Genomic DNA, 144,179 nt, shown 5'->3' with positions numbered 1-144,179 from the left:
TTATTATTCTTGTTATTTTTGTGTGTGTGCTAATGAAGGTGTCAGGGATTGATTTAGGTGATGAATGTACAACTATGTAATGGTACTGTAAACAATCGAAAGTACAATTTGTTTTGTATGACTGCGTGGTATGTGAATATATCTCAAAAAAAAAAAAAAAAAAAAAAAAAAAAAAAAAAAAGAGGTGATGGGGAAAGCTCTGGAAGCAACAGCACTAGGTGAAATTAAACTCAAGGTTGCTTGTAAAAGTTAAGTGAGAGCAAATGAACAGAACAGTGTCCAGAAGTAGACTCAAACACATATATGTATATAAAGTAAAAAATAACCTGAAATGAATATAAATGAAAAGCAGTGTTTCATATCACTGGGGAAAACATGGTATTGGAACAACTGGATATTATTTTTTTAAAATAATAAAGTTTGATGTGTGGGTTCATTTCTTATAGCAAAATAAATTCCAAAAGGAGCAGAGACTTAAATGCAAAAAAAGAGGCCCATGAGGGTCCAAAAAAGAAATTTTTTTTTTTTTTAATAATCTCAGAGCAGGACAGAAAAAACTAGAAGCCATAAGAGGAAAAAAGTAATAAATTTGATTTCTGCCTGGAAAAAAAAATTACCTTAAACAAAATCAAAATATAAATGGAAACTAGGATAAAATATTTATAATGCTAATGTCAAAGAGCAAAGTTTTGTACTATATTCAAAACCCTTTATTCATTGAAAAATGTGAAAGTTTATGAACAGACAATTTCACAGAAAAGGAAAAAGAAATAGCATTTAAACATAGGAACATATGCCTAATCTCACACATAAGAGAAATGTAAATAGTAACCCTGAGATTCTATTTTTGTTTGTCAGATTGCAAAGAGAAAAATGTTTAAGAATATACCTTCACTGGTGAGGGCATGGGGACCGGGAATTTTCATTTAATGCCCATTGGTGTGTGTATTATAACCTCAATCAAGAGCAATTTGACAACTCTCAAAATGAAAAAAAAAAAAAAAATGGCTATTGCTTTGATCAGCAATTCCACTTCTAGGAATTCATCTTACTGGTATACTTACATGTGTGTACCAAAGTTATGCACTGCAACATTATGTGTACTAGTAAAAGACTGGAAACCACCTAGGTCCATCAGGAGTGGAGAGGTTAATTCAATATGGTGCGTCCACCCAGTGGAATACTATGCAGCCATGAAGAGAACGAGAAACCACCCTGTGCACTGATAATGATATGGTCTCAAAGGTACACTGTTAAGTGAACAAGCAAGGTTCACACCAGTTTGTATATGATGCTACTTTCTGTTTGCATGACTTTTAAAAAATGACACCAGTGCGTGAGCACGTGACACTCATGGAGTGGCTCCTGGAATGTTACCAAGAAACTGCCTCTGGCTGTGTGACAACGGTGGGAGTGAGACTTAATTTCTATTGCATATTCTTTTGTTCCTTGTTACCCTTACACCTTGTTCATGTGTTATCTACTCAAACAAGTACATTATTTAAAAAAAAAAAAAATGGGGAAGGAAATCAGGATAGAAGAAGGGCCAGGAGATGGTGTGGGACAACATTTTTATCAGAAACTGGTTGTCTCCTTGCTGTCAGAGCCTCCGCTGCGCCCACTTGCATTCCCCTCTGTTCTAACTTTATATGTCCTGGAGAGTAACACTCCTCGTCAGTTTCTAGGAGAATTTTTATTTCAGATGTGGATGGTGCAAGAGATGTTTTATGTGCTGTTTGCAAACTCTAGAGAGGAAATTAAATCTTAAGGCAGGGGTTAGGGTGGGGAGGGGAAGGGGTAGGAATTGTGTGATTCTGGCAGGAAACTCTAAGGGCATTTACTTCCTTTTTCCCTATCTGGAACATGACCATCTAAGAATCCAGCCTTTCCTAAGTGTCTGGGTCTCCTAAAACACTGTTTAAAGGTGCATGCAGCAGTTTGTAGGCATGCTGCACTATTCTCTCTCATCAGATTCTGATTATTTAAATCACCCCATTTAAAAAAAGTTTCCTTCTTTTGTTTCTTTCAGTTCTGTCCTTTTTCTCTAGTTTATCTCCTATTCCTAGCCTTTCCTGGGACTCTGCACAAACCTCAAGTGCGAAAAGGGAAATAGATGCAGCTTGCTTTAGAAGTCCTTGCTCGCTGCATCCGGGACTGCCATGCTGGAAGGTGTGTGGGAGGGGGTCACAGCGACGACTTTTCCCTGAGCTCTTGGAGGGAGTCTTCATATGCTTCAGGCTGGCGGGAGTTTTACATCGATTCTCAAACTTGTATCAAGACCCGGCCCCTTAATTCATCTGCAGTGTATCCCTCGGCTCTAGGTTCTCATGACTCAGGAATGTTGGCTCCTCAGCTCTGGTGAGGAAAGCGCTCGAGCCAAGTGAACGCCACGTTAATAAAAGCAGCCACCGTACATTATTACTTGAACAAATGAAAATAATTCCACCGGCTCACATTTCCAGAGTCTGCCACGCCTCAAACAGCAGTGTGACGATTCTACATAGGCCTAATCCGACTTAGATGGAACCAAACTCTTTATAAAGCTTTTGACTTGCACCATGGACAAGGACACTTTGCAAAGGAGGCAGATGTATGGGTGTTTAGGGGCAAGTTACCTCTGGCAGAAATGCCCCTAAAAGTCTGCGATGGACAAGATAATCCATCTTCTTGTCTTAGAACCAAATCACCCGGACTTATGTGGGTCCATTCCTACTCTTAAAGACCTCCACCCTAGGGCCCCAGATTGTGGGGTGGGTGGGGAGGAGGGGGAGGGGCGGTGAGAAAAAGTGAAAATTCTTTGTCCTAAGACTGTTTCTTTCTGCAGCCCCTGTTTCTTTTTCTCTCCTTAGCTGAAATGGAGAACTATCACCCAGCCCTGAAGATGCTTTCATTTTCTAAGCACATGTCCTAAAACACGAATTGCACAGTTAACTTAGAAGTGTTTAAAAAACGGTTTCTATTGGTTCCATCATTCTTTTCATGCCTGCATTAGCTCTTCGTAGCAGGCAGGTCAAAGGCAAAACCCTCTGTAAAATCTGTCTGTGGGCCTTCCGGGTCCCTCCCTCACAGCTCAGACCTGGGCTCCCCCAGGCACTTCCACACATTTAACACGCTTATGTCCTTTCTCCACCCTCTAGAATCCTGTTCTTTCTGGGTGGGTGTGGAATCCAACAGGGAGGAAAGCCTTGGCCCTCCCGTGCCCCCAGCCTAACACCCCAGATGAGAGTCAAAGGCCTCTGGGGATGAAATACAACACCACGTTTTGGACATTGTGGCACTACTATTGATTAAAAGGATGAGATGCAGTGATAATCAGTAAAACCAAAATCTGCTTAAAAGCATAACTGAATTCCTAGTAACTTTTTGTCAGTCTGTGTTCCTCTCAAAGGATTCCTATAGAACCATTGTTCTATTGTGATGTGTGTTTGGGGTTTTTGTTTGTTTGTTTTAATTTTAATGGGGATCAAGAAGGAGGTTGGAATCCACTGATTTCTGACTTAGTTTACACTGAGAGAACCGAGGCCAGGCCCACAGAAGCTCAGTGACTTGGCCCAAAGCAAGACAAGTAGCTCACGGGTAGTAGGGGTTGGAACTGAAACTGGGGTCTCAGTCTGTGCCCCTCAGTACACATCTGCTGCAGGGCCCTGTGGCCTGGAGGCAGGTCTGTGCACAGCCACCACAGATGGGTCCTCACCTGTGAGGTGAGGCTGGTGATCTAGGGTACCTCACAGGGTAGCCTCCAGCAGGGAGCCTGAGAAACTGTAGGTGCTCAGTAGGTGAACTGAATTGTCGCCTCGGGAGGGCGGGGCACATTGCCAGGAAGCTCTGCGCTCCTCTTTCCTGGAGACTTCTCCCTGTTGGGTTCTCCTAGCTCTTGGTTTTCTGACCAGGGGTTGTCCCCTCTCCCCTCCTCCTTTAACCCCCACCACCCCTCCCTGTTGTGCCTTCCTCCTCCCCACTTCAGAAAGCCCGTTTAGCCACAGTAGCAGCTGAGACGCCAAGAGATCAGGCAGCCCTGGGGGCTTAAAGTGAAATAGTGTGAATGAAATCATCACCCAGCGGGAGTCTTCCTGGCTCCAGGGATCAGTTGGCAATTGTGTTTTTAGATGGTGATTACAGCCCCAGGGGGGTGGGGAGGGCGGGGTGGAGGTTGTTCGGGAGCACCTGGTCCCCCGCCACACACAGCATCAGGTGCCCCGGGCTTGGGGCCCAGCTCAGCCGGGCAGCACTGCCCTGCCCCGCTCTCCCTCCACAGCCGCCTGGGCCCGAGGTTCAGGGAAGAGAATCTCCCACCTCCGAGAAGGTACTCTTTGATCAGTGCTACTGGGGGTGGAGAGGAGCGAAGGGTGAAGAGTGGGTGGATCTTCTCAGAGGAGTCCCCCTTTTTCCTGGATTCTGTTAATTTAGGGAGACTTAGATCTCATAAACCCACTTGATCCCTTTTAAAGTAATTTGCTAAAGGTGCAGTGGAGCCAGGGACTGCCAGGGGTGCCTCAAGAATGAGTCAGTCCACACTTCAAAAACGTGGTTCCATTTGCTTCTCCTGCACACCCCTTTGCCGTGCTTTCTCTGATGGGTAAATCTCCTATTTCCAGGGTCCCCCAGCTTCTCCTACCAAGACCATGCATAGATTTAAAGTAGAAAGTAGATAAATCTACCCTCTATTTGCTCCCCTTCTCTTCCTCAAGGTTTGATTCCTTTCTGAGGAAGGAGAAAGAAATAATAAACAGTCTGTTAATAACGGTGGCAATAACATGGGTTAATTTAATTTGTGCTTTCTTCTAGGAGCTTGACCTGAAAAACATGGAGTCCCGTGGCCATCAACCCAAAACCCAGGGTTCTTAATTCTGTGGGATTCCAGGTGCTATGCGGGCTGGTGAGAGGGGGCTCCTTGGGATGATGTCGTCCTTCCAGCTATTCTACAGGGTACCTGCTCCACCAGAACCTGCGCTGTGTCCCAGGCTGCCTCCTGCTCTCTCCACTTTTCCAGAGAATGGTAAAAAAGAAAAAAAAGTGTCTGAGAATTCCAAGTCCGATGCTTTGCTTCATCTCATCCAACCCACAAACTCTCAGGGATGCTGTAACCCTCGGGAAGTCGTGATTCCCACCTCCAGTGGTTACGTAGCTTGGTGGTTCTGAAACCTCAACTTGCCTGTGTCTCAGAAACACCTGTGAAACTTAAAAATGACAGACCAACCAATACACAGATTTCCAGACCTGTGTCCAGCCCTACTGAGTAAGAATCTCTGAGGAAAATCCCTGGAAATCTGTATTTTTAACAAATTACCAAGATGAAGTTAATATTTATGGAAACCCACTGATTTCAATCCATCTCCATGTAAGTCAACTCTTATCATGCCGTCTTAATTAACAAACTAGTAAATGATGATTTCTGCTAGGTCTTACTGCTAAAGATTTTGAGGCAGGGGCCATCTGGGTTACCCACTCTCACATTGAACAGCTCAGTCCATCCTCTAAGGAGAAGGAGAATGGTCGTCTCCAAGCTCCTCCCAAATAACACTGGGATACCTTAACTGTTGCTCTCAGGTATTCCTTTTTAGCTTTCCTATTTCTGTCAAAAGAACCTCAGGTTCCTCAACCTCATGGGGACATTTTACCAATCCATATTTTGGAATAATCCGCAGCACAGGCTGAGAGACCCAGGGACGGGTAGGTCTGAGAGAGCAGTCTTTGGTGAATGTGCTAGAAATTGGTTGCATGAACCAAAGCACCAGCCTTGGCCCTTCCAGGGGTGAGCAACGGTGGGGTGGGAGTGAGGCCTGGTGCCAGCTGAGGGTGCAAAAGTCAGAGCGAGGAGGTTTCTCTAGCCTTTGGGTTCAGAGACCAGCAGTCTAATACCCTTAGAATAAAATTCAACAAATTGTTGAAGGTGAGGTAAAATAGCCTCCACGTTCGGCCCTCCTACTGTGCTCTCGGCACGGGGTGTCCCTTCCGTGAGTGGGACACGGACAGGCACACACGCAGGCTGAAGGACAGGCTGGCTTTCTCTCGGTCTCTCCAATTCAGGGAATCAAACCTGACTGTGAGCCTGGATGACAGCTTTATACCCAATGCAGGTTTCCTTCTGACCCAGTAACTTTCTGAGCCACAGTTCCTCTTTAATTGCAAAGGCTCTGGCAGGTGGGGACCAGGAAAATACAGTCCAATGCAGAGGCCAATTGACTGTGACGCTAATGCACACAAGCTTCAAGGCCCTTCCCCTGCGTGGGTTACTTCCACAGCCCTTCTCCCTCATTCTAGATAAATAGTCACATCTCTATTCAACATCTTTTGTTATTTTCTTAAATTGCTTAAGCTGCAGGCCACATAAAACCTGGAACTGCCCCAGGCCCAGGGAACTCACCGTTGTGTACAGTCTTCCTTTACTGTTCATGGCAACGAAGAGAGCACTTTTCAGTCCAAAGAGACTCACCACACCTCGCTCCACTGTGGAAATTTCCAGCAGACCTGATAAAGAAATGAGGGCCATATTACCTAAGGCTTGTGCAAATCAGAGTGGGACACAAGCCAAATTGTGATCTGGTAAGAGCATCAAAGTCCATCCCCTGCTCCTAGAAAGATGGGCCCACCATCGTCTCTATTCTTTTCCTCCTAAATTCGGGAGATCCTGGCTGTAAGGCTCGTCAAGTCCTGTCACTATTCTGTTAAGAATTCAGTTCTGCAAGGGAAAGTTCTGACATCAGAATTAGGGATTGGAACGGCCACTTATGTATCTACTTGAGATTAGTTTTGCATCTGGGCTTTCCCTGACATGATTACATCAGGTGCTTGTCTGGGGAAAAAAAAAAAAGACTTCTGATTATTTTGTTTTTAAATGCATATGCCACATATTTCAGAAAATCCCATCTAATCGCACAAACACTGTGGCCATGCAGAGGCTGATGGTTGGCCTGACTCCTGGCTCTTGCAGCCCCATCCTCTCTCGGATAGAGGAGCCTATCCACGCAGCAGCCCATCAAATAGTAAGATAAGGACCCAGGGGCAGAGGGGGCAGGTGTGAAATAAAAAGAGGGATGTGCATCAGCTAGGAAATGCACAAACCACTTGCCTTTCCTTCTCAAAGAGTGAAGCTGAATAAAAATAAGCTGTTGTCTAATTTGGTCCAGTATTTCTAACTAATTCTCCCCACCCCCGGCTTATGGCTCCCGAGACGTGTGGATCGTAATGGTCTTATAAGACCACAGGTGGGCCAATAATGCTGTGGCACAGGGGCCCTGTGGGGTGATGGCAAAGGACACCAGGATGCTTGGACCTTGGCACATTGAACCTGCAGCGAGGCAGGGTCACACAGGCTGAGAGAGGCGGATGTGCTTATGAGCACCTCGGTGGTGGTGCTGAATAACATCGCTCCCCCTTTAGAGTAGGATCCCACCCACCAGCACAAGCCCCCTTCCTCTTTGAGCCCCCTGAGCTTTCCAGGTGGCTGGTGCTGCACTCACTGTAGGGGTTCTCCTCGTGGGTCCCGCTGATCCGGCCGTCGGGGGCCACCTGGAGGTGAAAGCCGATGCCCACGTTGCAGTAGAGCCTCCGCTGCCGCTTGATCCCCACCAAGTAGCCACTTTCCCAATTCACCCCGGCGAAGTCTCCAGCCAGCCCGGTGCGAGACCTGGACAGCAGAGTGCCCCAGCCCCTCGAGTCCAGCAGGGTGCTGTTGGCGCGGGTGCCTGCTGGCGAGGGCACCACCGTGCCCGCTAGGACGCCCAGGAAGACGAGAGCCCGCAGTGTGGCCTGAAGGCGTCCTGCTCCCCTGGACATAGTGATGAGCAGCCTCTGTCCCAGGGCCATCCACCTTGCCTCTCAGGCACGTGGTCAGAATTAATGGCCCTAAAAATACTGCCCTTCTTGTTTTCCTCCCCTCGGCATGGCGGCAGGGGCTTATTTTTGGAAGGCAGATGAAGGCTGCTGACATGAAACCAAAGCCTGCTTCGGGCACTCGGGTCGGGAGCAGAGGGACCCAGGCTGAGCCGCGGCTGGTGGGGACCATGGCTTGGGGACGCTCTCTAGCTCGGCCGCCTGCTCCGTCCCGAGTTGATTATATTTGATTTGACCTATCCTTACAGTTCAGCGCCCAGCCCTCCCTGCCGCCCATCATCACCCTGACGTCAGCTGGCCCAGCTCGCTTATCCAAGACTGTAACATTAACCTGCTCCTGGGCCTGGCTGCCTCCCCAGACCCCCATCACCCTCCCTACTCCCCAGGGACTCTCGGAACCGCTGTCATTCCAACTATGAGGCAGGAATGGAGGTAGCTGGGAGCATCTCTGGGGGTGGGGTAGCTGGCTGGGAGCCCAGGGGAAGAGGGAGGCGAGAGGCCACCCAGCACCCAAATTGGGCAGAAGTTCCTGGCCTGGCAGTGCCGGCTTCCTTATTTAGAGGGGAAAGGGGAAGCCTTGGTGGTGGGTTATGACCATAGCCTACAAGTTACCCCTGAAAGCTTTTCATGGAAAGAGCCCACAGTCGAGGGCAGGAGAAGCTTGGGGGTCACTGAAAGGCCAAACCTATTCAGCAGGAGAGGATCGAGATTCTGGTAGGGGCTTGTCCAAAGAGCTAGGGTCCAGCTGCCTCTGCTCACCATCCTGGCCAATGGAGTGGAAGTGGTGTCTGTCCCCAACATAGCCCATTGACCATTTTCCTACCTGCTTTTGTCCTGGACATCTGACTGATACCGCAGTGAGGAAGCTGAGGCTTACAGAGGTGAAGTGATTTACCTGAGCCATCCCAGCTAATACATGGCAAAGCCAGAATCTATAAGGTCTGCCTGTGCTTTTAATTTCTGTATGATATTGTCTGTAGTAGAAGTTAGATTCCCAGGCCGTCCCACAAACTCTAGTTAACTCATTATGTGCCAAGAGCATATCATAGAATTATTTCATACACAAAAGTATTCACTTACTCAAAAACTTGTCGAGTATCTTTGATGTACGTGCAAATTTCTGCAATTGCAGGTAACTTTTGCTAGGCTAACATCGTTAGAACTTAGTAAAAATATTTCTGCTGAGTTGTTATTCCCACACCCAATTTTATTTTCCCATATTACTTTTAAATAGATAGCATATCTAACTGAAGTAAAAAAGCCATTAAAAAAAAAACTAAATAAAGAAAAACCCATCAAGAAATTGCTATGCAAATATAAGATAAAAGCAGCTGTGTCTCTGAAAGTGAAGGAAGTTAAGAAGGGTCACATAGTGAATTAACTTGCATCTAAAATCTAGGTGTCCTGTCTTTCAATCCAGGTCTTAATGTGTCGGTGGAATTTCAACGCTGATTGTGCAGGGATTGGAAGGGGTGGGGATGGGCTTGAACATCCCATGCAGGTAGGAGTGGTCCTAGCTGGTAGGCTCCCTCAGCTATTATCCCACACCCACGCTGGAGGCTGCAGGCAGCCTGGCAGAACCTCCCAGCATGAGCTCCACTGCTCAGGGACTCTTCTGAGACCCCACCAGCTCCCTTCTGATTCCAGCCCTCCTGCTCTGGTCTGGGATCCCAGGCTCTAGTCTGTGGCTTCTACTTGCCTTCTGCTCCTCTGCCTAGCTCATCTGGATTGCTAATTTGGATAGAATTTCTGTGGAGCTGCACATTTCAGTTTTGCCCTGGATGTGCTCTCTCAGATCCCTTGAATCCCAGGCACCCTTCTGTCATTACCTCCAGCTGGCAAAATGAGCAGGGAGAGGCTATGTACCGCCAATTACTAGCATCCAACCATCTTTCCTTTTCTTATCACCTCCATTGCCTTATCCCCAAACTCAACATCACCAGTACCACCAGCTCCACAGCAATGAGAGACTGGTACCTTCTGGCCACAGATTGAGTCTATTATGTAGCATTTGTTGAAATTTTTTTTTTTTTTTTAAAGAGGTTATGGAAGTTTCCTTTGCAGAGTAGGAGGCATCATGAGTGATCCAAAGCTGGATTTCTGGCTTGATTTCATATATTTACACGTTCATGTATGCAAGAGCAGTGGAGACACTCTCTTCATGATGCTTAGTTTGGAATCATGTGTTAATTAGCTTTTGCTTGTACTGACTTAGGGAGGAGGCAGCCCGGAAGCATATTGATAGTAGGGAGAAGCAAGTTGGAATTAAAACTTGCCATGGATGATTGGGGAAGTGCTCGGTTCCGAGAATGGGAACTCTTCTTGGAAGTCATCCACTTTGGGGCCACCTTGGAGGAGAGATAAACAATAACAAGGTCCATGTCATAGATCAATAAAAATGGCAACTCTCTTTAGATTTACCTCATCCCAGAGTCCTCTCTCTACACAAATTGTGGTTGGTGTCTCATAAAGCAATGGGCTTTGGAATGGGAAAGAGTTGGATTTTATTAGCTGTGTGACATGGGGAACACTTTTTACTTCTCTGAGCCTCATTTTTTTATCATCTGCAAAACTGAGATCCTCGCTTCATAGGACTGTTACAGAGTTTAGCAATAATGTATGCAAAGGGTGCAGGGCAGGAGGAATATGAATATAGCTCTATCCCTGTTCTTTCTCTGAATCACACTGAAAATCTCTCACCCAGTTGAAGGAGGACAAACCCAAGGTGGGAAGGACCAGCTCTCATCTCGGGGGTGGAAGAGACACGTGGGCTCCAGTTTCCAACTGCCAGTCACCAGAACATATGTTGTGATGGCTGTTAACATATGCAGACGCAGGCAGTCAGGTTGCCTAAAATATTCCTAAAAACCAGTAATAGCCTTGGTGTCGTCCCTTGTTAAATATAAAACTCAAGTAATTCATTCTATTAAAAATCCTGGGTCTTATTTTTATCTGGTGATGTGATGAGGCCCTGTTCTAAATGTGCCTTCTGGGCTGGTCCCTATAGCAACCCCATTGTGCTTATATATCCATATATTTTTCCTGAAGGCTAATTAAGTTGACAACTGCTGGGGCTTCTTGGTTTACCAGATTTGCACTTGACCCTTCTCTTGGGGCTGTGGGACCCCTATGGATGTGAAGTGATAAAGAAAAGAGTAACAGGTGGAAAGCCTCTCTGTGGACCCCTCTTTCAAATAGTTGCCTGGCAGCCTTTGGGGGTTGTCAATCACTTTCTGGATGAGCCAAGATTTAGTGTAGGTGAGTGGGGGAAAATATGTTAATGTCTGTCTCCTTCCACGACAGTATCTGGTCTCTAAGTGAGGCACCATGAAATACAGATTGGTCATATTTGGCGGTGCTTAGCTACACTTGCCTTTCCTATCATCTGCAGGGTGGAGCTGCCTCCTCACAGCTGGGCAGGCTGCCTTCCATGGCTCCTGTTTCACATAATGAAATTCAGACACCTCCTGGGGTGACCCTAAGAGAATGTATATAAAGCTCAGAAGGGCCATATATGTGTAGATTGTGAAAAACTAATTATTTGTGTTTTTTTACATCTGGTTTTGCAAAATTAACATATGTCTTTCTTCTATAGATAATTTAGAAAATACAGAAAATTATAAGGTAGAAAATAGAAGAGTGGTTTGTGATAAATGTTTTTAGGTCTTCTGTTGCAAAGACTTTGTTTGAGCTTCTTTGGGACAGAGGCCCTGGATGCCTCCTTCTTGCTCACCCAAGCATCTCTGCACCCATCCCTGGTGTTTAGTGGTAGAGGATGCTCACGGGTATGATATGACATGTGCAGAGGTGAGGGAATGGGAGGGACCCCTGCCCTAGAGCGGAGCAAAAAGGGGCATCCAGGACTTGTGCAACTTGCGAGAAGTGGGAATATTCAAGAGAATAACGTTCAAAGGATTCCAGGTTGGACTTCTGCAGGGAAGAGTCAGCTATTATCTTGTTAGCTGGTCCATGGAGGAACCCATACTTTGTACATTGCTCATGGACTTGAACTCTCCTCAGGTCTCACTAACACAAGGTGAAGCCCACTAGCAGTCAAAATCTGAATTTCCCTAGTTCTTGCCTCTATTGGCTCAAGTAGAATTTCACCCCCCTACAAATTGCTCCAGGTCATTTCTGGAGTTTCGGAGGATGTCTCCCAGATGCTTGTGAACACGAGACTGCTCTTGCCTGGCACCATCACTGGGCACCTGCATGGGCCACCATGTCCCCCACCCTTCCACCTCCTGCCGGGCAGCCAGCAGGTATTACCTTCTTCAATACAGCCTAACCCTGAAGCCCTCCAGGAGCCAAAGCTGCTTTGTGTTCTGCTTCCAGGCAAGGAAGAATATCCTTTGCATTGCACTCCTTGGAGGAATAGCTGACCGTATTACTAGTGCCCTGGGGTTTTACGCTTTTGAATTTTACTTTCTGAATCCCTGCCCTTCAGAGGACTAGATCTTTGTTACTGTTCAAGTTCATCAGGTTAGGTTCCTTTTTCCTTTAGGGTGGAGTCTTTCCTAACAGGTTCCTCAACTTTCAGGCAAAGAGACTCCTGCTGGGACCAAGTCCACCTGTTCTCTAGGTGTATCTGAATCCCGGCATAAGTTAATGCCACTGCCCTGAACCCTTACGGTAGGGAGGGAGGGAGGCCCTGGCCACTTAGCGTTGTGGTCCGGTTGCCTGAGGATTAGAAGAGTCTGCAGGGAGGTCAGATCCTCCTCCTCATCCCAGAAATCACCTTCTTGGATTAAAGTGTTTCATGATCTATTTCTTCCATCTGAGCCCCTATCTTGCTGTGTCTTCCAGTGTGACTTCTTATTACGGGTTCTTTTTTCTCTTTTTTCTCCTTCTCCCACCTCTCTTTTTTTTTCTCTCTCTTCTTACTATTCTCCAGCCATGTCTACAAGCCTAGAGGGCCAGCCAACTGCCAAGGAAGCAGCACCTCTGGGCTGGCTGACCATCATGGCTGCACATCTCAGCTGACTTTGCAAAGGGGCAGAGGAGTCAGATATCTTTCTGGAGGCTCAGAACATAAGGGATTTTGGCTCTGCTCAGGGTTTTGCGGTTTCTCAGATTTGCCTTTCATGATCATCATCTAATAATACCTACTGCGTGGAGGCGGGCATGCACCCTGCCAGCCACCATGCAAAGTTATGTAAAAGCATCAGCCCTGCGTGGCAGGCTCCCCAGTGTGGCACAGAAGGCCCTTGGCGTCCTGACCTCTGCCGGCCTTTCCGGCTCTATCCGCTGCCTCTCCCTCTCTGGGAATTTTTGCTTCAGCAACCTCAAATGGCCTGCTGTTCCCCAGCAGACAGCATGCTGTTTCTGCATGTCCAGGTCTTTGTTCAAACTGTCCTCTCTTTGCCTGGCTAATTGCTTCCCACCTTTAAAGACTCAGCTTAAATGTCACCTCTGGAAGCAATCCAGACAACCTTCCACCTGTCTCTAAGCCGGATCTGGTGCCTCATGTCTCCCCTCCTCCCCCCCTTTTCTCATGAGGTTTTGCACTTATCTCTAGGTCTCTATTGCTGCCCTTACCAGGTTGTATTATAATAACTTGTCGAGGGACTCACTTTAACAGTGAAATCCTTGAGTCATCGATGGGGTCTTATTAATTGCTGTATGTTCAGAATCTAGTACAGGGCCTGCCACATAATAAGGTACATGAAGTGTTCAATAATTTATTGAACTAAAGGTGTTGAGTTCATGGGCTTCATGGATGAGTGGTTTTCAATCAGGGGCCAAGCTCTCCATGGAGGGGTGATCAGAATTTCAGTGGGAGCGGGGCATATTAATCTGTAAAAAGCACTTTCAATATTATAATTTGCATTTGGTCATTAAAAATTATTTACATCTGAGACTTCTGCTTCCACTATGATGGAGAAACTTGTACTGTCCTTGTACTTCTGGAATAAACTGTAGAATACTGGATGAATATATGACATTGGACAACAGACAGCCCAGCGCTATGACCCCTGAGAGAAAGGAAACACCTGAGAGGGCCTTGTGATCACCTTTTCTCTCTACCCAGAGGCACTTACCAGACCACAGCACTGGAAAGGGAAACCCAAGCAGAGTCCAGAGGTCACAGTGAGTTGAGGAGGCAGAGATCAGAGTTTGGGGGTAGCTAAAGCAGCCAGAATTTGCAGGGCAAAGAACCAAAGAATAGGGAGTTATGTAGAGAAACAGCTCTAGAATTTGAGTCTATTGCTGAATACTAAGCCGTACAAATATGGGTTGAAACCCCGTGAGGTCAGGCAAAGCGCCGTCAGGGAGCTGTAAGTTGAACAATTCCAGAGCTCCACAGGGCTGGGAAACATTTGTGTTCAGACCACAGTGGAGAGAACTAGATGTTCCTAGTAGAGAAATTCAATAGGGAACCTAGAAGGGCCACACCTTGGTAATGGGGACAAATCAGCCCTGGAGTAATTCTGGAACCGTTCCCCCAAATTGTCAAGACATCCACTTCCAGCCAAGATGTGGTAACAGGAACAGGATTTACCTTCTTGACTGAAACAACTGAAAAAAAAAAAAACTGGACAAAATATATGAAACGACAGTTTACAAGGCATTAGACACCAGGCAGCAAATAGCAGTGATCCCTGAGAAATGAGAAATTAATGAGCTGAGTCTGACAGTTGCCCAGCTTACTGCCTGAGAAGAGTTTTCAGGCCCCAGCACAGGGAGAAGGAGCCAGGTGCAGCCAGATAAGCACACCTTGAAGAGACAGAGCTGACCAAGGGAGACCCAGGCAAAGAGAGTTTTCACAGCAGAATACTAGAGAAGAGTTGGCTACACATGGCAAGAACTCAGAGATGTGAAGAGGGTCTGAGGAGTCTAGCTCTAGGCCAAAATTCCTTGTGTGATTTTTCTGTTAGGGTTATGGGAAATTACAAAGGTTTTACCTGACAGGCCTCACGTGGAGGTGGGATGGGGTAGGGGATGTCCCTCATCCCCCTCATCCCCACCATGGCTTGGTGCCCAGCCAGTGCACTGCAGTCTTTGAAGGAAGTTGCAGTTAAGGACTCAGGTCCCCTGGCCGGGCACACACTTACACTTATTTGCATTCCTAAGCCGAGGTCTTTCTCAGACCCCTCTGCTGAGACCTTACTTATCAGGCAGAGGAAGAAGAGGAGACCTCAAGGACACTTTACTCTGACTTTGTATTAAGTACTTTTCCATTCCTGGCCCTCCCTCTTTCTTTCAGACCCTGGGTCCAAACTGCAGGAACCTTTTGTTTGGGGTTCCCTCAGCAGTGAAATGCCCCCTAGGTCTGTGTTGTTGATACGGGTTCTCTGCCCGATGTGCTCAAATGACCAATTCCTGAGATATCAGGGTTTCACAGAGAGAAAGAGTCTATTGCTAGGCGTGAAGCAGGAGATCAGATGGTCTATCGGTCTAAAAATGTGTCTCCCCGAACTGCAGTAATTCTGACAGTTTTACAGTATCACAAGATGGGCAGGTTTTATTTTAGGATAATGAGCACAATGGCCCCAGATGATGTAATTAGAGGTGATTTAATTATTAAGCATGTGCAGATCGATTACATGCTTAGTCACAATGTGTATGTAAGAAAATGGGGGCCTTAATATGATGATGGGAGTGATTTTTAGTATTATAAGCTAATTATAAGCTAAGCTACTACACATGTCAGGCGGGTCCATTTTGGTTAGATCCAGTTTTGTTTATCAAGATAACTTTGGAATTGGGGTGGGTTAGTTCTTCATTAATAAACATTCGGGGCTGTCTTTAGTGATCATAAGTCTCTAAAGTCAAGAACTGGATAAAATGGGTACAAATGAGGGTCAGTCACAAGGTTTTTACAATCACAAGGGCACAAGATAAAGGCTAGACAATCATTATCAGCCAGATTACAGTTCAGAGATTTCAGCTATTTCCCTCTGTCTACTCTAATACACCAGAAAGTAAAAAAAGGAATATCTACATAATGACTCAGTAATCATAATCATCCCTTAAACCCTAACTTCTCATTTACACAGTTTCATCTAACTCTCATCTGGCACTGTAGTTGCAGGAGGGAAAATGAAACAGGGGGAGCCAGCGATTTCCTTCAGGTTAGCCTCTTGCTTATAGCATTGCAGTAAGTGAATAAAGCCTTGCCTGTTATTTTCATTTTGGCTTGTGGTCTTTATTGGCTACTTTTGATGCCTGGCAGCTCAGCTCAGATCTTGACAGGGACCCCCTCAAGTGGTCAGCAGAGAACTGACTGACAGAGCTCTGATTAAGCTAATCAGAGCACAGGTTAGCTCCCTGAGGCCAGGGAAAGAACTACCCAAAACGTTTAGAGGGGATAGTACCTAGAGCTCAAGCAGGGCTGGGAATTGTTCCTGTTCCAACCAAACTGGAAAATCTTGTAATTCATGAGGCAATGGGTTGAGTAGTCAGAAAAGTCTTGCCTCAGGAGTAAGGAATAATTATTCCCAATCCAAATTAACAAATATTAAAAGCAAGACCCAAATGGATCTGTTTGCAAGTAACTTAAATGCACTCTAGGAAAAAGCTCAGGAATATTTATAAAAATACAAAAATATCTGGTGACTAATAGGGCAATTCACAATGTCTGATATATAATAAAAATTTACCAGTCATGCAGAGAAGCAGAATGATATGCCACAATGAGGAGAATTTTTTTTTAAGTCAAAACCAATGCAGACCTGACACAGATGTTAAAATTAGCAGAGAAGGGCATTAAAACATTGGTTACAACCATGTTTCATATGTTCAAAAAGCTAGAGAAAAGATTGACCATGTTAAGTGGAGACACGGAAGAGTTTAAAAACATGACCAAAATTGAACTTCTAGAGAAGAAAACTACAATGCCCCAGATGAAAAATACCCTGATGGGATTAATGACAAATTAAATATTGTAAATAAAAGATTAATGAACATAACAGAAACTATTCAAAATGAATCACAGAGAGAGAGAGAGAGAGAGAAAAGAGTGCATCAGTGAGCTTAGCAACTGAATATATGTGTAATTAGAGTCCCTGGGGGAGAGAGAGGGACATAAAAAATATTTAGAGAAATAATGGCTGAAATTTTTCCAAATTTGAGGAAAACTATAAAGTCACAGATCCAAAAGGATCAATGAACCCTAAGCACAAGAAACAAAGAAAACTACCAAGCACATCCAGTCAAATTGCTGGAAAAAAGGAATAATGGAAAATGTTAAAAGCAGTCAAAGAAAAAAAACATATGTACAGAGAGACAAGGATAAGGATGACAGCAGATAACTTTGTAGGAAATATTCCAATTGAGAAGACAGTGAACCAATAACTTTAAAGTCCTGAAAACACTGTCAATCTAGAATTCTACACCAGCAAAAATACCTTTCAAAAACAAAGGCAATACAGTAATCAAAACAGTGTGCTATTGGCATAAGGATGGACACATAGATCAATGGAATAGAATTGAGAGTCTGAAATAAACTCATACATCTGTTGGGAACTCCAATGAAAATTTTTAATGAATTCCCCAGGAGAAGATGACTAGCTGAAGTAGAGATGGAAATTCTTCCTTCTGCCTGCTGAAATCATCCGTCCTTTTAAGATCTTCAACTGGAAGAGACTTCTCTCACTGTTGAAAACAATCTCCTTAGTTGATTGTAGATATAATCAGTTACAGATACAATCAACTTACTGACGATTTAATTCCATGAAATGTCCTCACAGTAACAATCAGGCCAGTGTTTGCTTGACCAAACAACTGGGCACCATAACCTGGCCAAGTTGATACATGAACTTAACCATCACAGGTGCTAAGTGCATTCAATGGGGGAAAGAATAGTCTCTTCAACAAATGACCTTGGGACAACTGAATTTTCACACACAAAGAAATGAAGTTGGACCTCTCACATGATGTACAAAAATTAACTCAAAATGGCTCAATGACCTAAATATAAGAGATAAAACCATAAAACTCCTAGAAGAAAACATAGGGGTAAATCTTTATGACCTTGGACTTGACACTGGATTCTTAGATATGACACCAAAAGTATGAGCAACAAAATAAAAAAATAGATAAATTGGACTTCATTAAAATGAAAAACTTTTGTGCATCAAAGAACATTATCAAGAAAGTGAAAAGACAAACCAGAGAATAGAAAAATATTGTTGCAAATCATATGTTTGATACAGGTTCAATATCTAGAATGTATAAAGAACTCTTACAACTGAACAATGAAAGGACAAACCCAAGTCTTAAAATGGGCAAAAGACTTGAATAGACATTTCTCCAAAAAAGATATGCAAATGGACAATAAGCGCATGAAAAGATCATCATTAGTCATTAGAGAAATGTAAATCAAAACCACAATGAGATGAAGAACTACTACTTCATACCCACTAGGATGGCTATTATTTAAAAAACAAAACCAAACCAGAAAATAACAAGTATTGGTGAGGATGCAGAGAAGTTGGGATCCCTGTGCATTGCTGGTGGGAATGTAAAATGGTAGAGTCATGGTGAAAAACAGTTTGGCAGTTCCTCAAAAAGTTAAACACAGAATTAACATATGTTCCAGCAATTCCCACTCCTAGGTATAAACACCAAAAAATTGAAATCAGGGACTCAAATAGACACTTGCACACCAATGTTCATAGCACATTATTCACAATAGCCAAAAGGTGGAAACAACCCAAGTGTCCAGCAACAGACAAATGGATAAGCAAAATGTGGCAGATACATTCAAGGGAATATTATTCAGCTACACAAAAGAATAAATTTCTGATACATGCCACAACAGGGATGAACCTAGAAAACATTATGCTAAGTGAAATAAGCCAGACACAAAGTCAAATATTGTATGATTCCTGTGCCGGTTTGAATGTATTATGTCCCCCAGAAAAAGCCATATTCTTTGATGCAATCTTGTGGGGCAGACATAAGTGGGGATTAAGTTGGAACGTTTGGATTAGGTTGTTTGCATGGAGATGCGCCCCACCCAACTGTAGATGATAACTGATGGGATGTTTCCATGGAGGCGTGGCCCCACCCATTCAGGGTGGGCCTTGATCAGTGCAGCCTTATAAATGAGCTGACTCAAAGAGAAGGAACTGAGCGCAGCTGTGAGTGATGTTTTGAAGAGGAGCAAGCTTGCTAGAGAGGAACATCCTGGGAGAAAGCCATTTTGAAACCAGAACTTTGAAGCAGACGCCAGCCACGTGCCTTCCCAGCTAACAGAGGTTTTCCAGACGCCGCTGGCCATCCTCCAGTGAAGGTACCTGATTGCTGATGCATTACCTTGGACACTTTATGGCCTTAAAACTGTAACTGTGTAGCCAAATAAACCCCCTTTATAAAAGCCAATCCATCTCTGGTGTTTTGCATTCCAACAGCACTAGCAAACTAGAACAATTCCCTTATGTGAAATATCTAGAATAAGCAAATTCATAGAGTCAGAAAGTAGAATAGTGGTTACCAAGAACTACGGGGAAGGGTGAATGGGGGATTATTGCTTAATGAATAGAGAATTTCTATTTGAGGCAATGTGATGGTTTGGATGTATTATGGCCCCCAAAACACCATTATCTTTGTTGCAATCTTGTGGGGGCAGATTGGTTAATCTTTTTGATTAAGGTTTGACCTTTTGATTGGATGTTTCCCTGGAGATATGACCCACCCAACTGTGGGTGATGACTTTGATTGGATAGTTTCCATGGAGGTGTTACCCCACCCATTCAGGGTGGGTGTTAATTGAATCACTGGAATCGTATAAAGGAGTTCACAGACAGAGGGACTCAGAGCAACTGAGAGTGACATTTTGAAGAGCAGCTGCAGCTAAGAGAGGACAAAATACCCCAAGTGCAACACTTTGGAGAACATCATTTTGAAATGCAACTTGGGAGCGAGTGGACACCAGCCATGTGCCTTCCCAGCTAGACAGAGGTTTTCTGGATGCCAATGGCCTTTCTCCAGTGAAGGTACCCTTTGTTGATGCCTTATCTTGGACACTTTATGGCCTTAAGACTGTAACTTTGTAACCAAATAAACCCCATTTATAAAAGCCAATCCATTTCTGGTGTTTTGCATAATGGCAGTATTAGCAAACCGGAATAGGTAATGAAAGTGTTTTGGAAATAGGTATTGATGATGGTTACATAACTGCCAGTTATGTGTTATGTCCCCCAAAATACCATTATCTTTGATGCAATCTTGTGTGGGCAGATGTATTAGTGTTGATTAGATTGCAATTCTTTGAGTGTTTCCATGGAGATGCGACCCACCCAACTGGAGGTGATAACTCTGATTGGATCATTTCCATGGAGGTATGGCCCTGCCCATTCAGTGTGGGCCTTGATTAGTTTAGTGGAGCACTGTTTAAGGTCAGACAGAAGGAGTGAGCTTGCTACGGCCAAGAGGGACATTTGAAGAACGCACAGGAGCTGAGGGAGGAGCTGCAGCTTACAGAGACATTTTGGAGATGGCCTTTGAAAGCAGACTTTTGCTCCTGAGAAGCTAAGAGAGGACAAATGGCCCAAGAGCAACTAAGAGTGACATTTTTGAGGAGCTGCAGCCTAGAGAGGAATATCCTAGGAGAAAGCCACTTTGAAACCAGAACTCCAGAGCAGACACCAGCCACGTGCCTTCTCAGCTAACAGGTTTTCCAGATGCCATTGACCATCCTCCAGTGAAGGTACCTGATTGTTGATGCGTTACCTTGGACACTTTATGGCCTTAAGACTGTAACTGTGTAACCAAACAAACCCCCTTTTATAAAAGTCAATCCATTTCTGGTATTTTGCATCCCAGCAGCATTAGCAAACCAAAACAATAACATCGTGAATGCAATTAATGTCACTGAATTATACATTTAAAAACAGAAAAACTGCAAATTTTATGTTATATATTTTACCACAATAAAATTTTTAGAGAACAGGCAAAATAATGACTTTTTTTGGCCAATAAAAGCTGAAAGGATTTATCACCAGCAGATCTACACCACAAGAAATGTTAAAGAAAGTCCCTCAGACAGAAGGAAAACAGTAGTAGATGGAAAAATGGATCTACATAAAGGAAAGAAGAGCACTTGGGATGATAAATATGTTGGTAAATATATGCTTTTCTTTTACTATTATTTGAATCTCTTTAAAAGATTATTGATTATTTTAATGCATAATAATGTAGTGTAGAGTTTATAGCATATGTAGAAATAAAATGTATGACAACAATAGCACAAGGGCAGGAGCGGGAAAATATAGTAAGGTTCTAATACTATATATGAAGTGGTATAATATCAGTTGAAGTTAGACTATGATAAGTTAAGTAGTGATACTATAAACCTGAAAGCAACTAACAGAAAAATAACAACAAACAGTTACAGCTAATAAGCCAACAAAGGAGTTAAAGTGGAATTATAAAAATACTCAGTTAATGCAAAGGAAGACAGAAAAAGAGGGAAAAGGAAACAAGAGATGGGACAAATAAAAAATACATAGCACAATGTTAGATTTAAGCTCAACTATATCAATAATTGCATTAAATGCAAATAGTTTAAATAAATCAATTAGCAGGCAGAGATTGTTGTGTGGGATTAAAAAGCATGACTCAATATATGTTGCCTGGAAGAAAACTGCTATAAACAAAAAGATAGAAATAAATTCAAAATAAACAGAAAGAAAGCTGGAGTGTCTCTCTTTATATCAGACAAAATACATTTCAGAGCAAAAAATACCATAAGGAATAAAGGAGGTCATTTCATAATGAAAAGGGGTTAATTAATTAAGAGGTCATAACAATCCTAAATAATTATGGAAAAACCGATAAAACTGCAAAGAGAAAAAGACAAATCCATAATTACAGTCAGAGATTTCAATACCCTCTTTCAACAATTCCTAAGACAAGTGGACTGAAAATCAGTAAGTGGGAGAAGACATGAAAATACTGTCTACCAACTTGACCTAATCAATAGATACAGCACTCACCATCCAACAGTAGCAGAATACCCATTATTTTCAAAGGCACATGGAGTACTTTCCAAGACAGACTATGTTTTGGGCCAGAAAACAAATTTCAATAGGATTGAAATCATACAAAGTACATTCTCTGACAACAATAGAATTTAATCAGAAATCAAGAACAGAAAGGTATCTAGAAAATCTTCAAATATTTGAAAACCAAATAACCCACTTTTAAATAATCCATGGGTAAAAGAGGAAATCCAAAGGGAAATTTAAAAGTTTTGAACGGAATGAAAATGACAACTACTTGTCAAAGTTTGTGGGATGCCACTAACGCAGTAATTAAATGGAAATTCATAGCACTAAATGCCTATATTACAAAATAAGAAAGGTCTCAAATCAAAGAATTTAGCTTTGACTTTAAGAAACTAGAAAAATAACAGCAAATTAAACCCCACGTTAGCAGAAGGAAGGAAATAATAATGATTAAAATGGATCAATGAAATAGAAAACAGGAAAAAAAAATAGTGAAACCAGAGTTTATTTTTTGAGAGGACTGATAAAATTCATAACCTTTAGACACACTGATCAGGAAACAATAGAGAACACAAATTACCAATATCAGTAATGAGAGAGGTGACATCATTATAGACTCTATAGGTATTAAAAGGATAATAAGGGAATATTATCAAAAACTTTATGGCAATAAATTTGACAACTTTGTTGAAATTACCATATTCCTAGAAAGACCCAAATGGTCAAAACTCACTCAAATTGCAAATCAATTACAATAATACATAAAACAGGCAATACCTCACAACCAAGGATGATTTATCTTAGGAATGCAAACTTGGTTTACTATTAAAAAATCAATCAATGTAATTCACCATTTAACAAACCAGAAAAGATTATGATTATCTTAATATGTGCAGAAAAAGTATTTGACAAAATCCAATCTACTCCTGATTAAAAAAAAAAAAAAAAACTCTCAGAAAATCACAGATAAACTGGAGCTTATTCAAGTTGATAAAGGGCATCTATGAAAAACCTACTACTAACATCTTACTTAATGGTGAAAGACTGAGTGTTTTCACCCTAAGATCAGGAATAAGGCAAATGTCTGCTTTCACCACTTCTATGCAACATTTTAGTGGAAGTTCTAACCACTGCAATCAGGCAAAGCATCCAGATTGGAAAGGAAGAAGGAAAACTGTCTTTATTCACAGACAATACAATCCCAAGAGGTAGGATTTCTACCAAAAGGTAGAAAATCCCAAGAAATCCACAAAAAAACTATTAGAACATATAAATGAGTCCAACAAAGTTGCATCAACAATATTAATATACAAAATCAATTGTATTTCTATGAACTAACAATGAACACCTTGAAAAAGAAATTAAAAAATAATTTCATTCATAATCACACCAAAAAGGATACAGTTCTTAGGAATAAATTTAACCAGAGAAATTCAAGACTTGAACACTGAAAACTTTACAGCATTGCTAGAAGAAATTAAAGAAGATCTAAATAAATGGACAGGCATTCCATGTTCATAGGTTGAAAGTCTTAATATTAATAAAATGGCAATTCTCCCCAAATTGATTGGTAAATTCAATGCAACCCCTATCAAAATTTCAGCTAGTGTTTTTTTTTGTTTGTTTGTTTGTTTTCAGAAACAGACAGGTTAATTCTAAAATTTACACAGAAGTGCAAAGGACCCAAACAGCCAAAACAATATTGAAAAAGAACAAAAGTGGAGGATTTCTTGATTGCAAACATATTGTCTTGATTGCTATAGCTTTGCAATAAGTTTTGAAATCTTTTACAAAAGGATAGGCATACAGATCAATGGAACAGAATTGAGAGTATATAAATAAAGTCTCACATCTATGGCCAGTTGATTTTTGACGAAAGTGCCAAGGCAATTCAATGCGGAAAAGGATAGTCTTTTCAACAAATAGTTCTGGGACAATTGGATATCCATATACAAGAACATGGATTCAGACCCTTACTTCATACCATACACAAAAGTTTACTCAAAAAAATGGATAAGCTGGGCTTCATCAAAATTTAAAACTTTTGTGCTTCAAAGGGAACTATTAGGAAATGGGTAAAAGATTGTAATAGACATTTCACCGAAGAAGATATATGATCGGCCAACAGTCAAATGAAAAAAGGCTCAACATTATTAGTTGTTCTGGTTTGCTAATACTGCTGTTACGCAAAATAACAGAAATAGATTGGTTTTTATAAAGGGGATTTACTCAGTTACAAATTTAAAGTTTCAAGACCATAAAGGTGTCCAACTAAGGCATCAACAGGAGGATACTTTCACTGAAGAACGGCCAATGGCATCTGGAACATCTCTGTCAGTTGGGAAGGCATGTGGCTGGCATCTGTTGGTCCTTTGCTCCTGGGTTGTGTTTCAAAATGGCTTTCTCCAAAATGTCTCTCAGCTCCTGTGCGTCCTTGCTTTTCTCCCAGGGTATTTCTGTCTAAGCATCTGGGAGTCCTCTCTTAGCTTCTCCAGGTAAAACTCTGGGCTTCATCTCTTACCATAGCATCTCCAAACGTCCTTCTGTCTGCATCGCCAAGCATCGCCAAGCATCAGCGTCAGTGCCTGTGTTGGCTCCTGAACTCTCTTACGGACTCCAGGGAACCAAAAAAGACCCACCCTTAATGCGCAGGGTCCACATTGCCATGGGAATAACTCAATCAAAGGTTCCACTCTAATCAACAGATCAATAATTCTGGCCCTACAAGACTGCATCAAAGAACATGGCTTTCCTGGGAGACACAATATATTCAAACCAGCACATTAGTCATTAGGGAAATGCAAATTAAAATTACAATTAGAAACCACTTCACATCCATTAGGATGACTTCTATAATAAAAAGGACAATAACAAGGGTTGGTGAGATTATGGAAAAACTGGAACTGTCATGTACTGCTGGTGGGAATGTAAAATGGTCCAGCCTTGGAAAAGAGTTTACCAGTTCCTCAAAAAGTTAAACACAACAATTCCACTCCCAGGTATCAACCCAGGAGAAATGAAATCCTATTTCTTTCCACACAAAGACTTCTATGCAAATATTCATAGCAGCATCATTCATAAAAACCCCAAAATAGAAACAATAAAATACCCATCAACTGGTGAATGGATAAAGAAAATGAAGTATATCCTTACAGTGGAATATTATTCAGTATAAAATACATGCTATTACATGATACATGCTACAACATGGAAGAACCTCAAAAACACTATGCTAAGTGAAAGAAGCCATACTAAAAAGAGCACATATTATATTATCTTGTTTACATGAAATGTCCTTAAAGGGAAAATCCATAGAGACAGAAAGTAGATTAGTGGTTTATTAAGGCTGAGAGTGGGAAAGAGGAGATACTGTAAAGGGACACGAGGGATCTTTTTGAGATGATGGAAATGTTTTAAAATTGAGTTATAGTGATGGCTGCACAACTCCGCAAATTTACTAAAACTCTTTGGATTTTACACTTAAAATAAGTGAATTTTATGGTATGCAAATTATAGCTTAAGAAGCTGTTAAAAAAAATCCCAAAGGGTTTTTTAATAGAAATTGATATGCTGATGCTAGAATTTATAGGAAAGAGAAGACAATTTTGAAAGAGATGAACAAAATTGCAAGATTTATGCTATCTGATTTCAAGACTTCTATAAAGGTACAGAAATCAAGAGGGTGGGGTGTGGTGCTGACATAAGATAGAGGTGTAGATCAATGGAACTGAATAGAATCCAGATATAGATCAACAACGGATTTTCAGCAACAGTGCCAAAGTAATTCAACAAATAGTGCTGTAATAATCCATAAATGCTTGTTTACAGGTTCGAAGGATTAGAATGTGGATATTATGAGGAGGCAACTATTCTTCCAGCTCCCCCCAAAATATTCTAATCCCCAGAATCTGTGACTATGTTACTTTACACAGCAAAAGGAGTTTTGCAGATCTGATTAAATTAAGGATCTTAACATAGGGAGATTACCCTGGATTATCTGGGTGGGCTGAAGGTAATTACTAGGGTCCTTAACCGTGGAAGAGAGAGGCAGAAGAGAGTCAGAGGAAGATGTGATGGCAGAATGAAGGCACAGAGCAATACAATACTGCTGGCTTTGAAGATGGAGCAAGGAGGCCAGGAGTCAAGGAATGTGGTAGTTTCTAGAAGCCAGAAAAGGTAAGGAAATAGATTATCCCTTAAAGCATCCCAAAAGGAATGCAGCCCTGTCAGCATCTTGGTTTTAGCCCAGTGAGACCTGTATTAGACTTCTTTTTTTTTTTTTTTTTTTTGCTTTTTTTAATGCAATTTTATCGAGATATAATCACATAACATAAATAATTCCAAGTGTACAATCAGTTGTTCACAGTATTGTCACATAGTTGTGCATTCATCGCCACAATCAAACTTTGAACATTTTCATTACTCCAAAAAATAAAATAAAGATTAAAATAAAAGAGCATCCAAAGCATCCCGTTCCCCTTCTCCCCCCATTGTTCATTTACTTTTTAAAAAATACTGTTTGAGATATATTCACACATCCTACAGTCATCTACAGTATACAGTTATTCACAGCACCATCATACAGTTATGTGTTCATCACTAGAATCCTTTTTTGAACCTTTTTCTTACTCCAAAATAAAAATAAAAGCAAAAAAGTATACCTAAATCTTTCCATCCCCTCCAACCCACCCTATTCTTCATCTAATTTTTATCCCCATTTTTCCACTCGTCTGTCCATACACTGGATGAAGGGAGTGCAAGCCACAAGGTTTTCACAGTCACACAGTCACACTGTGCATGCCACATAGTTATACAATCGTCTTCAAGAATCAAGTGTTACTTGTGTTTTGAGGAAAAATTCTTTTTTGTTATCTGTGCAATGTCTTTATCATCTATAAGGCACTTACTTCCTCTATAGTTCTACAGTGAATTTTAGGAATTCAGTTTAGGAAAGGGGAACACAATTTTGGAAGCTTATTTATATAGAATCACAAATAATCCTTTCAGATGTCAGGATGTATTAATAATTATATAAACTATATTCAAATTTACTTATTTGCAATGAAAAGTTTACCTTGGGCAAAGATGTTAAATTTTAAAATGTATTTTAGCTTGTGCTCAGTGTCAGTGGAGGCCTGTTAAACTTCACTTATATTTTGGTGAAGGGAGAGGAAAATGTTTGATCAGAAGTAATCTTGGTAATTCTCATATATTGCACATTATCCTGTTGTTGCCATACTATCAGAATGGTGTATCTATTTCCCTGCAAGAGTTATTACTTTAAAAAACAAATAACATGTTTTTTTCTATGGACAAAACACTGTACTAGGAGGGATGAAATATAATACTGCTCTGAGGTTGCTGAAGCTAATGTTATTAAACACAAAGCCAGTTGACAAATTTTATTTTTAAAAAAATTCATGTATAAGTGGAGGAACCTTTATGCAGTACAGTTTCATAAACATAGTTCTTGTAGCCTTTTATTTTCAATGTGATGCAAACTTTAACACTTTGTTATTAAGGCAGGAACATCACCTAATTATCTTATAGAAGTAGAGTAATTTTAGTGCTCCATTGACCTGTAGACTTCTAAATTACAGAACTGTAAGATAAGTTTGTGTTGTTTTAGCTCACTAAATTTATAGTAATTTGTTACAGCAACAACAGGAAACAATGCAATAGGAAAAAAAAGGAACTTCAATCCATATGTCACATCACATACAAAAGTGACCTTAAAATAGACCTAAATGTAGAACCTAACACTATAAAACATCCAATAGAAAGCATGATCAAATATTTGTGTCCTTGATTAGGCAATGGTTTCTTAGGTACCACACCAAAAGCAGTATACAAAAAAGAGAAGAATTCTTTAATTGGAATTCATCAAAATTTAAAACTTCTGTTCTCCAAAAGGCAATGTTAAGAAAATGAAAAGCCAGACCAGAGACTTGAGAGAAAATATTTGCAATCTAGATATCAGAGAAAGGATTAATATACAAAATATAAAAAGAATTCTCATGACTCACTAACAAGAAAATAACCCAATTAAAAACAAGCAAAGGATTTGAACAGAAACATCAAAAAAGAAATGCACAAATAGTTAATTAGCACGTCAAAAGATGCTTAACATCATTATTTGTTTGGGAAAGGCAAATTAAAACCACAAAGAGATACCATATCATATGCACTAGAAAGGCCAAAATGAAAAACAAACAAACAAACAAACAAACAAACAAAAAACATAATGCAAAGTGATGAGGAGGATGTGAACTCCTCACAGAACTTTCATACATGGCCAGTGGGACTCCAAAATGGTACAACCATTTGGCAGTTCTTATAATGTTAAACATACCAGATGACTCAAAATTTCATTCCTGAGTATTTATCCAAGAGAAATGAAAACATATTCCATACAAAAACTGCAAACTTGTATGCCAAAATTCATAGCAGCTTTATTCATAATTGCCCCAAACCGGAACAATTCAAATGTCCATTAGCAAGAGAAAGGATTAACAAAGTGTGGTATATTCAATCTGTAACGAAGAAGGGCAAACAAACGAGAAGCTTTGAGTTTGTTTGGAAAAGCCTCCTGTGCAGTCATATTTTCTCTCACAGAACCTCTGTTTTTTCTTCATAGCAATAATTTCAGTTTATAATTATTCAAAATGCCTCCCCCGAGGCCGTATACTTTGTCCCCCCCGACTCTCTAGCCAGTTAAGAGAGTGAGTGACTAGACCAAATCAGTGCTTCATAAAAATGCAAATGAAAGAAAGAATGGAAACCTACACCAGTGCTTTAGAAATAAGCAGCACTGACTGCTTCAAAATTACGAACGTTTAGAATTAAGAATTAAGACATGCTCTAGAATTAAGAAACAAAAATATTAAAAAATAATTGAATACTTAAAGATATTACTGACTTTCGTTCTCTAAGTTTTCTTAATTTTCCTTTAAGAATGTCACTCCAAAAACTATTGAAGTTTTAAAACGGTGACACTTGACTAAACTGTGTGACAAATCTTCCTGGAAGGTATTAGAACCTTACTACAAACTAAAAATATGCATTACTGAGAAGATAAGAACATGAATAAACTGAGTTGGGTTCAGTATGAAGGTCATGTATTTTAATTCCCCAAATCAAGACAGGACCATAGAACAACAAACAAATCACTACAAGCAACAGCATCAAGCCAAGAATTGGCAACTGCCATTTAGGGGAATTAAACATTTAAAAAATAAATCAAATCCATGCTAGTCCTCAGTGGGCTTGGAAAGCATGTACATGTTCTTCATGGATTTTAATCCATTTTTGTTTATGAGTAATTTATTTTATTTTATTATTGCCTTAGTGGTATAATTCTTGTTTCTTTTGGTTTTATTGACTTCATTTGGCCTTCTCTTCTACTTTAAGAAAGAAAATGAGACTTGATTTATACGAAAAAATATCAGAGTGTGGAACTGAGAAATGTTACAGCTCCAGGAATTTTCATGGCACAGCTTTAAGCTAATGAATTTAATTTTTTTTTTCCTGCTGGAACTTTTATTTTAGGTAAACAGATAAGGGAATGTCATATTTAGGGGTAGAAGCATAAAAAAATGCTTCTTACTACTATCAACCAAATACTGTTATATATGCTATTTTTATGTGAATCTTAGTTTTTCCTTGCTGTTACATCTTAGGAAATGACTTATAAACCATTGATGGATGTCAGATATACTATTATAGAAGGAGGATTGAATTCAGAATCAAAGTCCCCAAGTATAAGCTCTGCCTCTGAGTCTTTTTAGTGAGATCTTGGGGGAAGTCATTTTGCTACATTTATTCAGTCATTCACTCATTCAACAAACATGTATGGAGCACCTTCTACGAGCCAGGGGCTTATCTAGGAATTGGGATTCATCAGTGACAAAGTCCCCTGTCGTCAGGAAGCTTGCATTCTGTTGAGGTTTCTATTATGGAATAAACATGATGCAGAAGTGAATCACAGAGTATGCTAGAAAGTGATAGATGCTATGGAAAATTAATAGAGGAGACCAGATTAAGAACCAAGGGAGTAAGGGGTGGATGGGGTGGTTATAATTTTAAGTGGGGGTGGGATCAAGGTTGGTTTAGAAAAAAAGAATACTGCTCAATGAGAAGAAAAGGAACTGACATTATATGCAGTAACATGGATGAATCTCCAAAACAATTTGCTGACCCCAAGCTGATTTACACAAAAAAGTTCAGATTTTATGGTTTTACTTTTTAATGAAATGCTAGAAGAGGCAAAAAAAGAGCTTTCTTGACAAAAGGCAGATTAGTGGTGTCCTGAGCCACCAGTGGTGGGGACTGAATGCAAAGGGGCATGAGGGAGGTTTTGGGGTGATAGAAAAATTCTATATCTTGGCTGTGGTTGTGCATTTTTCAAAACTTATTGAACAGTATACTTAAAATGGCTGAATTTTTTTCTATGTAAACTAAATTTTAAGAAAATTGCTTAGAATCTGACTTTGAAATCTCAAATAACAAAAAGAAGTTCATAAACTATTGGTTCTAAATGAATAGGAATACTGACTCAAGATGACTGAGAAATACAGGGGTACACAGTACACATCCAGCTCTGATATTCTTTGACTTCATGAAATAGGTTGAAAGCTCAACAAAAGAGATTTAAACTTTACAGTAGGAGAAATTCCTAGCAATAAACATCAAAGAATCCTTGACTTTGGAGTTAGACAGGAACTCAGTGGTATCTTTATACATCTTTCCACCTGTACAGGAATCTCCATTTTAGAATGTTTTATAGGTCTCGCAGGGCCTCTGCTTGCAGGCAGCACCTTGCAAAGCAAATCTTTCCATTCTGGGATTTTTCTACTTGATAAAAATAAAAATCTTGTTAGTATTGAACTGAAAATCTCTCCGCTGGTAACTTTTACCCCTAGCTCTTCGTGGTCTGATTTTGGGCTTCACTGCTCTGAAAGTCATTTCGGGGAGGGTGACTGATCTGAAACCCATTATTTTAAAGACAGGGTGGATATCCATTTGGGAGACATTCAGGGAGGCAGCCCCCAGGAAAAGACTCCACTAGGGCTTGCATGGTTACTGCTACCACTCAGGGGCTCAGGGATTGTGCCCCATACAGCTAGGCTTCAGCTTTTACATCCTTACAATTTTGTGCTTTGACCAACTGGCTCTGTCACATATTTGTGGTCCCTAAGCTAATTTCCTACAGTGAAAGGAAATCTTGGCATATAGCTGTCTCTTCTGGAAGTGCTAGTAGAGATGCAAACATCAGGTGGGGATTAGATTTAGTGATCTCTAAGATCCTTTCAAGTCCCAAGACCCTGTGATTCTAGGAAAGTTGCAAGTATACCATTTTGTGTTACTCAGTTCAGAGTGTCACCAATGTACGAAGCGAACAGGTTTCTGTGGCAAGCGCTGTTAGCTGGCTATCCAATAGACATTCCTTCCTTTCATCCATGTGAGATGAGCTGTGGCAGCCATCTTGTGACCATGAAGAAAAAGCCAAGAAAACTGTAGAAAGGTTGATCAAGAGCCTGATATCATTGAGCTGCTGAATCAACCAATTCTCAAGCATCCCACTTCTGGAATCTTTCTTAAGTGAAATAAATCCTATTGTTTAAGCAACTTTAAGCTGAATGTTTCGTTTTGTTCTCTTTCTTCTGACAAATACATTTCATTGAATACAGATTTCTAGGCCACCCTAATATAAAGATCCTAGACAGAGACCAGAGCTACATCTCTTAGCTCTCTTGGTTATCAAGGTGGTAAGCAATCAGCCTCTAAGATGGGCCCCAATGATCCTTGCCTCTTGGTATTAACACCTTGGTGAACCTCGTCCCCCCATGTTGAATCAGGGCTGGTGGGAGTGACCAATAGAGTATAGTGGAAGTGATGGTGTGTGACTTCTGAGATTAGGTCATAAAGGGCCTTGTGGCTTCTGCCCTGGTCTCTTGGATGGCTCCCTCTGGGGGAAGCCACCTGCCATGTTGTGAGGACATATGTGGAGAAAGCCCATGGAGAAGGACGGCCTCTCACTGATAGCCAAAATCAACTTGTCAGGCATGTGAGTGAAGCAGATCCTCCAGTCCCAGTCAAGGCTTCAGATGATGGTAGCCCTGGCTGACTTCTGATTGTACCTTATGAGAAAGCATAAGCCCGATTGCCTGGATAAGCCATTCTTGAATTCCTGATCCTTAGAAACTATGAGAGATCATAAATGTTTATTTTTGTCTTAAGTCACTAAGTTTTGATTTGTGATTCGTCACACAAAAATATATAATTCATACAGGAAGCAAGTCCTTTATATTAGGAATCAAATTCTCCTCCTCACTCCTTAGTCACATCTGCTTTCCTTGCAAATTTAGAGTGATTTCCTAAATTTCACCCACAAATTACCCAAACTGGGGTCTTTTTTCCCTGTGTACCCATCCTATAGGGCCAGATGCTCCAAGTTGTCACTGTTCTAAAAACAACTATTACTCATTCTTTACCTCTTCCTCATCTACCTTTTGTTCTCTATCCTTTGTGATTCTGCACTTACTCTAAAAGTTTAAAGATTTTTCAAAACTGGGTCCTCACAGTATTAGATCACTAGGGCAGGGGTTGGCAAACCATGGTCCACTGGCCAAATCCAACACTCTGCCTGTTTTTGTAAATAAAGTTTTATTGAAACATAGCCATGATTATTTGTTTGCATATTATCTACGTTTGCTTTTGTGCCACAATTGCAGAGCTGAGTAGTTGTGACAGAAACCATATGGTGTGCAAAGCCTAAAGTATTTACTATTTGGCCCTTTACAAAAATAGTTTGCAGACCCCAGATTTAGGGTTTCTAATATTTCATATTGTGTACCACTCGATCCAAGATGTCTGTGTTGCAAAACTCCAGGGAAGAACCAGTCACAGCATACTTTCGTGTGGTGCATTCACCATCATAAGCTAGGGCGCCGAAACTCTAAGGTCCTCACCTCCTGGCCTGTGATAAACATCAGTGTGTTCAACTGAACAATCGCACTTCAATTTTTCTGCCTTGTTCATACCGAAGTTTTCAATCCATATGTGTTGCGGGGATGGGAAAATCATTCCTCCCCCTCCCCCCCACCTTCTTTACTTTTCCCCAATAAGGATGGATGAAATGGCAGAACCATTTGTATTCACTACTTGTGAATTGAAAAGAAGGGCAAGAAGATGGGAAATTTTTGGTTCTGGAAGCACACGCACATACACACAAGCAGACATGCTCACACATAAAACCAGAGCCAGGCAAGTTTGGCGGGAGCTGTCATCCCCTGACCCATAATCACAGAGCATTTCTCAGCTCTGTCCTTTCAAAGAGGAAGAGGAGCAAGGGTAATTCCGGCTATTACAGGCTCCTGGGCACCAAATGAAACATTCCGCTGTAAATTGTATATAATCAGCAAGGAAGACTTTTATCTCTCCGTGGTTATGAATGGGACTTTTCCTTCCTCTTGTCTAGGAGGAAAGAAGCTGGTTTAGATCAGTCTGGGGGAGTTTCATTTGGCCAAGATGACCAGAACTCTCTCTGGATCCTTAGAGGACCCTGTCCTATATTCAGGACCTGTGTAAACAGAGATTCTTACGTTTTTTTTTTTTCTTATACCCAAATCTCCCTTCTTCTCCCCACATAATTTCTGTCCTTAGGACCAAACATACCCTCTACAAGGTGGTGGGAATTTTCAGATTGTTGCAAGTTATGGGTGCAGAATATAAATTCCTGCTCATCCTATAGCATTTTTGCAATTCTTTGCACAGTCTCTTACCTCTGGGGGCTCACAAATTAATAGGGGAGACCAAAAACATGCAGGAAAACATTGAGTTCCAGTCCGGACCTTGAGGAGCACAGAGTGGGAGGGACCATCAGATACTGCATATGGGATGAGTTCCCTCCTGGTTAGACTTCTAGAAATGAATATTTCAGGGGTGATTCATGATGTCCTCCAGGGTGGTTATGGTGGTTGTTGGAGACTGGAGTGCCTCTACTATATCCGCTTCCATAACAGGACTTTCCTTCAACACATTTTCTCTCAGCCCCACATTGGGTGAGATACCAAGAAAGTATGTGTGGTGGACCCACTCTGGATGAGGACACAGTCTTCTGGGATGGAGACAAGAGTTGCATACACAAAACAATTAGAAAACCAGATGGAAGAAAATAAATTCCTGAACTGTTTAGAACGGGGAACAGGGAGTTCGTAAGAAGAGGGTGCGATAAACATGGGCTGGAAGTCAGAGAAGATGCTGAGCTGCATGGGAGTAGGGTGGGCAGAGATGAGGGGCAGGGCTAGGCAGGGTGACAGCAATCCCCTCCATCCCACAGACTGGTGGGAGTCATTCTATCCCCTCCTGACCTAGTCCTTGCCACCTCATTCCCTTTTTCCTTCCTTTTGTGTTTTTCCTCCATTTAGCATCTAACATTATTTTCTATATTTCTTTCTGAATATATCACTTATCTATGTTAGTTGATCTCTCATTTATATATCAGTAGATTTTTGTCATTTTCTTATCTCTATAATCTCTCCATCTAGGATCTATTTACTTCTTAACCTCTTTCTATTTCATACCCATGTTTGTCTATCTATCTATCTATATATCATCATCATCATCTACCCATCTGTCTAATCATCTATTTCTCTATCCTTATTTATTGTCTACCTGTTTTTATTTTCCTATTCTTTCATCCTAATATCCTCCCCATTTTTCTATGCTTTCTTCTTCATTCCCCATACTCCATTTCCCACCCATTTCCACCTAGTAGTTCTCCTCTCTTGTGGATCAACATTCTTCCTTCCCCAACTATTTCCCTCCTATCTATTACTAATAACAATAAACACTTCTATAATTCTTACAGTGTGCCAGGCAGTTTTATGTTTCACATGTTAATTCATTTAATCCTCACAACCAACACTATGAGAATGTTGATTCTCATTTTCCCCATTTTCAGGAAATGTATGTTTAGAGAAGTTAAATAACATGTCCAAGATCCCACAGCTAATCAATAGCAGAGCTGAGACTCAAATCCAGGCAATTGGGCTCCAGCATCTGTGATATTAACTACTATGTCATACAGCCTCTCAAAAAAAGTAAACAATTCTTGAACTTCTGTGAATGCATCTGAGCCCTATCCTCCCAAGCTGGTGACTGCTGCAGTCTCCATCATTATTGAGACTCACCATCCCCTAAGACAGGGTTAAATCCCAGGCACCTTATGCAGAGCAGAATGCTCAGGAGGGACTCTTTGGACTTTGATCTTTCTAGTCACAGCTGATGTGTTCACTGTCCAAGCCTAGTTGTCACTGATGCCGTGAGAAGACTTCTTTTCCTCCTGTGGGCACAGGAGTCTTTTTAGAGGCTTGGAGTCCTGGAGTTTTAGGGCCTGGGGTTGAGCTTCCTAGAGATATTATGCAGTCACTCCATCTGAAATCCCAACTACTCTAAGAACCAGAAACTGCTACTCTTAAGAACCCAACTACTCTAAGAACCAAAACTTCAAAGTTTTGGGGACTCTCCCTTTCCCCTCTGTTCTCTCTGCTCCCTTGGCTTCAGCTCCACCTTCCCCCAAAGGGTCTCTTTTATCCCCCCACCTCAAACATAATCCCAACAGTGAGTAGGGAATTCCTAAAACAGAAGACAGGAAGGGAGGTTGTCCACAGGCAATTTGCTTTTAGCTCAGCTTCCAAAACTGCTTAGGTGAGGGAACACAAATGTCTCGCCACTTTCCTGGAATGAAGGATGGAAAATACACGGAGAAAAGGACACAGATTATCATCTCAATAAATTATCCTGCATAGGGCCCTATCACAGATGGAGTGAGATCACAGGAAGGAGGCGGGACTATGCTCTATTCTGGTCTAGAGTGCAGCTTGTCTCCTGTGTCCAGTTTCATCCCTGGAAATCATTCCTGTTCTGGTAAATAGGGTAATCTGCTGGAAATACAACTTCATTCATCAATTCTCTTTTCAGAAATGTTCAGAAGGCTATTATCTGTTCTGGATTTAGTGGTGATGTCTGCACAATCTTGTGACTATACTAACCACCACTGAATTTGACACTTTGAATGAGTAAATTTTATGGTATGTGAGTTATAGCAAAATAGTAAGACAGTATTATCACCTCCCCCCTTGGAGTTAAATGTTTGATCTTCATGGTCTTCCACAACATGATCCTTCATCATCCCTCCAGCCTTATCTCCACTACAGAACTCTCCTCTCCACTACCCACACTCAGGCCCCTCTGCATCTATGGGCACGTCATTTCCTCTAACTGAAATCTTTTCTCCTTCCCTTTGTGAATCTCTACTCCACACCTTCCTCAAGACCAGTTCAAGTCCCATCTCCTTCATGGAATCTTCTTTGACATATCTAGCCTTTATGTATTTCTTCAGAAACTAAACCCCCTTTGCATTTATAATATTCCTACTTTGCCATAAATTTCAGTAGACTGTCAGTTCCTTGAGCAAAGGAACCATTCTTTTCCATCTGTGTGACCTAGCAACCTGCAAGGTGCCTGCCACTTAGAAAGCATCAAAAAATGTGAATGAGTGGATGAGTACATTGCCTTTTAACTAATCTCTATATGGTTCACATATGCCTGTCTTATTTTTTCAACTAGATTGCAAGGTCCTACAGGACATCTTTCCCTGAGATTTAGCAGTAGCTCAGAAGAGGACGCATGGTTCCCCTTTCAGCTGTTTGATTACCTGATAGCTGGCAGAGAAAGTTGTTCCCTTTACACTTTATAGGTTATGGTTGGAAAAGAAGGACAATGAATAGGCAGGGAGAGTCCCCAGGATGCCTGGCTGAATGGCGGTTGCTCCACCCTTAACCACAAATGGTTTATTGTCTACTGCCTTTGGCATCCACAATAGCCTTTGGAAAGAGATATAGTAATTTCACCCTCAGGGCTTATTTTTAAAATCAGTGGCTGAAAATTCTTGTTGGAAGGGGTTTGTGTCAGACAGAGCCGAGAGAGCTAAGCTGCCCAGTGAATGGGATAAGTGCTAACCGAGAGGAGATACAGTGGTTGGTCCTTAATTTGGGGCCTCTACTACCCTGAGAGATGCCAGGCCAAAAGGAAGGACTTGCCCAAAACAGATTACAGCCTCTGTGGAGATACAACCCTTTAGCCAGGCAGTTTCCCCAACCCTAAAGTTTTTTTTTTTAATTCCATTTTATTGAGATACATTCACATACCATAATCATCCACAGTGTACAATCAACTGTTCGCAGTACCATCATATAGTTGTGCATTCATCACTCCAATCAATTTTTGAACATTTTCCTTACTCCAAAAAGAATAAAAATAAGAATAAAAGATAAAAGTAAAAAAGAACATCCAAAACATTCCATCTCCCCCATCCCACCCTATTTTTCATTTAGTTTTTGCCCCCATTTTTCTACTCATCTGTCCATACACTGGATACGGGAGTGTAAGCCAGAAGGTTTTCACAATCACATAGTCACACCATGTAAGCTACGTAGTTATGCAGTCAAGAATCAAGGCTACTGGGTTGCACTTTGACAATTTCGGGTATTTCCTTCTAGCTATTCCAATACACTAAAAACTAAAAAGGCATATCTATATGGTGCATATGGATGCCCTCCAGAGTGACCTTTCGACTCCCTTTGCAATCTCTCAGCCACTGAAACTTTATTTTGTTTCATTTTGCTTCCCCCTTTTGGTCATGAAGATGTTCTCAATCCCATGATGCCAGGTCCAGACTTATCCCTGGGAGTCATGTTCCATGTTGCCAGGGAGATTTACACCTCTGGGAGTCATGTCCCATGTAGGGGGGAGGGTACCTACATGCACCTGTCAAGTGCAGTCCTAAAGTTTTAACACTCAAATTGGGTCAGCTACAGAGCCACTGGCCTTCCAATCACTCATCGGAAAAAAAATAAAAAGGTTCATTGAGTGCCTATATGTGCCAAATACTCTTCTAGGCACTAGTGATTAAAGTGTGGACACAACTTAGTCTCTGATCTTCAGAAGTGTATAGACAAGTGGGGGAAGCCAGTCGATTAAACAGGTTAGTACATTAGTGTGATCACTGAAGCAAAAAGGGAGAGGGATAGGGAATCCAGGTAAAGAGCCTTTGAAGAAGTGGCATTCAAAGTGAGACAGGTGATGAACTGAAGGTAGCCAGGGAAAGGAAGGAGGCATTCCAAATAGAGCATAGATTATGCAGAACTGAAAAGATAAAAGAAAATGCCATGTCCACAGATCTGTAGGTGATCTAAAGCAGGGGTCACCAAATGACGGCCCATGAGCCAAACACAGAACCAACCCATTATTGTAATTAAGTTTTATTTGAACTTAGCCCTGCCCATTCATTTACATTATTGTCTATGGCTGCTTTTACAGTACAATTGCAAGCATTGAGTAGTTGCAACAGAGAACACATGGCCCTCAAAACTTAACACATTTACTATCTGGCCCTTTACAGAAACAGTTTGCTGAATACTCGTGTAGAGAGGCAGACTATGCAGCAAATCTGGCTAAAATGTTTACTCTTTATTCTAAAAGCAGTGAGAGAGCAAATGAAGTGTTTTAAGCAGGGACAGAACATGGTGATATCTGCATTTTAGATAATTCAGGTGGGATAAAGAAAGGAATAAAAGCAAAACTGGAATCAGGGAGACCAATTGGGAAGATGGTGTCTAGGTAAGAAATGATGGCTTAGACATCATTGGAATGGAAGGCACCAAGGAAATGGAGAGAAAAAGGCAAAATAGAATGACAACAAGGAGGATTTGGTGACTGTTTGGATATGGGAGTGAGTGAGAAAGCTGTCCCACGAGGGAAACTTTCCATTTGGAAATTTTCTTGGATGAGAAAAGAGACCCTTTGATACTATTTGACATCTCTTTCATTTACTTGAATGCACCAGTCTTTCTTCTCTCACTATTATTTTTCTGCAGTCTACCTAGAATCAGTATTTTATCACTTCAGTGGAATGTAGAAATATTATCACCATATAGGTCCTTTACGCTCCCTCCTTCATATTGTAGTTGTTTTATGCATTTCATCTATATACACTGAAAACATCAGACAATATTATAATTTTTGCTTTCAACTGTCAAAAATATTTTAAAGAACTCGAGGAGAATAATATACTATATTTACCCAGATATTTACCATTTTGTTGCTCTTTTTCATTACTGATGTTCCAAGTTTCCATCTGAAACTCATTTTCCTTCTAAGGAAATTCCTTTAGCAGTAAGTTTGGAGTGGGTCTGCTGGCAACAAATTCTCTTAGTTTTCCTTCATTGGACAATGTCTTTATCTCACCTTCACTCCTGAAGGATATTTTCACTGGGTATAGAATTTTAGGTTGACAGTTCTTTTCTTTTAGCACCTTAAAAATGTTGTTCCATTTCCTACTGGTTTCCATGGATTCTGGTGAGATATTTGCTCTTATTAGGATATAATTCCCCTATAGTTAATGTTAATTTTCTCTAGCTGCTTTCAAGATTTTTCCTTTGTCTTTAATTTTCACCAGCTTGATTATGATGCTCCTGGGTTCCGATTTCATTAGGTTTATCCTATTTACGGTTCATTGAACTTGTTGAAAACCTGGGACCTGGGTGGTGATCTATTCCTTAGTTCAGTTCTCACAGTCTTCGATATGATGTTTATGTTCCAATTCATGCTGGCAGATCTTGGAGATAAGTCCAGGAGTTCATAAATAACTTTATGGGTGGCTTTCAAGCTCTGTTCCCCTTTCCATGATTTCCCCGTTGCTTTCATTGGGTCTCCCCTTTTTGGACCTTAGACCAGAAAGTTGGGGCTGTAGTTACCCCATGCTGTTGCATAGTTCCTTTGATTGCTATCTTTTTGGTTTGGGTTTTGTTGCTGTTGTTTCCTCAGCATGGGAAAACAACTTCTACTCTTTGCTTGGCTAATTACTACTCATTTTCCAGGTCTTAGTTTTAAACGTCATTTCCTCCTAAAAACCTTCCCTTATTCTTTTTTTTCTTTTACAAGAAATTTTATTTTGAGATAAATTCAAACTTACAGGAACAGTTGCAAAAACAGTACAAACTTCATACATAGAACTCCAGAATACCCCGACCCCCCTCCCGTGATACCCTGATCCACCACCTTTAACATCCTGTCATACTACCATTTCTTTCTTTCTTTCCCTCCCTCCCTCCATCCCTCCCTCTCTCCCTCCCTATCATCCATCATCTATTGCTCTGTCTTCTGAACATATTGAGAGTAAGGTGCACACCTCCTTGAAAAAACAATATAATTCACATAGACATTTCCCATGAACAAGAACATTTTCTTATGCAATCACATTAAACGCAGCTAAGAAGTTCAAGAAATTCAACCTTGATACAATCCCTTATTCTTACATCAATTAGTTCCCCCTTGTTATTCACTCATAGGACCCCTCATAATTTATAATTATGTATGTAAGTTTATTGATTTAATATGTCTCTCTTACTAGACAACGGTGTCTTGTTCACCATTACACAGCATTTCCAATATCTCAAGCAGTGCATGGCACACTGCAAATATTCAATATTTATTTAATGAGTAATTCTATTTTTTTTCATCTGCCCACCACCCAATCATACCCTGCTTCATTCTCAAAAATATACGTAGACCTTCATATTTGAATATGACCTTGCTCTCAAAAATCAAATTAAACCTTATCTTTCTGTAACTTTATAATTTGTAAAGCATTTCACATCTCATTTTTTTTCTTACCTTGTTCTATGAAGTAGAGGTGGTATAATCATACCTTATAGATAAGTAAACTGAGATTCAAAGAGAAAAAAGTTTTCCCAAGGCCAGAGCTAGTCAGTAGATGAGGTAATGGGCAGGGCTATGAGTAGGATGAGGCAGGTGAAGTGCCTTAGGGAGCAAAATTTAAGGAGGTACTCATTCTCAGGATCATTCCAACACTTGAGAATGCTTGCATGACTCTGAGAGTGACCGCTTCCTTAAATGTTGCAGCCTAGGCATCTCACATGCCTCATCCTAGTTTTGTCCCTTTGGTGGGTCAATCCAGATGTCTGACCCCAAGGTTTCCTTTCATAGCTAGAGAGCTCTAAACAACAGTAACCAGCCATGCTTTCATATCTCACTTTCATCTCTGTTTTGATGAAATTTAGTCACAGAGGGCAAATTATTTTATCTCAGATGTAAAATGGATACAAAATCTATTTCATAGGTTTGCTAGAAAGGTTAAAATGATATAATATAGGCATGGCAGTCTGTTGGTTGTGCCCCAATATTTGTCTTCCTCTTCTTCTATAGACTTGGGAATCCCAATTTTTAACTGGGCACATGGTACCCCAAAAAAGGGCTCCATATCCCAGCTTCTCTTTGAGCTAGGGGTGACTATATGACTATGTTTTAGCTAATGGAATGTAAGCACTACTGATGTGTACAACTTTTGGATTGTGTCCCATTCCCCCTTTTCCCTTCTTATTGACTAGAATGTAGATACAGTGGCAGGCCATCTTGAACCACAGAAATTATGGCAACACCCTAGTATCGTGGAAAAAATATGTAAGTTCCTGGTTCCCTGATGACTTTGCAGAGCAGAGCTGGCATTCCAGCTTGGATTTGAAGGAAAGAGTAAAATAAACTCTTATCTTGCTTTCACTAATGTAATTTTTTGCCTTAGTCACAGAAGTTGAACTTACATTCTTATCTTAAAAGTAGGCAAATCAGCATAGGACTTACAAAAGAGTAAGTGCTCAAAAATTAGTAAGGTATTATTACATTCAGCTGTTTTCTAATAAGTATTCAACTACATGTCTCCGTGAAATTAACATGGCTATAGCTGGAGATTTCCTCTATATCTGATTCAGGCTCCACCCTGACACTTCGATCCCTACTCAGGTTTCACTGTACCAGGTGCAGGGCAATCTGCAGAGGATGCACTTGGAACAGAGATGCTGACATTTCAAGGATAGTGACTTCAGGTCTAGAATTATCGTGGATTTGACACCTCAAAATTCTCTAGCTGTAAAATCTTAGAAAGGCTGAAAAAATATGATAAATATTGCTTTAAATGCTCAGCTGAGCTCACACGAAAGCAATTAAAATTCTGAGGAGCCTAAAACAAAAAGTTAAGGGTGAACTGTCATGGGGATACATTTGGAAAGATTGCTGGATTTTACTTATACAGTTATATATAATAGTAAGAAATTAACATAAAACTTGGTACTGGGCCAAGGATACCCTTGGGCAGTCTAAAAGGAATACATGTCAAATCTCTCTGAAGAGACATACCCTCGACCCAGACTATTACAGATAATGAGCCAACGAAGGTAACCTTGCAATTAAAAATTACAAAGCAAACAGGGACACAATCCACCATGTATGAAAATAAGCAGATTTAAGATATAGAAGAGACACCCCCCAAGAAATTACCCCCCAAGAGCTTGAGATATTTGAATGATCTGATAGATATACATAACAAGTATGGCTTAAATGACTAAAGTCATAGAAGAAATTAAAAACATAAGAAAATAATGAGATACTGTGGGAAAAGACTAGATAGATATGAAAAGAATTTACAGAAATGAAAATAATGTAGAATTTCTATAATAGAACTTTTAGATGAAACCTTTTATAGTCCTTGAAATTATAACAGAATTGGAATTGACTGGAGTCAGGATATTAGACAGAAAATTAGATGTAAATTAAGAGAAACAGTGAACTGAAGACAGATAAAGAAAATTATTTAGAATATAGTAGAGATGGAAAATAAGAAAGAGAGATTTAGAGACTGAGAAATTCTGATGAGGGAAAAGATACAATCTTGATTTAACTGAGGTGGATGTGCCAACAGAAGGACACTAGCAGAAATTAGGCAGAGACAGTCTGTCATGTGTGTTCCATGGCTAAACTCAAGGTGTTTCAGAAAATCCATCAATGAATTTTTTCCTGATGACAAGGTCAACTTGCTTTTGCCTTTTGCTATTTACTATGAATAAAATACATGTCACATTCTTCCTCCAAGATTAAGTTTCCTTCTTCCTGAAGAAAACCCTTTAGAAGTTCTTTTGGTGAGCTGTTAGTTGATAACTCCTTGTTCTTCAACTTTATATATCTATATATATATATATACACACACACATACATGCATACATTCACAGTCATGAACAAGGATAAATGGTAATGGCTTTAGGCACTGTGCTTTGGGGTGGTTTGTTACTCAGCAATAGCAGATACAAGGAGGGAGAATAGAAATGGAGAGGAATCCAAGGGGGAATGGTTCAACTGTATCTGTATGTTTTATGTTTTAAAGAAAGACTTAAGGCAAAGATGACAAAATGTTAAGATCCATCAAAGATAGTGAGTAGGTACATAGGTATTTGTTATATAATTCTATTTTTTTGTATATTTAAAGCATTTCACAATAAAAGAAAATTCATATGAGTTAATGTGCTAGAATAGCCAAGATAGCAAAGATGATTTTTAAAAAGAACAAAGAGATGTACTTGCTCTATTGCACCCTCACACACACAAGGTAGACTAGTGGTTGTTAGGTTAGGGATTCTGGAGTGCTAATCCTCTTCTCATCTCAGGACACCTTTCCTATACCTTCCAGATTTTCATCCTCTTGCCTCAGTTAGTCATCTGTAAGACAGGAAACATCAGTTCACAGACAAGAGTTTTAGGCAGAGATGAACCAGGGAAGCATTACAGGGGCAACATCTATATATCTGCTACACAGGTAGGAGACTTTAAATTTCCTAATTACTTCATACCACCGTTACGTCCAAAATCTAGAATCATCTGACTAAAATGTGATAGTCCTTCCCGCTCCACTCAAATGCAGGGTTAGTCACCTACCCTGTGAATTCCTCCTGATATTCTAACCTGACCTGTCCTTTGTATCTGAAGCTGTTGCCGCTACTGGCACAGGTGGCCTTCTGTCTCTCTGCCAGGAGGATTTGCACTTGACCTACCCCAGAGGATAGCACTGAGTCTTTCACTCTGCCCAGAGAGATAGCCACTTAATGCCAGAGAAAAGCAGGGTTAAGTGGTTTGCTGTCAAATGGCTCAACATCCCTCTTGGTTCAACACATCGCTAATGTTTCTATTTTGACTTCCATAGCACCCTCTGTACCTTTTATTCTGCACTAACTGTATACCTTTATTATATATACTGGCTGGTACTGTGAGTTCCCATGTGTTATCTTTTCAATCTATTAGGTTGTAAGTTTCAGAGGACACAGTGTTTTAAGTGACTTAGTATCCCTACTATCTAGTGAAAGGAAGGAAGGAAAGGAGAAAGGTCAGGCAGGAAGGAATGAAGGCAGGAAGGATAACAACAGCAAATATTTATAGAATGACTATATGCCAGGTAGTGTGAACTTTCTTATTTAATCCTTCCAACTACTCAATGAAGTAGATACTATTATTAATTTTTCCTAGCTTACAGATGAGGAAACATGTTTAGAAGGGTTAGGTAATATGCCCAAAGTAACAAGCCACAGCGAATAAGTGGAGGAGACAGCATGTGAACCAGGTTTGTTTAGCTCTAGAGACGGCTCCTAATCCCTGAATGCAGAACTTTGAGAACAGATGAGTTATAACAAGAAACCAGGGATTCATTATAAAGAAAGCAAAAAGGAAAGGGGGGGGGGGGAAGAGCCAGAAAGCAAGGGAGAAAGGAGGGGGAGACCCACCAATAAATTCTCCTCCTGCAAATACCACACCCATGACAACTTGCACGTTGCTGCTTAATTCCTATACATTTCCAGAAAGGATCTGAGGGCTTATTTGGTAATGTGTTCCAGATCTCACCCTCCAAAGTGCCAAAGATATCCAGAGATAGCTCTTATGCTCTCTTTCCTGTGAGAGAAGATACGTATATGAAGTTCTGCCAATGCTTAGATTTGGATACATCAGAAAGTTGGATATATCTTAGATTTGGGTATCTCAAGAAGACTCTTCATTGGAGGTGAAATTGGGAAAAGATGAGAGATCTGAAGTGTATCTTAACGTTAGCTGTGTGTATTTGAAAAGATCATCAGCATGTTTTTAGTCCTGCAGGGAACCTCCGGAGGTTACTTATCCATTCCCTTGTTCTAGCTGGGATTTATTTTAGTCATTCCAGAGATTGTCAGCATCACAGATCACAGAACAGCTTGCCAAGTCTTCTTAATCAAATGGCACCTCAAATCCCATTGCCTTTGTATAACCTTCCAGAGCCTGTTATTAGCATCATGCCTTTGTGTATGGAAGAACTCAGTAAACATTTGCTGGTTTTTGAACGGGATTCTTAGGATCACCCTGCTACTTATATTGTCCTTACCTCTGCTCTCTGTTGAGATGCCCTCTCATGGTCAATATTTCTGCCTAAAGTTGTCGTTCCCAGATTGATGTTCTTGGACTTAGTGGTCCTTTAAGATAGCATTGGGCTATTTAAAGAATCTTTCCAAAAATACATTTTGTTAGGAAACAACCTTGGAGATTAAATAAAATGCCTAGGTTTTGTTTTTGTAAACTTGCCAGGAATTATACAATGATAATTCTATATGTTCTACATGATAATACTATATACTTCTTGCTAGTAAGCAGCTCAGATTCACAGGCTTGTCTTTGATTAATAAAACAAAACAAAACAAAACAAAAACCAGATAGACACTGCTCAAATAATTTCAACTGTTTGCTAAGTAAAAGTTTTCAGAACGTTTCAGGAAAACATGGGGAACATAAAAGAAAGGTTCTTGGAAAGTTAAAGGATAGAAAACCATTTATCTAAATGGTTTTGAATACAGGGTACCTTCTGTAAAAATGTGCTATAAAACAGTCTCTTTACTATTTCGTAATTATGACTTTAACACTGCCCTTATTCTTTTGAGCAAAACAGTGCAATTTCATCTAAATGGGTAAACAAAGCCACAGAAAAGCAACCATTTTCACCTGGAAACCGAAAAAGAGCCCTGAGGTTCTACTCTCCAAGCTTTGTCCTTTCTTCCAATGCAGCATGGCTGGTTTTCCCTTAGGGCCTCTAGAGCAGGAAGGCTCCTGGGAACTCATCTCTAGTTTGCAGAACATTAGCCAGGATCCAACTGAACTCACCAGAGTCATGATGGTGTGTTTTGTACCAATAAGACATCTGCCAACTTCAAGGCAAGCTAGGTTGCCTTCCCACTGACTCTCTTTTTCATTCATTTCTTCCATTCTGGTAACACTGTCAGCTCAGGAACAGTTGGTGCCACAATTCTTGATCAACGGCAAGGTTATAGCTTTGGTTGATTTGGTGTTTGAGAACAAAAATAGAGGAAGGAGCAGTACAGAGTAGAGACCACCAGCTCCATGTCCTAGATTTCCTGGTTTTCAAAGTATATTCTTAAGGCCTGGAGGATTACACTGTCATCTGTCTTAGGGATACGTCAAGCGACACAAACAGGAACTCCATGCTCATTCCCCACCACTGTGTGCTCTAAGGCCCAGGGACCAACTCACAAAAAGAAAAGATGTTCAGCTTCACTCCACTTACTGGCCATTTAGCACTGCCTCCGTTTATCACACCTCTGCTCCCAACTGCACCTTAAACCTACAATGTCCTTCTAGTCTCAGCCTATGGCACCTTCTTAACATCATTCAAGGGGCTGAAACCACTACCCCTCCAAGAAACTAATCTAAAACACTCAGAAAAAGGTCATAACCTCATCCTTCCCTGTCTAAATACAAAATTCCAGACTTCCTCATTTATGGCTTCACTAAAATTCCCACCAATGAAGTGCATGAAACCAGTATTTAAAATTACTTATTTATCAGCATAATGCTTGGTGTGTTTTCCTCAGTGGTATGTAACATCATAAGCAGGATTTCCCCAATCTTACCATATTTCTATAATAGTTATTAGATTTAGGCATTTTAATAAGAGTGCTATTTTGTATCTTGGAATCAAGATATACCATCTTATCATGATGCCAAAGATCCTCTATTTCCTTCAGTTGGCCAGTTACATCATCACCCTACTTGGATTTGGTGTAACTATTGCTTTCATTCATGGCTGTGGATCACACTTTTTCAATGCACTCAGTACTCATGGCAAGTATGTCATAGATGAAGTAAGTAAGAGGTATGCAGCACTTGATAAAGGAAAGACAATGGAAAAGGAGGGGAAACAGAGCAGAGGCAGAAATGGGGACATAGTTAAAGCAAAGAAATGCAAAGGGTAGAAAAACAGTTATGGAAGCTGAGAATGCAGGAAGGATGGAGAAATAAAAATGGTCCCTGTTGTCTGAGTGTCACAATGTTGATGAGCACTAACACACTGACTGGCATTGGTTTAGGCTAACTTTACATCAGGCTTGCAAACAGGATCACTATTTTCCCAGTCTGTGAAATGTTATTAATAGACAGGGGCAAGGTCACATAGGAAAGATGAGACAGGGGTAAAGAATCCAAAGACTTTTTCTGACTCTAGTTTACAAAACCTTAGGAAAAGTAGACTAAAAGCAGTTTTTTGAAACAGAAGAATTTAAAAGACTAAGCACATTTCATCTGTCTCATATATTATTGCTTTTACAAAAAGATTTTCACAAGAAATCCATACTTGCAATGTATTTCTCAGTGCTTTTGCAATTTCATTTGGTAAATATGGTAAAAGGAAGATTCTGTTTGCTCAACTAAGCCTAGCATAGACCTGATATGATTCAAATATTTTGAAAAAGTCAAATGTCTCCATGAAAATGCAGTGAATGGTTTCTTATAGGAAGTGTCCATGTGTGATACAGGGAAGTTTTAACTTACTAATATTCACAAACAGGACACAACTGTAGAAAAAAAAGAGCTATTCTTTCAGGAGATTTTAAGAATGTGTAAGTTAAGGGGTTGATCACAAGTTTGTGCAATACATAAATTTTTGGAATGTTTAACAGACATATATCATGACTTGATTTGTGACTTGGGTTGTAGGTTCTTTTTCTGAGCATCTTTTGCTTGACAGAGTTCCAGCACAGCTCAATTCCTGGAGTTTAACAATCCTCTTCTGCCAGCTTGTCAGTCTATCATGGTTTAGTGCTTGGATGTCAGCGTGAGTGTTGACGATACTCGGAAGATCTGGGGGAGCATGTTACTAAGTTGATAAAACATTTCTTCAGAAATACTCTGTAAGAGGTAAAAACGAAAACTTGTTATATTATCATTGATTTTTTAAAATTTAAAAAGCATTTTAAAATATGGAACTAGGTCTAGATATGAAATGCAATATGTGAACATTATTTTTCATGATTGATTTGACTGCCTGTATGGGTGGGGAGGGGCTTCTCTGGCCCCAAACTCTGAGAACTTACGCTGTTTCTGTCTAATTAGTTTGATTACTAGACAAACCCCAATAGAACACTAATGTAATCAGTCATAAAAGCACCACCAATTTTGCTAAGTTCTACAGAGATACAGAATCATTCTCTGCTAATGCTTTTATTTATGAACTCTACATAATCTCTATATGACAAACATCAGATTAAAAAACAAACAAAGGGAGAGTCAAATTTGGTTGTTTTAGGGGTACATAAAAGATCTCTTAACTGGTAGATGCTGAAACCTTTGACAATAAATTAAGTGCCTTTAAAGTTTTAATCTAAACATTTCTTCCCTTAAAAGGTAGAACTCGGTTAGCATTTTGGTGTGTTATATTTAAGAGTCTGAGGCAGGGTGCCCAGCTATACCTGTGTGGAATATTAAAACAAAGATTAAATTCGGGTGAGTAATGTTGTTACTCAGATAACAAACCTGTGGTACCAAAAATTGCACTGTCCTAGAAATTCCTCCATCCCATGAAGCCATTTCCATCATGAAACCTAAAAGAACAACAGAAAGACTTTGCTGAATTATGAGTTCTGGTCTTCAAACCTACCAGTATGTTCAACTAAGCCTAGCACAGACCTTGAGATAAAGTGAGTTTTCATTGTGGGACTTAATGTCTTGACTTTTTAGGTAGCCACTTGCCTGCAGGAGAGGCTATGCTTAAAGGACAGATAAACTTCTGCTATGTCTAATTCCCATGCTGCAGGGGTTTAACATAGTTTTGTCAATACACACATGATTTTTCAAATCCTCTTTTGCCTCTATACAATGAAACTAAAACAGATTATTAAAGGTTGATTAAATAGCTGGCTTTTTTTCTTTTTGAGAAAATAAAAGGCAATACAGTGCATGCTAGAATCAAAGCAATGTATAAACAAGATCCAAATAGCTTTGTATTTCAGGAGGGCTAGAGACTTGTTTATTTTGTGACAGGAAAATGGTAAGTTAAAAAGCCCCTCATTATATATTTGCTTTTTAAATCACTTGTGTGAGGCATCCCTAGATGACAGGGGTAAATTTCACATTCTTTTGTCTGGGTCTCCTTTCAATATTTGGGAGGAAGAAATTTAGGTAGTCTGTTATTCAGTATAAGGTTATGCTCACCTTTGACACACTTAAACACAAGTTCTGCTCTCCTTAAGCACCAAGGAATAGTCATTTCCTAAAAGAGGAAACAAAATGAATCATACTTTTTCTTTTTCTTTTAAACATTTAAATTTTATTACAGTATCTGGGGAAAAAACAAATTTGGGCATTCTTCATCTCGTATTTCCTGAAGTACTTTAGAAAAGCCTAACATAATTTTTTTTACAACCTTTAATTCGCTAGGTTCTCTTTTATAGCAAATGGGAATATTTTAAAAAGTTGATAACGCAATTTTCCAATACAGTTAAAGCTTTCAAGATGAAGCCGTATCCCTAAAATGGTCATATTCTCATTTGTGTGGTTGTTCTCTTTACCATTTCAAAGCTTTTATTCAGCCACATGCAAATGGTTATGGAGATTGCGGTACCTACAGTCTGTACTGTCTGCATTCTAATTGCTGTGGTTCTACTTATGTTCCTCCTTCAGAGGCGGAGCTGAGACTGACTATCAATTTTGTTGCTTCATTTCACAGAAAGACTCTTCAGGATCTTCCTCCTTTTTCTGTTCTAAGGTTTACTGTGTATTTCTATTCCCAAGCTCCATGATAAATACTTTTTTTTTTTTTTTTTTTTGCCTTGTGCTGGGATGTAGAGAGGACCTCATAAGCACACTTGAAATGCACGTTTCTTCCAAGCTACTGTTTAGTGTTAATTCAGATAAATCAAGTTTGTAAAAATTCACATGGTCACATGGTCTACAGGTGGGCTGTCACTCAGTTGCCAAACTGTTTTAAGCTTCTTTTGACCACTATTTCCACTGTCCATTTCTGCAGTTTCTCACTTTGACATAAGTTTTTTTATAGCAGTTGGCCTATTTGGCATGTGAAAAAGGTGTTGCTCATTAAGAGAATTTTGTTTATATTATTTAATGAAGGATTGTATTAAAGAAAAGAGGAGCTCATGTTCAAGTTTAATGAAAAGCATACAACTGACTAATATTTTTAGAATATGGTGGAGTTCTTGAACACGATAAACCTGTTCTTTTATATCTACTGATGAGGAAATGAAGTATTCCAAATGATTCAAAGATGCAAGTTCCTGACCTATAAAAAAACTGAAATAATCTTTCTTTATTTTGTCCAAACCAACTCCCAAAAGCATTTGAACTGGAATAGTCCCACTGAGAGAAACTGAGTCCATGGTTCCATGATAAGACTGATGAATTAGCTTACTTAGTAAACTGCTACTCCCACTATGGAGCCATGGCTGTATATCACCACACTGCAGACTCTGTATGATCGATTAGTGTGAAACACTTCACCAAGTCTTGATATGAAATTACACTACTGCACATTTTGTACCATAGCTGCTCAGCAAAATCAAGATCATCACTGTACTGTGAAAAGACACTCAATGGAATGATCAACTGCAGCAATGTCAGGCTTCACTGTCTCTGTGTCTTTTTTGGTAGAATCACCAAATCCATCCAGTTTATTTAAGTCATCCAGAAATTCCTGCACAAGTTCAACAGCAGATTTTGCCTCCAGAGATTCAGGCCATTCAGTTATACCAGACCTCAAACTATCAGCCGAAACAAGGAGAAATTTTCAGTTCTCTGTGAAGATGATTCAAAGGACTTCTGGGTTCTCCTGATTCCACTTTAATATTCAGATCTGCAGTTGAAGGGAGTGGAGGGATTTGAAGAATGTCATCCACAGAATTGCAGAAAAAATCCAGAGTGATTGCTGTTTGTGATGTGGAGACTATATCATCCAAGATAGTGGACTTAAAGAGCTCATACTGGGCAAAGTCCTGGTTGTTACTATAGATAAATGATGCCTTTTCTTGTGTGAACTCCTTAGGTCTTTGAGATTTACAGAATAATTTTTATCAGCTTTACAACTGACCACATATAGGACAATTCCTGTGATGCCGTTATTTGTTGTCACAAGCTCAGCTCCTAGCCAACAAGTACCTTAAGGATCTCAACAGTCACAACTTACCCAAAGGGGAGGAAGGACAGTAAGTGGCTGGTTAATCTTCAAATGGGTCATATTAGGATTGTGCACCATGGTACCAAGTCCAATTAACTGCCTTGCTCTCCCAATTGGTAAAGCAACATTCTTACCAGTAGAGAAATCAGAAATAGCAGTTTCTTCAGATTTTAGTTCTTCAACATGATCTGTTTCTTCCTTTTCTAAAGGTGCTTTTCCCATGATGAATACCACATCATTTTCATTTAGGATATTCTTCAAAGGGTTTGGTTGACCTTTGCTAATCAAATGCACTTGAACATCAGTCTCAGAGATAAATGGTTCTTTGCAGATTCCTGTCATTTCTTCATTAAATTACTGCAGAGGGTGAACATATAACTCCTCAGCTGCACGATTCAAATGCACCCACATTGAATCATACATTTTTAACAGAGAAAAATACAGCCAGCTCTGAATATATCTGTAATGCTGACCATACATTTTGTGAAGAGATTCAGGCAACTCTTTGCTAATCCCAGCTGGACTTCCTCTGGTTTTTAGGCATACAACTTCTTTCAACTGTTAGACTATACCCGTGGAATGCAAACTAATTAGCTTAATAAATGTAATTTAAAAAATAAACATATCCTTAAAACTTTCTACATAATTAATTCTAAAGACAAATCTAAGTGACTTAGAAACTCCCCTTACTACTCTCAAGATATTAGCATGAATAATTGTATTAAGTTGTATAATATTTGCATAAGTAATGCATTAAAATGTTTTACTGTATATGTTATTACAAAATAATGAAAATAAACAAACACCTCATCACAGCCCCTTAAATCATCTGCATTCATTTTTCTAAGCTCTTTTCCAATCTTTAACCAAATACACACAAGTGCCAGTGCCAGACTATACCCAATACGTTTATAATTTTCCATAGTTAATATCAGTGATTTTATCATTTTAAATCCTGTATATTTTTCCATGTTGCAAGTCTTCATAACTATAACTATAAAACACATTTACTATTTCATTACGATGAGTTTCAAACTTTTTGGGTCTCAGGATCTTTTACACATCTAAAAGTAGAGCTTTTGTTTATGTGAATTACACTTTTTTATATTTACTACATTAGAGATTAAAACAGAAAAAACAGACAACCGAGAGGCAGAGAGATAAAATGATTTGTCAAAAGTTAAAGATGGTAGGTTGATTTACACATTCAATAACCTTTCCAACCCTCTTCTCCCTTACTTCCCTTTACTATAGAAGCAAGAAAGCAAAAGAATCCAATTTTCTCGCCTCTTTTGCAGAGAAGGGTGATTACATGATCGGCAAATGAGAGATGATGAAAGAAAGGCAAGTCTTATGAGGTTTCTGCCCTTCACTTTTCCTTCTTCCTCTTTTCTGCCTTGAATGAGAGACGCTGTCTGGAAGTCAGAAACAACTTGCAACCAGGAATTTGAAAGCAAAGTGTAGCACAGCTAGAAGACAGAAGAAGCCTTGTTCCTTGATGAACTGTAGCAGTCCTGGAATATCTACCTATCTCTGGATTCATCTTCTATTATATGCAATAATCTAATTTTTAATTGATATAGGGGCTTTTGAGCCCAAACTATGAAATGCCTGGAACAGCAATTTTGGCAGAAGCTGTGAACTGTCCAATATCCAATTCCCTCTCTCCTTTTAAATTTAATACACACACTGAAAAGTATATAAAATGTAAATATATAGTACAATGAATACATACAGAGCAAGCACCTGTATGGTTAAGCAAGAGAACATTACCAACATCTCAGAAGACCCCAAGGGACTTCTCACTCACATCCCTGCCTACCCCCTCCCCCAAAGCAAAAACTCTCCTGACTTCAAGGAAATCACTTCCTTTTTTGCAGTTTTACCAATATATTTAAGAGGTTACAACTCTCCTGACTTCCATGGAAATCACTTCCTTGTTTTTGTTTAGTTTTATCCCCTATATATTTACTTCTAATGATACGGTTGTGGTTTGCCTGTGGTTGACTTGTATATAAATGGAATCACACACACACTATATATTCTTTTGTGGTCTGCTTTTTTTGATCAGCAGTATGTTTATACAATCCATCCATATTTTTGTGTGTGGTTCATTCATTTTTATAGTGGTAAGACTTCATTTTACAAATATTTCATATTTATCCATTTTACTGTTGAAGGACACTTTGGTTATTTCCAGTTTGAGGCTATGTGAATGGTGCTCTATGAACATCATTGCACATGTATCCTGGTGCATGTATACTCAACAGCAAATTTGCTGGGTCATCATCTTATCTTCAACTTTACTAGAAAATGCCAAATTGTTTTCCAAAGTGGCTTTAACAATTTACATTTCCACCAGCAGTGAATCAGATTTCTTGTTATTCTACATCCTTGTTAACCTTGCTTTGTCAGCTTTTATAATTTTTGCCAATTTGGTAGCGCATCATATTTTGTTGTGGTTTTAATTTGTATTTCCTTGAGTGCTAATGAGACTGAATACCTTTGTGTATGCTTACTATAAGTTTGGATGTCTCTCTGTGAAATGTCTCAAGTCTTTTGCCCATTTTTCTATTGGGTTGTTTTTTTCTTGTTGACAAGAAAAAAGCTCTTTGCATGTTCTGGAAACAAAATCCTTTGTCACCTATATTTGTTGCAAATACTGTCTCCCATTTTGCAGCCTCTCTTTCTACTCTCTTTATTGTGTCTTTATATCAACAAAAGGTTTAAATTTCATTTTGGTAAAAATGCTTTTTATGTTTTGGTTGAAGAAATCTTTTCCTATTCCTATCCTATGGTCCTGTATTGCATTCTAAAAGCTTTATAATTTTACCTTTCACATTAGGTCTATACTCTACCTAGAGCTGACATTTGTGTAGGGTACAAATTAGAGCTCTAATTTTATTTTTTCCCCATATGGATACCCACCGAACCAACACCGTTTATCCAAAAGACAATCCTTCATAAAAATTATGTAATAAATTGCAAAGGGTAATTAGTTTTGCAGTGTAAAATTTTATATTGGAGAAACCTGGCGGATCGAAGTTAACATAATCAGTAATGGGACATATTGATACCATGTGCCTCTTGATATGATGCACTGTGAACTTAATCAGGAGGAAACATCAAACAAACCCAAACTGATAAATAGTCTACAACATAACTGGTCTATACGTTTCATAAATACCAAGGTTATGAAAAATAAATAAAGACTTAGGAACTGTTACAGATTAAAGGAAACTAAAGAGACATGATGACTAAATATAACGTCGCTTTGGACTGGATAACAGACCAGAAAAAAACATTTTTTTCCTTTTATTATATTAAGTGGTAAAATTTGAATGAAGTTCATATATTAGATCATAGTAGTGAATCAATATTATTATAGATATATATTCTTTATGTTTTAGGAAATGCCTCTGAAGGGGTAAGAGACATAGTGTCTGCAACTTTTAAGTGGTTCAAAAAAATATACATGTACACACATTCACTTATACACACAGGGTATATATATAACTGTGGTAAAATGAGAACATTTAAAGAATCTACATAAAGCACATTTAGGAATTCTTTGTATTATTTCTGCAACTTCTTTATAAGTCTGGAATTATTTGCATGCTTTTGTTTCTGAGCTATCTGTTCCATTCCATTGACCTATTTATCTATTCCTGTGCCGATACCACAGAACCTTCAATTACTATAGCTTTAAAATAAAACTTGGTTATCTGTTAGAACAATTCTTCCCACTTTGTTCTTCCCTTTCAAGAGTGTGAATTATTATTAGTTCCATAAAGCTTTTAGAATCAGCTTGCCAAATCACACACACATACAGATTTGAGATTCTGATAAAGATTACATTAAGCCTTAAGAGTAATTTTTGTGGTGCTGACAATTTATAATATTAAGTTCTTTGATTCATGGACTTGTGTACATTATTTAGGTGGTCTATAATTTCTTTCAAAGTTCAGCTATTTTCTCTGTAAAGGTTATACATAGCTATTTGATATTTTCCTATGTACTTTCTCTTTACATGCTACTATGAATGGCATCTGTTTAAACATTTTGTTTTCTAACTGTGTTCTTGGTTTATAGAAATAAAACTGATTTTTAATTTTTAATCCAGCAAACTTGTTGAGCTCTCTTATTAATAGTAATATGTTACCTGTAGATGCTCCGGGAATTGTTATGTATACAATTATATCTATAAAAAGTAACAGTATCATTTCTTCCTTTCTAGTCTTTATACTTTTAATTTCTTTTTTATCTTCATGTAAGAAACAATGTTGACTAGATGGGATGATAGTAGGCATTATGGTCTTTGTTCTTGGTCACAATGGGAAAGTTTTCAATATCATTAAATATGATGTGAGCCCCAGGCTTCCTGCAGATATTCTTTATCAGGTTAGAAGTTCCCTTTTCTTTTTGTTTAAGACATTAAAAAAATTATGAACGGGGTTGCAGTTTATCTAAATACTTTATTTTCTCCTTTAAACTGTTAATGTTAACATAGAGACTGATTTCCTAATGTTCAACCAACCTTGTCTTAGAATATACCTAACTTGGCCATGATGCATATATATTGCTATATTGTGCTTAGGATTTTTGCTTCTATGTTTATAACTGGACTGGAGTGTAATTTTACTTTCTTGTACTACCTTTGTCAGATTTTGGTATAAAGATCCTGCTAGACAAATAAAATACGTTGTGGTGTGTACTTATTTTTTCTATACTCTGTAAGTGCTTGATTAAGATTGGAAATTTTTTGTACCTTGAATATTTTCTAGAACTCTCTAGCAATGTTATCAAATTTATTGATATACAATTGTCAATAATACCTTCGAGTTAATATTTAATGTCAACTCAATCTGTAGTCCTTTTTCATTAATAATATTGCTTACATGAGGCATCTCTTCTTTTCTCAGTAAGTTTTACCAGAGATTTATCAATTTCATCAAATTTGAATTTGTTCATTCTATCTTGTATGTTTTCTAATTCACTGATTTTAACTCTTACTTTTATTACATTTTTCCATCTATATTCTTTGAGATTATTTTACTATTATTTTCCTAACTTTGGATGGATGCTTGGCTCATCAGCATTCAGCCTTCCTTTCTTTCTATATATTTAAAGTTACAAACACCCCTCTAAGAACTGCTTTCGCTGTATCCCACAAATTTGAATATATATCATTAACGTTTATTTAAAAATATTTTCAAGTTTCCATTTTATTATTTTGTCTTTGGTGCATATGTTATTTAAAAGGGTGTTTCTGAATCTCTATACACATGGTATTTTTCTAGATGACTTTCGGTTATTGATTTCTTGCACAATTACATTATAATCACAGAACAAAATCTGCATGATTGAACTCCAATGAAATCTGTTAAGATTCCTTCTGCCTCAGTATAGGTTCAGTTTTGTAAATGTTCAATATGTGCTTGTAAAGAATGTATATATCACAGGCACTGGGTGTAACATTAATCATGTTGCTTATCTGATGTGTCTCATTGATCTAGAAATTACTTACAGAAATGTTAAAATCTCCCACTAGAATTGTGGCTGTGTCTATTTTTGCCTATAGTTCGGTCAATTTTTGCTTCATACATTGTTAGGCTATCTTATTATACGGTACACATACATTTGAACCATTTAATCCTTCAGGTGAAATACACCTGTGTAATAATGAAGTGACTTTATTAAAGTTCTTTGCCTTGAAGTCTATTTTTCTAATAATTCTGTATTGCTTACTATTTGCATAACATACCTTTCTCCATTCCTTTATTTTAAAACTTTTTTTATATCCTTGTTTTAAATGTATCACTTGTAAGATAGATAGCTCTTTTTAAAAAAAACCTAGCCTGATAATCCTCATCTTTTAACTAGAGCACATTTATATTTAATGTCTTTACTAGCCTTTAAACTTATATTTAAATTTATCTTTTTATTTTATGCATTTAATTATGCCATCATTTCTATGCTTCGTTTTCTTTACTTTCTTCCTTTGGGATTAAATGCTTTACCATCACATTTTCACCCTCTACTCTTTCTATTATTTTATACAGTCAATATTCATTTAGATTTACTCATATATTTACCACTTTTGTTGCTTTTCATGTCTTCTTGCACATCTACCTTGTAATCTAAGATCATGTATCTTTTGTCCGAGGTACATTCTTTAGGATTTCCTCTACTCGTAATTTTGCTGGTGGTAAACTCTCTTAATTTGTTTGCTTGAAAATATTTTTATTTTGCCTTCATTCACAAAGCATACTTTTTGCTGGGTACATAATTCTAGGTTGGTAATTATTTCCCTTGGCGTCTGAAAGTATAATTCTGTCTCTGGCTTCCACTGTTCTATTGAGAAGTCAGTTGTCTATCATCCTTTGAGTAATCTGTCTTTTCTATGGCTGCATTTAGGACTGGTGTCACTATGATATTTTTAGGCACAGGCTTCTTTTTATTTATCCTGATTTGGGCTTCTTGAATCTGTGGATTGGTATTTTTCACCAGCTCTGAAAAATTCTGAGCCATTATCTCTTCAAACATTGCCTAACTCTGTCTATCTCCAATTAAATGTATGTTAGACCTTTTCAAATACTATATGCATCTTGTCTTTTACCACCATTGTGTCTCTCTGTGCTACATTCTGGATAATATTTTATGACCTTTCTTTCAGTTCACTATTCTCTCTACAACCATGACTAATCTATTGCCAAAACATTTCACTGAGTTCTTAATTTTGGTCATTGTATTTTAGGTCTGGAAATTCTAGTTGGTTCTTTTTTTAATTTGCTATTATAATTTTTAAAAAATTAGCAAAATTGAGGTATAATTTAAATTAAATTCACCAATTTCAAGAGTACATTTTGATGAGTTTTGACAAATGTATCCAGTCATGTAATTACCACCACAATCAAGATACAGAATATTTCCATCACTTCAGAAGGTTTCCTTGTGCCCTCCTGCAGTTAATCCCCTCCCCCCACTCCTGGTCTCTGGCAACTACTAATCTACTTTGTCTCTAAAGTTTTGCATTAATAAATTTAAATGGAACACACAGTATGTAGTCTGTTCTGCATGGTTTCTTTCACTTAGTATAAGGCTTTAAAGATTCTTCCACATTGTTGCATGTATCAGTAGCTTGTTTTTTTTTTTTAGTTTTTGTACTGCAGAGTAATACTCCATTTTATGGACAGACTATAATTTATTTATCCATTCATTAATTTTGGGACAGTCAGATGATTTTAGGTTTTTGATGACTATGAAAAAAATGATGCTGCTATGAACATTTGAGTATATGTTTTGGTGTGGCATAATTTTTTATTTCTTTTGAGTAAATACCTAGGAATGGTATTGCTGGGTTGTATGTATTTGTAATTTTATAAGAAACTGCCAGACTGTTTTCCAAAGTGATTGTGTCATTTTGAATTCCCACCAGCAATGCATGAGAGTTCTGATTGCTCCATATCTTCACCCACATCTGGTATTATCAGTCTTTTAAATTTAAACTATTCCAGGTGGTATGTAATGGTATCTCATTGTTATTTTAATTTGCACTTCCCTAGTGATTAATGAGGCTGATTATCTTTTGATGCGCTTATTTGCGCTTCATATATCTTCTCTTGTGAAGTATCCTTCAGATCTTTTACCCATTAAAAAAATCATACTGTTTGTCTACTTGTTCTCCATTTGTCTACTTGTTCTTCAACTACACAAGTTCTTTATATATTCTAGACACAAGTCCTTTATCAGGTATGTGTTGCAAATATTTTATCCCATCTTGATGTTTGCATTTTCATGTTCTTAACAGTATCTTTCAGTGAGCGCAAGTTTTGACTTTTGATGAAATATAATTCATAAAGTTTTTAATGGTTAATGCTTTTTGTGTCCTAACAAATCTTTACTTAACCTGAAGTCACCAAGATTTTCTTCTATTTTTCGTTAGAAGTTTTATAGCATTAACGCTTATGTTTAGGTCTATGATCCATTTTAAGTTAATTTTTGTATACTATGTCAGATAAGGGCTAAGATTATTTTTTTTCAATATGAATATTCAATTCTTCCAACATCATAGGTTGAAAAAGATTACCCTTTCTCCCATTGAACTGCCTTGACATCACTGTTGAAAATCAACTGAACACACACACACACATAAATATATATAATTGAATATATAGATCTATTTCTAGATTCTTCATTGTTCTTTTAATCCACAGCCTATTCTTCTGCAAATATCAATCACAATGTCTTGATTACTGTAGTTTTTTTGTAAGTCTTGAAATCAGGTGGTGTAAGTTCCCCAACTTTGTTCTTTTTCAAAACTGTTTTGACTGTTTTTAGATCTTGTGTATTTCCATAAAATTTTTAGAATTAGCTTGTCAATATCTACAAAATTGTCTTACAAAGATTTTGATTGGGATTTAAATTTATAGATCAATTTGAGGAGAACTGGTATCTTGACAACACTGAATCTTCCATTCCATGAACAAGTGTATCTTTCCATTTATTTAAGTCTTTTAAATTTTCTCTCAGCAATGTTTTGTAGTTGCCTGGTCACTTTTCATAGCATCTTTTTACTTGAAGACATTTTAAGCTCGTCTTCAGATTCTTTAAACATAGTAATCAACTATTTTGTGGTTAGTACCTCGTAATTCCAGTGTCTCAAGTCTCTGTATCTGTTTCTCTGTTCCTTTGTTCCTGCTGGTTCTTATTCATGGTGTCTCATTTCCTCAAGAGTCTGGTTATATTTGACTAATGCTGGATGTTCAATTGAAGATCATACACAAGAATCATTACTAAAGTATAAATGTATATTTGCATCAACTTTAAAATATTGTTCTAAAACATATTTTTGAAATGTCATGCAAAATAATCAGAATTAAGGAATTATTACTATTTATACTACTTTAATAAAGCACTCATTTTTATATTTAAAAAGTATTATTTCACAGTAATGGTTTGACCAAAAGTAGATGGGAAAATATTAGTCAAGTCCTTTCATTATCCAGCTTCTCCAAAAACATCATGTTTTACTCATTAACCATGCTTTCTTAGTTTTTCTATGTGTGTGGTTAATAGAGTGGCCCAGAGTAAGCATCTATGAGACAAATTAAGAACTTCACACTTTCAGAATGAGGTGAATTAATGACAAAGTTTCATCAGTGCTATACTGTATAGAGAACACACAAAATACCAATTCATGGCAGGATCCCAGGATATCTTTGAAATTATAGACTTTCTAAAAAGCAATTTAATTTTCAGATGATGGAAACCCTCTGGCTCTGTTTAACTTAAACAGCTTAGCAGCATATGAATCTGAAAAGAAATGCTAGACATATGAATGTACACAGACACATCTGAGTTATTTTCAAATCTTTTATATGCCTATGCAGAGACTCCATCAAGCATAGATAGATGTTTGCCAGCAGTTTTTTAATCTGGTGATTTTATCTCTGAGTAAAACCAACACTTAAAAAAACAGCTTTGAGTTCTTAGAAAAAGTAAACCATAAGCTTTAGAAGTCAATAAAGTTATGAGAAGACATGACATTGCCTGTCATTATGGGCCACGGTCCTCAGTTTCAAAAGGTGCTCACTCCTGCAAAGAAAATTTAGTATATACTATATCGCAAATGGGAGATACAATATAGTTGTTCATGTAATAGGAGAGGAAGTTTCTGATCGTGAGTTTTAAGTAATGGCAAAGTGACCAAACCTTAACGACACACCTGTAAAACCACTTGTGAAAGAACTCCATTGAAAAAGCCAGATGGATTATGTGAAACACTTAGACTGGAACTGAGGCAGAAATTTGGGCCCAACTGTGACATTTTAGATAAGCAGGTACTACACACAGAATAAATCATGAATCTGTGAAACTGAAACTAAAATGCCAATTCTGATTATAATCGGAGGCAGTATCTTCCTTCTAAAGTTAATGGCCATGCACAGACTATTCAATTTGAATCTTCTGATTAGGGTAAGGTTGAACTACAGAGGTGATTAAGACTTAATCAGTATGTAATTTTGGGTCTTCAAGGGATAACCTGGAAATTAAACATAAGAATTATCTTCTGGGTTTATATATCCATTGGGGAGATTCCAAGATTATTCTTTACTTCTCAAGTTTGTTTCTCTGGAGTACCTGAGACATTTTCATTGATCAGTTTCACAACTACTATAAGAAGGTGATAGCCTGGCTTTGTTTCTTATTTTTCATATTCAAAAACAATGGAGTTGGTACAACTACTGTGCAAAACTATTTGACTATGTCTACCAAAGATAAACATACCCATACCCTGAGACTCAACAATTCCATTCCTATGTTTTCTGTATATGTGTACATGCATGTGTGTGTGTGTATCCATAAATATATATACACCCTCAACAGAAATGCAAAAAGACATATACTAGAATGTTCATAGCAATACTAGTAATAATCCAAATCTGGAAACTACCCAAATGTCCATAAATAAGTGGAGTGGCTAAATAATTGTGGTATAGTCACAAAATGGAATAATATATAACGATGAAAATGGACAATCTATAACCACACACAATAGTATGGATAAATTTCAAAAACATAATATTAAGTGAAAGAAACCAGATGCAACAGTATATACTATATAATTCCACTTATATATACTACAAAAACAAACCTAAACTAATCTATACTCTTAGAAGTGAAAATAGTGGTTACCCTTGCAGGGGAATTGAGGGATAGTTCAAGTGCCTGAGGGGAGCATTAGGGCGGCTTCTGGGGTGCTGCATGTTCATGACCTGTGTTCAGTCTGTGAAAATTTGAGCTGTATACTTACGATATGTGCAATTTTCTATAGGTGTATTATACTTCAATAAAAAGTTAAAAACAACCAACAACATCTTCATCAACAATGACAACAATCACAACTAAAATTCCCAACCCCCAAATTATTAATATAAGAGGAAGTTAGTTATTTAGGATTTTTGGCTTGCAGGTTCATTCCATATCCATTAGCCTAGATTTACAGCATCTTCAGATACTAAGACCTCCAGAGATAGAACTGGTAATACAAGTACGCCTTTCTTACTGATACTTTTTCCTTTTCAACTGTCAATTAATTTCTATAGCTCTTTTTTCCTACCACAGGACACAGACTGTTTCAAACATAATTACCATTACCTTGTACATTAAAATGTGGCAACCAAGCATCTAGCAATTCTGTTTGTTAGAGGATGAAAATAACACCTGGAAATGCTTGGGCATCCTTGCACAAAAGCTAAAGCAAATATTACCTCTATATCCTGGGTGCTGTCATCTGAGTTTGTAGAATAAACTTCTTGACCTGAATGGATGTTTACATCCAACAAATGGGAGGATCCTGGCTCAATATACTTCTGTGAATTAAACTGGACACTTTGGACACAAACTTAATGTTCTGCAGCTGGCTGTCCCAATTTTAAACATGTAACTTTTGTGCCATTGTGGGAGAGGGAATGCTAGTAGTATCAGGTGTCTTGAAGTAAATCTGAACTTAGTGACTTTTGGAAACACTGTTTTTGCGGTTGTTTCCCACCTACATATAACCATTTTTATCAACTGGTTAACCAGGAATCCAGCTGCAGAAATGTTGGGATGTTTCCTTGTGGCAGGAATTCATCATAAACTTTCTTTGCTACTCTCGTCACTAGTTAGTGACGATAACCTAACAGTGGCTAAAAATTCCAGACGGAACTAAAACTTTATAAAGCTACAGTGGGAAAAAAACAACCCATGTTTGTCACTCTTATGATACCATATTAGGTATGACCGAGGCTACAGAAGTAAATGAAATGAGAAATCAGGAAGTCGGATATAGTTCTCATAGTATGGAGCCAGAATTCTCTCAATTAAAATAATAATTTGTTTGGTGAAAATACCAAGGGATTTTAAGTGGGTAATCATTTAAAATCATCTCGCCTTAGAATTAATTATTTGAGTGTTTACATAGGGTATTGCATTTTAAATGAGGCTTCTCATAATATAATGAGACTATCAGTGGGGACTTCATCACTCTGAAAAGTAAAACATGAAACATTTCACATTGCACTTTACAACAAAGCATTTATACCAATCTTTTATTGTGGTGAATGACTTTTAATAATCAATGATCAAACTTCCTTCCTGATACTTACAAATCTGCACCTACCAGTCAGCAATTTCACTTTTAACACCACCTGCTGATATGGGTCCTTCATCACCAGTTTGACCACTGGCTTCCCTAGGAGGGCCTGCCTGCACCCATTTGTTTTGGGGCTCCTTTGCCCTTGCAGACAATTTGAAGATGAAATTTAGTCTTAGTCTTTCTACAACTTATCCCCCTTTAACCAATTTTTATATGGGTGGGGAGAAAGCAGGAGGAAAACCAGACAGTCAGGGACAAGATTTTTTAAAAATTAAAAATGTCAAATAGAGTACAATACATAATGAAATGAATGAATGATTACACCACACTTTAATTGTAGAAGTCAATACTTGTATTATCCCAAGAGTGTCCCTGAGAAAATTTTAAACTGAGGCTGGTTACTTTCTGTCATGTAGTATCTCTTTCCATTACTTATTCTTGCATATTCAGAGAAAATATGCCAAATTAAATATAGAGATAACCCTAATGTTACTTAAAATAAAAATGAAGGAGATGGAGGAGGAGGAAAGGTACATGCCTTATCCAAAGCTAAAGATTATTCTGGCTTTCTAGTTTATCATACAATAGAACAATACTATAATTTTCTGAATGCAAATGATTAAGAATTATTCGGTTTTCTACTACATGTTATTCAATTCTATTAACCAGACAAGAGATGCAAAGACCCTTTGTAAAAAGTAAAGCATTTTTAAAATGTAAAGGGGATTATTATTATTATTACTATCATTATAAAATACTGTGAGCTAACATTCATGAAATCATGGTATTTTTCAATCTGCTTACCTCTGACATATCATGCACCAACAAGAGAGGAATGCTTATTGTTGTAATGTCGTGGGTACAGCAAACCTTGAGTATATTTCGGAGCCCCATAATGGCAGGATCACGAGCAGTGATATTTCCTGATTTCACATTGTCATCCACACACAGATGGAAAGCAACATGGATTTCTGAGAGATTAGAATGCCGTGTAATATAAAATTCTCCTGTGAACAACAGATACAATCATGAATTTTAAATGCATAAATCACATTCATAGAGGGCTTGATAAATAACTGCAAAGCTAAAAAGAGATAAGCTAATATAGTTGAACTAGTAGAGGCGTTATCAGGACCTCTCAGGCCCAGGAAGCTACTATGTACACTACTCCTGAATCTCTGGAAGGAAAGAGACAAAACAAGAGACAATAGGCAATTGTGCATTAGGTTCATAAATGAGTATGAAGTGACCACGAAGAACTAAGTAACTCAGATGAGTACTCCTCTATTTTGATGTAGAAACTTAAAATGTCCTGCTTAACTCGAACACATGTTAAAACATTACCTGATGGGGGGGATCTAAGATGGCGGCATAGAGAGGAGTGTAAGCTAAGTAGTCCCCCTGGAACAACTAAAAAAAACCAGAAACAACTAGTAAATAATCCGAAATAACTGCAGGGGGACAGTTGCGACCGTCCACTCATCATACACCAACCTGAATTGGGAGGAATGCCCAAGATCACAGCATAAAATCTGTAAGTAAGAACTGCGGATCCAAATCGGGAGATGCCTCCCCCACAGCTAGAGCTACAAAGCCTCATGGTGCCAGAAAAGCTTTCTCCCAGTGAGCGAACATAGCTCAGCTGAGCTCCGACTGGGGTTTTAGTTAGCGAGTGTGAACTGCTCACTGTGAGGTATGAATCCCCAAGAAGTAGACAGAGGCTTTGGGTGATGACTGACCTTGGAGAGCCAGAGGGTTGCCTCAGACTAGCTCTGTTCCTTTTTCGACTCAGTGGAGAAAGCCTCCGCCATTTTCAGTTCCTAGTTCTGTGACCCAGACAGGGTGTGGCACAGGCAGAGAGAGACCATTGAAATGCTAATGACCTCCTCCTAGGGCGTCTATCTTCTCTATGAGGAAAGGGGTGGGGTCCAGCTCTACTACCTGCCTTTCACTCAGAACTTACACCAGTCAAGAATTATAGCCTAATCTTGCATCAGGCAGAGAGCGCCCCTGCACGGCCCAGTGGTCCAGGGCTTCCCTTGAGGCATGACACGCACTAGTGACTTAGCACAGCCTTCCCTCAGCAGAGATCCTGGAAATCACAGCTGAGAAGGGGGGCCCACTCAGAAAACCCAGGGACGCTACGTCAATGCTGGTGGTTTGTGGGTCAGCAACAGAGAATCTGGGGCAAAACTGAAATGAAGGCTTAGACTCTTGCAACAGCCTTGAATCTCCAGGAACACCTGGGAGGTTTGAATATTAAAGCGGTCTTGCCTCCCTGACCACCCAGACACATGCACCACGTTCAGGGCGGACAGCTCCAACAACAAACCCAAACTGAGTTCACCAACTGAACCCCACAAAAATCATTTCCCCACACACCACAGAGACAGAGTTGGGGAGAAGCAACTTGAGGGGTATAGGTGACTCGCAGACGTCATCTGCTGGTTAGTTGGAGAAAGTGTACACCACCAACTTGTATTTCTGAAAAATTAGATCGGTATTTTTTTTTTTTTTTACAACTTGAAAGAAACCTATCAAGCAAAGCAAATGCCAAGAGGCCAAAAACAACAGAAAATCTTAACGCATATGATAAAACCAGAAGATATGGAGAACCCGATCCCAAACACCCAAATCAAAATATCGTAAGAGACACAGTAGTTGGCACAATTAATCAAACAATCACAATCGAGGAACGAAAACATGGCACAGGATATAAAAGACATGAAGATGATCATGGAACAGGATAAAAAGGACATAAAGAAGACCCTAGAAGAGCATAAAGAAGAAATTGCAAGATTAGATAAAAAAATGGAAGATCTTATGGAAATAAAAGAAATTGTTGGCCAAATTAAAAAGACTCTGGATATTCAAAATACAAGATTAGAGGAAGTTGAACAACGACTCAGTGTCCTAGAGGTCCACGGAACAGAAAATGAAAAGAACAAAAGAAAGAATGGAGAAAAAAATCAAAAAAATTGAAAAGGATCTCAGGGATATGATAGATAACATAAAACGTCCAAATTTAAGACTCATTGGCGTGCCAGAAGGGGAAGAGAAGGGTAAAGGTCTAGAAAGAGTATTTAAAGAAATTGTTGGGGAAAACTTCCCAAACCATCTACACAATATAAATACACAAAGCATAAATGACCAGGGCACTCCAAATAGAATAAATCCAAATAAACCCACTCCGAGATATATTCTGATCAGACTCTCAAATACTGAAGAGAAGGAGCAAGTTGTGAAAGTAGCAAGAGAAAAGCAATTCACCACATACAAAGGAAATAACATAAGACTAAGTTGTGACTACTCAGTGGCCACCATGGAGGCGAGAAGGCAGTGGCATGACATATTTAAAACTCTGAGAGAGAAAAATTTCCAACCAAATTTTCAAAAAATTTCCAACCTTCAAATTTGAAGGAGAGCTTAAAATTTTCACAGACAAACAAATGCTGAGAAAGTTTGCCAATAAAAGACTTGCCCTACTTCAGATACTAAAGAGAGCCCTACCGACAGAGAAACAAAGAAAGGAGAAAAAGATATAGAGCATTTTAACAGACATACATAGAACCTTACATCCCAAATCACCAGGACACTCATTTTTCTCTAATGATCACGGATCTTTCTCCAGAATGGACCATATGCTGGGTCATAAAACAAGCCTCAATAAATTTAAAAAACAAAACAAAACAAAACAAAAAAAACAATGGAACATACTCAAAGCACAATCTCTGACCACAATGGAATACAAATAGAAGTCAATAATTTTTGAATTGTAACTCCATTATTTTCTTCCTACATGATATCAAATACACAAACTCTAATGACAAATCAGTGGTTTTGAACTCAATGTAAAATATGTAATTTTTGAAAGAATTATATAAAGGGGGGGAATGGAGGAGTATAGGTACATAGTTTATGTGTCCTACTGAAATTAAGTTGGTATCAAAAAAAAACAAGATTGTTATGGATTTAAGAGGTTAAGTTTAAGCCCCACAGTAAACACAAAGAAATTATCAGAGAATATGACCATAGAGATGAAAAGTAGAGTATGGGTTAAGAGAAATGGGGGAAGGGGCAATGCGGAGTTAAGAAATGAGTGTAGGGTTGCTGTTCGAGGTGAAGGGAAATTTCTAGTAATGGATGGTGGGAAGCTGATAGCATTACAACATTCTAAATGTGATTAATCCCACTAATGGAATGCTAGGGAGGAGGTGGAATGGGAAGATTCAGGCTGTATATATGTTTCCACAATTGAGGGAAAAAAAAAAAAAGACAGTCTAAATAGATGACAATTGAATGCCAAGGATGACCCTGGATGGGATCTGAGGATGGAGGACAGGAGCCTCAAAGGGACACAGTTGAGACATAAGGAAAAGGAAATATAGAATGTAAGCTTTGTATCATTGTTGAATCTCTTGTACTTCTTAGCTGCACTTAATGGGATTGCATAAAAGAATGTTCTTGTTCATGGGAAGTGTGTATGTGAATTATAGTATTTGTTCAAGGATGTGTGCAGCTAGCTCTCATATGTTCAGAAGACAGAGCAATAGATGATGGATGATAGATAGGGAGAGAGGGAGGCAGGGAAAGAAATAGCGGTGTGACAACATGTTAAAGTTAGCGGATCGGGATATTGGGGGGGGGTTAGGGAATGCTGGAGTTCTGTGTATGGGGTTTGTTTTGTTTTTGCAACTGTTCCTATAACTTTGAATATATTTCAAAATAAAATGTAAAAAACAAACAAACAAACAAAAAAACATTACCTGACTACCTCCCTTCCCCCAACTCAATTTATAAGACCAATCTCCATTCAGGTAGTTGCTCAGGAAAGGAATATAGGTGCTGTCCTTAATTCTTTTCTTTCCTTCAATGCTTAATCTCACACCACAATCCAACCTACCACCAAGTGTTTACAGTTGTATCTCCAACAAACAGTCCAAATCTGAGCACTGCATTTTTAGGACTATCATCCTGGTTCGTGCCACCACCATCTCTCACCTGGGTTTTGTTAACAGCCTATTAACTTATCGCTCTGCTCCCATTTTCTCTCTCTCCTTATACTCTAGCCACACAGGCTTTGGTTCAGTTCTTCAAACATGCAAAGTTGGTTCCCAATTCAGGTCTGCTGCCTGGAAGGCTTTTCTCAAAGATTCCTGCATGTGTGACTTTTTTTCATCAATCACATCTCAGTTTAGAGGTCACCTCCTCAAAGAGAACTTCCTTGACTACGCTACTCAACACAGGACACCCCCTCATTCTCTTACACTTTATTCTGTCTCATTTTCTTTTTAGCACTGAAATTATTTTGCTTACTTGTTTATGTAGAGTATTTTAAAGAGAGCCTTGTTTAAACTCTATGACCACAGAGATTTTGTCTATCTTGTTTCATGCTCTCTCTCTCTCTAGCATATAGAAAAGTATCTGGCACATAGAAGGTACTCAACAAAAATCTGTTGAATGAATAGACATTTTAGATCAAATGCTGGAACAGTGCTTTCTCAAACCTTTACAATCCATGCTCAGTCTAGTCACTCCATTGCCTATGTTGCCCCACTAGCCAAGAAAAATCTCAGCAACATTTATTTTCTGTAGATTTTACTGAGCAAAATAAATAAAATATAAAACAAATAGTAAGCTTTTACAAGTACACAGGTTTCAGAAAGCTATGTTCTTCACTAATCTTTTTCACCACTAACCCCTGCTCCTCTCTGCCTATTCTTGATTCAAGGTCATTATTTAGGATTTTATTTAGTTAGTATACTTAAAAGTACTTAATATACTTTAGCACAATGTTTAATATTTTAGTCTCCAGTGTAAATCAACTGTACTCCTAGATGCCACTGATGGGCTGTAGGCAAAGGTCTTTTTTTAAAAACGTGAACAAGATAAAGGAATGAGATAAGCAGAATGAGAAATTAAAGAAATGACAGTAGCATAAATAGCAAAGTAAACAAGACAAAGTGAAAGTAAAGAGGGAATTATCTGGTAAGCAATAGTACCATTATGATTTCCCAGGAAGTCCCAAAGATACTAACTGCCTATCAGAACCCTGGTGGACAACATCCTTCTGGGCTCAATGAAATATACTGTCTCCTAATGTCCTACCGAAAATTCAGATGATGAGAGCACAGTGGTAAACGTGGGCAGTGATCCAGTAGCAAGGCATAATGGCTTAGTGAACAAGAGTCAGGTGCTGCTAATCCCAAAACTGGCATTGATCTGTTTGATCATAACTAATCTTGGGCAAGTCAGTTCAACTTATTGATCCTCTACTATATCAAGTATGAAATTGGAAAAATAACACTGGACTGCCTTCTTACAAGGTTGTTGTGAGAATTAAATGATACAAACTGTAAATACTTAGATAATGATAAAGTACTGCTGGTTTAAAAATACATAAATAAGCCTTTTTCTTTGCAATTTAAAAAGTCTTAAAAATTTTTTTTAAAAATGGTGATTTGGGACTTTTTAAATCTCCTGTAAATTTCTTGGCTACGAAGCTATCATTTTTTTCCTCTTGCAATTTTACTGAGATATAGTCACATACCATACACTCATCCACAGTGTACAATCAATTGTTCACAGTACCATCATATAGTTGTACATTCATTAACATAATCAGCCTTTGAACACATTCATTACTCCCCTCCAAAATAAGAATAAAAATAAAAATAAAAGTAAAAATGAACACTCAAAACATCCCACACCCTCCAAACCCTCCTACTATCCATCTACTTTTGTCCCCATTTTTCTACTCATCTGTCCATGCACTGGATAAAGGGAGTGTGAGCCACAAGGTTTTTACAATTACAGTCACAATGTATAAGCTATATAGTTATACAATCATCTTCAAGAATAAAGGATATTGGAATGCAATTCAACAGTTTCAGGTATTTCCTACTGTACACTAAAATCTAAAAAGGGATATCTATATAATGCATCAAGATAACCTCCAGAATGACCTCTCGACTCCATTTGAAATCTCTCAGTCAACGAAACTTTATTTTGTTTCATTTCTCTTCCTCCTTTTGGTCAAGAAGGCTTTCTCAATCCCATGATGCCAGGTCCAGGCTCATCCCTGGGAGTCATGACCCACGTTGCCAGGGAGATTCACACCCCTGAGAGTCATGTCCCATGCAGTGGGGAGGGCAGCAAGTCCACCTGCCAAGGTGGCTTAGGGAGAGGGGCCACATCTGAACAAGAAAAGACGTTCTCTGGGGGTGACTCTTAGGCACAATTGTAAGTAGGCTTAGCCTCTCCTTTGTAGCAACAAGCTTCATAAGGGCAAGCCTCAAGATCGAGAGCTTGGCCTACTAAATTGGTAGTCCCCAGTGCCTGTGAGAATATAAGGAATTCTCTAAGTCGGTAAGTTTAATTTTTCCAAAAATTTCCCCCAGTCCCTAAAAGGGGCCTTGCAAATACTTTTTTATTCTCTACCCAGATTGCTCTGGGATATATTGGGGCTTTACACTAACCTGTACAAACCAACCAGATCTCACTCCCTGTTCAAGGTTCCATGTAGTTATGGTAGTTAAATAAGCTGACCATATAAGCTAAATTATATAGTGTGCTACAGAAAATATAGATTTTCCACCAAATAAACATCTCTTCCTTTGGTCTCATTACAGAAGTTGAAGTTTTAAAACACAGCTAATATCATCCTTTACCTTTTAGACAGATTTACCTTAGTCCTGACCAAGTCCATTTCACTCGTATCTCTAACTGAAGTCTGATCTCTTTTTCAGCTTCTTTAACATATGCTATATGGGGTAATGCTGACATTCACAGCTGCCTAACTCTGGCTCTGAGTCTCAGGTGTCACACAGATACCCAAAGTTCCAGGGACCGACTAGGTTATACACAAAGAGCTCAGCATCTCAGAATTTAGAGATAACCATTCAGGAATAGATGTAACTGCTTTAAGATCTTACAATCCAGGAACCTTTACAATAAGCCTTCCCCTGATAACCTGTGCTCTCAGATTTAGTTCTCAGAGTTTGCACATTTTAGTGAGTCTCTATTAGTGAGGCATTATAATGTTTGCCTTTTCATTTTGTGAAGCTATCTTTTAACTGTAGATTCAGATGTTATTAGGATATCTAACTGAATAGTTTAATAGTCCTTTTTTAAACTCAGACTTACGACATCCTGATCTGGTTGTAACAGTGAGATACTAACCTAGAATTTCTTTTATTCCTCAAAAAATAGCCAAGGAAGGAAATAAATATAGCAATTAAGATTTAAGTTAAAAAAAAATCAGGACCTCTGGTATTGATAATAAGATTGGCACATTTTAAAAAAGCCACAAAATACGGATGATTTGAATTATGGATCTATGGAGAAAAATACAATAAATCCTTTCTCAATGAAAGTATTTTTAGATGGAGAGCAGGGCAGTTTCCTGTTCCACAAAGTGGAGGAAACGGCATGTGGTGATGCAATCCTGGCTCTAACATTATCCACTAAGGTTGGATACCTGAAGGTGGGAGGAAATTCGGAGGCTGATGACCACAAGTGAATTGACTGGGACTGCTAAGATGAGTCCCCAAAATGGGTAAGATATTTGCTTAGATTAAACGTAATGTGACCTATATGTAGAAGAACTGGAGATGGAAATGTGAGCAAACTACCTAAAAGCAGGATGGAAAAATATTAAGAGTATGGTTATTTCTAAAACTGTCAAATTGACCATTTAGTTTAAAAAACTATATACACTTAAAAGTTCACGAACAGGCCTTCCTTGTTATACCCTGTAATACAAATGCTACTAAGGATCATCAGAGTAATTTTATTCAGGAAGAGGATTAAGATACTGAATTTCCATTTGATAAACAACATGTCTAAGAATAATAAAGGAAATGAAAGAAAAGGAAATCAGGAAAATTTAAGGGGAAATGAAAACGAGAAAGATTCTAAATCAGGTGAACCATGTTCTTTTTAAAGTCAATTGTTTATACCTCTATGTACTATTATTTGTATTTCAGAGTAAAAATTATGCCATGGCTCCTTTCTTAAGAAACTAAGAAGCAATGTATAAGAGGAAAGTTGAAATAGCAAATAACAACAAAACTTATGTAACTGCTTGAATAATTTTTCTTGTAGGACCTGTAAAAAAGTCAGTACTAGTATAAGAATAAAGATTTAAATACGAAATATCCAAAATGTTTTATAAAGCATATTAAAAGAATTCATGTTTCATATTTATGATTTCAAAGTATGTGATTATAAAAAAATAGTAATTAAAATTCAAAATAAAGTAATACTTACCAGGTAAAATATTTAAATAGTTTCTATCAGAATTCTTAGTCTTATCATCACTTCCTCCATTTCGGTTTCCAGAATCTATTTGTAAGATAATGCAACATGAAAGAACATAGTAACACATGAAAACAAACACACTACTACTACTACTCCCAAAAGAATCACAATAACAGAAATTTACTAAGTATTCTGCTACATTCTTTACAGGTACAGTGTCATTTAATTCTTAAGAAACCCCTATAACTACAACCCTATGAGGTAAGTACTATAGTTATCTTCATTTTATCTAAGAGGAAATAGCGGCTCAGACAGATAGGCTAAGTAATGTAACCAAAGATACACAGAAAAGTAGTGGAGCTAGGTCTTGAACCCAGGTACTCAAATTCCAAATCTTCTGGTCTTAACCATATTAGACTAGCAATAACCCCTACTTTTCAGGTGGGAGGCTCAGAGCAATAATTTAACTACACATAAAACAACTTCATTAGATAGTTGTACTGTGGCCATCTTTATTTTTAGAATCTGAGTCACTGTTGTTGATATCACTTGTTCAGGACACCAAATAAATGGTTAGCAGCACCGGGGATCATCTGCTATTAAGCCCATTCCTGAAATTTTTTATTTCTCATCTGACACTATATAGAATTTCAAACAGATGGGTGAGATTCTGTTTCAAATGGAACATTTCCTTTTTAGTTATTCAAGGATTTTTCTTTTTTCTTTTTAAAAGGCATGATATGACTTGGAAAAATAAATGTTGGAAAATCACAGTTAACATACACTATTATGGTTGAACACAAATTATTTTACACATATGTGTTTGTATATATAAATATATTTTTTAGCATTTTATTTTGAAAGACATTCAAACTTACAGGACAGTTACAAAAATAATACAAACCCCCTACAAAGAATTCCAATATACCCCTAACCACCCTCTGCCCCAGCCCTGATACTCGGATCCACCAATTTTAACATTTTGCTACATTTGTCATATCATTCTATCTATTCATCCATCCACCCATCCATCCGTCCATCCATTTTCTGAACACATGAGTATAGTGTGTACACATCATGTTCCTTGAACACTTAATACTGCGATAGACATTTTCTAAGAACAAGAATGTTCATTTACATAACCACCTTCAATGCAGTTATCAAGTTCAAGAACTTTAACACTGATATAAAACTTAGTTTACATTCCAATTTTTTCATGTCCCAGTAATAGCCCTTTAAGTCTTTTCTCCTTCGCACTCCTAAGTGTATAATTCAATCTGTTACTAAAACTTTCCCGTCTCTCCAAACAAAAACCCTGTACCCATTACGCATTAATTCACCATACCTCCAGCCCCCCTGCCCCTGGCAATCTGTACTCTATTATCTGTTCCTATGAGCTTGCATATTCTCTGACATTTTCTTTTTTTTTTCTTTTGAAATAAATTCAAAGTTACAGGAACAGTTGCAAAAACAATACTAACCCCATACATAGAACTCCATCATACCCTGACCCCCATCCCCTGATAGCTCAATCCACCAACTTTAACAAGCTGTCACATTGCTATTTCTTTCCCTCCCTCCCTCCCTCCCTATCATCCATCATCTATTGCTCTGTCTTCTGAACATATGAGAGCTAGCTGCACACATCCTTGAACAAACACTGTAATTCACATATACACTTCCCATTAACAAGAACACTCTTTTAACAATCCCATTAAGCACAGCTAAGAAGCACAAGAGATTCAACAATGATACAAAGCTTACATTCTGTATTTCCTTTTCCTTATGTCTCAAATGTGTCCCTTTGAGCCCCCTGTCCTCCATCTTCCAATCCCATCCAGGTTCATCCTTGGCATTCAATTATCATCTATTTAGACTTTTTTTTTTTTTTTCCAATTGTGGAAACATACATACAGCCTAAATCTTCCCATTCCATCCCCTCCCTAGCACTCCATTAGTGGGATTAATCACCTTTAGAATGCTGTAATGCTCTTTCCCACCATCCATTACTAGAAATTTCCCTTCACCTCAAACAGCAACCCTACACTCATTTCTTAACTCCCCATTGCCCCTTCCCCCATTTCTCTTAACCCATACTCTACTTTTCATCTCTATGGTCATATTCCCTGATAATTTCTTTGTGTTTACTGTGAGGCTTAAAATTAACCTCTTAAATCCATAACAACCTTGTTTTTCTTTGATACCACCTTCACTTCAATAGGACATATAAACTATGTTCCTATACTCCTCCATTCCCCCACCTTTATATAGTTGTCTAAAATTACATATTTTACATTGAGTTCAAAACCACTGATTTGTCATTAGAGTTTGTGTATTTTATATCACGTAGGAAGAAAACAGTGGAGTTACAATTCAAAAATTATTGACTTCTATTTGTATTCCATTGTGGTTGGAGAACATGCTTTGAATATATTCAAATTTTTTTTTTTTTTTAATTTATTGAGGCTTGTTTTATGTCCCAGCTTATGGTCCCTTCTGGAGAAAGATCCATGATCACTAGAGAAAAAGGAGTGTCCTGGTGATGTGGGATGTAAGGTTCTATATATGTCTGTTAAAATTCTCTATATCTCTTTCTCCTTTCTTTGTTTCTCTATCGGTACGGCTCCCTTTAGTATCTGAAGTAGGGCAGGTCTTTTATTGGCAAACTCTCTCAGTATTTGTTCGTCTGTGAAAAACTTAAGCTCTCCCTCAAATTTGAAGGAGAGTTTTGACGGATAAAGTATTCTTGGTTGGAAATTTTTCTCTTTCAGAATTTTAAAAATGTCATGCCACTGCCTTCTTGCCTCCATGGTGGCCGCTGAGTAGTCACTACTTAGTCTTATGTTGTTTCCTTTGTATGTGGTGAACTGCTTTTCTCTTGCTGCTTTCAGAACTTGCTCCTTCTCTTCAGTATTTGAGAGTCTGATCAGAATATGTCTTGGAGTGGGTTTATTTGGATTTATTCTATTTGGAGTTTGCTGGGCATTTATGCTTTGTGTATTCATATTGTGTAGAAGGTTGGGGAAGTTTTCCCCAACAATTTCTTTGAGTACTCTTTCTAGACCTTTACCCTTCTCTTCCCCTTCTGGGACACCAATGAGTCTTAAGTTTGGACGTTTTATGTTATCTATCATATCCCTGAGATCCGTTTCGATTTTTTGATTTTTTTCTCCATTCTTTCTTTTGTTCTTTCATTTTCTGTTCTGTGGACTTCTAGGACACTGAGACGTTGTTCAACTTCCTCTAATCTTTTTTTTTTTTTTTTTTTTTTTAAATCATCATTTTATTGAGATATATTCACATACCACGCAGTCATACAAAACAAATTGTACTTTCGATTGTTTACAGTACCATTACATAGTTGTACATTCATCACCTAAATCAATCCCTGACACCTTCATTAGCACACACACAAAAATAACAAGAATAATAATTAGAGTGAAAAAGAGCAATTGAAGTAAAAAAGAACACTGGGTACCTTTGTCTGTCTGTTTCCCTCCCCTACTTTTCTACACATCCATCCATAAACTAGACAAAGTGGTGTTTGGTCCTTATGGCTTTCCCAATCCCATTGTCACCCCTCATAAGCTACATTTTTATACAACTGTCTTCGAGATTCATGGGTTCTGGGTTGTAGTTTGATAGTTTCAGGTATCCACCACCAGCTACCCCAATTCTTTATTTTTTTTTTTTTTTTTTTTTTTTTTTTTTTTTTTTTTTTTTTTTTTTTTTAATCATCATTTTATTGAGATATATTCACATACCACGCAGTCATACAAAACAAATTGTACTTTCGATTGTTTACAGTACCATTACATAGTTGTACATTCATCACCTAAATCAATCCCTGACACCTTCATTAGCACACACACAAAAATAACAAGAATAATAATTAGAGTGAAAAAGAGCAATTGAAGTAAAAAAGAACACTGGGTACCTTTGTCTGTTTGTTTCCTTCCCCTACTTTTCTACACATCCATCCATAAACTAGACAAAGTGGTGTTTGGTCCTTATGGCTTTCCCAATCCCATTGTCACCCCTCATAAGCTACATTTTTATACAACTGTCTTTGAGATTCATGGGTTCTGGGTTGTAGTTTGATAGTTTCAGGTATCCACCACCAGCTACCCCAATTCTTTAGAACCTAAAAAGGGTTGTCTAAAGTGTGCATAAGAGTGCCCACCAGAGTGACCTCTCGGCTCCTTTTGGAATCTCTCTGCCACTGAAGCTTATTTCATTTCCTTTCACATCCCCCTTTTGGTCAAGAAGATGTTCTTCGTCCCACGGTGCCAGGTCTACATTCCTCCCTGGGAGTCATATTCCACGTTGCCAGGGAGATTCACTTCCCTGGGTGTCTGATCCCACGTAGGGGGGAGGGCAGTGATTTCACCTTTCAAGTTGGCTTAGCCAGAGAGAGAGGGCCACATCTGAGCAACAAAGAGGCATTCAGGAGGAGACTCTTAGGCACAAATACAGGGAGGCCTAGCCTCTCCTTTGCAGCAACCGTCTTCCCAAGGGTAAAACTTATGGTAGAGGGCTCAACCCATCAAACCACCAGTCCCCTATGTCTGTGGTCATGTTAGCAACCATGGAGGTGGGGTAGGCGAATACCCCTGCATTCTCCACAGGCTCCTCAAGGGGGCACTACATCTTTTTTTTTTTTTTTTTCCCCTTGTTTGTCTTTTTTCTTTTTTTTTTTTTTTTTTTTTTTTTTAACTTTCCCTTCTTTTTTAAATCAACTGTATGAAAAAAAAAGTTAAAAAGAAAACAAACATACAATAAAAGAGCATTTCAAAGAGACCATAGCAAGGGAGTAAGAAAAAGACAACTAACCTAAGATAACTGCTTAACTTCCAACATGTTCCTACTTTACCCCAAGAGAGTTACATAATATAGCAACATTTCAGTGAACTTGTTCCTACTACAACCATCAGAAATTAACAGACCATAGTCATTTCTGGGCATCCCCAGAACGTTAAATAGCTTATCTGTTCTTTCTGGATTATTGTTCCCCCTTCCTTAATTGCTCTCTACTGCTAGTTCCCCTACATTCTACATTATAAACCATTTGTTTTACATTTTTCAAAGTTCACATTAGTGGTAGCATATAATATTTCTCTTTTTGTGCCTGGCTTATTTCGCTCAGCATTATGTCTTCAAGGTTCATCCATGTTGTCATATGTTTCACCAGATCGTTCCTTCTTACTGCCGCGTAGTATTCCATCGTGTGTATATACCACATTTTATTTATCCACTCATCTGTTGAAGGACATTTGGGTTGTTTCCATCTCTTGGCAATTGTGAATAATGCTGCTATGAACATTGGCGTGCAGATATCTGTTCGTGTCACTGCTTTCCGATCTTCCGGGTATATACCGAGAAGTGCAATCGCTGGATCGAATGGTAGCTCTATATCTAGTTTTCTAAGGAACTGCCAGACTGACTTCCAGAGTGGCTGAACCATTATACAGTCCCACCAACAATGAATAAGAGTTCCAATTTCTCCACATCCCCTCCAGCATTTGTAGTTTCCTGTTTGTTTAATGGCAGCCATTCTAACCGGTGTTAGATGGTATCTCATTGTGGTCTTAATTTGCATCTCTCTAATAGCTAGTGAAGCTGAACATTTTTTCATGTGTTTCTTGGCCATTTGTATTTCCTCTTCAGAGAACTGTCTTTTCATATCTTTTGCCCATTTTATAATTGGGCTGTCTGTACTATTGTCATTGAGTTGTAGGATTTCTTTGTATATGCAAGATATCAGTCTTTTGTCAGATACATGGTTTCCAAAAATTTTTTCCCATTGAGTTGGCTGCCTCTTTACCTTTTTGAGAAATTCCTTTGAGGTGCAGAAACTTCTAAGCTTGAGGAGTTCCCATTTATCTATTTTCTCTTTTGTTGCTTGTGCTTTGGGTGTAAAGTCTAGGAAGTGGCCTCCTAATACAAGGTCTTGAAGATGTTTTCCTACATTATCTTCTAGGAGTTTTATGGTACTTTCTTTTATATTGAGATCTTTGGTCCATTTTGAGTTAATTTTTGTGTAGGGGGTGAGGTAGGGGTCCTCTTTCATTCTTTTGGATATGGATATCCAACTCTCCCAGCCCCATTTGTTGAAAAGACCATTATGGCTCAGTTCGGTGACTTTGGGGGCCTTATCAAAGATCAGTCGGCCATAGATCTGAGGGTCTATCTCTGAATTCTCAATTCGATTCCATTGATCTATATGTCTATCTTTGTGCCAGTACCATGCTGTCTTGGCAACTGTGGCTTTATAATAAGCTTCAAAGTCAGGGAGTGTAAGTCCTCCCACTTCGTTTTTCTTTTTTAGAGTGTCTTTAGCAATTCGAGGCATCTTCCCTTTCCAAATAAATTTGATAACTAGCTTTTCCAAGTCTGCAAAGTAGGTTGTTGGAATTTTGATTGGGATTGCATTGAATCTGTAGATGAGTTTGGGTAGAATTGACATCTTAATGACATTTAGCCTTCCTATCCATGAACATGGAATATTTTTCCATCTTTTAAGGTCCCCTTCTATTTCTTTTAGTAGAGTTATGTAGTTTTCTTTGTATAGGTCTTTTACATCTTTGGTTAAGTTGATTCCTAGGTACTTGATTTTTTTAGTTGCTATTGAAAATGGTATCTTTTCTTGAGTGTCTCTTCAGTTTGTTCATTTCTAGCATATAGAAACATTACTGACTTATGTGCATTAATCTTGTATCCCGCTACTTTGCTAAATTTGTTTATTAGCTCTAGTAGGTGTATCGTTGATTTCTCAGGGTTTTCTAGATATAAGATCATATCATCTGCAAACAATGACAGTTTTACTTCTTCTTTTCCAATTTGGATGCCTTTTATTTCTTTGTCTTGCCGGATTGCCCTGGCTAGCACTTCCAGCACAATGTTGAATAACAGTGGTGACAGCGGGCATCCTTGTCTTGTTCCTGATCTTAGAGGGAAGGCTTTCAGTCTCTCACCATTGAGTACTATGCTGGCTGTGGGTTTTTCATATATGCTCTTTATCATGTTGAGGAAGTTTCCTTCAATTCCTACCTTTTGAAGTGTTTTTATCAAAAAGGGATGTTGGATTTTGTCAAATGCTTTTTCAGCATCTATTGAGATGATCAATTGATTTTTCCCTTTCGAGTTTTTAATGTGTTGTAATACATTGATTGTTTTTCTGATGTTGAACCATCCTTGCATGCCTGGAATGAACCCCACTTGGTCATGGTGTATGATTTTTTTAATGTGTCTTTGGATTCGATTTGCAAGTATTTTGTTGAGGATTTTTGCATCTATATTCATTAGGGAGATTGGCCGGTAGTTTTCCTTTTTGTAGCATCTTTGCCTGGTTTTGGTATTAGATTGATGTTAGCTTCATAAAATGAGTTAGGTAGTGTTCCATTTTTTTCAATGTTTTGAAAGAGTTTGAGTAAGATTGGTGTCAGTTCTTTCTGGAAAGTTTGGTAGAATTCCCCTGTGAAGCCATCTGGCCCTGGGCATTTATTTGTGGGAAGATTTTTGATGACTGATTGGATCTCTTTGCTTGTGATGGGTTGGTTGAGGTCTTCTATTTCTTCTCTGGTCAGTCTAGGTTGTTCATATGTTTCCAGGAAATTGTCCATTTCTTCTACATTATCCAGTTTGTTGCCATACAGTTGTTCATAATATCCTCTTATAATTTTTTTAATTTCTTCAGGATCTGCAGTTATGTCACCTTTTTCATTCATTATTTTGTTTATATGGGTCTTCTCTCTTTTTGATTTTGTCAGTCTAGCTAGGGGCTTGTCAATCTTGTTGATCTTCTCAAAGAACCAACTTTTGGTGATATTTATCCTTTCTATTGTTTTTTTGTTCTCTATGTCATTTATTTCTGCTTTAATCCTTGTTATTTCTTTTCTTCTACTTGGTTTAGGATTGGTTTGCTGTTCATTTTCTAGCTTCTTCAGTTGATCCATTAGTTCTTTGATTTTGGCTCTTTCTTCCTTTTTAATATATGCGTTTAGTGCTATAAATTTCCCCCTTAGCACTGCTTTTGCTGCATCCCATAGGTTTTGGTATGTTGTGTTCTCATTTTCATTCGTCTCTATATATTTAGCAATTTCTCTTGCTATTTCTTCTTTAACCCACTGATTGTTTAGGAGTGTGTTGTTTAACCTCCAGGTATTTGTGAATTTTCTAAGTCTCTGATGGTTATTGACTTCTAATTGTATTCCATTGTGGTCAGAGAATGTGCTTTGAATGATTTCAATCTTTTTAAATTTATTGAGGCTTGTTTTATGTCCCAGCATATGATCTATTCTGGAGAAAGTTCCGTGAGCACTAGAAAAGTATGTGTATCCTGGTGATTTGGGATGTAATGTCCTGTAGATGTCTGTTAAATCTAATTCATTTATCAGATTGTTTAGGTTTTCAATTTCCTTATTGGTCTTCTGTCTGGTTGATCTATCTATAGGAGAGAGTGATGTGTTGAAGTCTCCCACAATTATTGTGGAAACATCAATTGCTTCCTTTAGTTTTGCCAATGTTTCTCTCATGTATTTTGTGGCACCTTGATTGGGTGCATAGACATTTACGATTGTTATTTCTTCTTGCTGAATTGCCCCTTTTATTAGTATGTAGTGGCCTTCTTTGTCTCTCAAAACATCCCTGCATTTGAAGTCTATTTTATCTGAGATTAATATTGCTACACCTGCTTTCTTTTGGCTGTAGCTTGCATGAAATATTTTTTTCCATCCTTTCACTTTCAATTTCTTTGTGTCCCTGTGTCTAAGATGAGTCTCTTGTATGCAACATATTGATGGTTCATTTTTTTTGATCCATTCTGCGAATCTATATCTTTTAATTGGGGAGTTTAATCCATTTACATTCAACGTTAAAACCGTGAAGGCATTTCTTGAATCGGCCATCTTATCCTTTGGATTATGTTTGCCATATTTTTCCCTCTCTCTATTAATATCCTTTATTGTACCCATACCGAATCTCTTTAGTACTGAACCTTTCTCCAAGTCTCTCTGTCCTGTCTTTGTTTCTCTGTCTGTAGGGCTCCCTTTAGTATCTCCAGTAGGGCAGGTCTCTTGTTAGCAAATTCTCTCAGCATTTCTTTGTCTGTGAAAAATTTAAGCTCTCCCTCAAATTTGAAGGAGAGCTTTGCTGGATAAAGTATTCTTGGCTGGAAATTCCTCTCTCTCAGAATTTTAAATATATCGTGCCATTGCCTTCTCGCCTCCATGGTGGCTGCTGAGTAGTCACTACTTAGTCTTATGCTGTTTCCTTTGTATGTGGTGAATTGCTTTTCTCTTGCTGCTTTCAGAACTTGCTCCTTCTCTTCTATGTTTGACAGTGTGATCAGTATATGTCTCGGAGTGGGTTTTTTTGGATTTATTCTATTTGGAGTTCGCTGAGCATTTATGATTTGTGTATTTATGTTGTTTAGAAGATTTGGGAAGTTTTCCCCAACAATTTCTTTGAATACTCTTCCTAGACCTTTACCCTTTTCTTCCCCTTCTGGGACACCAATGAGTCTTATATTCGGACGCTTCATATTATCTATCATATCCCTGAGGTCCATTTCGAGTTTTTCAATTTTTTTCCCCATTCTTTCTTTTATGCTTTCATTTTCCATTCTGTCATCTTCCAGGTCACTGATTCGTTGTTCAACTTCCTCTAGTCTTGTACTATGAGTGTCCAGAATCTTTTTAATTTGGTCAACAGTTTCTTTAATTTCCATAAGATCATCCATTTTTTTATTTAGTCTTGCAATGTCTTCTTTATGCTCTTCTAGGGTCTTCTTGATTTCCTTCATATCCCGTACTAGGGTCTCATTGTTCATCTTTAGTTCTTTGAGTAGCTGCTCTAGGTGTGTCTCTTCTGGTCTTTTGATTTGGGTGCTTGGGCTTGGGTTATCCATATCGTCTGGTTTTTTCATATGCTTTATAATTTTCTGTTGTTTTTGGCCTCGTGGCATTTGCTGTCCTTGATAGGGTTCTTTTAGGGTTTGTAGACCAGTTGAAGTCCTTATCTCTAATTTATCAGATCTACAGCTTCGTGGAGTACACTTTCTCTAACTAACCAGCAGGTGGCGTCCACGAGCCACCTGTTCTCCACAAGCCAGATCTCCCCTGCTTAGCCTTTTTGGTGAGTGGGGGAGTGAGTCTTGTGGGGCCCAATTGGTGTCCCAAGCTTGCGTGTGTAGTTGGTGTTGCCTGCCCTGTATGTGGGGCGTGTTTCTGGGCAGTCGGGGAGGGGGGGTGGCCCTAACAATCAAATCTCCCTGATGATCCTAGAGTTTTAAAGCTACTGCAATAGTCTAATCCTTCAGTTCAGTCCTGCCACAGTTTGTCTCTGCCACTGACCCACAAGTCTTTGGTATTGGCGTATGGCTCCTGAGACTTGCAAGTGGGCCCCTCTTCCAGGCTGTGCACCCCGGGTCCTCTGTTGAGGGATGACTGTGCTATGTCACAGGTGAGTGCTGTCCCCCCAGGGCAGTTCTGGGCTGCTGGGCTGTGTTGGGAGGCTCCCAGTCTGCTCAAATGATGGCTGAATGGGGCTCTGTTAATTCACACTGCTCCCCCTTCCCAGCTCTGGGACATTCAGCTGAGGTTGCAGGGAAGGCTAATGTCCACGCCCAGTTTTGTGGTGTGTGCCTGTTATTTGAAGCACTTCCGTCACACTGGGTTGTCTGGGGCAGCTCTGGGCTATGGGGCTGGCGATGGGCAGGAGTGTTTCCTGTCCACCAGGATGGTGGCTGTGAGCGGACACCCCCCTTTTCTTGGGAAGTTGTGTTGTTTAGTGAATTTTCTCAGCCACTGGATTATTGCCTTTTGTCTCAGAGCTCTCTTATTTCTGCTCTTGACTTGACGTGCCCAAATTTCAATTCTTTGAAGCTTTCTGTATTGAGCTTCTTAGAGTAATTGTTTTAGAAAAAGCAAAAAGGATTTAAAAAAAAAAAAAAAAAAAAAAAAAACGGCCCTCCTCAGAGATCTAATGGGTTATTGAAATGCTAATAGACAAAGCAACCAGGGCCATTAAGGAAAGGTGCCCTGGGCAGAGAGATCAGCCTTGCTTCGGGATTTGCATATGCGCCTCAAGGCCTGATCTCCGCCCTTCCCCTTTCTGTGTTCACCAGAACTCCAAAAATCCTCTGCTTTTACTTTGGAGCTTCTCGTGTTGTTTTCCTTCTATGCCCGTCTCCTCTCTGCTGGGCTGGCTGCTCTCAGAGTCTCTGGTGTCTGGCCTCAGTCTATCTATGGTTGGAGTTTGAATCAGTAGAATGAGTTTCCGATGAGAGCAGCCACTGCAATTCTCCCTTCTCCTTCCTGGAGCTGACAGCCCCTCCTCCCCCGGGACTGAGCCTGGCAGGGAGGGGCGCGGGTCCCCTGGCCGCAAAAACTTACAGATTTCGGTGATCTCAGCAGTTCCACGTTTTCATGAGTGTTGTATGAAGTATGCCCAAAGACAGATTGCTCTGTGGTGTCCAGTCCACGCAGTTCCTGGCTTTTTACCTACTTTCCTGGAGGAGTAACTAAAACATACAGCTCACCAGTCTGCCATCTTGCCCCGCCTCTCAACTTCCTCTAATCTTGTATTGTGAATATCCACAGTCTTTTTAATTTAAACCAACAGTTTCTTTTATTTCCATAAGATCTTCTTTTTTTTTATTTACTCTTGCAATGTCTTCTCTATGCTCTTCTAGGGTCTTCTTTATGTTGCTTATATCCTGGGCCATGGTCTTCTTGATGTCTTTTAAACCCTTTGCCACATTTTCGTCCCTCGATTGTAGTTCTTTGATTAATTGTGCCAAGTAGTGTGTCTCTTCTGATATTTTGAATTGGGTGTTGGGAATTGGATTCTCCATATCGTCTGGTTTTATCATATGCATTAAGATTTTCTGTTGTTTTTGGCCTCTTGGCATTTGCTTTGCTTGACAGGGTTCTTTCAAGTTGTTAAAAAAAGATACCAATCTAATTTTTCAGAAACACAGTTTGGTGACGTACACTTTCTCTAACTAACCAGCAGATGGCATCTGTGAGTCACCTATACCCCTCAAGTCAGTTTTCAACCTTGTCCCCATGGTGTGTGGGGAAATGATTCTTGTGGGGTTCAGTTGGAGAACTCAGTTTGGGTGTGTTGCTGGAGATGTCTGCCCTGGATGTGGGGCATGTGACCGGGTGGCCAGGGAGGAAGGGGAGCTTTAATATTCAAATCCCCCAGGTTCCCAGAGATTCAAGGCCACCGTAAGAGTCTAAGCCTTCATTTCAGTTCAGCCCCAGACCCTCTCTCTTGCTGTCCCACAAACCACTGGACTTTGCGTAGCATCCCTGGGTTCTCCGAGCAGGCCCCCCCCCAGCCGCAATCCTCTAAGACCTCTGCCGAGGGAATGCCATGCTACGTCACCAGTGCGCGCCATCCATCATGGGAAGCCCCGGGCTGCCGGGCCATGCAGGGGCGCTCTCAGCTTGAGGCAAAGATGGCCTAACAGGGCGTCTCAACCCCCCCTCCTCACACAGTTCCTCCTTCCCAGATCTGGGACAACTGGCGGGGCTCTGGGCTGTGGGCACGGCCCCGGGCAGGAGTTTATCCAGCCCTCTGGGGAGACAGCTGCTAGCCGCGGGGCTTCTTTCAGCTTTTGGCTCTCCTCTCTGCTCCCCCGGCCCCGAGGGTATCTGCCGCAGGCTATCTTCCAGGCCGGACACCAAGAGGCCGGCCCAGCCCCCTCTTGCTGTGTTTTACCGCGTGGTTCCCACTGTCACAACTGCAGCTGCTCCTGGGTTTTTCCCTTTTTGTTTTTTCAAAAGAACCAGTCGGTCTCCAAACACCAACCCCTGGCTTCCCCACACCACTGCGTGGCTGTGGGTCTTCCAGCCAGCTTACTCACTTGTTTCAGAATGTAGACTCCCAGTTTCACCAAGTATACGGCCCCTGTGGTACTAGCAGACCTCATCCAGCTGGCGCATCGCTGTAACCGGTATTCTGGGTCACTTTCTGGTTTTTATCTAGTGTTTTTCATGGAGGTGTTTTTTTGCCCTGTCTCACCTAGCCGCCATCTTAGTTTCTCCTCTGACATTTTCTTTGTAGTTACCATGGGACTTAAATTTAACATCCTAAGAATCTCGCCTGCTTCGATACCAACTCAACTTCAATGGTATACACAAACTATTTTCTTGTAATCCTGTCTCCCCAACTTTCTGTAAATCTTGTCACAAATTACATACACACATATATAAATATATCTTATGATTCCAAAACCACTGATTTATCTATATTTTATGCATTTGCTTTTAAATCCTGAATGAAGTAAAAAGTAGAGTTATAAACCAAAAAATATAATAGCAGCATTTATATTTATCCATGCTTGTTTTCCTCACCAGAGACCTTTACTTTTTCATGTAGCTTTGATGTATTGCCTATTGTTCTTTCCTTTCAACCTGCAGGATTCTCTTTAGCGTCTCCTGTAAGGCCAGTCTAGTGGTGATGTACAACCTCAGCTTTTGTTTATCTGGCAATGTCTTAATCTCTCCCTCATTTCTGAAAGCGAGTTTTGCCAGTTACAGTATTCTTGGTTGGCAATTTTTTGCTTTCCACACTTTAAATATGTCTTCCCACTGCTTTCTTGTCTCCATGGTTTCTGATGAGAAACTGGTATTCAATCTTACTGAGGCTCCCTTTTGTTGACATGTTGCTTCTTTCTTGTGGCTTTCAGAATTCTCTACCCTTGGAGTTCAACAGTTTGATTGTAATAGGCAATGGTATGGTCTATTTGGGTTTATCCTGCTTGCACTTCATTGAGCATGTGTATATTTAAGTGTGTATTTATATCTTGTTACATTTGGGAAGCTGTCAGCCATTATTTCTTTGAACATTCTCTCTGCTCCTTTCTCTCTTTCTTCTTCTGGGATTCCCAGAATATGTACATTAGTATGCTTGATGGTGTCCCACAGGTTCCTCAGGCTCTGTTCACTTTTCTTCATTCTTTCTTCTTTCAGCTCCTCAGACTGAATGATTTCAATTATCTTTTATTCAAGTTCTCTGATTCTTTCTTCTGCCAGCTCTAATCTGCTGTTGAACTCCTCTAGCAAAGTTTTTTTTTTCTGTTACTGTGGTCTTCAGCTCTGTTTGGTTCCTCCTCATAATTTCTATCTTTCTATTGTTATTCTCTTTGTGTTAATCTATCACTTTCCTGATTTCTTTTCGCTCACTGTCCACATTTTTCTATAGATCCTGGAGCATATTTAGAATCATTTTTTAAGTATTTGTCAGGTATGTTCCAGGTCCTCCTCACTGATGGTTTCTAGGGCTTTAATCTCCTTTGCCTGGGCTATTGCTTCCTGTTTCTGTGTATGTTTTAAAACCTTTTGTTGAAACTTGAACATTTGATATTTTATTGTATTATCACTGGAACTCAGATTTGAGGTGTCTGCTCCTTACGCTTGTATCCAACTAGTGTTACGACAGAACTTTCCTTGATTACCAGGAGTGAACAAAAAGAAAAAGTAAAACAAAAAGAAGAAAAGGAAAAAAAGAAAACACTTTTGCCAGTCTTTACATTTGACCTGTCCAAGTGCTCTCCAGGAGGGCTTATCCATACATTGAGTTCAGACAATGGGTCCAGGCCAAAGAATAGGGTCTTCCTGATCCTTTCTGTGCATGCATCTTGTTTTGAACATGCGTGTGCGGTTCCAAGAATTGCCTTGTTTACATGGTTCCAAAGGTCCCCTCCTTCCTCATGGTCCTGGGCACTGCACTATATGTCCTACAGCTAATCCCTTGCCCAGGCAATGCAACTTGACTGCTCTTACACAGTATTGTGTAAGAAAGTTCTGTGAGCCGCCTTCAACATGCAGGGTAAGTTCTGGGACAGCAAGTCCCTCTGGCCACCATCAGATTCGGCCAGACATATGTGCTCCCAGTATGTGCATGAGGGTTACTTTGCTCCCTCCAAAACTGGGACCAGGGATCTGCACTGGGAACATGGCTTGGCTCCCTGCTGAGTTGGTGATGGTGGAGGAGGGGCCAGCCAGGTACCACGATACCCTATCACTTTTTCTTGATTTGGAGTTCAGTCCTTTAACTGTTTTCTGGAGCTCTGAGAAAAATGTTTTTGCCAATTCTTGCTGGTTGTTCAAGGCTTCTGTGGGGTGACAGAGCTCCAAGCATCTCATTCTGCCATCTTTCCATATGTATATTTTTATAGAAGATACATGTACATTTTGTAAGAATTCTATTGAATTCAAAAATAAAAAAATGATTATTAGCCTTCCAAGTTGTTCTCTGTAAGAGGCTATATAATTCCAATCAATTTAAAACTATGTTGGAATCCATTTTGGAATGACCTTTAGCATCAGAAAATCAATTGAAAACAAAACTTCAAATGAGTAAACTGCAAATGCAAAGGGAATATTATGGTTTCAAAACTATTCCAAATAAAGGTGGCTTAAAATTTTCACCCATGACCACTTTGGTAAATTAATTTATAACATCGTACCTTGTAAACACATACATTTTATAAATAAAGAGGCAGAGAGATCGAAGGCTGTGTATTGTCAGATTCCCTTTTTAGTGTAATACTTTGTTTCTAATAGAGAGCCATGCAATCGATAGGCTTTGAATAAACATCTGATAATATCACAGATAACAAATGTCAATGAATATTCTATCAATTTTGCTCACAAGGGTTATGAATAAACAGAGTCCCTCCTGAGGAAACAGGAGAACAGTTCCTAGGCCATTCCCCGACCCATGTTTCAGTGGTAACACCTAGTTTAGTAATACAAAGAGGATGGGTCGTTTTTACTTTCTAAAATGTTGTATATAAAATGTGGGTTAAAAAAACTTTTTTAACTTTTTATTTCGGACTGTAGAAATCTAAAGACGCCTAATATAATAATCACGGTAAGAAAAACAACAGAATGTCTTAGAATAAACAGGTACTTCCAAATCAGGATGCAAACATGCAGAACAAATAAGTGGGCATGCACGGAAAAGGAAAAGATGGAGAAAGTATTTCCACAAAACTCTTCTATAATAGCATGCAAATTCCTTTAAGAAAGTAGTCTCTTATAGACCTACTTGTCTCACTGACTCACTTAAACCACAAAGTAGTTGCTTGAACAAGAACAAAATAATACTATGATGTGCATGCACTGCCTTAACCATATGTGGTTTAAGAACTTCCTGTCATTTTGTGTACACTTTCTATTTCTCATAAATATACTTAGAATCCTCCTCCCTCTCCCAAACCTGTCGTGATCTCAATCTTCATTCTTTTAGTCACTACTAAGAATGTTTTTTAAATCCTTCTGATCATATCATTGCTAGATTGAATGAGATGGAGGAAGAAGATGGTAGAAGAATAAGAGGACATACTGATATTTTCTGAAAGGTCTATTGTTAGGACATAGTTCCACACTGATTTCCTAATAGTCAAACTGTCCCTGTCATATACAACACATATTGCCACAGCAAAGCCACAGTAACTCCTACTGGGAGTATAAATTGTTAGAGCCTCTATGGAGAGCAATTGCTAACACTATCAAAATTATAAATGTTATGTGCCCTTTATCCCAGAATTTCTCTTTAGGAATCGATTCTATAAATATGCTCACACACAAGCGCAATGATACATGTGCAAGATTACTCATGTATCATTACTTATAATAGCAAAAATCAGAAACAGAGGACTGATTAATAATGAAATGTTCCACAACGGACTATCATGCAACAGTAAAAAGGCAGGAGGATGCTCTTTATGTACTGATATGAAATGATCTCTTAAGAGAAATTATTCAGTGAAAAAAGCAGAGTGCAGAACAGGTATGTACAGAAAGCTGTCACTTATGTAAAAAAGGGGAAAAATAAACACATACATACTTATATATACATAAACATATATCTGGAGGACTCATATGCATTAGCACTGATTGCCTCTGGAGAAGGAAATTGGGTAGCTGAGGGACAGGGGTAGGAAACAGATTTTCACAGTATGCTCTTTTGCACAGTTTGAATTGCGAATCCTGAGAATCTTTTACTTATTTAAGAATTGATTGAAAAAAAAAAAGCAGTTTTTAAAGCTCTACTGAATAAATAAGGAAATTATGATGAATGCTGATTATCAAGCTGAGACTAGATAACCACATTTTACCTTCAGGAGAAAGGGAGGAATTCCACATTTTATAGAGGAAACAGGAACAAAACCACCAAGCAAAGATGTAACAATATCTCTTTGCTTACTACAAAACTCAAAACATATGCAACTAAAGTACATAATATTTTCTTTTAAACACTGACACTGCAAAAGTGGAAAACAAAAAAAGTATCCACAGTACCAGAAACAGATTTAACAGTTTGACCAGCTCCAATTTTAAAACCCACCATATTTTATTTCCTGAGCAATAAAAAGAAATTTTTATAAGTAATAATAAACTACTGAGTATGCATTCAAGTCAGACAAGAACATGTATTGTGATTTTATGATGGTGATGTAACATGAAATGACAGAAAAATAAGAAAAACACACCTTACAGACATTTTTAAAATGAAGATTATCCTTAACTTAGCTCCTAACTAAAGTTATGGTACCATTTAATTTATAAAGAAACTACCTTTTACACTTTCCTTTATCAATTAAAGAAGTGCAAAATTACTCTATAATTTGAGTTAGATTTTTTTTTTTCCTTTTACCATGTCTTCCCTTAATTTTCTCTTTCTACATGTAAATAGAAACCTTCTGAAGAAAGATGCTGTGAACATTTTCCACAGCTTTAAGAAAATTTTCTGGTAAATTTCCCAAATAGAGAAGACGTTTATATTGTGGATAAACAGAAAAAGCAATTGTTCAAGGCATAGTGACTTTTAAAAATAACCACCCAAAATGACTTATATAATCAACTTCATGCTACTTAAGAGCATCAAAGATGGAACAAGTAAAAAGTATGTATTTTGTGCTACCCATAACTCTATGATTTCAGTATCCTCTATAGTATTAATTATGTTCATTTTAGAGATAATTAGGTCAAAAGATCACCTAGTTTCCACTGAGTGCCTATTTCACATGTAACTACAGTACTGACATTTAAATACAGTTTTGGTAAAGGGTCTTGAACAAAATCATGTAATACAGGAAATTAAGAACAGATTTCAAGCTTCTGAAGATCTTGAATTCTGTTCTTAATTCCCTTCTTCCATCTTTCTACCAAAACAATTTTCTAGGTGACTTTAATGATGATCCATATGGCATTAGAGTGGTTAGAGACAGAACACACTGAAAGCGAAATAAACAATATCTGAGTTTTACTGACCATGTGATTCTTTCAACTTATTCCTGCGCTGGGTTCTAGCATAAAGAACCACCTGCTGGACAACTTCCAGTTGCTCTTCAATTCGGGGAAAATGGAAGTCAGTGCATTCTTGGCAAACAGTGGCAAAATCTAAGGGACCCAAAACATTTACAAACTTCTAAATGTGATCCGTCAAATATTTAGTATTTACTTATAGACAATGAGATCTAGTAGATATATAAAATAAAACTCACAAGTATGATTTCTTATACTTGTCCTTTTAATAATTTATGCCTTATAAAGTTAAGAGTATAGCAATAGTGTTTTGATCAGAAACAACCTCTCAACCACTCAAAAAAGTAAACAATTAATAAACGAGAAAATTCTAAGATAATACCAAGTCTTCTTTTAATAAAAATAATAAATTCAGATATCATAATCCAGTCCCAAAAAGTGCAACACTATATAAGAAGGTTGTTAAATTTATATGAAATAGGTTCTAATTAAGCTTCTTTTTTTTTTTCAGTATAAAAGGCAATTTTATTATTGTATATTGAAAGATAAATCACACTTAAGCACAAACATACAGACAATAGATTCATTTCCCATCTTTAAGCTGTTCCTTTTCACCGGTCTTTTCTATATCAAAAGTAAACAGCTTGTCATAACCCATTAAATGGTCACAGTCTTCAGGGTTTGGAAAGAGCAATGGATTAACTAACAATGATTTTGTTTTAGCATAAAATGTGGTAAACACATGTGTGCTGTCTGGAATCTTCACATCATTCTGATGAAACACTGTACTCATTTCTGAAAGCATAATACTATAAGTAATGGCCTTGTAAGTGTCTGTTGTAGCCTCATAGTACAACGGAATAACATAGTCTTTTGTAACAAAATGAAGCAGCAGTGGGGTGATCACTGTAAAGCTTCCTATGACGCTATAAAATAAGATTTGCAGAGGCAGACTTCCAAATATAATATTATTCTGTGCAAAGATGTATGGTAGAAATGCAAGGCTGAGAGCACTTGCAGAAAAGGAGAAACACTTGACACCAAATACTGTTCGGGCCAGATTCCCAGTATAAATCAACCTTCCATCTTCTGATTTTTCAAGTTATGTATGTAAGCATGGAACACATCCCTCCCAACAAATAGATATCTGCACTGGCCTGGGAGGCCGGAGAAGCCCCGCGGCTCCCTGTGATCCAGCGATCCCACGCTCCCGCCGCCTCCGACCGGCACGGAGACAGCTGCCAACGGCCTCACCCTCTTTCAGCCGAACCGCAGTCCGGCTGCCCACATGCTGCTCAGCGCCAAAAGCTGGATCCAGCTTGTGACAAGTGGCGCAGAGGCCCCTGAGGCTGCAGATCAGCCAAGTACTCCTAGCTCTTCTCTAATTAAGCTTCTTTAGAAAACAGCTATACTTTTCAATACATTTTACATATTCAAATAGTCATAAAAATGAGTTGTACTAAGAGAGAAGGTAGAATTTTACCTAGCACATTGGAGAGCTAGGTTATTTAAAAAAAAATCACTGAACCAGAATCTGCTTCTAAATTGAAAAATACATCTACATTCTGAGTTTCTTTTTGTTGTATCTTGAAACAAGGGTCCTGCCATTATAATAGAGTTTCAAGAAAAATTACATATCATGAGGCACTCTATCAATGCTGAAGTATGAACTAAAAAAAATAGCTATGACTTTGTATATGTGTTGTTGGTCTACTTGAATACTGGTGTGATTTAAAAAATTACAGTTTTTCCATAACTCCTTTCTTTGTAAGAATATTACAAAAAGAAATGTAATGAAATAAATGTGGATAATGTTAACTCACCTCTTTTAATACCACTATATGAATTGATTCGATTATCTACCAGTAAAACCAAGCCACATAGAGATGTGGAATAAAGTGACAGTGCAGTCTGGAGTCGATGGAGTTTCACACCACTGCGATGATTTCGTTTATGTTTACAGAAGTCTAGCATATCTGCTCTCAGCAATCTCAAATTATGCATGGTCTTCAACTGGGCTCCTGGGGATAGGCAATTGTTCCAGAAAGTTATTAGACAGTGGCAAAAATCCAATGTAACAGGATGGAGATCTCTGTGGAAGAATCTGGAGAAAATCTTGTGCTACAAATAAAGATTAAGAATGGGTCCTGCAATTCTCCTTTTTAACAGCTATTAATATATAATCCTTACATTTGCAAAAATTAACATATAAGTTAAAACAGAAAGCTTATGGGCAACAAATGATAGGCTTTCTTGGGGCAGGAGATAATTTGGAATAAAAATAACATGGGTTTATTCTACTCATATGCTGGGGACTTTTCTCTTATGGCATAAGGAAAAGTTTAATAAATTACCATAAATTAAAATAGCAAAAAATTAATAAACTTACCTAAGTGAATGGTAAAACTTTCTTCTAACTTTCTCTGTTCCTCATAAATCCTTCCATTTGCTTCCACAGATTCTCTGAACTGACTTGGCTGAACTTTAATTTCTTCACTGAAATTAAATAAGTTATTGATACATTTTGTTTGTATGTATGTTAAAAAATTTTATTAAAGGAAAGTAAGTTTGATAATAAAATGAGAGAAAACTGAACAGCTGAAGGTAGCACTTCATTTATTCTTAAATTCATTCTTAATCCACGGTGACAAAACCATAAGTATCAACATATTCTAAAATTCCCACTTGCTCTTTCATTTTCTCACGGTAGTAATATATATTATTATTTTCATTCACTGCAGTACCAATTCATATATTACTATTTAATATTTCTTAGTGGCCTAAGAGAATGATTAAATGAAGTAACTAACTTAGCACTTTAAAATCACATTATAGAAAATGTTCAGGGGTTGATTTTGGTGATGGATGCACAACTATATGGTGGTACTGTGAACAACTGATTGTATGCTTTGTATGACTGCATGGTATGTGAATATATCTCAATAAAATTGAATTACTTTAAAAAAATCACATTATGTTAAAAATACAATATATCCCATACCATAGCTGGCTCTAGGCAAAACTAGAGAATAGGTGAAGTGACAATGATAATTAAAAATACGAAAGTAAAATTAAAAAAAAAAAATTGGTGAAGTTCATTTTGATGCAATTTAAAACCTCTATTTTTACCATTTCCTGTTTTTTGTTCTTTCTTTCCCCAGCATTCTCCTCCCATTAAAGGACCTCTCTTCTTGTTCTGCTCTGCTCTTACATTCCCTGAAAAGGCTTCTATAGAGGTGCTATAACTGTATAACCATTCAATTCAAACTGCATGAATTGCCGAAGATGACATAAGCTTATTTTAGTCATTCATACCCCTGACTTTAAATTGAGTGTTAATCCAACATTCTCATTACTCTTATTGACTGACTTCATCAGTAAATATGGTAAATTTAAGCTTAAAAATAAAGTTATATTATTAAAATGGCTTCATCTAAGGATGTGGAAATCTATACAAGAATATTGTTCCCACCCTAACAAGAGAGTCAGATAATCCACAGAATCATAACTTTTTTTAAACCCATTAAAGATTTGAGATAAGGCAACCAAGTAAACTGAATTCTGAAGAGTGAAAAGCCCCTCCAAGGAGAGACAGAACACATGAACAGCTGCACCTCTGGCAGGGCATGGAAAAAATAGGTGGCTGGGTGGGATGGGGGAGATGACTTGGGTGTTCTTTTTTACTTTTATTTTTTATTCTTACTCTGTTTCTTTCTGGTGTAAGGAAAATGTTCAAAAATAGATTGGGGTGATGAATGCACAACTATATGATGGTTCTGTGAACAGTTGATTGTACATCATGGATGACTGTATGGTATGTGAATATATCTCAATAAAACTGAATTTTAAAAAAAAAGGTGGCTGTCACACAGGGGATAAGAAGAAATCAGCTAAAATTTTAATGAATTTTTAAAGACCAAGTATGGGCTAGCGTGCCAGTTTAGAATAGCTAGACCCCAGCACAAGAACAGCTGGTATGCACTCACAAACTATTTTGTAGGCTTCCACCAGGTGCTTTCGAGAATGAATGGGGACAGGGCAGGAGATGACAGAGCCACCTCTCTCGGTAGCACAGGCAAATAAAAGTTGATCAGTTGTTCAATTTCTGTTGGGGGACAGGAATGAAGTCTTGCTCACTTCTCCGAATCCTTGTCTCATAAGAAGCAGAAGCCTTAAATCACTGAAGGACAGGAAGCAAACCTCTTCCCTAGGGCCCAGGCACTCTAAAGAGCCATGTGTTCTAAGGAAGACTTAGAAGCATAAATCCATCTGTCTCTGGGAGGGAGGTAGGAACAATACAGGCTAAGATCCATTGTTCTTAGGAGAGGGGTAGAAATAAAAATCTGCTGCTCCTGGAGGAAGGGCAGAAAATCATCTGGGGCCAAGGTTCCACACCAATACCAAGCAGAGGTCTGCTACTGGTGCAGCAGGGGCAGGAAAGCATCTTGCACTCAGGACCAATCATAGATATAAGCAATAGTTTGGCTGCCACAGAAGGAGAAGCAGAAATGCTGAGAATGCCCCACACCTAACGCTCAGATATAGAGTCTGCCCAAGACTGAAGGTGGACCAGGACAATAAAGATTCCCCTGCTTCTGCACCATGAGCCTAGCACCAAGCAACAAGCAACAAAAGTCTAATGCTGGAGATGGAGTTACAGCATGCAGACAGAGCCCACTCTGTGGCACAAGCGTGCAAAGACTGTTGAAAGCTGAGGATGGAGCAGAAAGAGAAAAACCCTCTAAAACTCCAAGTCTCAATCTAAGCACAAAGTAGCATGTCGACTGCTGTAGGACATGGAGACTGTGGCACACTGAAGGTAACTGGTAGAAATTACAAAACCCAAAGTAGGCTCAACTACCAACGGGAATGGCACAGCCTAGCCTATTTCTGGCCATAAATACTATTCACCTTAGTCTGTTTTTTTTTTCTACACACAAACTCTAGCATTCATTTAAAAAATAAGAGACTGTCCCTAAAAGCAAGAAAATATAACACATTGTCAAGATATAAAGGAATCAGTAGAAATGAAACAGACTTAGAGATGATCCAGATATTGGAACTAACAAAAGGACTTTAAAGTAACTATGGTTAATATGTTAAAAGAGCTAATGGAAAAGGTAGAAAACAAGCTTGGATAGATGAGGGATTTTAGAAAAGAGAAAACAAATGGAAATGCTAGAAATAAAATAAATATCACATTGATGATCATAGATACCAATTCCTTCAACAGGCTCATCAGGCCAACTAATTTATGATACCCACATTATCCTGATGCCAAAACCAAATGAAGATATCATAAGGAAAAATCCTACAGACTAATATCCTTCATGGACATAGACACAAAATCCTTAACAAATTATTAGCAGATCAAATCTACCAGTATACACAACACACACATATAAAATCATACATCATGATCAAAGTAGGTTTATCCCAGGAATACAAGCATTTGGAAAAATTAGTATAATTTACCATATTAGTAACCTAAAAAAGAAAAACCATATGATCATCTTAATAGATTCAGAAACAGCATTTGACAAAATTCAATATCCATTAATGATAAGGAAATACAGACAATATTCTATGAATGGGAAGACTCAGTATTGCTGAGATGTCAATTCTCCTCAAATGTATCTATAGACTCAAGACAATCTCAATCAAAATTACAGCAGGGTTTTTTTGTAGATACTGACAAGCTCATTCTAAATTTATACTGAAGAATCAAAGGGAATAGAATAGTCAAAACAATTTTAAAAACAAAGAGCACAGTTAGAGGACCCATACTGCTTGATTTCAAGATTGACTATAAAGCTACAATAGTGAAGACAATGAGGTATTGATATAAAGATAAATATAAAGATCACTGGAAGAGAATAGTCCAGAAACGTCCCCACACATAAGGGTTCAATTGATTTTCAACAAAGGTGCCAAGGTAATTCAATGGAAAAGGGACAGTCTTACCAAGAAATGGTGCCAGAAGAGCTAGACATCCATATGCCAAACCATGAACTTTTAAGTCTTACCTCACACCATATGCAAAAATTAACTCAAAATGTATCATACACCTACGTGTAAAATCTAAAACCTTAAAACTTCCAAAACAAAATGTAGGAGAAAATTTTTGTGATCTTAGATTAGGCAAGGATATCTTAGATAAGATACAAACCATTTTTAAAAATTGATAAATTATACTTAATTAAAATGAAAAACTTCTACTCTTCAGGTATTTGGTACATGCTCCTAAAAGATTTTTAAAGGTCAAGTTCTAGAGGAGATCACTATTTTAACCCAAAACAATCAACACCCCCCCCGAATCCAAATAATCCACATAAAGCCCATAACCCAAAAAGTGTTAAAAGCATAGAAGCATATTGAATTTTCATCTGCAACTTATCTACAACTAAAAAGGTTCTATTTTGCAATAAATACAAACTGTTACTAAACATGAACTTTTGTCTAATGTGAACAATACAAGATTAATACCTGAGGGAGCTGTTGTTGGGGTTTTTTAAGTCTTGATGAAGTTTTATCACCCATTCCTGATACTCTTGCTTTTGGATGGCAGTTGATTGTTTTAATTCATTCATCCACTTATTCTCTAAGTCCTAAAAATAGATAGTACACAAACTGGTTAATATTTTTTTTACAAAAAAGAAGTAAAAGAAAACATAATTTCGTACCTAAAAGTCATTGTATTTCACTTACTTGCTGGGATTCAAAATGCTGAGCAGCCAGTGAATTTACATCTTGATCTGTCAGTGATTTTCCCAATTCCTGCATCACTTTTTCCATTTCAATACCTTGTCTAAAACATAAATCAGTAAATCAGATATACTCATTGAACTTTCAAGGCATATGGCCACTTCAGAGTCACTGAACAATCCCTACAAAGTGCAAATAAAAGAAAATTTTTATTTTAAAAGAGTATGTCTAGGAATGGGGCCTGAAATTCCTGGAAAGCACTTTGAATCCCTGGAAATGGAACTAATAACAATGTCATATCAAGAACGTCATCTGTGCAGCAAAGTTTTAATCCCAATTTAATGCAAAATGAAAGCTAATCCAATATAAGTGGCCTTTCAGTTACAATATCAGTGAGCTTTCAATTACTATGGCCAAAGTCCAGATACCTTTCCATCTGCAGATTTCCTCAAAGCAGCTACTCTGCAATTCCAACTTAAATACATTTTATTTGTACATAAGCTAAAAAGACTTTAACCACTGAAAATTTATAATTAGAAGCTGCTGATTAGGTTCCAGGAATCAAATTATTATTAAGACATAAAGCTCCCTTTAAAGAAGGATACCTCTCTTCTTCATTTTTCCAAAGAATGAATATATATGAATTAAAAATAGTTTTCTTTATAAGAAAAACTAATGTATGGTGTTAGAAGTTCAGATAATGGTTATTTATGGGGAAAGATGGGTCGTGACCAACAGGACACATTAGAAATATTCTATTTCTTAATCTGTGTTATGGTTACCTGGATGGGCTCATGTGAAAATTTAGTGAGCTGTACATCTACAATTTGTTCCCTTTTTTGGTATTATATTTAAAAAAATAAGTCCATTTCTTAAAATTTCAAACTAAAAAATTATCTTCTAATATAAATGTAAATAAAAAGTTTGCCCTAATGCATATTTCAAACACACTGGGAAAGAACAAAATATCATTCTAATTAATTTAAGTAAATTGCTCTGAAAGTGCATTTATGCTTATTTCTAACATCTGATCAAAATACTTACATGTACATGATAAATGAAATTCATTCACATGGCTCATATATTTATACATTTCTGTAATATTTTCTAGTGGTATTAAATCTTACGTGTCACTTAACTCTCAGTTAGTTTTAATGCAGGTGACCCTACAACTTTTTAATAACTACCACAGGTCAGGTGAAGATTTTGCTTTCAAGTGAGAATTTTTATTTAGAAACAGAGATAAGTGTTAAACCTTTATAAATACAAACTTAGATATAAATATATATTAATATTTTACATTACACACATTCCCCCTAGTGGAAAAAAAGTATCATTGCCATTGTTAAAATATATACACAGTATAGTATGTCAGAGGTGACAAATCTGACAAGTTGTATTTTACCCTGAAGACAAAGTATAAAGACCATTATAACTATATTGATGCTATGTTCAGAAACTCTCTTTTAAAGCTCTGAAGTAGTATTCAAATGAATGGAGAAATAAAAAAAGGTGCCACTTCCGCTCATGAACTGGAGAAATGAATTAGACACCAAAATTTGGGGGGAGCCTCCACAGACAGTGAATTCCAACTTAAGTCATACTGTTCACCTTGGCAGTAAATATTACCTACCAGAGGAACACAATTTATTTTTCTTTTTCAAGCTAACAGTTTGGGCATATGAAAAATAAACTACAAAGCTGTTTAATAAAATAAACATATTCAAGTATCATTTATATGTTTACAAAGAAAAGAAAAAAGCAAAGTCACATCAAGAAGTTTGGCTAAAGGCCGTTTTGAAAAATAAAATAAGCTAAAAAAAAACCACCCCTTGATAGAAAAAAAAATAAAACAAATAACCACAGGATCAAATACAGAAAACTGCAGATAATCAGTCATTTAATTCAGCTTCTCAAAATAAGGAAGAGTCATGTAAAATGGGAATCTTCTTCTAATGTAGAAAAAATAACAATTACAGAAATATCAACGCTTAGGAGGCCAGATGTAGTCTTCTAGGAGGAGTGGTGAGCGGGCAGCAAAGTACAGTGCAATTTAGAGTAGCTCACCAGCTGAATGAAAGTACTAGCAATAGCTGCTGATAGGAAGTGTGGATAGCCAAGTTGGGAATTTATCAATATACCTAAACAGGCAGAATGGGTATAGTCCCCCTGAAATCTAAGAACAGATTCAGAATGAATTGAAAGCTATACTGTTTGAAGCTTTGGTAGGAAAAAATCAAACAAATGAAGTTCAGCAGAAAAGTAATCAATTATATTAGGTACTATATTTTTAAAAATCTGGTTCTGTATTTTGATGTTCTTTCCAAAATAAAATACAATTTTATTGGTTATACAATAAAAGAGCCAAAGAAAATTGAAATTTTTGTCTTTTCCAGGGACATAGCTTTGACTATCTGCCTGGTGGCAACTACCCATACTGCAGGCATCATCTTTAGAAAGGAATAACTGTCTCATTAGAGCCAGTCTGCAAACCTAAACCCATAATGAGTGACGAATGACTCAAAACGCTGCATTCTCTTTGACAGAGAGGCAGTTCTATCATAATTAAAGAAATTTGGCATCAGCAACACTAAGAAATTATCTTAAAGCCAAACACCCAAAGACTAAAATGTTTTTAAGGTAACAAACATTAGTAGATTCTGCTGAATTAAAATGGCTTATTTAGAAGGATGAGTGTACCCTGAATTCGTATTACTTCCTAGAATTACTAGAAAGCAGTCTGGAGAGCTGTGTTTTAAAATAAATAACACTGACAATTTCTTACTTATTCTGAAGAAAAAAGGAATCATAAAAGTATTGTTTATTTACTATATTAAGTAATCCAGACAGAATGAATTCAAATCCACTTAAAATGTCTTGTAACAATATCAGTGTTATTTGTTTTCTTAATATAAATAAATTTACAACATGAACTGAAAGAACCCATGGTAGAGACCATGGTAAAGAGAGCAGGGTAATAAATAGATACTGAACAGGGAGATAGCATGGCCTAGTGGCACAGTTTTGGTGTCAGACTTCCCTGGTTTCCCTAGAGAAGTTACTTACTTCTTTAAGCCTTGGTTTTTTCACCTGTAAAATTAGGATAGTAATAATAGCAGAGATGTGGTAAGGATCAAATGAGATAGGGCATCCAAGGCACATTGCACAGTGCCTAGAACAAAGCAAGCCTTCAACAGACATAAGTTATTCCTCTTACTAGCAATAAGAATGTATATGGCCAGCATAATTTATTAGGTAACTTGAGTTCTATAAACCTGAGAACCCTCGTAGTTAAAATTGCAGATTTGAACACACAAGGAAATTAATTTCTAATATTGAAGAATTTTTTCCTATCTTATTCTTTAATTTTATAAATTAAATATTCTTTAATTTTATAAAAAATAAAAATAAGTTCTGCAGGCCACAATGTATTTGACAGTGTAACATTTAATTATGATACTGCAAGAAACCGGAAATACCTCTCGTGTAATTTTTTCAGCTCCACATCTCTTTCACCAATCAGTTCTGAGACACTAACAAAGTAATTATGTTCCAAATTTAGGAGAGTTTCAGAGGCAGGAGAATGGATTAGGTCATGGTACACATCTGCAAAATCTTCATCCCAGCTGGGCTCTTCAGGCCTTGCATGCTCTAATGTGGTCTACAAGATGATACACAAACATTCTTAAATCACGATGTAGTATTTTTATTTAACACACTACCCAAAAATGTGTGTATATTATGATTCCGTTTTTGTAAACAGACATGGACAGAGAGACTCTCTATTTATCTATGGATATATAGGTTATATAGGATTATGTCAGAACAGAGAAAAAAACAGAAAGACATAAGCTAAATCATTAAATACGAATTACCTGGGGGCAGGGATGTAGGTGAGGTATTAATGTGGAGGAAGGAATAGAAAGTGTTGACAACAACAAAAAGGAAGTGTGCTACGATCCCATTTCTGTAAAATAACATACACACAGCAAGGATGGTCAAAAAAACCAAAACACTAATGGTGGCTATTTTTGGGGGCAGTGGGATTTCTGATGACCTTTACTTTCTTTATATTCTAACAAATTATACAAAATTATTGCCTTGTATTGTACAATGCAATAATTTGCATGTATTAATTATATAATCAGAAAAATCTTTTCATTGTTAAAAGACATACTACTTAGAACTTGAAGTTCTCTATGTGGTCACTTGTGTGGTGATGCATTGACCTTCAAAACCCACTTTGTGCAAAGGATTTCTGTATCAAGATAAACCTGTGCAATTTTCTTATTTTGAACTTTTCTATTATCTGCACTTTAAAAAGAAATGTAAGCATGCTCTTTAGTATATGAAAACAGTAGCTATCAAAATGATAAAGGGACTAAGTAAGAACTAAGAAGCAAGAAAAACAGAAACATGGAGAGAGACAAAATTGGGGTACTCTCAGCATACCCAGATTCAACCATGAAAGCACAGACTGTCCTAAGGACAGTTACCTCAACATATCAGACAAGCACAATGATTTTACAGATGAGGAAATGGACATGGCTGAGAAGTTCCTTGCCAAAGATCATGCAATTCAATGGCAAAAGTGGAAATAAAACTGACTTCAGTATTTTTTCCATTACTGATCTTTGATAACCGATGCCTGTGAAAATGAACTATGTAAATTCTTTCCTTTTCTTACCAATGACAATGTTAAAAACTGGAACCTATGACATGGCTCAGGATAATAACATCTTAAAACAAAACAAACTAATAAATCACAGAAGCAGGTATCTTGAACTTGGCCAATCAAGAGGTAAACTTTAATCTTTATTCTTGCTCATTTATCCTTCAATAAATTGCCAGATCAGGAGGGAGGAGTTTAAGAAGACTAGCTGAGCCTAGAACTAGGATTTCATCTACTCAATGTCTCTGAAAACCTAAAGCTTCACCCTGATAACTACTCTACATCTTTGGATCTGGTGCTGATCTAGGAATGATAACCAGCCCACATGACTTAACTCTGTTTCAAATTCACTTCAGTCCTTGTAGGAAGGTGGCAGTGCAAGAGCACAGGGATCTGCTTGGCCACACAAAACACCAGACATGCCATATCCCACTAACCCAGATAAGCTAAATAATCAATATGCAGCATAGATTTTAAACTCAGCCTAGGGCAATCCTTACGAGTAAGTTGAAGCTACCTATATGAGAAGAAATGAACAGAGTTTTTCCTTGAAATATCTAACTTACACCATCTCTCAGGAGAGATGATACCAAAAAAGGGATTGTGACAGCTGAGGGGAATGGGGCATTGAGTAAGGGCCTGCAAAGAGGAAACTATTCAATATCCAGGCCATTATTTCCCTACCTCCATCCGCAGGCATTAATCCCTGCCTCTTTGAGTCTCAAACCATTTAATACCCTTTATCTCTCATGGCTATCATCCTGTCACTGACTCTCATTCATTTGAAGCTTTGGCACCAAGTTCACAGCCTTCTTCTCTGTCCCAAATCCTGCGATCATCCTGGTTCACTTCAATGTCTGTGTGGACAACCCTTCCAATGTCTTGCCTTCTTAGTTCCCCGAACCCCTATTTTTTTTTTTTAAAAGTTCTCCACCCCACCTCAGTCACCCAGTCCATATCATCACCACAAACTGCTCAAACTCTAAAAATCAAACATCCAAGTCTCTGACTATAACCTCCAATCAAGATTTCTCACCCAATTACTCCCAATCCACTGGTCCTTCAACCTCAACAGGACTTCCACTCCACAAATCCTTCTACTTTCTCAAACAGGACCTTCAATGGTGCCTGGCAATCATTCCTTTCTCTGTCAGTTCTCTCCTCAAACATCCACAATCGCACCTGCCCAGCACCTCCTCTAAACAGATGACCTGTCTTACCTATTTCACAGATAAAGTAGAAGAAATCAGAAGAGAATACCCTCAACTTCCTGCTGCCAAATTAAATTTTTTCTGAATTTACATTCTCCTTTCCTTCTCCCCTTCTGCCACAATGGAAGGAGCATTCCCCCTCCCAGTTAAGATTAATTCTCCACTTAGTTCTGGATTCCATCCAGAGTCTTCATCTCTAGCATCTTTAAAAAAAAATCCCCTGACCCTGTGTTCCCCTTTAGCAACTGCCCCATCCTTCTCCTCCATATAACCAAACTTCTTGAGTTATCTATACACTCTCTCTACTTCCAACTTCCAACACACTACAAGTCACTGAAATCTAGCTCTGTCCCCACCAATCTACTGTAACTACTCTTACCATATATAAGGCTACTTGATAAACCCAAAGGAGATTTTTTATTCTTTTCCTTGCTTGATCTTTTCTGCAGCATTTAACACTAATGATCATTCCCTCCTTCTTGGTATCTCTTTTTCCTCAGCATTCATGAAACCATAATCTCTTATTTTTTCTTACTTCTCTGGCCAGTTCCTCTTTTCCCTTGCAGGTTCTTCTTCCTCTGTTCATCCTTCAAATGTTAGTGTTTATTTGCATATTTGCCCATCGATCTGTTTGCTATCCACCCATCCCATCTATCCATTCATCCAACACATAGCAAAACACAATTATTTGCAGGCACTGTGCTAGATACCAAAGCTACAAAGGTGAATAAAATAGACATTTCCAGGTAGATATCCACACAAATAGGAGATACACATAATTCAAGAGACAATTATAATACAGGGATTATCAAGACTCTATCTAGGTATCTTCTCTTTTTATTCTACAGTCTCTTTTGGCAATCTCTTTCACTCGGTTATAATTCCTCCACATAGGAATGGCTCCCACATCTATGTATTCAGTCCAAACATCTTCCCTGAATGCCAGTTCCACATAGCTAAATACTTAAAGACATCTCCATTTGAATGTCTTATAGGCACAAAATTGAAGCTATCACTTTTCTGCTAAAACTTGCTAACACTTTTCTGCTAAAGCACCAAGTGAACAGAACTACTGTTCTATCACTCACCAGCTTATCTGTGCCAGAAACATGGGTGAATTAGATCTTTCATCCTCATATATGACCCCATGATATTGATTTCTTTCAAATTCTCAAAGATTCAGTTTGCTTAAAGTGAGAGGTAATTCACTCATTATAGCTTGCAATTATTGAATTTATTTGTCTGTTTACGTAGTTTTGTATCTGGCTCTCTAACTAGAATATAAATTCCATTCTGTGTGTATCTTGCTCACTGTTTTACCCCCAACACCTAATATATACCTGGCATATAGAAGTTGCTTCTCTCTCTATGTGTATATATATAAAAGATATATCTCATCAATTTTAAGATGTGCATTTTTTTTTTTAAATTTAGAGTTCTGTTTCTTTTTTATTGCAGATTCTAAAACTTAATGTTTGAGGAAATTATATACATATGATGAAATTTAATATAGAAGGTGTTCTAGTTTGCTAATGCTGCCAGAATGCAAAACCCCAGAGACGGATTGGCTTTTACAAAAGGGGGCTTATTTGGTTACACAGTTACAGTCTCAAGGCCATAAGGTGTCCAAGGTAATACATAAGATGTGCATTTTTTCACATTAAAAGTCTCAGGAATCAGGATGGATCTTATATTTAATGGCATCTTAGCATTCTATTATCATTTAGTTGGAGGTGTTTTTCTTTCTTAATAGTAAATAAAATAATGGTTTGCATAACAATCAATGGTATCTTGGACTTTATTAAATAAGATATATTATTTAAATGGAAAAATGATGGTGTTATGTAGCTGTCTAACAATAATAAAGATAAGTGGGAGGACAAAAGTACACCAAAACTTAAAATGAAGTATTACTGCTGGTTTAGAGGTGTCAGACAAAATGTAGGACACAGTTAAATTAGAATTTCAGATAAAAAACAAATAATTTTTTAATATAAGTATGTCCCACATATTGTATGAAACCTATTTATACTAAAAACTTGTTAGTTGTTTATCTGAAATTCAGATATAACTGGGTATCCTGTATTTTTATTTGCTCCACCTGGCAATCCTATTTTGGTTATAAATACAAAAGTAGCCTCTCATTTTACAAAGGTATTAAAATATTGTCTTATGTGTTGACCTAATATAGGAAAGAACAACAGAAGAAACAATATATATTGTATATTATGGAACGCGAATGTAGACAAAAAAGAATTATACAACTGTTTCGGTATTAGATTAACAATTTAAAAAATCCTCATCAAAGTCCAGGATATCCTTGGCTTTTTACAATCTGACCTATTTTCTTACCTCAGCATAAGCTCTGGCCCATGTATTTGCCAACTGATGTAAATCTACTTCACCTGATTTCACAGCTTCCAGTGATGCTTCAGCAACTCTATCATAATCTCTGAGGGATTCTTCTTTTATAAACTGGCTCAGAGCTTCTTTTAAGTCTGTAACAGGAAAATAAATGCCATCATCAACAAAATCCAGACATTAGTAAGGAACATTTTACTAGGCGAAGCATTCTACTGTGAAATTGTATTTTATCAAGCACATACCCTTAACAGAATGTCCAACTAAAATAAAATCAGTTTAAGGGGTCATTTAACTAATTTCATAATTATTTTTCTTTATTATTACAGGTAATTGCATGAAGAAAGGTAAAAATTCTTAACTTTTATGTATAACATTGATATTCATTAATAGTAATTACTTCTAAGCCTAATTCTTCATTTTGAAATTGAGTAGGTATAAGCACATAGACAAAAACTTTCTACAGATTTTGAGGCTATGAAGGTTACTAGGTATCTAAACAAAAAAGTTTCCCATACAATTCTAAAGGGTATATTGTTATAGAGAAGTTGAATGATTAGTATAACTGACTTAATTCAGATGATTTACAATTACACTTTTAGATTAACTACTTGTAGTCTGATATAATAAAAACATTTTGGGAAAGAAGTCAGGATGGGTCCTGGTCTTGGCTCTGTCACTGTGTTTGTGACTTTAGGCCAGTGAGTCTCTGGTTTTAGCATGCATTGGGATCCCCTGAGGGCCTTGCTAAAACAGACTGCTGTATGCCACAGCTTCTGATTCAGCAGGAATGATGTGAGGGCCTGAGACTTTGCGTATCTAACAAGTTTCATTTTGAGAACCGCTGCCTTAGGCAAATAATTTAATCTACAACTTTATATTCTGGTTTTCTTGCCTGTGCAACGAGATTGTGCTAGAAAATTTCTAGTTTCCCTTGTAACTCTAACTTTCTACATCCAACATATTCTCAATTTAAAATTTTTTTCTCATCTGTCAAATAGAACACAGACCTTCTTTAAGAATGGTTTAATAAGATGAATTATGGAATTAACTCAGGTAAGCAAAGCTTATTTAAAGATTAGTAACCCTCTTAAGTGACTTCTCTGGAATTGACCATATCGTTAAAAGGAGTATCTATTTAGCAATATAATTCTAATATACAATAATAAATGATAGCTGAAATGCCTTATGAATCTACCCAACTAAATTGAGAAGTTAAGAGTTCTAATCCAGACTTTGAAACTAATTTTTCACCATTTAACTTAATATTTATACTAAAAACTGCCTTGCAGACAACAAGGGTTACAGGAAATAACACTCAATAAAACAAAGATCTGGGGAACCTTTTTTATTCTTAGAAGGCAAGCAGTTAAACCAACACTTGAAATTTTATGGTTGTTTCTAATGCTTCTTAGGTTTATGCTTTCTAATCTAAAAATTCTAATGGCAGGGACTAAAGGAAAATAACAAAGTAATACTACTTGAACAATCAGTCCTCACCATTTTCTATAAAGCAGGGTAAATTGTGAAGCAGCATCAGACGTCCATGCAAATGACTGGCATTCTCTTGAACAGGAAATTGGAGGGGCACCCTCAGTTCAAAGCACTGACTTCCTACTTTGAATTTATATAGGAATTCCCTCTCTCTGTTGCAGAATCTTTCTCTGTTTTTCTTCATCTTTGGCAGGATTTCTATAGAACCAACAAAAAGTGGCAGATTAGAAGTCCATAAGAAAACGTGTTGTTTCATTATTGTTACTCAACCTCTAAGAAAGAGTTCTGCCATTCAGAGATTTTATATGTGTATATGTGCCAATTACTCTAGCTGTTCCCATGTGTTTATCCCCGTATTTTCATCTTTGTGAGAGGAGAAAAAGGATTTTACTTTTATGAGAACACCATTTAAACTTCATTCAAGAAAAAAGATGATGCCTCTAAAGTACTTTGCATTCCTAGACAAGGTTCTCAAGAATAAGGAAGGAGCATGGAGAGAAGAGCAAGAAAGGATTCTTAGGAAGAGATTCAAGGATAGAGTTTATAGAACAGTTAGTTGAATACAGTCTAAAGAAACAGTTCAGAGACATCAAACAACCTGGAGATCTTAGAGGCCATGGATTGGAGATCTGATTTGGGAGACAGTGAGGAGGTGGCAGTGGAAAGATTTCCATGTGGGAAAACGATATACAGGAAATACAAAATACAGGACACCCCATAAGGCAAACTGGACACTATTCAAAAAGAACATCTAGCTAAAGAGCATCAACATTAGTTAAAGATTTATTCATCGGCCACCTAACCGATTTGCCAGGCTTTCAGGCTTTCCCCATCAACTCATTTCTCACACTGTTCTCTCCACAGAAGTCACAGCAATCTTTCTAAAGTGCATATCTGATCATATCACCCATCTGCTTAAAACATTCCTAAGACATCCTACTGCCCTCAGGATAAAATTCAAACTCCTTCCCCAGTTTAGTACTCCCCTGCTTACATCCCCAGACTCTTCTTTCAGCACCTGCACTCTGTGAATACACTCAAATTCACAAACTTTATCAGTAAAGTAAACAAACTTTTACTCCTTTTTTTTTACCTCAGCTAACTACTCATTCTTTAGGTCTCAGCTTAGATACCCTCCAGGAAGTTTTCTCCAATTCCCTAAAACTGGACTGGGTTCCCACTACAGGCTCTTATATCAGTCTGTACTAGCTGAATCACAGCCCTTGTAACACTCAATCTCTTACTCCCAATAGAAGAACAGTATTCTTGAAGTGGAAGGACCTCTTGTTGTATCGTATATTCCAGGCAGGACACTGGAAATATTACCAAGTACTAATAAATATTTGTTAAATTGTATGGTGTTTTATGTTACGGTGCTCACTGGGAATGCAACGAAGAGAACAAGCAATTATTCATAGTGTTCCTTAAAAAAGATGTCATCTAAAATATAAAAATAACTCAGACAAAATGATTTCTTTCGGAAATCATTTGACTTGCACTCTCCAGGGTATTTTCTCAAACCTACAGGTAGGTTATACACAAAACTTTTCAACTATTGATTTTGCCATAACGCAAAGAGATAGGTAACTTATGTTTCACTTACAGAATGAATTATCTAACATTTATTAAGTGCAAAGCAATAGAATTTGGTACAATCAATTGAAAACTGGCATTAACTATTAAATCTAAAGACAGGTTTACCCTTTGATGTAGAAATTCCACTGTTCATAGCAGCTTTATTCAGAACAGCCCCAAACCAGAAACAATTTAAATGCTTATCAATAACAGAATGGTTTGTGGTTTATTCATATAGTAGAATACTACACAGCAATAAAAAAGAACCAACCACTAAAAAAATACAACAATGTGAATGTATCTTACAGACATTATGTTGAGCAAAAGGCGGAAGACCCAAAAAAGTACATACTGTAAGCTTCTATTTCAATGAAATTCGCATATAGGTAAAGTCACTGATGATGACAGAAGTCAGGATAGGGTTTACCACCGGTGTGAGGGATGGTGATTGGGAAGAGGCTTGAGGGAGCCTTATGGGGTGCTGGAAATGATTTGTATCTTTATCTTGGTGGTGGTTATGTGGGTATTTATGTATATAAACATTCATCAAGCGCTTCACTTAAGACTTTCTCTTTTCATACTTTACTGAATGTATCCCCTATTATAAGAAAAAGAACACAGAGGGAAGCAAGAGAAAAGAAAGAGAAAGAGGGAAAAGAGAGAGAGAGATAGACAAGCTTTGTTGTAAGGAACAGTCACAAAAGAAGTAGCAGTTTTTGCCTTTGGGAGATGTAAACTCTACAAAGAAAAGATGAAATAACAAGTGAAAGTACGTGAGTTAAAATAAGTGTTACCTAAAAATATATGAGTCTACTGTTAAGTGCAACGTATATGTAGTGAAAAGCAGACAGGTGAATGGGAAGGATCTACATTAGAAAGCTTTGGGTTGGCCAAGACTGAGTGCCAACTAATGTGCAGAATCCTGAGCTATATGCCTTCAGGAGGTTCTGACCTCAGCCCTTGAGGAAAAGAATAATATGATATGAAAAAGAGACATTCCCACTGACTTTATATTAAACAGCCTAACAGACTTCCTTGCCACCAGCGAACCAACCATTCCCAACCCTCATGCCAGACTGCCTTCATTAAAACTTCTCGGTGTTTTCCCACTTCCTCCTCCCCAGACTTACCAGCAGGGCACACAAAGCTCTCCCATGATCTGATTCCCATTTACACCCTCAGTTTCATCACTACCATGTCCTCACCAGGTAATAGGCATCCTGAGGACAAGGGCTGTCTTCTCTATAGCTGAGCCACAGCACCTAACATGGTGCATACAGACCTTAGGCAATTATTTGTTGAAACAATATAGTGATAAGAGAACGAATCTTTGCTTGTCATTCAAATGGCCTGAATTTCGACTCTGCCATTTACTTGCTGCCTGAGGAACTGTCATTTGGGGGTAATGTCATTCAACTTGCAAGACTGCCATAAGGATTAATAAACTAATACGAAGCACCTGGTAAACATAAAATGATTAATAAATGGAAGCTAGTAATAACAAATTAGCCATTTAGTTAAAAAAAAAAAAAGCCCACAGGCAATAGTTGAATGCACATGATGAAGGCAGAAGTAGTAAAGGAACACTGTAGAAGGAAATTGAAAGTTATGCAAATATAGGCTTACGATGTAATTTTGTTCTAATGCAATACTTTCGGTAAACAAAAACCATTAGCGCTGATTTCAATTCGATTCAACATTTAGTTTTATTGCGGTCCAACAAAGAGATATTTTAGTTCCCCTTCCGGTTTTTTTTTCTCCCTGGCTGGCGGTCTATCTAAGCCTTGCCTCAGTTTTAGCAGGGGTGAAATCAAAGGTTTCCCGTATAAAAGCGGACTGGGAGGAAGGCTGGACCGAGTTCATACAGCCAATAAATAGAGGCTCCGAGGCTCGAATTAGTCTGCGAAAAGGAAGGTGGGCGGCCAGGTCGAGAAGCTCCAGCCAAGAGAGCTCACTTGGGGGATTTCAGTCTGCAGGGGATTCCTCACTCTTTGTTCCGGGCTCACCTCGCCTAGCTCCGAAATCCTGAGCGATCTGCACACTCCCTGCCGTCAACGGGTCGCACACTAGGGGTATCAGCTGACTTACCTACCCGTTTTTGCAGCAGCAGATCCGCCACGGCAGATTCGCTCACGTCTGTTCCTCTTTCCCAACGCTGGATGGAAAACCCATAGAGCCAAGAACCTCCTTATGTCCTCCTGCATCAATTGAATCATTTGAAAAGTGTCGGAACGTGCATTTCTACTGTTATTGTGTATTTCAGAGACGGCGCCACAAGCCGTTGTCCCCACGAAAGTGCAAAGGCAAAGCACAAACTCAGCTCTTGTTGACCGGATGCGGAAGCGCAGTGCTCTTGGGAAAGGCCAGAAAAAAAATTAGCTTTTCTCAGAGCGCAGGCGCTACCGCAAGAATGGCTGGAAATGATTGGAGGACTGGCTGCCGGTGGGCGGAGAGCGACGATGTTTGGTTTTCGGCGGGAGTGGAAACCGCCAGTGCTGCCTAGGAGAGCTTGAGACCTGCCGATTTGCACCATTGAAGGAGACCATGGTGCGGCCTGTGCGGTGGGTAGTTAATGACATCCGGCGGAGTTGGGGAGAAAGGGAAGGCAACTTCACCTACACGGGACTGAGGGGAGAGTCCGATAGGATGGAAGGTGGGGATGGTGGGAGTTGGATCGACGGTTAAGGGAAAAGGCTCTGTCATGAAGAAACTCTCCAGTTTCCAGTGAGAGGCAAGCATTCCTCAGAAGTATCCTAGCTTCATAGCCTTCTGTCTCCCTCTCTTTACCGATCGCATTGAAATAAGACCTTGTTCAGTTAGCATTTGAACAGCGTCTTACATTTCACGGAGCGCCTACTTCTGTGTTATTTCATTTGTTCGTCGTTATAGTTTTCTTTGATCTAGAAAGGTTAGCTAACCTTTTATCGATTAAAAGCTCCCAGGCAGAAAGGCAAATTTAACTTAAGTCGCACAGCTAGTAAGTGGCAGGACAATACTCAAACCTAAGTCATATGACTCCAGATCCTCTGTGGTTTCCATCATACTACTTGTACCTATTCCTCTACTTAACCACATTTGAGTACGATGGAGGCTTAAGGTCAGCCATTCATTCATTTAAAGTTATTGAACATATTAATTTCTATATTGTACTAGGTGCCAGAGGTTACATTCCAGTGCCGGATGGGTGAGAAGGGAGCAGAAAATAGACATTGCAATGTGATTGGGAATGGGAGCAAGGGAAACCCTATTTGAGTAGTTGGGCCATGGCTCTCTCAGGAGATAACACTAGAGCTGAGACATGAATGATGAGACAGAGCTAAACAGGTGAAAATCTGAGACAATCCAGGTAGAGAGAACAGCCAAGAGTCAAGGCTCTGAGCTTGAGTATGTTGGTGGAACAGAATGAAGGCTACTAACACTGTAGAATAATGAGCAGTGGGGAGAATTGTAAAGGATGAGATCAGAGAAATAGGCAGGGACCAGATCAGGTAAGGTCTTGTAGGCCCTAGAAAATTTTATTGTTCTAAATACAGGAGGGTGCCAACGGAGGGTTTTAAATGGGGGAAAGAAATCTAATTTTGGCTTTATAAAGATGACTGGCTGCTGGTGGAGAATAAATGGGAGATGGGGTGACTAGAATGGTAGCAGGGGAACCTGTTGGAAGTCTATGATGCCATTGGGTAGTGGCTTAGATTAGGTTGTTATCACATGGAATGGAATGATGAATTTGGGATATATTTTGGAGGTACTGCTGACAAGACTTGCTGAAGTGGGTTTGTTGGTAAAGACAAAAGGAATAAGGATGAATCCACAAGAATTTTGGCCTGAGCTGCTGTATGGATGATCTTTTTATTAATTTAAATGGGAAAGACTAGGAAGTAGAAGGTATGCATAAAGCATGTCTACATACCAAAGTACAATAATTGTCTCAAGGAAAAGCACTTGTGTGATTGTTTGAATTGCAAACTGAACTAGCCACTTTTTCAGCTTGCGCACCATTTTTACTTGAAAGAACAACTAATGTACAAACTAGGAGATATTCACACTTGGAATTTGACAGACATTCTGGAAAAGGAACTAATTGAGCCTATCACTTCAAAGAAAACAGCTGACAGCATTTGTTTTCAGTGATAAAATTTGCACTGTCAAACAAAATTTAGATATTTAGAAAACTTGTGTGCACCACATTGAACTTGATGGATTCCCAGCACTCAAAGACTTTTATGATGAGTTTGATGGTGATATTAACCAAATGTGATTTTTGATATCGTGTAGTGCAATATTTGGAAGATCTGTTTAACTCAGTGAACCAGTACCTCCCAGATTACCAACAAATGATGAAACAAAATCATGCATCAGTAAAGTATCCAAAGTGCATGATAAACCAAGGGATATTAATGTATCAGAGTATGAAGAGTTCATTGATACCCTTTCAAATTCCACACTGCAACTAACCGTTAAGAAACTACCACTTGTGTTTTGTAATAGTGTCAGAAAAGAATAATTATCTGAAAAGGAAAATATTCCTCTCTTCCAACTACATAGGTTGAGATCAGATTTTCTGTGTATACAGTATATTGTAATAGATTGAATGCAGAAGTAAATATGAGAACCCAGTTGTCTTCTATTGAGCCAGACCTGAAGCAATTTGCAAATATGTAAAACAATGCCACTCTTCCCACACTTTTTTATGTTTGGGAAAATTAGTTACTTTTCACAAAATTATATTATTTATGCTGAAATGTCATGGGTTTACTGTTATTTTTAATGGATTAATATATATTTTTAAATTTCTCAGTTGTAATTTCTAATACCGTAAATATATATATATAAAATCCACATGCACAAACACTCTGAGATTCTGAGTAATTTTTAAGAGCTTTGTAAAGGAGTCCTGACACCAAAAGTTTGAGAACCACTGGTTTGAAAGAACCATTTTTCTTTTCCTCAGGCTTTATTCAAATGTAATTTTTAAAATAGAAGAACATTTCATTTAGTGCCTAGAGGAGGGAGGAAAGAAATAACTTTAGTTTTAAACTTTGAGTATCACTTTCTCCTAGTCCCACTAAAGTAGGCTAAAGATTCATTTCGGGTGGCAGATACAGAATCACTCACCATTTTTTTTTTTTTTGAAATAAATTCAAAGTTACATGAATAGTTGCAAAAACAATACTACCCCCATACACAGAATTCCATCATACCCTGACCCCCCTCCCCCGATAGCTCAATCCACCAACTTTAACATGCTGTCACATTGCTATTTCTTTCCCTCCCTCCCTCCCTATCATCCATCATATATTTCTCTGTCTTCTGAATATGAGAGTTAGCTGCACACATCCTTGAACATACACTATAATTCACGTATGTACTTCCCATGAACAAGAACATTCTTTTATGTAATTCCATTAAGCACAGCTAAGAAGTATAAGAGACTCAACAGTGATACAATGCTTACATTCTATATTTCCTTTTCCTTATGTCTCAACTGTGTCCCTTCGAGCCACCTGTCCTCCACCCTCCAATCCCATCCAAGTTCATCCTTAGCATTCAATTGTCATCTAGTTAGACTGTCTTTTTTTTTTCTTCCTAGCCTTCCATTAGTGAGATTAATCACATTTAGAATGATGTTATGCTCTTTCCCACCATCCATTACTAGAAATTTCCCTTCACCTCAAACAGCAACCCTACACTCCTTTCTTAACTTCCCATTGACCCTTCCCCCATTTCTCTTAACCCAAACTCTACTTTTCATCTCTATGGTTATATTCTCTGATAATTTCTTTGTGTTTACTGTGGGGCTTAAAATTAACCTCTTAAATCCCTATCAATCTTATTTTTCTTTGATACCACCTTCACTTCAATAGGGCACATAAACTATGTTCCTATACTCCTTCATTCCCCCACCTTTATATAGTTGTCTAAAATTGCATATTTTACATTGAGTTCAAAACCATTGATTTGTCCTTAGAGTTTGTGTATTTTTTATCATGTAGGAAGTAAATAGTGGAGTTATAGTTCAAAAATTATTGACTTCTATTTGTATTCCATTGTGTTTGGAGAATGTTTTTTGAGTATATTCAATTTTTTTTTTTTTTTTTTTAATTTCTTGAGGCTTGTTTTGTGTCCCATTTTATGGTCCCTTCTGGGGAAAGATCTGTGATCACTAGAGAAAAATGAGTGTCCTGGTGATTTGGGATGTAAGGTACTATATATGTCTGTTAAAATTCTCTATATCTCTTTCTCCTTTCTTTGTCTCTCTGTTGGTAGGGCTTCCTTTAGAATCTGAAATAGGGCAGGTCTTTTATTGGCAAAGTCTCTCAGCATTTGTTTGTCTGTGAAAAATTTAAGCTCTCCCTCAAATTTGAAGGAGAGTTTTGCTGGATAAAGTATTCTTGGCTGGAAATTTTTCTCTCTCAGAATTTTAAATATGTCATGCCACTGCCTTCTCGCCTCCATAGTGGCCGCTGAGTAGTCACTACTTAGTCTTATATTGTTTCCTTTGTATGTGGTGAATTGCTTTTCTCTTGCTGCTTTCACAACTTGCTCCTTCTCTTCAGTATTTGAGAGTCTGATCAGAATATGTCTTGGGGTGGGTTTATTTGGATTTATTCTATTTGGAGTTCGCTGGGCATTTATGCTTTGTGTGTTTATATTGTATAGAAGGTTGGGGAAGTTTTCCCCAACAATTTCTTTGAATAGTCTTTCTAGACCTTTACCCTTCTCTTCCCCTTCTGGGACACCAATGAGTCTTAAGTTTGGACGTCTTATTTTATCTATCATATCCCTGAGATCCATTGCGATTTTTTCAATTTTTTTCTCCATTCTTTCTTTTGTTCTTTCATTTTCTGTTCTGTGGATTTCTAGGACACTGAGATGTTGTTCAGCTTCCTCTAGTCTTGTATTGTGAATATCCAGAGTCTTTTTAATTTGGCCAACAGTTTCTTTTATTTCCATAAGATCTTCTATTTTTTTATTTACTCTTGCTATGTCTTCTTTATGCTCTTCTAGGGTCTTTTATATGGTGCTTATATCCTGGGCCATGGTCCTCTTGATGTCCTTTAAATCCTTTGCCATGTTTTCATTCTTTGATTGTAGTTCTTTAATTAAATTTGCGAGGTATAACGTTTCTTCCGAAATCTTGATTTGTGTGTTTGGAGCTGGATTCTCCATATCATCTGGTTTTATTATATGCATTAAGATTTTCTGTTGTTTTTGGCCTCTTGGCATTTGTTTTGCTTGATAGGGTTCTTTCAAGTTGTATCCAAAAAAAAGGCATATCGATCTAATTTTTCAGAGACACAGTTTGGTGATGTACACTTTCTCTAAGTAACCAGCAGGTGGCGTCTGTGAGCCACCTATATCCCTCCAGTCAGTTCTCAACCTTTTTTCCCCGCGTAGTGAGGGGAAATGATTCTTGTGTGTTCAGTTGGAGAGCTCAGCCTGGGTGCGCTGCTGGTCACCCGCCCTGAATGTGGGGCGCGTGCACGAGTGGCCAAGGAGGAAGGGCAGCTCTCTCTCGGTGTCCCATAAACCACTGGACTTGGCGTAGCACCCCTGGGTTCTCCGAGCGGATCCCCCCTCCCATCTGCGATCCTCCCTCAGCCGAGGGAGATGCCGTGATACGTCATCAGTGTGCGCCGTCTCTCTAGGGAAGCGCTGGGCCGCTTGGCTGTGCTGCGGGGCTCTCAGCTCATTTCAGAATGCAGAATGTGTGAGGCTGTCCACTGCAACGCCTTGTGGGTTGAGAGCAGCTGAGGTTTTCTCCACGGAGAGAGAGCGAGAGACAGAATATTTCCCCCAGTTCTTCCAAGGTCAGTTGTCACAAAAGCCTTTGTCTGCTTGTTGAGGATTCGCTGTCTGTATTGAACAGTTATTATTAAAACCTCACTTGGAGCTGGGCTGAGAAAGTGCACGGCGCGGCTTCTGTGAGGGAGGGGCTCCCGGCTCTAGGCTCTCGGCTCTCAGCACAGGCCCGCAATTTTACTTACAGATTTTGTGCTGTGATCTCAGGCATTCCTCCCAATTCATGTCGGTGGATGTTGAGTTTACTGTCACGTTTGTCTCCCCGCTACCATTCCAGGTTATTTACTGTTTTTTTGTTCATTTATGAATTGTTCTGGGGGAGACTAAGTCTTCCACTTCTTTCTATGCCACCATCTTCCCAGAAAAAAAAAACTACCATTTTTTAAATGTCCATTGTATAAAGAACATTATTTGGTATCATGGGGGAGATTTAAAAAAGAAAGGCTTTTAGTCTCAAGGAGTTTGTAATTTAATAGGAAGACAGGATGTACATATAAAACAAAAGAATGCATACAACACAAACTTATAAATACCTAATAGCAATTAAACAGTTTATAAATTGTAAATGTTAATTATATGAATTATTCTCACTTTGTGGGTTATCTGAATTTTTGTTTTGTCTATTTCAGGTTTGGTTTCTTTGCTGCACACCTTCACCCTAATATTCTCCTAGCCCTAGAACATATCCCTCTTCGGAGTACATTCAGGTTATAGACTAATTTTAACAAAGTGATCATTTAATGTAAATTTCATGTGCTAAGGAAAATGGAAATAGGAATGTAGATTTAATGTAATTTACACCACTCACATTTTGTACAGGTCTCATCTGTTAAGATTAAAAGGGAAAAAATAATTTAAAAATCCATTTTATCAGTGTTCTCTTTATATATTTATCTTGAAGATTGACTGTGAAATGCCAATCATGTTTAAATTTAGATATAAAAAGAATCCAAGCACTTGTTCATTTACTCAAGGCTATTAATGGCTTTAAGGAATGGAGGTGAGAAGTTGACATTTGTATAAATGAAAACTTTCTGTCTTGGTCATAGGCATAAGAAACCAGTCAATTACTCACAGTTTGAGGACTCAGACAGTGATGGTAAGTAGAGCTTATTTTTGCTTTAAAGATTTGGAATTTTTCCCTCAGAATATGTATAGTGTATATAACTCAAATAGTGAAAATATTCCCTAACTGTATATGGAATAATTCTGGAAAAATACTTTCTAATCATTTGGGATAATTATGCTGGTAATTATGCTGACAAGGTCTTTGTAGGTAAGTGATAAATAAACAGGGGCAGGTGAAAATGGTTCTTTAGGTCTAAACTACTCTAGGCTTATCTTTCTGAAATTGGGGTTTATCTCTTTCTACCCTTTTCCCCCAAGAAGGCACATACTCTTTTTGAAACACACATGGGTTACAGGATATGATGTAAAATTCCCATTAATTGTAAAATAAAACAAGATCTCAAAGAAAGGTTAGGCTTAAGTTATACCATATTGGGTTATATGTTTACTTGTCTCTGCTATAAGGGAACGTTGGTTGGAAAATTTGTGAAGCATTTCATTAGCTTATATTACACTTTGAAGTAGGTTTTTTTTGTTCTTCCTCAGATCATCAGAGTTTTCCTTAAGTCAAAATATTTAGTAACTCCTAGGTGTGAAAGATTGTGTTTTTTGCTTTGGGCATAGCCTTAAGTATGTCTTAGGCTTGGGAGAAAATAGTGTAGAATATAATTTCTAGCTTTTTATTGCTGTCATCAGTCTGTCACCAAACATTTATAAATTGCCAGTTGTGTTTTGGGCACTGTGAAGGCAGGGAGTCACAAAAGTTACTCTATTCCCACATGGAGAAGCATAAGAAAGACAATGTATATTAATAAATGCTAAATTATGTGATTAATACTACATGTACCATGAAGGTATGCTTACAAGTGCTATGCATGTGTTTAAAAGTTGCGGCAGCAGTTTTTATGTTGTGAAGATCAACAGGAGAACTACCTCATATCTGAGGATAGATTAGACAGAAAAACCTGTGAGAAACAGTAAAGGAATGGAAAAAGAGTATCCCATTGCCAGAAATTAAAAACTGACTTTGGTAGGTTCATAGAAAGGTCATTGTGTTAACGTAAAGAGAAATTACTACCATTGTAAAAATCCTCAAATAGGAGCTCCTTTCTCTCTTCCATGTTCTGATGCTTTTTACTTTCCTTAGCTTAGTTAATGTACTAAGTCTTAGTTTTCCAGAGCTGCTACAACAAATAACACACAGTTGGTTGGCTTAAGAAACAGGTATGTCTCATGGTTTGGCAGATTAGAAGCCCAACATCAAGGTATCGGCAGGGCTCGCTTTTTCCCAGAGTCTGTAGAGTTCCCGCAGTCCTCCGTCACGTGGCCATCTCTCTCTCTCCTTGTGTCTGCCCCTCTGATTTCCATTGACCTCTGGCTTCAACTTCCACGTCCATTTTCCTCTACTTATAAGGTCTAGAGCCATATTGGATTGAGGCCCGCTCTCATTCCGTTTGGCCACACCCTTACTTACAATAGCATCTTCAAAGTCCTATTTTCATTCCCACAGGAATGCAGATTAAGACTTGAGCATGTCTTTTGTGGGGGGCATGGTTCAGTCCCCAACAGGGCCTTTAAAAGAAGATATTTGGCTAGGTTTTGAAGTTTTCATAAAAACCATTTCTTGCTAACTTTCAATATGATAGAATGTTCCAGGGAACTTTTAATAATATCTTTAGTAGTTTTACAGTTTTTAATTAATCATTTTTTCTTTAATATTTATATAATAGCTTAATTGCCTTTGCAGTTTTTTTAGTGAATTGGTATTTGATAAATTGATGTTTTAAAAAAATAAAGGCCACTTAAAGAAAGAGAAGTTGAAAAAGCATGGGTGAAAATAAAGGAAAACAATTCACTGACAATGTTTTTTCAATTGTGGAAATTAAAAGATTTGCTTGACCTTTAAAACTTCGGGAACACACAGTGTAATGGTTATCAACTGCTAAGGGAATAATTTTATTTCTTATCCAGAAAAACTGTTTCATATGTTCTTTTATTTTTAATTCACACATAAATAGATGATTTTATTTCTTCAACTGCACCTTTAAACAAGAAACCCAAAACAGCACAAAAAGAGATAAAACAAGACAAATCAAAACCTAAATTGAAGGATTTTGAGAAAGAAGATGGCCCACTACAGGAGAAAAACACTAGAAAAAGGTGAGAGGTAAGACATACTAAATATATATCATTAGATGTATTAATTCAGAGGTATAGATTTGAACTCTTGGTTTAGATAAGAACCTAAGCAGGATCAGGCCTTATTTTGTGCATGTAAGAGAAGAGGGACTACTATTAACCCATTTCTGACTACCTAACTTAAAAAAAAATTCACAAGCATATAAGGAAATATCGATTCAAATATTAAAACAATCAGAATTACAAAGTTTTAGAAGTTATGGGTTACAGGACCCAGCACTTGTCTTTGAAGTCTTCAGGTCTTACAAGACTATTTTGTTAAAAATAACATTTGTTAGGACAGTTTTACAAAATTTAAAACCACTTCTTTTTCTGCAGCCAAAGAAAAGATATTTTCTCCTTATCCTGTTGAGATGTGTCTAACAGTGAGAAAGTCCTATAGTTTCTAGATTAACCCTGGAATCAAGAAGATGGGAGGATGGAGGAAGGAAGTCCTGAGAGGCCCAAAACTAAACAGTACAAGGGAGGAGACAGGTAGAAGAGGAACAAATGAGCATGTGATATTTTATTGCTACAACTATGAAAATGGTTAATTAACAGAGAAACCTCATATCATTCCCTTTACCTTTTTCCTTTTTTTTTTTTTTTTTTTTTTTGAGTTTCTTGACCATATTTTAAATATAGTGAAAAGACAGCCCATAGATGGGAGGAAATATTTGCAATCATATGTCAGATAAGGGACTTGTATCAAGAATATTTAAAGAGTTCTTAAAATTCAACAGTAAAAAGAAATAACCCAATTTAAAAATGGGGAATCTTCTTTCTCCAAAGAAGATATAAAAAATGCCAGTGATCACATGAAAAGACACTCAACTTCATTAACCATCAGAGAAATGCAAATCAAAAGCACAATAAGAAGACATTGGCAGTGTAGCCTAGTGGTTACAAAATCCAGACTCTGCACCTAAACTGTTGGGTTCAAATCCTGTCCCTGTTGCTTACCTGCTGTGCAACTTTGGTGGGATTCTGTAATAAATTAAAAAAAAAAAAAAAAAAAAATCACAATAAGATACCACTTCACACCCACTAGGATGGGTATAATCAAAAAGACAGACAGTAGCAAGTGTTGGCAAGGATGTGGAGAAATTGGAACCCTCGTACATTGCTGGTAAGAATGAAAAATATTGCAGGCACATTGGAAAACAGTATAGCAGTTCTTCAAAATGTTAAACATAGAGTTACCACTCAACCCAGCCTAGGTATATACCCAAGAGAACTGAAAACATATGTCCACACAGAAAGCTGTGCAGGAATGTTCATAGCAACATTATTCATAATAGCCAAAAAGTAAAAACAACCCAAATGTCTGTCAGCCGATGAATGGATAAATAAAAGGAATATCTATACAATGGAATATTATTTGGCAATAAAAAGAAATGAAGTAATGATAAATATAACGTGGATGAATACTGAAAACATTATGCTAAGTGAAAGAAGCCAGACACAACAGGCCACATAGGATATGATCCCATTTATATGAATTGTCCAGAGTAGGCAAATTCCATAGAAACGAAAGGTAGATTATTGGTTGCTGGGGAGAGAAGGGAATGGGAGTGACTACCACCAGATGTGGGATTTCTTTTGGGGGTGATTAAAACACTGTGGAATTAGATAGTGGTGATGGTTGCACAACTCTGTAAATATACCAAAACTGCTGAATTGTATACTTTAAAAGGGTGAATTTTACTGTTTGTGAATCATGTGTCATTAAAACTGTATTTTAAAAAATTAATAAATCCTACAAGGTACATTTTAATGCTTCTTCCTTCATGTAACCTTTCCTTGTGTCTTGTCTTTCATTTCTCTTCCTCATAGCACTTTTGACTTCCCTGAATAGGATTTATTATAGTCTGCCTTACATAGGATAATTATATTTCCCCACCCCCTCCTTAAATTGCAGACTACTTGGGGGCATTAATAGCATCCCATACAGTAAAGTGCCTTGTACAATAAGTGCTTGGTAAAATATTTGAGTTTTTATTTGGGGGTAGGGGAAAGAGGGCAGAATATAGTCTAGATTGGAGGGACAGATGTAAAAGAAATAATTTAAATTTAATATAAGCTATAATATCAGTCAAAGGGGGAGATCAGTTCAGATTTCTAAATGGAAGTGAAGGTTGAACCCAGTCTCTATGTAAGGTTGAGCAGGTACTTCCCAAGTAGACACAGTAAGGAGAGACATGACAGTTAAAGGAAACAGCAAATACAAGGCCAGATGTCGCTTCTGTTTCAAACCTGTTATGCTAGCTCTAACATGACATTTTTACGTTTGAGGAGTTTTACCATCAAAATGAATGATTATCATTAATTAATGACAATTATTGTTTAAAAACATTTACTGTGAGGTTAACAACTCTTAAACAATAATTTAGGACAAACAAACTGCTCTTTAGTTGAGATTTATATTTTTAAAAACTCTTTATTATTTGCGTGTCTATTTTAGGATGGCTTTAGATGACAAGCTCTACAAGAGAAGCTTAGAAGTCGCACTAGCATTATCAGTGAAGGAAATTCCAACAGTCACCATTGATGGACAGGAGTCTCAAGATGAATGTAACTTTACTTTCTGCATATTTATCTTTTAAAATCCACTTCTTGCTTTTGTAATCATTTCTTCGCATAGGTCTTCACAGAGGAAAGAATATAATTTGAAAACTCTGGGCTACTAATAGAGCAATTTGCAGAGGGTACAATTGGACTCATTTCTTTATTCAGATATTTAAGTCACATATATACCTATAAACATCAGAAGTAAGCTTGAGGACATGGACTGTGAGCCTGGATGTTCAAATTATATCTTGATATACAGTGAAAATTTAGTTTCTTGACAAATGAATTGTGCCTAACAATACATATGCTTTTTTCTCCAAATCCAAATTAGTTGAGCATGATATATTGATGGTAATTTTTATTATTTATGAAGATTAAAGTTACTAATTTGGTTAACAAGCTCAGTAGACTTAAGAGACTTAGGACTTTGGATTTCTCTGTGAATTTTTCCCCTTGATTTTTCTGGCAACTATGTAGCAGATGCCCATATTTGACATTCTGGAGAGACAGAAATCATTATTCCTAGAAAAGATATTCAAACTGCTAAAATGTTTTTTGGATTAAATTGTTTTAACTTAAATTCTTTTAAGTTGGGGGACAGTTTAGCCCATTATCTTATTTAGGGATATAGGTGTTTTGTCATTTATCAGTATTCCCTCCTTTTTAAAAATAAATGAGACACATAATTAGGGGGCCTTTTAGTAATAAGAAATCAAAGAAACTTAGAGAATTGTCATGTGTTCTATCTACGATTAAGAAAAATGAAACTCGTCTCCCTCATAAAAGATTATAGCACATATAACAGAATTTCGTTGGAAATACCACTTCTCATTGACTAATGCACTTTATAGCATTGGGGTTTAGTAGTACCAATTATGACTGAAAGGCCTTTTAAAATATGTTAGGTCATTTTAAGATTATTATAAAGATTGGAGAGTGCTTATGTTAGTAAAAGCAGGGATTTGCCTATACAGTGGTGATAGCTAATATTTATTGACTTTCCTATGTGCTAGATACTTGTGATAATTAATTTCCATGTATGAGCTCATTTAATTCCCCACAATAACCCTGTGAGGCACTGTTCTTATATCCATATTATAGATGGAGAAATTAAGTCTTAAAGAGGATAAGCAAGTTGCCAATGGCTGTATAGTTTAAGTGGTAGTCTGAATTTGAATTAATTCTCTTTGATTTCAGAGCCCAAATTCTTATCCGTATGCCAGCCTATGCAAGAAAAATCACCATGCAGCTTGAGTTTGGATTGTTTATGTGTATCTAGATGCTATTACATTTTAGCACCAATTTTCCTATTTCTTGACATTGTTTGATTAAGGTGCATCTGAATTTTCTTTCTTGTTCCTTATACTTAGGCATTGGAAAATGTGGCAGTACTGAAACAGAAACAGTGAAGAAGTCTTCTCATATCTCTAACTGCAGTGTAGCCAGCAATTACTTAGGTAAGTTTTTGATACTAATAATATTTTTTTTTTTTATCAACAATCTATTTTCTAAACTTTTGTTTATATTCCTGAAATTCTAGGCAAAACCAGGGTCTATAAGTTTGTCAAGATTCTCTTCACTTCTTTATCTTTGTTTCTTTGTTTGTTATATTTATTCTCTCTTATCACAGACCCACTTTTTTTTCTGTGGTAAAGGGTCATGACTGCCCATGGCTTCTATTCTACAGCAATTGACCACTGAAGACAGAGGCTGCCTCTTGCCAGCTCCGGTTTGAAAATTCTTGGGGAAAGACTCTCATTTTGGGTCTTGAATTATCCTTACAGCAGACTCTGCTGCCAGAGGAATGATGTACTATGGTTGATCCAGATTGGGTTATGTGGTTGGGAGTCTAGGCCTGTTACCGGAAGCAGGGAAGAGTGGAGCTGGACAAATAAAAGAACAGATAGAATAGAAATCAACTATGCAGTTATTGAAATATTGTGTGCCTCAAAAAGTTTTCCATTTATTTTTATGCCTCTTCTGAAGGTTTGGATAAGATCACTGAGGAAGATGATTTTCATGATGTTCAAGGGAAAAGAAAAGCAGCATCTAAAGCTATGGTACAACAGAGGAAGATTCTTTTGGAAGGCAGTGATGGTGATAGTGTAAATGACTCTGAACCAGACTTTGCAACTAGTAAGTTATATCCTGCTTTAAAATTAATTCTATGGAGATTTAGCAAAAAGTCCTTGGAGGCCACTAAGGTATGCAAAGCACTGTGCTAAACATTTGGGTTGTGCAAACTTGAGGAACACACAGGATAGTTAAAATTTATCTTTGTCATTTAGGGGAAAAGCTTTGTCTAGGAGGCAACCTTTAAGACATGCCTTGAAAACAGAGTAGCATTTTTACAAACTAAAGGAGTAAGAAGGCATTCCTGATGGATACAAAGGCATAAACAATGGAATAGACAAGTGTACATAAGGAGTCAGTGAGGCTTGCAAGAAAGAATGTTGTCGAAGAAGCTAGAGACAGTGTGGCACTAAATCATGGAGGGTCTCAGATGCATTCAAAGAAGTGTAGTCTTTTTTTGTAGGTAGTAGGACTTCATTAAATACTTTGAGGTAGAAGTGGTATGATAACATATTTTATTATGACAGGTGTTTTCAGACTCATTCTGAAATTAGGGCGATTGGAAGTCATAGTGACCTTAGGAAGAGAGTTCTTATGGGTGATATTTCCTTCATGTTTGTAGGTTAATAAAAATGACCTGTTGGTTAAAAAGGGGAGAAATTAAAATATATGCCAAAGGCTTGAAACAATGAAAAAAAACATAAAACTTAAAATTGAGAAAGTGCTATTTGTTCCTGTTTGCTAATGCTGCCTTTTAGCAAAACACCAGAAATGATCCACTTTTATAAAAGGGGGTTTATTTGGTTACACAGTTACAGTCTTAAGGCTGTAAGTGTCCAAGGTAACACATCAACAATCAGGTACCTTCACTGGAGAAAGGCCTTTGGCATCCGGAAAACCTCTGTTAGCTGGGAAGGCACGTGGCTTGCATCTGCTTGCTCCCAGGTTGCATTTCAAATTGGCATTCTCCAAAATGTCTGCATCAGCTTCCAATGGCTATCTTCAAAATGTTTGTCTCAGCTACAGCTGGCTGTGAGCTCCTTCTGTCTGAGCTTTCATAGAGCTCCAGTGAACCAATCAAGGCCTATGCTGAATGGGTGGGGCCACACCTCCATGGAAATCATCCAATCAGAGCTATTACCTACAGTTGGGTGGGTCACATCTCTGTGGACACAACCTAATCCAAAGGTTCCAACTTAATAGTGATATGTCTGCCCCTACAAGAATACACCAAAGAATATGGCTTTTTCTTGGGGACGTAATATATACAAACTGGTACAGTATTAACTGAATTTTTTCTGCATATTGGTGGAACTACCAGGGTTCCAGAGATCTTATTGGCAGACCTCGGTTTTAGGAGGAGAACCTAGAAATGTATAAAGGATGAATTTGAAGTGATAGGAAGCATGAAAATAGTTAGCAAACTGTTGTGTTGTAAGTAAGAAGTGATTCCAGCTGTGAACAGGAGGCATAGAAGCAGGAGCATAGGCGGGGTTAGATGTGGAAGATGTGGCAGAGGTAAAATAGCAGGAATTGGCATCTGGGGAGGGTGGGAGAAAAAGAAACTTAGCCATGGCATCAAGGCTCCTCACCTGAATGATTGCAAAGATGAAACGTTATTAACCACAATAAGGAAAATATGCTGAGGACTGGAGTTTTGCAGTTTAAGAGAAGGAATTTGGTTTTAAGCATTTATTTGGCATAAATTCAGGAAAGGGAAGAAGTAATTATTAACATTTAAGCTGGGATATTGGACAATAAAGCCTGGGAAGGGAAGAGGGAGGAATCTTGAGAAATACTGGTTCTATAGGTAGTAGTTCTCAGATTTTTAGAATCACCTTTGGAGCTTGTTTCAAATGCAGCTTCTCAGGCCCCCCCTCCCAAAGAGTCTGATTTTCCGGGAGAGGCCCTTTAAACCAATGCCTGCCCTGTACCTGACCTAGATAATCCCAAGGCAGGTGATCTGTGGATCTGACCTTGAGAAATCCTGATTTAAGTGGAGCAATGAAAAGGAGGAGCCAGTAAAAGAAAATACCTTCAAAAGGCATGGTAGTGCATGGCCTAAATGCCTCCCAACTTAAGGTTACTTAATACCAAAAAAAAAAAAAAAGACACCACACACACACAATTAAATCAAAACAACTCTTTGGCAATTGAAGTGTCTTTTCTAAGGATAATGATTGTAGCATCTCCAGAAGGTCAATATCGTTATTTGGTACATGCCTGTTGGAAAAACCAATAAGAAATTCTTAAATTACAAATTACAAGTCTACTTAGCATGCTAACCAAATAGATTATCTTTAATAAACGGTTAATAAGTTTGCTATGTATTTGGAAATGAAATTACTTGCTCTGTTTGTTGGGTTTATCTAATTCATAGTTGATGTTTCTAGAGGTATGATAGACATTAAAGAAGAGTAACATTGCACTATTTGCACCCCAACTTCAAGTAACCTCAGAATCATTGCATGGAAGTATAGTTTTTATGGAAATCATGATTTGGATAGTGACTTTAAAATCATCCCTCTCCTCTTAAACGTAAATAACTTGGTTCCGTGTTCTTTTTATTACTCAGTTCTGCATAAGCATATATCTTTGAGATGAAGTATGAGCCATAGTTCTGACAGAGGATTTTACTTTCAAGTTCAGTACAGTTGAAGGATAATTTAGGATACAGAAAACATGAAAATAGAAAGGAAAAAATTTATTAAAATATGAATCCTTCTGAGGTTATGCTGGAAATGAATTGTTAGGTATGAACAGATAAAAATGGGAATTGATTGATGGATTTGACAATGTCAATGGTGAGTTTGGTGGAAATGAAGGCCCAATTGAACTGAGGACTGCAAAAAAATATTTCTAATTAAAAATTATTCTGGCTTCCTTTAGATAAAGACCTGGAGTTAAGTTGTTTGTGCAATATGTGGTTTGTCAAATGGTGATTTTGTGGTGAGTTCTTATGTTGAGAGTTGTTATCATTGTTAACTAGGATAGTAATCACAACTGGAAGCTGTTGTGAGAAAAATGATTTGTCAATATAAATGGAATGTCTGAATCTTTCTTGGATATTAGATTGGTTAGGACGTTGAAAGAGAACAATGCTAGTGGTTTATGTAGTAGAGACTTAAAAATTCATAGATTCTGAGAGGTATTAGATATTCTTTATCTTCTTGCATTACTTGTGGAATATAATGAATGCTTTTCTAGGTCTATTTTTTTCCTGATAAATATGATGGTTTACATCAAACTATAAATATGGCCAGTCTTCCTTTAAAATGCCCTGTGGCCCAGCCCTGAGGAGTAGTTCTTCAGTTTTTCCAGGGAGCTAGCTCAGTAGCTGAGGTGATGATAATTTATTTGGTCTCTGGTGTGGGTAACAAAAATTAAGCTTTAGGTAACATTTTTTCTTTGCCTCTCCAACTTTCTGACTCCTCTTCGGCCCTTTGCCCCAAAATGCAAAAGTCTTTGTACTGTCTTCTGATTGTGTAAAACTCTTCAGTAAGCTACTCCATCAAGCCTGCCTTACTTTAAATTAAAAGACAAACATATTCCTTCTTATGCCTAGTGTACTTTAGGAAACAATGCTGTCAGTTTATTTTAATTCACCCCAAGCCAAGAATGGCTAACAACATCTCTGGTCCCCTCAGAAGTGATTGTGTATTATAGTTGAGTCTGCTACTGATATCATTTCAGACACCTGGGAGTTATTTTGGAGTAGGGTGCTTTTCTTTAAGTAACATTTCAGTGTTTCCCCTTGTATAGGCTAGCCCTAGATGAGAGGAGAAAGGATCATTTGTGACCATTCGTAGGGAAGGAAAAGAGAAAATTGGAGAGAACATAAGGCTTTTCTTAAGGCCATCTAAATATTCCCAAAATTCATAACCCGAGTGTTTGGGCCTTCTGGGTTTTCTGGTATGGGATGTTAATGACTTGGAACTCTAGGACCTCTACCTCCTGTCTCCCAGTTTTATTTAAATCACTGTTTCAGTTGACTGATGAAGATTACTTGGACCCCCTGCTCTAGACAGGCATGTTAAATAGTCATAGCCAGCTTCTGCCATTTATCCTCTCCAGCCAAGAGAGTCCTTAGGACTTCTGAGTCACTGCACACATGCGATACCAGGCTATCTCTTGGAGACATAGGAAGTTTTGTCCTCCTAGAGGTTATATTTTTGAATTTAGGAGAAACTTCCTCCCTGAACCTAGATCCTCTCAGGACCCCAGAAATAAATTATTTGATTTTGCAAGATAATATTTATAATGGCCTTCATATGATCTGCTGGACTTGTATGGCCAATTTTCTATAGCACAGTAACAATTACATGAATATGTGGATTGATTACTCTTATCTGTCTTTAAAATTTTATTTGTGTGAAAGAATGATAGAATAAGAAAGTCACAATTTTGCAAAGCATGAGACAGGTGACTTAGGCTGAGGTCATTGATGGAAGGGCAATGAGGATCTTCACAGTGGAGAATTCAGGCTGGCACCAACTGAACCAACTAGGAGTAGGGTGACCACATATTACATGCTTCCTGATGTGATACTCTGTAAGTACAGATCGTCACGTATGAAGTATATTCTTGCCACACACACACACACACACACACACACAAAATTGAGCCTAAATCTAATTGAGCTTTGGGAGCAAAATACAAGCTCACAGAAAATAGAAGAAATTAAACGACACCATGAGGAAGAAAGCAGATAAATACAAAATGTAGGACAATTGACCTATTTACTTCAAGTCAGAGGCATGGGGAAAAAGAAAGAGGGTAACTGCTGTTGTTAAAAGAGACTAATATGGATGGGATAGAAGGAATTATTGTTAATATTGTTAGATATAATGGTGGCACTGTTATGTAAGAAAATGTCCATGTTTTTTAGAGATGCATTCTAAAGTATGTAGGACTGTGGTGACACAATTCCTTGGATTTATTTAAAAATACTCCCCAAAGGAAAAGAAAGAGAAGCGGGAAAGGATTATATGAAATAAATGTAGCAAAATATTGGTAATTGTTGAATCTGAGTGGTGGTGGTTTATTATCTTCTGTCGTGTATGATTGAAATTTTTCATGTATATTTTTACTTTTCATATAAAATATATTAATTCATATAGATAGGCAGATGTTATCTATGGTGGGATAACAGTGGTTATGTCTGAGTGGTGGAGTTAGGGAATGTTTTGCGTTTTTTTTGCCCTAATATGTTTTTTGTATGGTCTTCATTTTCTACAATAAACATGCACTATTTTTATAATTTAAAAAATATAAAAATATTTTGTATGGTTATAGTAATCCTTATTTACACTTTGTTTTCAGAGTTTATTATTTATGAGCCTGATTTTCGAGTACTAACCTGCCAAAAAACAGGATCCTTGCTTAACTCTCAGATAGTCTCCATGCTCTTTTCCAGAGCAGCTGCGGCTACTTTCCATATTACATCACTGGATTATGTCATCCCATGCAGTACAGAAAAGAGTTTATGGGAAATTAGAGGTCTGTCCCAAATGAAATCAGATATAGGATTATCAGTTAAGACAGTTATGGTACGGTTGGTCTTTTCTCAATTCCCAGTGGGTGTCTATTTTAGAATGTTGCAGTTTATATGATTCAGGGAAGCTATACTCTTATTACCATAGAAGTCATCATTTTGAAAGACTAGCTATCGCCATACCCTACCATTCTTTTCAACAGTTACTGAGTTAAACTAGCAACATCTGAAGTAAAGATTACTGACCGGAATGATAATAATGGTAACAGTTAAAGCAAACAATTAAATTTTGCTTGCTATGTGCCAGACATTATTCTAAGTGCTATATAGATATTAACTCATTTAATCTGCACAACAACCCTGTGATATAAGTAAATATTAAGCTTACCCCCATTTTATAGATGACGATACTGAACCACAGTGAAGTTAAGTGACCTGTCCCAAAGTCACACAACATGTAAATGGAGGGCCAGGAGTCAAACCCAGGCATCCTTGCTGTCACCCACTGCAGCGTTCACCCACTGAAACAGCATGGCACAAAGGTGCACAAGAATCCACAGATAAAGTGGAGGCAGGAGAAGCCTCACTTTTTAGAACAAAGATGAAGTTTGCAATCTTCTGTTTCAGGTGAAGATGCTGAGGATGATTCTGATTTTGGTGAGAGTGAAGATAATGATGAAGAGTTCACTATGAGAAAAAGTAAAACTAAAGAAATTAAAAAGAAAGAAGTGAAGGTAAAATCCCCAGTAGAGAAGAAAGAAAAGAAAACTAAATCCAAATGTAATGCATTGGGTAAGCTTGGTATAAAATATTTATAATTTTATAAAGGAAATATATTTGGCTAGTTTGCTGGGTTATTCTTATCTTCACCTTTGCTCTCCTTAACATTTTGCCAATTTCCATTTCTAGTTAAGATGCACAGAAGAAAGCAAGTGAGGTGGGAAGGAGCAAAAGCAGCAAGAGTACTGAGCCCCACCAGCTAGGCCACCACTCACCATGTATCACCTCCCTTAAGTGCCCACAGTCCCCTTCCGAGGTAGCTAGTATCATCTGCAATTTACTAATGAGAAGATGGAGGCTCAGAAAGATTAAATAATTTGTTGGAATTCTTACACCTCATAAGTGGGGGCCTACAATTTGAACACAGTTTGTCCATTCAAAGCCTAAGCTCTGACGCCATTCTCTCTGGGCAATTAAACAGGAAGGTTTGCCTGCTCCTAGTTGCTTGTTTTCATCCTTGACTTTGTCTTTGATCTGAGAGCTCTTTTGCCACATGCTCAGGGTCCTTTTTCCCCCAAATTAAATTCTGTTAGAAACCATTTTTACAATAAAACTTTTGGAATTTGTGACAACTTGAACATGGATACCTGTTGCTTGCGTAAAGGTTAGACAAGATTGTTTTGAGTTTATACTATATAAATGGATTATTGTAAAATATAACTTCTATTAACTGGGTTTGTTTTATTGGTATCCATTTTTATGTCTAAGTTTTTAAATATATACGCTATTTGAAACTGTAAGTTCTGTTATTCAGACTTCCATTTATTTATGGTAAGGGTTACTTTCATCTCAAGTAACATGTTACTGGGCACTTATTAAGAATTAAATTGAATTAAATGCTGAGTGAGTCATATTTCTCCCTTTACTAAAATTCTGAATCAATGAGGTTTTAATTACAGCATTTTTTTAAATTGAAAAATTCATCTGGTTTCCAGAAATTAGATTTTTAAATGAAAGGGTTTAGAGATAAAGCTGTGTATTAGTTTCCTATTACTGCTGTAACAAATAACTGTAAACTTAGCGGCTTAAAACAGCACATATTTGTTATTTTGCAGTTCTGGAGGTTAGAAGACTGAAATGGGTCTCACTGGGCTAAAGTTAAGTTTAGCCCACTGGGTTGGCAAGGCTGCGTTCCTTTGTGGAGCCTCTAGGAGAGAATTGATTTCCTTGCCTTTTCTAACTTCCAGAGGCCACCTGCCTTCTTTGACTCATGGCACCTTTCATCTTCAAAGTCTGCAATGGTGGGATCTTTCTCACATGGTATCACTCAGACTCTGACTTGCCTGCTTCTCTCTTTGATTTAAAAGGACCTTTGTGATTACATTTAGAGCCCAACCTGATAATCCAGGATAATCTCCCCATGTCAAGATCCTTAACTTAATTACATCTGCAAAGTCCCTTTGCCATGGAAAGTAACATATTCACAGCACAAAATATAGTGTTGCGGTTACCATATTGCACAGCACAAAATACAGAACATTTCTATCATCACAGAAAGTTCTATGGTCAGTGTGATCTAGAGGTTAGAGGTTACAAATGTTTTCATTAAGAATATATACCCGAAATGTTCATATCCATCTGCATTTGGATACCCCTTAAGTATCTCAAAGCAAGTGTTATCTGAAAGTGAACTTACATTCCAATTTCCCTAAATTATCTCTCCTGCTCTTCCCTCCTTCCTTTCCCCCACCCCCAAAGAACCAAAACGTATTCCTATTTTTGTGCGTATTCTCTGGGTAAACGGCACCATCAAGCTCAGGAAGGTTAAATAATCCAGGACAGGACCTTGCCAGTCATGGACTATTTCTTCATCTCATCATCACACCCCAACCCCCATCTAATTACTAAAGCATATCCAGTCTGTTGCTTTTCCCTCCATTCCTCACCCTGGTTCAGGCCCTCATTGCTTCTCCCCTGGGTTACCATAATAGCCCTCTAAGTGGCCTGCTTGCCATACATGACCATCAGAAAGATGTTTCTAAAATCCAAATCACTCCTGAGTAAAATTAATACATGATTGTCACCAGCCAGGCTCCTGATATGGTATGCAAAGCTCTTCTCCTTTCCTCCCCTGATTATCCCTGCTCCAGCCAGCTGAACCTGTAGCTGGTCCTGGAACTTCATCCCTTCTCTGGTTTTGTACTCTACTCTCTCTGGCCGGAAAACTTCTCTTTATAACTCATCTTTACTCTTTAGCCTTGATTCAGCTCAGACCATTCCCTCCTCACACACACACTCCCCACCCCCACTTCACTAACTCTAAACACATACAGATACACACCCAGATTGTAGGTTCCCCTCCTACTGTACAACATCTCTAGAGTGTGTCACATCCCACATTGCACTAGATTATGCTCGTTCCTTTACTTCTCTTTCCTTCCCACTAGTTTAGTGACTGGATCCTAAATGCTTTGGGAGCAGGATCCATGCATAACATTCTGTAACCCTAGAGCTTAACTTATTGGCTTGCTGACCCATACCAATGAGGCACTATTTGTAGTGATTATGAATATGGTCTTTGGAGTGAGACCTGGTTTCAAATACTGGCTCAGACACCTACTGGCTATCAAATTGCAGGCAGATTAGTCTTTGTTTCTTCATCTGCTGATGGGGATAATAATGCCCATATCAGAGCTGTTGTAAGGGTTCAAGTTAATCTACGTGATAGGCTTACCACACTGCCTGCCATGAAAGTGTTCAAAATAGTTGGCTGTTGTTAGCGTATCCATAAATGTTTGTTGAGTAATAAGTTTTTCAAGTTTGTGATAGTGCCTTTTTAATTTTTTAAAGATATTTATAATTTTTGCTGCACGTGCATACTAGACTTAAACCTTATCTTCCTTTTTGACAAACCTTTTAATGTATATTTTTCAATTAAGTGACTTCAGGAGACTCTACGCCAGCTGCCATCAAATCAGAATCTCAGCCTTCACCAAAAAAGGCTTCTCTTCCTTCAGTGGCCGTTAGGAAACCATTACAAATGTGCAGTCCTTCAGCTGAAAGCAAGAGACCTAAGTGGGTCCCACCAGGTATGGTATATTTACTGATCAAGGGCAGGGGTTTGGCAAATTACTAATGGGACGTCTTTTTTCTTAGTTGTAAATGTTATATGTGAGCATTTTCCCCTATTACATATTCTCCAAAACCAAGATCTTTAGTTGCTGTGTTTATTCATCTTTTTTATTTTTAGCCTTTCCCCTACTGTTAGACATCCAAATTGTTCAGGAGTTTTTCAGTGTTCTAAATATGGTCACAATAAACACAAATATCCTTAATTTTTTGAATCTGCAGATTTTTTTAAATATATACCATATATTTCATCCAAACTATACAATCAGTGTCTCACAGTATCATCCCTTAGTTGTGCAATCATCATCACACTCAATTTTAGACCATTTTTCATTGCTCCAAAAAGAAAAATATCAGGTAGACACACAAAAAAAGAACACCCAAAGCACCCCATACCTTTTATCCCCTGCTATTATTGACCCCTGGTATTGGTGTGGTACACCTCTTAATGTTGATGAAGGGATATTAAGGTGTAGTCCGTAGCCTGCAGTAGGTAATTTCCCCCCCATATACCGCTCTATTATAACTCTTTGTACAAGTATTGTAAATTTGTAGTAGTTCATGCAAGAACTTATTTATGTTTTAGAAATCTGTGAGCATGACTGATTATTTCTTTTTTTTTTTTCTTCATTTTTTTTATTGAAATTTTTTTTTTATTGAGATATATTCACATACCACGCAGTCATACAAAACAAATCGTACTTTCGATTGTTTACAGTACCATTACATAGTTGTACATTCATCACCTAAATCAATCCCTGACACCTTCATTAGCACACACACAAAAATAACAAGAATAATAATTAGAGTGAAAAAGAGCAATTGAAGTAAAAAAGAACACTGGGTACCTTTGTCTGTTTGTTTCCTTCCCCTATTTTTCTACTCATCCATCCATAAACTAGACAAAGTGGAGTGTGGTCCTTATGGCTTTCTCAATCCCATTGACACCCCTCATAAGCTACATTTTTATACAACTGTCTTCGAGATTCATGGGTTCTGGGTTGTAGTTTGATAGTTTCAGGTATCCACCACCAGCTACCCCAATTCTTTAGAACCTAAAAAGGGTTGTCTAAAGTGTGCATAAGAGTGCCCACCAGAGTGACCTCTCGGCTCGTTTTGGAATCTCTCTGCCACTGAAGCTTATTTCATTTCCTTTCACATCCCCCTTTTGGTCAAGAAGATGTTCTCCGTCCCACGATGCCGGGTCTACATTCCTCCCCGGGAGTCATATTCCACGTTGCCAGGGAGATTCACTCCCCTGGGTGTCTGATCCCACGTAGGGGGGAGGGCAGTGATTTCACCTTTCAAGTTGGCTTAGCCAGAGAGAGAGGGCCACATCTGAGCAACAAAAAGGCATTCAGGAGGAGACTCTTAGGCACAAATGACTGATTATTTCTTTAGGATAAATTCCTCGCAGTAGAATTACTGTGTCAAAGGGTATGCGCATTTAAGATTCCTGATATGTATTTCTGGCCACAAATCTGGTCAGGTTCTGTTGACCTCCACAGTCTGAGGCCTCAGGATTGTACCCAGGAATTCCAGCATTCAGCCAAAACCCTAGCAAACTCAACCTCTGTCTCTTACAATCCAGACTTCTCTTTTGTTTTCTTTCACTCCAGAGCCAAGTCTCACTGATCCTTCAAGAAATCTTGAATTCCCCCTTCTTGGCATTATCAAACCCTTATCCAGGGCCTTTTCATTTTGTCTCTAAACTGCTGCTGCCTTCCTAACTAGTCCTCCTGTGTGCACTTTCCCTTACCCATATGAGCCCCCTACTTCAGTGAAATTGATGCATTTTTTTGTCCACTTATTTTAGTTTCCTGGGATGCTCAAGCAAATACCATGGAAAGGGATGGCATGAACAATGGAAATTTAATGGCTCAAGGTTTTGAAGCCAGGAAAAAGCCTAAATCAAGGCAATGTTTTCTTCCCAAAGACTGATGTTCTGGACTGGCTGCCAGCGATCTTTGATCTTTGACTCCTCTGTCACATAGCAGTATACATGGTGGCCTCTCCTGGCATCGCCCTTCTCTTCCGGGTTCTGTTGACCTTCAGTTTCTTGCTTCCCATGGCTTTCTCTCTCTCTGAATTTCATTCTGCTTATAAAGGACTCCAGTAATAGAATTAAGAACCATCTTGATGGGGTGAATCACACCTTAACTGAAATAACCACTTCAAAAGGTGCTATTTACAATGGGTTCACACTCACAGGAATGAATTCAGTTTAAGAACATGTTTTTCTAGGATACATACAGCTCCAAACTACCACACCCCAAAACACATGGTATTTATTCTTCTGTCAGGGACTGTCTATTCAGTTTCCTCTGCTTGGTATGTCTTTTTTCATTTGTTCGCTCTCCTTTTCGAAGACTCCAAATTTACCCACCTTTTTTTTGATTGATCCACAGTGGTCACTCCCCTAATGATAGCTAGGTATCAAAAGACGTTTTTAGGTCTGAGCATGGATGACACGATTACTTAATTTCCCTGAATCTTCATCTCATCATTTGAAACATCAGGAATTAATATCATCTCTAAAGTCCTTTCTGATTTAAAAATTCTAAGATTCTTTATGAGGATTTAAAAGTTTTGCAGAAAAGGAAAGGAGGGAAGGTTAGTTACTGAAATAATAATGCCATACCATTCAAAGAATAGATCCTTAGTGTATTTCTTCTGAAAATAATTTGTGATTCCCCAGCAAAAGAAATTTAAAGGAAATGATATAATGATTACAGAAATTAAAAAGTAGCGTAATCAAAATGGTAAAAGGAAAAGAATGGAATGATGGATAACGAGTTAATAGGAAACACAAAATACCCATAGCAAGGGTTTGAGACTCTGTGTGTGAGGGGGTCAGACATATATATGAGTGAACTGGGCCTGCATATGCGGCTTGAGTGAGTGGAGATTGTGTTGGACTTGAGAGCTCACACCCCGTTTGAAGCAAACAGCTGCTACTCAGTTCCATCTTATTATTTCCATGCGGAAATGTGGGCCTGGTGTTTACAGATCTGCCCCCACCCCCCAAGAGAAGCCAGAAATCAAGATTTTAATGTGAAATCTCCAAATTTTTAAAAGTTGACTTTTTAAAACACCATGTGGACCCAACAATGTATCTGAGAGTCATATTGGACTCTCAGTTTGCCAGTTTGTTACCTGTACTGTACAAACATGGCAAGACCACCAAGACCCCAAACAGGAAATGAGCCAGGGACATAAACATACCAATTCTCCCAAGAAATACAATTAGAAAGGAACATGAAGAGAATTTCAGACTCACTGATAATTAAGGAAATTAAATTAAAATAATAAAATACTATTTCATACCTCTCAAACTAGAAAATAACAAAATCCAGTATTGTCTGGGTTGTGAAGTAGCCGGTAAAATTACTTATTGTAAATTTATGATCTCTTTAGAGGACAGTGTAACAGGAGCCGTTAAAATAAACCTGTCCTTTGACCGAGAAACTACTCTTGGGAATTTATGCTCAAAAAAGAATTCAAAAGATAAAAAAGTAATAAGTTCTCAAATTTTTATAGCCATGTTATTTTAAATGGTGAAAAGCTTGTTGTAGAAATTTGATCAAAATAAGGTACATATATTTAATTAAGAATAATAAATCAGACTTGGCTAACCTGGATTGCGGTCGAGATGTCCTACATCCTGGGCCAGCCGGTCACCGCCGTCGTGCAAAGAGTTGAAATTCATAAGCTGTGTCAGGGTGAGAACTTAATCCTGGGCTTCAGCATTGGAGGTGGAATTGACCAGGATCCCTCCCAGAATCCCTTCTCGGAAGATAAGACAGACAAGGGCATTTATGTCACACGGGTGTCTGAGGGAGGCCCTGCTGAAATTGCTGGGCTGCAGATTGGAGACAAGATCATGCAGGTGAATGGCTGGGACATGACCATGGTCACGCACGACCAGGCCAGGAAGCGGCTCACCAAGCGCTCGGAGGAGGTGGTATGTCTGCTGGTGACGCGGCAGTCACTGCAGAAGGCTGTGCAGCAGTCGATGTTGTCCTAGCAGCCTGCCACGGTCCCCAGCGAGTGCCTGCTGCCTGTTTGTACAGTGACACTACTTCTACTCTCTGCCCCTCCTCCTGGTGTTTGCCGAGGGCCAGGCCCCACCTCAGAAGGGCAGGAACTGGTCCCAGAGGCATGTCCTTGAGGCCTGACCCACCCTCTCCTTCCCCTCTCCCACCACTGCCTGTGGCTCTGGGAGCAGCTCCCTCCCTTGGACACTGGGGATTGGAAACAACGGCCTGCAGTGACCCCCGGCCCAGCCCCCAGCCCCCAGCCCCCAGCCCCCAGCCCCCGCTGCCCAGCAGTGCTTGGGCAAGTGCGGAAACACCAATTCCTGAGAGCTGCCACAAAGCTGGAAAATGACAGGTGGGGCTGGGCCTTTCCCTGCATGCACAGGTGGCAGGGCTTGGTCCTGTCTTCTTATCTAAACTCTGCAGCACCTGTGCCCCATGCTTGTCCCTGCATTGCCCAAATGGGAGACTTGCTACACTCACTACCAGAGGTGCTACGAAGGCTTACCTGGACAGAAGGTTTACCTGGACAGAATCTGGGCAGGTTTGTGTCAACCCATCACACCCCCACTTCCCCCCCCAAAGGGCAATGGCCTCCCCAGGATCCACCTGCTTACAGGATTTAGATGAGGTTCAAGGCTGACATTTCAGGGCAGCTCTCAGGATTGCTGTTTTTCTCTATGCCTGTGGGTTTAACTTTTGTATTTTTTTAATCACAACTTTGATACAAAGCATTTTTATCTTACTATTTGGAGATGCCAATTCTGCTTTTGAATTTAGCTCACTAACTCGCATCCGGGGGTAACAACTACTCTTGGCAAGTTAACAAGCCTTACTTTTGTTCCTGTGGCTGTGAGGCAGTATAATGCCGCCCCATACTTGACATCTTGTGCCCAATAAACCATGCTGGAGTCAAAAAAAAAAAAAAAAAAAAAAAAAAAGAATAATAAATCAGATGATTAGAAACATGGGGATTTTATAAATCTTTTCATGAAGAAAGAATTGTACTCATAATCAACCATGAACATGTATGTGGATAAACCTTCAGGAGCCATTGCCTTGGTCAGTCAACATCTGTCAGTATCAAGGCAAGACCCTCCACCAGCAAAAAGAATATGATTTACTGAAGGCTTAGATGATGGTTAGCGTTTTTTAGCATTAAAGTATCTTTAAATTAAGGTAGGTACATTTTTTTTTTAGATATAATTCTATCGCACACTTAGACTACAGTATGGTGTAAACTTTTATGTGCACTGGGGAACCAAAAAATTCCTGTGACTCACTTTATTGCAATAGTTGCTTTATTGCAGTAGTCTGGAACTGAATCTCCTAGGTATGCCTGTAATTGCATACATCTTTATGCCTTTACACCCAATGTTATTTGCTCCCAACTTTCCTATATCAGCTTTCACTATTGAAATTTTGATGTCGTTGCATTGGCTTCTGGGCATGCTTGAAAATAGGCAATACTATATTCTTTCTGCTCTTTAGTATTTTCCATTCTTTTGATCTAGTTTATGGCTTGAAAGACCTTGTTAAACAGAATAATGCTTAGCTATTTCCTTTGCTTCTTCAGTTTTGTAAATTAATCTTTGTTCAGAGATTTCTAACTTCATCAGCATCCTGTGATGTGTTTTCTTTCAGCGGTATCTGGAAGTAGCAGCAACAGCAGCAGCCCATTGGCAGGAGTGTCCGTTAAGTCTCCAAGTCAGAGTCTCCGCCTTGGCTTGTCCAGATTAGCACGAGTTAAACCTTTGCATCCAAATGCCACTAATAGCTGAGTGCAGTATCAAAGACATCTTTGATTGAGAGAATCACAGTTTTACACATGTGCTTATATTTAAGTTGTGCTTATGGTTTGACAAGGTTATTGTAATATAAAGGAATCCTTTAACATGTCATAGAAATGATCTCTCCATTTTGTGCTTATGTTCTCTGAAAAGCTAGCTAGGTAGCTATTCAGTACTTCAACAAGAGGTTTATAAGAATTATCGTCTAGCGTCATTTCCTTCTGAAGAGCATAGTTTGTATTTTCTTATGTATAAAAAGTCGTTGTCATGGTTGTCAGTTTGACATAGAGGAAGTCCACATCACATGCTTTTCTTTTCTAGTAACATGATGTTCCTTTCTAACTATCTCATTTATGGTTGCTTAACTGTTCAGAGTTTATCTGGCAAGAGAAACATTCCCATTTCCCTCAGGAGACATTTCTGAAATCTTGTTAAGTGTCTTAAACAACATTGTCAGTTTTACTGCAAAGATGTTTCATATTTTAGCCAAATATTTTTATATAATAATTCAAAATTATTTTACATATTAAAATGGTTGCCATAGTATGGCATGTGTCACCTATTGAGAAATAGATACTCATTGTATAGCAAATAGATTTCATGAACTCTTATGAAGCTTTCATTGTCAAAACCTTTAACGAAAGTGAAAACGTTTCTAGATACTCTTTTCCTTGATACTACTACATCCACCTATCCTTGATTGGCTAAATTTCATGATAAAACGAGAACTTCGCGAGGAATTTTAGCTTTTTTGTTGTAAATGTGAACTGAGGTAAGCTGCTTCTTAATCACTTGATGTTAAGCGAATGCTTTAGAGAGTGGTCATCAGGTGCTTAGTCGTCCCTGTTATAATACTAGGTAATAGAGCTTTCCAGGAAGCTGAGATCTGAATTCATTGTGACTAAAAATAGCAATGTGTATTTTATATTCACGGTGAGAATTTCAACCAGCTTCTGGTCATTTTTAATAAATTTTTTTCAAATCACGTTAACCATTAAAAAATGTATAATACTTCGCTCAGTTCTTCCTAGTGTATGGAAATAACTGTTAATGTGAAAATAAGTAATTAGGACTATGATTAAAGTGAGTATTTGCCTTATTCCTGTTGTACATTATTTATTATCTAATATGTATATTTATACTGTCATATTCCACCACACCTACCCCATCCACTTTTTAAAAACATATTGACCAGTTATGTAGTATTGAGGTACTCTGTATGGTGTAGTTTGATAATAAACATTTATTTAAGAGCATACTCCGTATTAGGTACCATTTATCGTAAATTGATCATCTAGCGCCAGCTGGATGAACCCGTTTTCTCCATGCTATTAAATAGTTTCTTTCTGTTTGAAAATTACCTCAAAGTATGTTAAAACTGGCCTTGCTTAAATCACTAATGACTTTCATGTTGCCAAATCCAGTGTACATTTTTTTCACCTCGTCTCATAGAGCCAAGTCATCATACCCTGCTTAGAACACTTTCCTTGGCTTACATGACATGCTTTTGTAATTTTCTGCCCAATTCCTTACCTACTTTTCATTAGTTTGCAGCTTACTAAACTCCCACCACAATATCAAGTTCCTTGGGGCTCCATTCTCATCTCCTTGCCCTTTATTTTTCAAGCTTAGGTGACGTCAAACTCCAGTGGTCACTTATGTGACCATCGCTGCCCACTCAGGATCTTTACCCCAGATCCTGCTAGTGACACAAGACCTGTTCACCATCAATTGACCATGGGGTGTAATAAGTCACTAAGTTCAACAGCATCTCCCCTCCCCCAATCTTTTCCCTCCTATATTTTCGGTTAAATTCTACCATCAACTCAGGTGCCTAAGGCAAGACCCTAGGATGTACCCTCTTCACTCATTTGCTTCTCATATCCAGTCACCAAGGTCTATTCTATTTCCTAAAGTTCTCAAAACTGCTCTTTCCTTCTACTTGCCATCCCTTACTCAAACATCACTTACTACTTCTAGCAGTCATCCTTGCCTTGATTCTTAACCTACTCTGGTCTACCTTCCATGCCATTTTTACCAGAGTGCCCTTTCTACAATAAAATCTGAGCATGAACACCTCTGCTTAAAATCCACATATGTCCACCTTCGTTGGTTTAGTTCACAAGCTACTTTGCGATCTGGCTGGTCCCTGCCTGCCTCTTCAACCTTTCTTGTGCTGCCCACGTGTATCTTTGACCACTGCCATACCAAACTGAGTGCTGCCACCAATGGGTACCATGCTTTGCCATGGCTCCGGTCCTTCATGTGGGTTCTTAGCTGCCTTCTTTACATAACTAACTCCTACTTGTCCTTGAAGACTAATCTCAACTCCTTCAGAAAGCTTTATTTAAATGTGTTTCCACCCTCAGCCAGCCTGAATTCCTTCTTGTCAAGTTCCTGTCGTTCTATAATTTTCCTTACACCTGGCACAGGATAGGTGCTCAAAAGTGTTCATTGGATGAGTAAATAAATTGTATCCTAAACTTTTGTTATGTGCCTCTGTTAGTCACATACTTTTTTGAAGAGAGGGGAGGGGAATGATAATTATACATATCTGGACTGCTCGGCCAACTTTATTCTCTTTATCCTCAAGATTTAGTTGAGTTCTTGTTCTAGTCTTTGAAGAACTGGGGCAAGAGAATGGGAGTAGGGGGAATGGAGATGTGTTCTTTGGGCTGGTGTGAAAGGTGGACTGGGACCGGACCAGAGGCTAAACGAGTCCTTTCAGCTTCAGTCACAAAAAGGGCAGGAATAGTTTCTATAGCGACGGAAGGAAGGGTGTGGTCCTCCCCCTGGCTCTCCCGGCCAGATTACTAATCGACCTCCTGCAGCAGCCGGAGGGTTTGCACCTACCTAATGCAGCTCCTCCCACCACGTATCCCCACCGGAACAAAGTAAGGGCAAGCGAGGCAGAAGGGGCTCGCAATCCATTTGCTGCAAACTGAGCCAAATGGGTAGGACCCAGCCCTTCCAGGGGAAGGAGCCTCTGGGACAACGGGGGAAGGTGGTGGGAGTGGGGGAGGAAACGATGAAAGGTGATCTAGAATGTAGAAAAGTAGAAGGGAGAATGGATGCGAGGAGAGAACTAGGCGGGGTCCGGTGCGGAGAGATGGAAAAAACAATTTTAGATCTTGCTCTGAACAGCTGCATCCTGTACTTTCCTTGTTAATAATAGAACGTTGCATCGCAAGCTCCGGCTGAGTTCGGGGTGGGGAGCCTTGGATTTTAGGGAACTCCCAAGACTTACCCTGAAACCTCACTTCCAGCCCTGATGCCAAAACCTTGGGGCGCAGAGCTATCCAACTCCCTTTATTTTCGCTGCGCGTCTTCTTGGTAGCCCATGCTGGTGAGCAGCTGGTGGAGACTAAGCATGTTGACGCTCAACCCATGCGCGCCTGTGTGCTTGCCCCAACCAGAACCCAATCCCGTGACCCAAGAGCCGGTGAAGGTATGTGTGGATCATACACACTTTTCTTGAAGGGTGGTACTTGCTCCTACTCTAGGGTAATTCTCCATACTAGTAAATTTTTTCCTTAAAAAGGGGAATCAGCCCATTCAACGCTTAAGTAACGTGTTTTAAATATCTGTCATGATCATCAACCTAACTTCAAGCTTAGCTGTTTGGCTTTAAATCAAAACTTGGCAAATATGCAAAGCCATTTAAATCAAAACCTTCAGAAGGTAGAAAGTATGTTTTGTAGCCAGTAGTACTGGAGGGATTTGCTCATATGCATGTGGTAGGCATATATTATCTAGGAGTTCGAAGGATGTCTTCAGAAACGCAGCATGCCTTGGTTCGTTGATGTAAGCCCCATTTTCCCCTTTTGTTTTAGTCCTTACCAAGAGGTTAGCGGTAAACCTGAGGGAGTCTCCAGCAGTAACCAAAATTCCTTGGTCTTAGGCCTGCTCCAACTCAATATTTTTTTAGACTTTTAATTTTGTAATACTCTCAAACTTACAAGAGTTACAAAAATAATACATACCCCATGCAAAAAACTCCAACATCCCCCCCAAATCCCAGGGTGCCAGTTTGAATGTATTATGTCCCCCCAAACGCCATTATCTTTGATGTAATCTTGTGTGGGCAGACCTATCAGTGTTAATTAGATTGGAATTCTTTGAGTTTCCATGGAGATGCGCCCCACCCAACTGTGGGTGATGACTCTGATTGAATAATTTCCATGGAGGTATTGGCCCGCCCATAGAAGGTTGGTCTGAATTAAATTACTGGTGGGCTGTATAAGATCAGACAGAAGGAGCAAGCTGCTACAGCCAAGAGGGACACTTTGAAGAAAGCACAGGAGCTGCAGATGAGAGACATTTTGAAGATAGCCATTGAAAGCAGGCTCTTGCTCCAGAGAAGCTAAGAGAGGACAAATACCGCAAGTGCAACTAAGAGTGACATTTTTGAGGAACTGCAGC

At 38.2% G+C, this 144,179-nt stretch overlaps 4 protein-coding genes and 2 pseudogenes across 8 annotated transcripts in view; 2 read left to right on the top strand and 4 right to left on the bottom strand.

Moving 5' to 3' along the window:
* FGF6 (fibroblast growth factor 6) overlaps positions 1-7,806 on the bottom strand; it is an 18,092-nt gene extending 10,286 nt beyond the window's left edge. Inside the window, exons 1-2 of the mRNA XM_037848141.1 lie at positions 7,461-7,806; positions 6,365-6,468 (exon numbers count right to left, since the gene is read on the bottom strand). Coding sequence (XP_037704069.1) covers positions 6,365-6,468; positions 7,461-7,806 — 450 coding nt within the window. The remainder of the gene's footprint in view (positions 1-6,364; positions 6,469-7,460) is intronic.
* Positions 7,807-47,293: 39,487 nt separating this feature from the next.
* C8H12orf4 (chromosome 8 C12orf4 homolog) lies at positions 47,294-111,080 on the bottom strand. Of its 2 annotated transcripts, none has more exons than XM_037846838.1 (14): positions 110,987-111,080; positions 107,326-107,517; positions 105,817-105,962; positions 101,061-101,242; positions 97,585-97,684; positions 97,363-97,484; positions 93,266-93,372; positions 92,700-92,897; positions 90,883-91,011; positions 72,599-72,673; positions 64,133-64,335; positions 49,212-49,269; positions 48,534-48,601; positions 47,294-47,909 (listed from the first exon to the last, which is right to left on the bottom strand). In XM_037846838.1, the coding sequence occupies exons 2-14, from the start codon at positions 107,501-107,503 to the stop codon at positions 47,817-47,819; spliced, it is 1,659 nt and encodes a 552-aa protein (XP_037702766.1). In that variant the 5' UTR covers positions 107,504-107,517; positions 110,987-111,080; the 3' UTR covers positions 47,294-47,816. The 2 variants fall into 2 exon arrangements, with proteins under 2 accessions (XP_037702766.1, XP_037702767.1); XM_037846839.1 differs by lacking the exon at positions 110,987-111,080 and adding an exon at positions 110,901-110,970.
* LOC119541612 lies at positions 49,767-51,823 on the bottom strand (annotated as a pseudogene).
* Positions 91,311-92,630, bottom strand: LOC119541611 (annotated as a pseudogene).
* Positions 111,081-111,385: 305 nt separating the features above from the next.
* On the top strand, positions 111,386-141,563 carry RAD51AP1 (RAD51 associated protein 1). 4 transcript variants are annotated; one of them, XM_037848010.1, is made up of 9 exons: positions 111,386-111,455; positions 117,747-117,796; positions 119,784-119,925; positions 122,408-122,517; positions 123,885-123,971; positions 124,501-124,650; positions 130,709-130,873; positions 133,741-133,890; positions 139,612-141,563. In XM_037848010.1, exons 1-9 carry the CDS (start codon positions 111,439-111,441, stop codon positions 139,746-139,748), a joined length of 1,008 nt encoding a protein of 335 aa, XP_037703938.1. In that variant the 5' UTR covers positions 111,386-111,438; the 3' UTR covers positions 139,749-141,563. The 4 variants fall into 4 exon arrangements, with proteins under 4 accessions (XP_037703938.1, XP_037703936.1, XP_037703937.1 ...); XM_037848008.1 differs by lacking the exon at positions 111,386-111,455 and adding an exon at positions 117,209-117,404; XM_037848009.1 differs by lacking the exon at positions 111,386-111,455 and having other exon boundaries at positions 117,610-117,796.
* On the top strand, positions 136,700-138,200 carry LOC119543259 (tax1-binding protein 3-like). Its single transcript, XM_037848012.1, has one exon. The coding sequence runs from the start codon at positions 137,583-137,585 to the stop codon at positions 137,955-137,957; it is 375 nt and encodes a 124-aa protein (XP_037703940.1). The 5' UTR covers positions 136,700-137,582; the 3' UTR covers positions 137,958-138,200.
* Positions 141,564-144,179: the final 2,616 nt, after the last annotated feature.

This window comes from Choloepus didactylus, chromosome 8 (assembly GCF_015220235.1).
Source record: "Choloepus didactylus isolate mChoDid1 chromosome 8, mChoDid1.pri, whole genome shotgun sequence".
Lineage (NCBI taxonomy): Eukaryota > Metazoa > Chordata > Mammalia > Pilosa > Megalonychidae > Choloepus > Choloepus didactylus.
Note: the sequence above shows the minus strand (reverse complement) of the source record. Positions and strands in the feature narration are given on the sequence as shown.

Excerpts from the sequence above, each read along its gene's own strand:
- LOC119543259 (XM_037848012.1), top strand. The coding sequence starts at position 137,583 with ATGTCCTACATCCTGGGCCAGCCGGTCACCGCCGTCGTGCAAAGAGTT.
- RAD51AP1 (XM_037848008.1), top strand. The coding sequence starts at position 117,274 with ATGAATTATTCTCACTTTGTGGGTTATCTGAATTTTTGTTTTGTCTAT. Across the intron at positions 117,797-119,783 it reads TGAGGACTCAGACAGTGATG|ATGATTTTATTTCTTCAACT; the intron begins GTAAGTAGAGCT and ends ACACATAAATAG. Across the intron at positions 124,651-130,708 it reads TGAACCAGACTTTGCAACTA|GTGAAGATGCTGAGGATGAT; the intron begins GTAAGTTATATC and ends CTTCTGTTTCAG.
- C8H12orf4 (XM_037846838.1), bottom strand. The coding sequence starts at position 107,503 with ATGAAGAAAAACAGAGAAAGATTCTGCAACAGAGAGAGGGAATTCCTA. Across the intron at positions 72,674-90,882 it reads TAAGTTGAAAGAATCACATG|ATTCTGGAAACCGAAATGGA; the intron begins GTCAGTAAAACT and ends TCTTACAAATAG. Across the intron at positions 64,336-72,598 it reads CTATTTAAATATTTTACCTG|GAGAATTTTATATTACACGG; the intron begins GTAAGTATTACT and ends TGTTGTTCACAG.